The sequence below is a fragment of the Ixodes scapularis genome, unplaced genomic scaffold, assembly GCF_016920785.2.
Source record: "Ixodes scapularis isolate PalLabHiFi unplaced genomic scaffold, ASM1692078v2 PGA_scaffold1__304_contigs__length_218370807, whole genome shotgun sequence".
Lineage (NCBI taxonomy): Eukaryota > Metazoa > Arthropoda > Arachnida > Ixodida > Ixodidae > Ixodes > Ixodes scapularis.
In genome coordinates this window covers 48,598,487-48,741,944 of record NW_024609846.1, presented here as the reverse complement: position 1 = coordinate 48,741,944, position 143,458 = coordinate 48,598,487, and the positions used below count along the sequence as shown (strand labels likewise).

Below are 143,458 nucleotides of genomic sequence, written 5' to 3'. Positions count from 1 at the left end.
GGATCTTCACGTTCATCTACACTGAAGATACTGGATCCGGTTCACCACCTGGGGCGCCGACTGGCTACAGGTGCATTTCGCACATCACCCGTGTTGAGTTTGTATGCAGACACCTTTCAGATGACTCTTGAGAAGCGTAGACAGTACCTTAGTCTCTCCAGTGATGTGATTGGCCTGAGCCGTTTTGGAGCACCTTCTGGAGCAGCCAAAACAGAGTTTTGGAGCAGCAAAACTGGCTTTTGGAGCAGCTAAAACAGTGTTTCGGAGCAGCAAAAGTGGCTTTTGGAGCAGATATTCTTAGGAAAAAAAAAAAAAGATATTCATTTCAAGTGGTGGACAAACGAAGGACACATTGCTCGCCGCAATCAACCAATTATTGTCGAGATAGGCCACCTGGGAGTCTTTTAACATGTAACTGAAATGCTAATGACATGACACATTTTGCAATGCTTCAGTTAAATGACATAAATGTATCGGACCAAACTGCAGATATTTAAATTTAATTGAAAATGACCAGCTTAGTACTAAATATCACATCATTAGGTTGACTAGTAATATAATAAATGGAAACAGTCTCCAACTGGTAAAACACGTAACTACTGCCGTGCAATGCGAAATTGTCGCGCGAGCGGAGATGGCTGTTCGATCGAAACCATGCCATTCCGCTCCGTCTCCAACTAATTTTCAAAATTGTGTGCAAAATGTAACTGTCCAACATACGACAAAAAAAAAAGTTAAAAAAAGAACAATCCAGCGGCACGTGCTTGCCAGGCCGGCAGGCGAGGCACAAGCTAAACACAGAAGAAAAAAAAAGAACCTGAGCTTATCAATGCAAGACTTTTCAAGTCATCGCGAGCCAGAGTCCAAAAATTCTTGGAGCGCTTTGTGCAAGGACTGAACTTGAGACAAATAAGCACGCTGTGCGGGTTCAGCATGTGGACATTGCCTACTTTGCTTTAGCTCACTTCTATTCACCAACATCTTTCGCGGCTGATTTTTCCCGTACCGGGGTACGTCTCGAAAGAAAGCCTGCCGATAGAAACCTAGGCAATCAATACTTCGACACAGCAGTCTTTGAGCTAAAGAGGAATTTTTGTAGTAGCGCATTAAACGAGAACAGGATTGTCGATGAACATGCAGCAGTCCTTACGTTTCACTTAGAAAGTGCCATAACTAGAGTGACGTGGGGACAGCAACATCCGACGTCGCGCGACCATGGTGACTGGCAGGCAGGGACCAAATATAGTTTGGCCACGGCCGTTGCTTTCAGGAGCGAGCGCTTCAGCTCACAAAGTAACTCCCACCATGCAAAAACATGGTTTCGTTTTCACAGCATGACGGCATGGCTGGTACCCAGCACGCTAGCGTCGGGGTGTCCACACACGCCCACGTCTATCATTGAATTTTTTTTTCTTTAAGACACGAGACGAGAGACGGCGGGAAAAACCATGCAAGACCGGATGAACGATTGATGGAGGGTACTTTGTGTCGGACGGCTGCTTGCACCACCTAGCTTACGCGTGCTCAATTTCGGTACTCAGTTTAGTTTCGGTTTTGAAAGACGACTGAAATTGGTCCTTTGGCGCAGGCTTGGCGCAGATTACCCATATTTTGGCAAAATGTAGCCGGATGTAGCAGGGTTAGCCCCTTGGCGCAGTTTGGCGCAATTGGCGCAGCAATCACATCACTGTCTCTCTTATGCTTGCAGGGTCTATTCTAACCCTCACTTACCTTGCAGTACCATCCATACCTGTCGATTCTCTCAACTTTTTGAAAACAAACCAGGTATTTAACGTCCATTTAACTTTCGCATTCAAAGGCTTTGTGCCTCCCTCCAGTTTCCATTCAATGATGCTGTCGTACTAAAGCACAAAGAAAAAGTTGCTCCGTAGGACGAAGTGACGACCTTCAAGACTGATCGATCAGAAAGTATAATAAACAGACTATTTCTCCTCAAGCCCTGCAGCAGGAGTTCAAGTCATTGCAGGAGACATGTAAAGATTATACTGAATTCTATACTGATGGGTCGAAATCTTGATCTTCTGTTGGTTGTGCCATATATTCCTGTTCCTTCGCGAAGGCCTTACGAATGAATGGTGTGGCAAGCATTTTCTCTGTACAGCTTTATGGTGTCTCCCTAGCCGGTGAACATATCATGGGTAACAACATATTAAAGAAAAAACAGTGAGTGCGCAGGCGAGCTGGCGGAAGTTGGTCATGATGTAGGATACCCGGGACTGTGGTGAAAGCTGGGATACTCGTTCGAGGAAAAGAGACAAGTTATTTTCCCTGTCTTTTTTCTTTGACCAAGCTTCCCAGCTTTTACCACAGTCCCGGGAAATGTACATCATGATAAACATATTAAAGGCTATCCTCTATGTTGATTCACAGACACTGATACAGCCTCTTTCTTCTAGGTTTCCCACAAGAACATTTTTGTACTACATGTACGTTTTAAAATAAACTGTGTTCTCCAACTCATACACACAATCAAATTGTGCTGGGCAGACAGTCATGCCAGATTTTTGGAGAATGAGAGAGCAAATAAACTGGCTGCATGTGCAAAGGACTCGCGGCCACGTATCTTGGCTTAACCTATCAGGACCTTAGGCCACTTTTGAAATCATGGCAATCGGGTGGGATGCGGAGTGCAACAATAAACTTCATGTAATTAAACCCATCTTGGCTCTGTGGGAGAGCTCGTTAAAGGAACGTCGGTTTCAGGTTCTACTTGTCCGCCTGAGGATTGGCCATTCCCGTCTGACACATCTACATCTTCTCTGTGGCAAAGGCATAACTCTCTGTGCCCATGGTGGGGAAGTACTGACAGTTTTGTACATTTTATGGCATTGTAGATTTCCTCACCAACCTCACCGACACTTAACTTTTTAGAGGTCATCTTCTATTTAATCCTGTGTTTCTGCTTGGTGTCACTTGACCATGTTTTTTACTTTCTTAAAAAGACCGGATATACATCAGCTACAAATTTTGCCATGAAAATTCTTTAATATAGCTTTCTTAGTAGAGCCGTCTTAAGTAATTTTATCAGGCGCAGTATGGCTTAAGGTGCTCGTGCTCAATAAAACCCCAATCATCATCATCATCATGCTGGCCAATGTTTTGTGGGACAGCGACAACGATGGGCTCGTGCCGTATGACGCGAGAAATTCGGTCTCCCAATCATATTCTGCCACTGCGTCGGCGCGGCTGACATATTCCACGCTCCAACTTTGCGTTCTGCATTTGTTTTCGTACCAGTAACGCCTATATATGCTAGCGACGAAGGGACAAACTGAAATACCATGCAGTGCCAATTTCGTTGGAGAAATGCCCTCCAAAGACGTTCCGTCCCCATCTTACGTGTCAATTATATTTCTGGACCAGTATGACATGCAGTCTGTACTCCATCCTTATTTGGGTCATCACCAAGCGATTTACAATAGGACTGTACACAAAAGGATACTGCACCTTAGATGTTTTGTTTTATTGTGTATGTGCAAGCAAAATTATCGGTAGGATATTTATTTCTGTTTAAGTTTTACATCCTCTCATTAATGCATTGCCAGCTGAGCCTCCACATTGTCACAACAATAATTTGCAATTTATATCTTGATATATCGTCTATTTTTGCATTCCAAGTGAAACTCCACATGGGCCGATGCATGAATCACTTCAAGAGGCTGGCCCTGAGCTAACTGCACCTATGAACAAAGTTCAAGCTCCTATCTTTCTCATAGATCTGGAGAAATTGGAAAGGCCCAACATCTTCCTTCAAAGTAAAATATGTCATAACTCAGCAACTTAGCAACCTACGATTGCTTGCAAAAAATTGCAGTCAATGTAGCACAGCATCGTTTTTCTCAAATGTTTTTTATTTGCCATAGCATCACCTGAAAAATGTAAAAATGCTGAAAGCAAGCAATTAAAAACCAAATATTTGACACAGCACCCAGCTAGCTCAAAGTGGATAATTGGTGAATTTTGTGGTGCCTGTAGATGCACTTTCTGATTACGGCAGCACCATATATGGACAGGTTGAGGTTGAATCGGGATCTTTGTAATTTATTATGCCAACACAACCGTAGGGCCAATAGCCGTGTGACCCATAATGAAAGTAAATATCAGTTCAAACGATTGCAAACGAGCGTGTTAGTTAAAAGATATAAAAACGATTGATTATTAGGTGTTTAATGGCGCAAAAAGCAACATAGGCCATGCTGCGCCAAAGAGATAATTAAAAGACTCTATAGTAGAAGGAAGGAATTACTATGCAATGCACTATGCAGAGGATCTATAACTGGTGCAGGTAGCCAGTTTTTTTAAGAAAATCTAAAATGTGATCAAAAGGAACTAAAGGTTCATCTCCCAGTAAGAAGACTGGATGAAATGGAAGATATCCAGAAAGTAAAGGAAAACTCGTCCGGCGTTCCTGATCAAAAAATTTGCAGTGCCATAGAATATGCAGTATAGTTAGCGATTCACCGCAATGCTCACAGACTGGGGTGTCCTCACCACAAAGAAGATGTCGATGGGTGATACGTGAATGTCCAATTCTCAAGCGACACATTAAGACTTCATGGCGACGGTCTCTATGGTGCGAACTCTCCCATAACTCCAAACGTGGTTTGATAACATGTAGCTTATTATTTATTTCTTTGTCCCAGTCTTGCTGCCAGGCATAATAAACTGCTTTTTTGAGAACCGGTTTAAAATCTTCTTGAGGCAGCTGAACAGGTGTTTCCAGAGCATCCTTAACGGAGGCTGCTAGCCTATCCGCCTTTTCATTACCTGAAATTCCCACATGGCTTGGTACCCAGCACAGCTTGATATTGTATCCCATTTGGAAAGCCAGGTTTAACTCTGCCTGTACTTGTTGCACGAGCAGATTCTTAGAATCATTGAGGGAACAGAGAGAAAGGATAGCACTCTGGGAGTCCACAAACAAAATAGCTTTTTTGATGTTGTTGCCTAATATATATTCAATAACCATGAGCACACCATAAAGTTCTGCAGTAAAAATGCTGGCAACAGAGTGAAGCCGTCGAGCTTTTACAAAGTGTTCTGAATATACAGCTGAACCGACAAAGTGTGGAGTTTTTGCACCATCAGTGAAGAATTGTGCATAGTCCTTATACTTAGCTTGCAAGGCCATAAACTCTTGCTGAAGAACTAGTGGTGCAACAGATCGCTTATTGTATTTCGCTAGCGACCAGTCACAGGTATAGTGAACCGCCTTCCAAGGAGCAATGCTTCGAACTCTCGTCATCAAGCTACGCTCAGGGAGCGCAAGTTGCAGGGATGTAGACATGCATTGAATGCGGAGGCATAAAGGCCGTACTATACTTGGCTTGTTCTCAAAAAGACGTGAAAAAGGAGATACCTGCAAGCAACGATAGGATGGGTGTTCAGGATCAGATTTGACTTTATAACTATAGCATAGGCTGAGGAACTGTCTTCGCTTTTCTAGTGGCATTTGGTGCGTCTCTGCATACAAACTCGGAACAGGCGACGTTCGGAAGGCCCCCGTGGCAAGTCGAAGCCCAAGGTGATGCACAGGATCCAGCATTTTTAAAGATGACGGTCGTGCCGAGCCATATACAACTGCACCATAATCGAGACGGGAACGAACCAGCGAGTTGTAGAGTCGCAGGAGGCATCTCCTGTCAGAACCCCAGGAGACGTGTGCAAGTACCTTGAGAACATTGGCAGATTTAAGACACTTTCGCTTCAGTTCCTTTAGATGGGGCTGAAAAGTGAGCTTCTTATCAAAAATAACACCCAAAAACTTGTGTTCATGCCTAACGGTTATGTCAGTGCCATTCATCTGCAAGCTGGGATCTAGCGACAACCCCCGACGTAATGAAAAAGGCACGCACACTGTTTTTTCTGGTGCAAACCGAAAACCATTTTCATCAGCCCACTTACTCATCCTATTTATTGCTATCTGCAATTGGCGCTCACAAATTGACAAGTTGCATGAGGAGAAAGCAATCTGGACATCGTCTACGTACAATGAATAAAAAACTGATGATGGTATAACTGCAGCGAGGCTGTTGATCTTAATTGCGAACAAGGTAACACTCAAGACACCTCCCTGTGGGACGCCGTTTTCCTGTGTAAAAACATCCGAGAGCGTGGATCCCAGGCGGACCTGAAAACAACGGTCTGTCAAGAAGTCCTTTATGCAACGCAGCATGCGACCTCGAACACCGCACCTATACAGGTCCTGAAGTATTCCGTACCGCCATGCCGTATCATAAGCTTTCTGTAAATCAAAAAAGACAGAAAGGCAATGCTGCCGGTTCACAAAAGCCTCACGAACAAAAGTCTCTAACCGGACAAGGTGATCCAAGGTTGAGCGACCTCTTCTAAAACCACACTGGTTTTTATCGAAAATTTTCTTTTGTTCTAGAATGTATACTAGCCTTCTGTTTATAAGCCGTTCATAAGTTTTTCCTAGACAACTAGTCAAAGCGATAGGCCGATAACTTGCTGGTAGGGAAGGGTCTTTGCCAGGCTTCAAGATGGGAATGATGTGTGCTTGCTTCCAGCACTGTGGAAAACAAGAAGCTGCCCATAAATGATTAAAGAAAGACAACAAATTCATCAAGGATTCAGCCGACAAGTGCCTCAGCAGTTCATAATGAATCATATCTGGGCCAGGTGCTGACTGCTTCCTTACTGCAAGGGCTATTTCAAGTTCATACATTGTGAACGGCCGGTTGTAACCAGTATCACTTCCAGAGAAATCAATTGGCTGTTTTTCTGCCAAAGACCTGAACTTTTTAAATTTAGTACTGTAATTTGAAGAACTGGAGACCTCTCGAAAATGATCAGCAAGAATGTCAGCCTGATCTTTTAGTGATGGGGATGATGAAGGAAAAAGGGGAATACTGAAGGAGTGGTAAGTACCCCGAATTTTCCGAACACGATCCCATACCTCTTTTGCAGGAACAAAACTGTTCAGAGAGGATACATATTTTACCCATGAGGTCCTCTTGGCTTGTTTTCGTGTCCAACGAGCTTTTGCTTTGCACTGTTTGAATTTAATCTTGTTCTGAACAGTCGGGTACCGCCGAAACCTTCCCCAAGCCTTATTCTGAGCTTTTATGGTGGTCGTACAGTCCTTGTTCCACCAAGGCCTGCATTTCTTGGGAATATTTCCAGAAGTTCGGGGAACTGACAGAGAAGCAGCATTTATAATTTTTTCAGTAAGGTAAAGAGTCGCTTCCTCAGGAGACATAGCTAAAAAAACAGCGGGATCGACGGCTGCCTCCAGAGAAAATAAAGACCAGTCGGCTTTATCTAATTTCCACTTGGGAGCACAAGCTCGAAGAGAAGGAAGGGATACTGAACTTTCTAAAATTACAGGAAAATGGTCACTACCAAAAGGATTTTCTAAAACCTTCCAAGAAAAACAAGGAAGTAAAGCAGGTGATGATATGGAAAGATCAATGGAAGTAAAAGTATTATGAGGTGCACTAAAAAAAGTCGGTTGTCTCTTGTTTAAAAGGCAAAGGCCAGATGACAGTAAAAAACGTTCTATGACACCACCACGGGAGTCTTGACGACCACTGCCCCACATGGGGTGGTGTGCATTAAAATCTCCTAAGATTAAAAAAGGTTGCGGGAGTTGGCCCACAAGTCCTTGCAGGTCATGTACATGCACTGGAAGGTTTGGTGGAAGGTAAAGCGAGACAATTGTAATTAGGCGGTCAAGCAGAACACGAACTGCTACTGCCTCTAAGTGGGTCGCAAGAGGGACAGGAGCACAGGCAATACCACTCTGCACAACCACAGCTACTCCACCAGAAGAGCTGTTGCAAGAAACACGGTCCTTTATAAAAACCTGATGTCGCCGTAATACCTGTGTATGTGTTTCATTAAGATGAGTCTCCTGTAAACAGATGGCAACAGGCTGGAGCTCATCGAGAAAAAAGTTGACATCATCAATATTTCGTAAAAGACCGCGGCAGTTCCACTGCATTATACCTATATTTTTAACCATTTAAAACAAAATAAGTATAACATACAAATTCTACTAAAAAGCTATATTCCTTACGGTTTAAAATCTATTTTTACACGCGGTGCACTTTGTTTTTTGGGGGGGTTATTCTGCCTCCGATTAGAGTCACCGGAGGCAGAGGGGGTGGACTCTGATCTTGAGAGGAGAGCCTCCTCATCAGATCTCGACCCACCCTCATCCATGGGCTCGTCTGCAGTTGCTGGCAGCTGGCCCTTGGAGGTCGACTGCTTTGGCACTTCCCCAGGCTTCCTCTGGGGAGCAGAGGTGTGGGGAGGTAGGCCCCGACCCCGAGAGGTCGAAGCAGCTGGTTGAGCAGGAGACGTCATCTCCTGTTCTGGGGTGGATGCTGGCAAGGCAGCATTCACCTTGCGGTTCGGAGGCGGTGCCACCGGCGCCGCTCCCGGGGGTTTCGAGGGGGACCGTGATGGGAGATGCAGGTCGTCCGGAGACGTCTGCGTTCCCATCGAAACCATTGGCCGAGCTGGTCCCCTCCGCACGGCCTCGGCATAAGTGCCTTTTGAAACAAAGGCAAAACGCTTCTTTGCCTCAGTATACGTGATGTTTTCAGTGACTTTTAATGTAACAACTTCTTTCTCGTCTTTCCACACAGGGCAAGAGCGGGAGTATGCCGGGTGGTTGCCACCACAGTTTGCGCAATGGGGCTCATTATTGCACGCATCTGTGACGTGCTCCTTGCTGGAGCACTTTGCACAGGTGTCCCTTCCCCGACAGTTCCGTGACCCATGGCCGAACCTCTGGCACTTAAAGCACCGTTGAGGGTTCGGCACATAAGGTCGGACACGGCACTGAAGGTAACCTGCTTTTACAGTCTGTGGCAGAGTGGTTGAATCGAAAGTCAAAATGATGTGTTTTGTCTTCCGTTCCACACCATCACGGCGGATAGTGATTCGTCGTGCATCTGTAACTCCTTGACTAGAGAGGCCCTCAATTATCTCTGGCTCAGGTGAGTCAAGCAAGTCATCCTCAGAAATGACTCCTTGAACACTGTTCAGTTTGCGGTGAGGACTGACGCTTACCTTGTAGTCGGAGACAAGGTTGAGTTTGAGAAGGGCATCACTCTGCTGCTTTGTGTTGACCTCGACAAGGAGATCATCAGAAGCCATCTTTTTTGCACTGTAATTGGAGCCAATAACACCTTCAAGAACTTTGGAGACCAGAAAGGGAGAAAGTTTGCCAAGTGGCTTGTCACCTTCCGAGTGCATTACAAGGAATTTCGGGAATTTCTGCAGTACGAAAGATTCTTTCATCATGTTCAGTGCTTCGGTGCGGCCCCTTTTGGGGGGCCGATCAAAAGGTTTAAGTTTGGAACCCATATGAAGGGGGAGGGTTTTCGGAAACTGTGGTGCACCGCCCACCACCGAGCCCAACAAGGGAATAGGTAACGCTCCATAACAAGAATGGCTTGGCTGAAGACGTTACTCTATTAGTGCTGCCCAGTTTCTATAACCAAGTGTGGTTCTAGACAAGGTGTCTGTCGCCACCCAGGGTTAGCCCTTGCCGCCAAAAGAGTTGAAAAAGGAAAGAAGAGAAATGAGAAGAGTGAAAAGAAGGAGAAGACAAGGGTGAATGGAAGGGAGGGGATAGTAGAAGTGGCAACTAGACTGAATCATCCTGGCCGGGCCTTACCAGGACTCCCGTCTATGAGAAGCGGGGGCCGAAGTGGTGTATTGCCTCGCCCGGGGGGCCCCGAAGGGTCCAAACCTACCCCGGGCTTGGCTCAACCACCAGGATGCCCTTTTCCCCAGACACGGGAAAGCCACGCACAGCCATACGTGGGCGGGCGAACCCGCATGGCTCGGGGTCCGTGGAGACGCCACTCTCCAAACACCTGCTTTCACAAAAGATATAAAAACTTGAAAGTATAAAACAGTATCAGTTCAAGTATGCTGATTAAGGAAGACTTGCACAAGAGATGTTATAACATTGCAATCAGTCCATCAATTAAATAATTCCTACATGGAGCATGCACCTGATAAAAAAAAATGTTTTGTTTGTCCAGCTCAAAAACTAGAAAGACATGGCTGCTACGTGACCCAGAAGAGTGCTGCAGCTACCAGTGACCAATCATATGCCAGCAGAAGCACCTCTACCAGTACAAGCGGCATTCCACTAATCAGCAATGCTCCTGCAGGTTCCACTCTTTTTACCGCTGCGTTTAGAGGAAAGCTTCAACCCAGTTATGAAAAGAATGCGAACCTCCGCTTCAGACTTTTAGGCAACAAAAGAAGGCTTCTACCATATGGGATCATTTTGAAAGGTGCACCAAAGATAATCTGGAGCTACCTGTTGCCACTGCCAAAGGAATATGCACGTGTTGGAAAACAGAGAGGCAACACCCAAACAATGGGGACCACAGCGCTGCACAACCACATGAAGCGTAACCACGCTCACTTAGTTACAAATCCCAGGGAAGCAGCGGCCAAGGAAATGAGCTCAGAAATTCAACAGAATTCTGCACCTAAGTAAAAAAAAACAACAACAACAGAAGAAGATGCACCTTACATTACAGGAAGCACCGGACCAGGAGATCTGGCAGTCCACCCATGCGCTGGCAATGCTGCACTGTCAAAAGCTGGCAGAATATCTGGCTGTCAGCATGAAGCCATTCTCTATAGTGGAAGACCCAACATTCCTCAGGTTCATGCACTGCTGTGTGCCCAACCGGAAGGTTCCCGGGAGGAAACACTTTTCTTCCTCTGTTGTTCCTGCTCTCGAAGCAGCAATTCATGAAGACTTGAAGAGCTCAAACTCAGCATTAGGGGAACAATGCACCTGACCACCGACATCTGGTCAAACCGCGCTCAACGCAATGCGGAAGAGCATGGACTTCCACAGCACCAAAAACATTGATGGGAACGACAGTTAGCTTGTCATTGGAAATCAGTTATGGCAGAGAGTTATATAGCATAAAGGAAGGTGAATGCAGCACTCTTGTGTTTTCGCTCCTTTTCAATTTCTGAGCTTGTGTTGTGTTTCAAAGTGAGTGATTTCCACCAACCTCTCCCTCTCCATTTTTCATGTGATTAACAAAACAAGCCTGTCTACTGCAGAGCAATTAGACCAAGCTAGGTGCACATTGCTCAGGGCTGCTTGCCTCATAGGTTGCATATTGTACTGGAAAACCCTCAGCATGAGTGTGCTGGTCGGAGCACTTTCTTGGTTAGGAAGGTGTTCGCATAAACGAAATGTCTGAGAGGAGTCTCCCATTCTTGCTATTTCCAGCACTGCATGAGAGTTCTAAAAGAAGGTAAAAGCAGTGGTATGCCACACACTACTGCTCACCACACCCCTAGGATTCTCTTGTTCTATGTAATTTCTGTCACATGGTCTTTAAAAATATATGTTTCTATATAAGCATTCGCCCTTTTTGTGTACTTTGTCTGCAGGCTGTGGAGGGACAAACAGCTGCACATACACAGCAGTCATCTTCACTGACCACACTCGTGCTGTACCTTATGGGGGTACAGAATTTCCATCCACAATAAAACATGTTTCCTGGGCACCATTTTGCGTCTGTCATGATTTCAGTAGAGCATGGAAAAGAGATTTGCAGCACTTCTTTGGTCATACCTGACAAAATTGTCATACATAGAATTCAATTTTTGGGTCAGGAGATCTCGGTGCAATTGTTTATGTGTTGACTAGAATCTCGACCTCTGATGTCGATGTATATTTCATGCACAGGAAACCAAAAATTTCACAATTAACGGTGATACGGCGGTTCAAGTCCAATCATCCAGATACCAGCAACCACAGTTAATCCTTCACCTTTTCTTCCTCTGTGCTTGGAACAATATACCATTAATGCCAGAATGCTTACGCAGTCGATGGGAAACAAGATGCCACCCATGAGGAGGCCCTCTTTTATTCTCTTGGTTGTAATGCTTTGGCATTTCGCTTATGCGGTTTGCATTTTTACCAGGTTACCCTTGCCAAAAACATTGTGTTAAAAAGCTTTTTTAGAAGCAGGAACTCATCACAAACATACAAAGTTTTAATTTTAGGTGCCATATCAGAACTCCGACAGCACACGCTTGGTGCTGTGTTTCTTCAGCCCAGGCACCACAGCAATAAAAAAGGAAAGAAGATGTACTTGTCATCTCTATCCCTTCGTCTAATATGAAACACCATTTTCTGAAATACCAAACTTGCCTGCCATAGGCTTAAGGTAAGTTGTTTCGATGCATAAGCAATTGCTTCAGACCAAAAAATGTGTCCTCGCATCAAACTACTTCATCCGTTCCCCCGGGGTCAATAAAAGACCCCAAGAAAATTGAGGGCCGCTTGAACTGTCTCCTAGGTAGACCACTCTGCAGCCAAAAGTACTTGCCGTGTCTACTTGATTGGGCAAGTTACAAAGTATGACACAACGTTGCAAGCGGACACACACAAGTATATTTCGCTGATGTGACGAGAGACAAAGCTCATAGTAGCCTCAACAGCTGCGCCTGCAGGCTTCAAGTCCGAGCAGGGAGACCCTCGTAGGCAGCACATACTTGCAGAGGTGGCCACCTCTCAGATTTTAAGCGCTGCACAGCTTGTCCTCTGCTGTCAAAGCTTACACCGTCCTCGGAACGGACTCTGGGGCTCAAGGGGGCGAGGCCCAAAAATAGAGCTATACGAGCCTGCATTGTGCAGAAAGTCAAATGACGCTCCTGTATCTGGGACCTTAGCAACCACCGGAACCTGCTTTTGAACATCCTATTTACTGCTCTACAACAGAACCTTAAGCAATGCTTTTTGTTAAGCATTTTGTTGCTGTGCTGTCCGCGGGACAGCACAGCAACCATTGGGGTTGTGAGGAATTGGTGTGCAAGCATGGCTTCAGGGTTTTGTCGCTGTCACCTGCACACAACAGTGATACAGTATCTGACATGAATGTTTCATAACTTTTCAGTTGTCCAAAAGCACATCAAGACTAGATAAGCATTTTATGCTAATGCAGCCCATACTTGGAGCTAGTATTTGCATAGCATCCAAAAAGCCTGAAATGTAATAATAAAAATAGCTGAAAAAAAGTGGAGGTATTCCACTTGCCTTGCCCAATACCCAAAATTATGCCTTCAGAGCAAAGAGGTGCAGCGTCAATTGAGTTTATAATCACTTTATTTTCCTTTATATACAAAGGTGGGAGATGGGGCATATTCGCGACTCCAGCGACCTATAGGGGGCGCCACCACCAAACAAACATGACGGCTGAGTCCAGGTCGCGTCGGCTCGGCCGAGCCGCCTGAACAGGTAGCGCGTTCAATTTAACAGATTTTCTTTTGTTTAATGCCCAATTTTATAGGTATTTGAACTGAGACGGTTAAGTGTAGCTGGTGCAGATAAACTTGCAAAGCATAGTTTTGTTTTGCCGGTGTTTTTCATTCTTTTCATGTCAAACTTTCGTTTCGGAGATTTCCCTCAAAACCGAAACTATGGGCTCCGGAGAGACAGCAATATACTAATCAGTTTTGATCATCTAAGGAAAGCGGCGATGGCTACAGAATTGTTCCACAGAGAGTAACTTTTCAGCTAACTCGCTTGCCTCGACCGTGCGACTTATCTGTCCACGAAATCGAGCTTTTGCGCGTATCCGCGTTTAAGAAACAGCTCCAGTCGTCTGCTCGGTCAACAACACAGCCTGCAGGAAAATTACGAAAATTAAGCAAGCGCTTCTTGAGCCAAGGACCATGTTAACCCGCCGGCGCCCCACTAAGCAGCTGATACTCGTATTTTAATTCAGGTTTTAGTAGCAATCGAGAAGTCATTTTGACGAGCGTGCTATGTATTATATTACGTACTATGTCCCCCTAAAGCAATATTAGTATATTCTTCGGGTTGAAATATGAGCTTAGTTGACTAGCTATTAGGTGAGCTGCTGAATAAATGTATATTTGACAGACAGAGAGATACTATTTAAACTTAGCCAAATGGTTCTATAGATGGCAGCACGGAGACAAACTGAAGCGTTTTCATCGAAGATTCACGCAGAACCTTTCTGCATTGAACTTTGCTTCGAATCCTGAACGGAGAAAATGAGTATTTTTTTTTTTGGCCGGTCAATCTGGCCAATGTAGACGTATATTGTTGCTGGCTTCGACGTCCTCGTAATATAAATGGAGGCGCGATAGGTCAAAATGCCGTGACAGCATCTAGACTCGTCCCCCACATTTTGAAAACAGATAATTTCCCTCATTCATTATTTGCAGCGAGCAGGTTTTCCTGAATCAAGTAATTGCGAAATCAGCCCAACTCCTTCAGTGTAGTCCAGAGGCTTTTTCGGCGAAAAGCAGCCAAGATGAATGGTCAACGCACCGACCGGCGTGGGTGGCTCAAACTTGAAGCCAACCGAACACAACCAAACTCAAGAAAAGCAGCTATCGAACCTTCCCATTCACTTTACCAAGCAGTCGTAACTTTGAATGTGATTCGAGACAGACAAGAAATCAAAACGGTTTTCCGCGATTCCTCCCCATCCAAGAAATCGAAAGCATGCGACCGTGTGTTGTCGAGTAAACGGGCTTTCAAGCACGTAATAAAAGAAAACAATCTACTGAGGCTTCACCACACTAATGATCACTCAGGCAAACTTAAGAAATATTCGGACCTTCGTCAAACTACATTGTTCGCCACCGCGCCGACAACACGTCTCCGCGAAAGCCACCAGAGACGCGGAGGGGCGCGGAGCGACCTGGACCGGCTGGTTCACGGTTTCCCCGCTTGGTGGCGTCCGTTTTGCTGGAGTCGCGAATAATGTCAAACGTCAAGCTGCATGGCTTGCAGCTTGACGTTTGACAGGAAAAGCAGCAGAAACGTTTCAGACACCACAAGCTAAAAACAAGACACTACACCAATTTGAACCTGCAATCGAAAAGTGAAAACTTACAGACTGTGCTGCAGCTGAACAATTTTCAGATGTTGAGACCCGAGACAATTGGATGATACACATGCAATCACGAGTAAGCTTGAATGCGTGTGATGATCTAGCACGACACCTATCCCGTTGAATGAGGCGTCCATTTTCTACCGAGGGCTCTCGTGCGAGCGCATTGAGACAATGTTCAATTCAGACTGTGTAGAACACAGCGTATTAAGCACTTACCGACAACACCGCTCAACTTGCATCGCTGAACTTCTTGGTTGTCGTCTTTCAGTCTTCTCTTTGCACGCGAAGCCCACCCAGCTTCAGCCCCTGGTTATCAATTATCGCCTTTGTAACATACAAAGCGACTCGCAGCACACCGACGCACAGAGACGTCTTCGTCGCAGCAAAATGTGCCGTCAGCAAAAAAAAAAGCTAAGAGCACTTGCTGCTCGGCAGTCAGCATATGTGGCCCCTCGCGACACCGCCAATGCTTCCACGGCAACTGTCAGCGCCAACAAGTGTCAGGAAGTATTCTCCCTGACGAATCTTGAACCGAACATATAAAAAACATAGCGATTGTCTGTGAAAGTTCGATTTGGTTCGCCCCGTCCGCGAGCGTGAACGTCGCCATCTTCATTGACTTTGGCAACTTTGGCTGCCTGAATACTACAAAGTTATCTCTATCGCCATACTCAATCGTGACGACATTTTGACGTCACCGCTAACTTTATTATTTCACCAGCATAGCTCGAAATCCATTGGAATCCGTAGAGAAAAACTTAATCGCAACATCGCATCATGTGACCAAAAGGGCAGCAAATCGGCGACCGATTTAGTTAACTTCATCGTTGAGTTTGCGACCTAGCATTGAATGCCGGCACAACGCATCAGAATCCGACTATCCACGCAACAAGCAAACGACGCCCACCCCTGGGCCGCCGCCCTCGTTCGCAACACACTAGGTCACCGACAGATAGACACGCAGTCGTACGACAGATAGACACGCAGTCATACTGCTGCTCCCGGGCAGACTTTGCGGGCGTCGAGGTGCGCAAGGAAGCTGAAGACTATCTGCTGGTGTCTGCCTACGTTCACCCAAAGGGCGACTGGGACCCAAGCGTCGTCCGCAGGATGGAGTCAGAGTTGGGAGGCGGGGAGTGCCCTGTCATCATCGACGGCGACCTCAACGCACACAACGAGGCGTGTGGGGACTCAAGGACGATGAAACGTGGTAGCGAGCTGCAACAGACACTCGATGGGACGGACCTCTCCGTTGCTAACAACAGCGAGGAGACGTTCCTGCGAACGGGCGTGGAGGGGAGCGTAATAGACTTGACGATGGCGGTGCTTCACCTCTGCGCCAAACTGCAGCCAGATGGCTGGGGATCTGACCACGCGCCCATAATCGTGGGAGAGCCCCCCAAGCCGTCCTCATAGACATGTCGGGTCGTCGACTGGGCGAGGTACCGGGCCGACGTCGCAGCCCTCCAAGCCCAAGGACGTGTCCTCGATTCCCAAACCCTCGCAGAGGCGCTCTGCGCGGCCACGAGGACGGTGCAAGTGCCGACTACCAGACCCAACCCAGGCTTTCAGTGGCTCCTACTGCGAGCCCAGCGACGACGCGCGCAACGGAGTGCAAGGCAGACAAGGCTGCCCAAGGACAAGGCGGCATTCCAACGCTCTGACACCCTCCTCAAGTGGCACGGACGGTGGCTGGCGAGGGAACAGTGGGCGCTCAAGTGCGAGTCCCTCAACGGACGAGGGGGCACTACGAGCGCCTGGCGGATGGCGAGGACGCTGGCCAACCGACCCCGCCCGCATCACCCCGTCGTCACACTGGCCATCCAGCTGCACATTTTGACACAGGACGCCGTCGAAATGGCAGCCGACGCGCTCCTCGCCTAACCTCTCTGCCGCCGATTCCCACCAAGCGCCCACGCCAGTGGTCACGCTTCGCCCCCCCCCCCCCCCACGGCGGACGAGATGGATGGAGGCCAAGGGAACCTGCAGATGTTTGAACTGCGACGTGCCATCGCGGCCCTGCCCCGCAGGCACTTCGACCCCGCCCAGACGGCGTCACCAACGCTGCCCTGAGGAACCTGGACGAGGGAACCCTTCCAGACCTCCTGGCCCACCTCAACGAGGCCTGGCGGTCCGCGGTCCTATTTCCCAGTGGAGGACAGCTACCGTCGTCCCGGTGCTGAAGCCAGGCAAGCCGGCAGACCAACTAAACTCCCACCGCCCGATCGAACTCACCTCGTGCGTCGGGAAGCTCCTCGAGAGGATTGTGATGTGCAGACTGGTGCACCACCTCGAGACGGTGGGAGCCTGTCACGAATCGCGGGGTTTTCTTGTAAGCTTTGTGTAAGGACTCTCGGGCACACCAGCAGTGCAATATGCACGATGTCAACTTTCGGCCGTGCCCGTTCCCATGCAAGTGTCTATGAAACCGGGCGGAAGAACCCCCTCCCCAGGTGAGAGAAGACATAGGAGCGCTGGATGGTGTCTCCATTCTTCAAAAGTCGAAGCCGACCGAGAGCATTGGTTTGTTTTATTTGTTATTTTCATTTTGCTTGTTGACCGAAGACAGTGTTCACAAACACGCATCTCGAATTGCGTTCACCGCCGCGCAGACGGGCAAAGTCTCTCGCGAATTGTTTCTCGGAACTGTACTTTTGTATTTTTAGTTGCTTTGCTAAAACGAAGAGCGGTGATTGGCGCTAAGAAGCTCATTGCTGATTGGCCAGATTACGAGCCCTGAAAATGCTGCTAGTCTCGATATAAAGACGTGGACTGGCAGGAAAAAGTGTGGTTCGTCTTTGGGGTTAGGAGTGCCCGGAGCTGGCCGGGACTCCGCTCGTCATTGCCTTATTTTTCAGTCGCGATTGTATTTTCTGTATGTAGGGCTGTGACCCTAGTTTGCCTGCGGGCCTGAGCTTATTTTAGCCTTCGGGCGTGTTTGCACTGCGGTGCGTGTGTGTGCGCACGTACTACGTAGGGTCGTCCCTGCAAGCAGCGTGAAGATTCCGGACTCCGTGACGACTGCTCTTCATCGACCAGGGACTGCAAGACAGGCTTCGGCAGCGTCTGGACTACAGATAAGACATTTATTTTATGTTGCGATTGGCTAGGGCCAACGTGTTCGATCAATAATTTTTGTTGGCCTCGGAGTGGGCTATTATTTTCATTTATTAAAGATTTTCCCCACTTCCGTGACAGAGCCCTGCCAGACCGCTACGCCGGCTTTCGGCGGAGGAGGTGCACGGCAGACGCGATCGCGGACCTCGCCACGACTTTCGAGGATGGAAAAGCGAGGAGGAGGACCACGGGGGTGGTCTACCTCGACATCGCCAGCGCTTTTGAAAGAGTGCTCCACGGTGCCATCGTAGACGTAGACTCCCTCACACGACTTGGCGTGCGGGGGAGAGCACTCCGCTACGTCAGGGCGTTTCTCCAAGGGCGCGAGGCCAGGTTTCGGGCGTCGGGCCTCTACAGCGCGCCGCGGACGCTCACAAGGGGGGTGCTGCAAGGGAGCGTGCTGAGCCCCCTTCTCTTCAGCTTGGCTCTCATGCCCTCCCTAAGCAGCGCGGGTCGGGCCACGGTACAAGGTGCCCCTGCAGATCGCGACCTACGCGCACGACGTCGCGATCTGGGTCAGCGACCACGAAGGGCAGAGACGGTTCGTCCAAGAAAAGCTCCAGCGCGCCCTCACCAACATGGAGCACTACCTGGCCACGCTCGGCCTGACGCTCTCGGCCCCTAAATCCGTGGCTCTTTACAACGGCCCACATTGAACGTTCGGCCTCACCCTCACCACCGCTGGAAGTGCGGAGAGAGGCCATGTACCTGGGGCTAAGAGTGGATGACCGGGTGACCTGAAGCCAGCGGTGAGGGATGTGCTGCGAGGGGCACAGACCACTACCAACATCCTTCGCCTCCTGGGGGGAGCCCGCAGAGGAACAGAACAGCGAATGATGCTGCAGCTGTATTGCGGCCTTACCCTGGCCTGGGTCCTGTACGCGCTGCTCCTGCTCGCTCTCGCCGAGCACCAGTGGGGTCGCATCGAGTGTGCCTCGGTGCCCTGAGACATGCCTCATCGAAGCTGACGCTGGCTGAGGCCGGGGTGAACACAGTCCGGAACACGGCGGACGAGCGAGCAATGCGGCACCTTGTCAGAATGCAGGAGAGACCGAGCGCCGCATCCCTCGTCACACGCATCAGCGGGCTGCGGGCACAGCTCGCCGACACCTTGGCGCTGCTGCGGGACATCGTGGGCGCTCCAGTCCGCTACACGGCACCTCCTTCGCTGAATGAACCGCCAGTCGTGGTTGCTGAGCTGTCCGTAAGCAACCCGAGTGCCAAGAGGAACGTTTAGCCAACAGTGGCGTGCCAGCTCACAGAACTTCACTGTGACGAGCGCTACCACGGCTGGGCACGCCTCTACACTGACGGCTCGGTGCGTGACACCATCAGGACCGCGACGGCAGCGGCGTTCCGCGAGGACACAGGGAGGGCCAAGGCGGAATGCCTGGTGCTCCACGCCTCATCGACCACGGCGGAGCACGCGGCACTGCAGCTTGGCCTGCGCCTCTTTGACGAGAACAAGCCTGCTCGGGTCGTCGTGCTGGCGGACTCAAGGGCGGAGGGCGGCGCTGAGCCTCCTCCACTCCCCGGACCATTCACCACAGCTGGCCGGGGAGGTGGTGGCGTGCTTGGGTGAACTTCAGGGCAAGGGCTGGACCATCGCCTTCCAGTGGTTGCCGTCGCACTGCGGGGGACGTCCGGCAGCGAGAGGGCGGACCAACTGGCTGCCCGGGCCCATGGCGACCCTGGTGGCCCCCTCTCACCAGTCCCGCGGTTCGCAAACGCATGTCTGCTTGTGCGGCGGCGGGTCGCGCTGAGCCACCCCGAGCTCGAGCACGGCCCGCTCCCTCCCAGGCTCCCCAGGCGGCTAACAAGGGGCGCGGCGGCCGCCCTACACCGCCTGCGTACCGGCTCCAGCTTCACACCCGTTGGGCGCGCGAGGTGGACGAGCAACCGCGATAGCAGCTGCGGGCACTGCGGCCCCCACGGAGACGCAGAGCACCTGATGTGCCATTGCCCGCGCATCTCAGACGCGCAGGCGGACTTGGGGCATGCATACGGTGTCCTTGGCTGCCCCAGCGACAAGCTTCTGCGACCCAGGCTGCCCCGGGCCAGGACAGAGCAGGCGCTCTGCCCGCTGGCCACCTACTTGGGTAACACCGGCCCCAAGTACATGATGTGAACACACGGGGCTGCCCACGAACTACGAACACTACAACAGCGCCACTTGCCGCGCCACGGCGTGGCAATGACGAGAGACTGTTTTCTCTCATTCTCTCTCTCACACCTATCCTTCCTATCCTCCCAATCCCTCTTCCCCCAATCGGCTGTGACATGCAGGCATCCTGCCAACAAAAACAGTCAGTTTTCCGAAAAAGATAAAGCACTCAACCCAACTTCGTTCGGGTTGTCATCATCATCTAGTATAGACAGGACTGAGATTAGACGATAGCTCCTGGGAGCAAACTGCTGCGCAGCCAATGCAGCAGTGACGGAGGAAATGGGGTGGTCGACCCACGAGGTAAGAGGCCAAATCAGTCTCACAACCTCGGTCGCCTGGCGTTCCTATCCAGCGAAAGGTATGCCAGGCGAATGTACCAGCGCATCAGGTACCGGAGAGTCAGAACAGGGTGGATTAGAAGAATCACGGCCATAGACAGCAAATTTAGTGCAGGCACAGAGCGACATGCGGCTACCGGTGAGAAACAACGGACAAGGACGACACGAACGGAGATCACTGCGAAGGAAATGTGTCTGTGGCAAGAGGCAATGAAGAAGAAGCGGTCACTCGCCCGACATCGGGAACACAAGAGTGCACCAGCTCCCTACCACCACTACTGGGGAGACAGAGCGAGCACCCTTCTTTTCTAGGCCCCGACCGGCGCACTGCTCACGCGGAAAAAAAAAAAGAGGTCTTCGGAAATGACGACGCAACGTGCAGATTATGTGGCCTCGGGGAAGAGGACATCGATCACATCTTCAGCCAGTGCCCGCGTCTACAACCGATCGAAACGGCAGGAAGGGCCCTCAACGAAGTCCTGGGCTTGGTGAAACGCCCGGAACACGAACAGCGGCAGAACACAAGACCACCACAACCGCTGCTTCAACAACGTGAGGCAGAGCTAGTGGAAGCGGACGAAGCGTCACCTAGCAAGGTGGGAAAAGTGTTGCCGTGCTGCTGAGGAGTTCGAGGCCAGAGCCCTCCGGGCCCCAGCGAGCCAGGACGACACACAGCCTGCCCACCTCAAAAACTTTCAGTGAGGTACGTGCATCAGTTTGTCTCGATGTCGTGACTTCACAGAGACTGCGGCGGCTGTTGCGACTTGTGTGAGACTGTGACCAGTGTTGCCGCTGTAGTGTAGCTAAGGTGCCAAAGCGGACGAACAGGTCACTTGGGAGCCAAGCCAGGTCAGACCGTCTGGAACTATGGGCCAAGTGGTGGACATAAATTTTTGGTGGTTTTTCTTTTGTTTTTGCTCTTATTTTTCTTTACCCATGTCATATCAACAACTTTTCTTTTTATCGCGCCTGCGACATTCCTTTGGGAGCGACCGCCCTGATGCAAAAGGGTTTTGGAGCAACTGAATACTCATACAGGGTGGCCCCGATCGTGGGGACTGCGGGCGAGCGCATTTAGAACCCACGTGTGAATGTGGCATTTCGGATTGGCGTGAGCATTTTTGAAATAATTTTTCGTAAAAGTAAGTCCCAACTTCCCGTCTCTATGACGCCACCGGGTTTCTGTGAAATCTCACCTACTCCTAGAGTTCCCAAAAATAAGCGTTGCAACTGCTGCGTGAAAGACTGCCACAGTCGCAAAGGTGACTGAAGCGTCAAACTTTACCGCTTCCTTTCGAGATCTTGGGAAGCGACACGGCGACAAAGTGGATTACTGCAGTGCGACGCATCAAGTAAGTGAATTTTACATTAATTGTTGAAGTGAACGAAAATAGATGTGGAGGCTTGGAAGTGGTCTGACAAACTCGTTTTGCAGACTACTCGGCAAAATAACATATTTATACAAGTTGTTTTATGAGTCTCTGAGACAGCCATATAAAGAAATACGGTAGGAACGATCGGGGCGATTGTTGCTTCGCTCCGACGTCAAAAAAGAAAGATTAAGGTTTTAATGGCGCAGCAGCAACTGAGGCCATAATGCGCCAAACAAAATGTTTATTAAAACTCAGCAAAACAGATGCTAGACTAGAGAAGATTTTTATAACTTGTGTAGACAACCAGTTTTGTTAAGAAAATTAAAAACTCGTCTAAGTGGTACTAAAGCACTGTCACCAAGTAAAAACATAGGATGAAAGGGTAGTCTCTAAAAAGTTCAGGAAAACATGATACGCGCAGTTGGTGATAAAACCTACACTCCCATAGAATGTGTAAAATTGTAAGTAATTCCCCACAATGGGCACAAAGTGCAACTTCTTCGCCACAAAGGAGGTACATATGTGTCAGACGTGAGTGGCCGATTCTCAAGCGACAAAGCATAACCTCGAGACGACGGTTTCTGTGAAATGAACTTTCCCAGATGCCTATCATTGGTTTAATCACGTGGAGTTTGTTGTTGGTTTCAGTGTCCCATTCTAGCTGCCAAGTCTTTAAAAGAGATTTCTTTAAGGGCACAGGGTAAGTCCTATACTCCCCATGCATTTGAGGCCATGTTGAGGAACATTTTTCTCGGTTACTATTGGGAGTATTCCTATCATGTAAATATCATTTTGTTCGAAATATTATGTTTTATCCACTGAACTAGAATTATTTGAACCAATCTAAAATAAGTTTTTTTTTTTTTTATTTTTTTTTTCTAGTACTGAAATTTTAGCTGTTTTCATCTATTAAAAACTTCCTAACTCAAAAACGGCTAGGTGCACATTTTTAATTTTAGTTCAGTATTTTTGAACACCCATGTATGTGGTAGGAATAAAAAATCAACCCTCTATAATGTCAGGTTAAGGAAAAAATGGTACCTATGTACTACAAAACACTTTTTTGTGATAATTGAGTTTAAAGTAAAAAAACTGGTGAATAACGAATTTCTATTTCCACCATCAGCCTCAGAGTCATTTTTTCAATAGCCGCCAGCTTGAAAGGCATTGCTAAAGTCATGTCTTCGCCTTTAGGCTTATCGCCTTGCTTGCCGGGCCTCTTTTGTGACAGGCCATGTCGCTTGGTCCGTAAAGTATATTAGAGTGACGTCAACTTCCCTCAGCCACTTGATGGCTTTCGAAACAGGGTTCCATCCACAAAACTTCAAAACATTGGATTGTGCAATGCTGCCACCATTGAATAAAGGAACAGCATTCAATGGCGCCATTTTGTCGTTACGAAAACACAAACGCTTGAATGTACACACGGTACACACCTGGGAAAAACGTGCACAGCGTCTCGTGATTGTCTTGGTTGAAAAAAAAGCTATGCAATAGTTGCGAAATAATTTTTTTAGATTACCTGTTACTGGACAAGCTTTTAGGTCTTGTGTTGATTTTGTTTTGTTGGAGAATTCATCGATAAACAGGGAGTGTATCCCAAAAAGAGGCGTGGTCACCTGCTACTTGCTTTCAGAAGAAGTGATTTTCAGCCCGAAATATAGCTTTCTAAAAACACGGGGACAATGGAAAATGTGCAGAAAGAATTGAACTTTTCAAATTGCGAAAAAAACTAAAATCGAATTTTTTTTCAATTTCACCTTACCCTGTGCCCTTAAAAGTGGTTTAAAATCCTGATAGGGCAGGCCAAAAGATGCTATTGAATCTGTGGCAGATGCAGCCAAGCAATCCGCACTCTCATTCCCGGCAATTCCCACGTGACTTGGTACGCAGCAAAATTTTATATTACTTCCAAGGCGCAGAGCTCTGTTTACTTTAAAACGAACATGTTGTGTAAGTACATTCTTTGTGGAAACTCTGGAAGAGATAGCAGCTAAGACGCTTTGTGAATCGAAAAAAATGACTGCGTTTAATACACTGTTATCCAGAATATGCTCAATGGCTAATAAAATACCATAGAGCTCTGCAGTGAAGATGCTTGCCATTGAGTCAATCCGACGTCGAGAATCAGGAAATCAGCTCTCCAAGCAAGATGCCCGTCGGCCTGTTCTGGCACTCGTACTTGTAGGCGTGCATTTGGCTGCGACCGCGCGCGCCGTTCAGCAGGCACGGTCGCAACCAAAACCTTCCAAACCTGCGAGCTTTCAAATAGTGGATTTTCGTAGAACAAATTTCTGTTTGTTTCGGCTACCAAATCTAATTCTGAGTCTGGTAACATATGTGACGGCGTGCAGAAAACAGGCTGATGCGAAGCGTAAATATCCTTCTCACACGTAAACTTTTTTGCCTGTCACTTTGTTACACCAGGCTTGTGTACTGTTCTAGCATGCAGAGTTTGGTTCTAATTGTCCACATTTTATTCTAGTGTACCGGGTAGTACAGTAAACTGTTTCGCTGCCTTCTCGTCTTGTGTCACCTCCTGGGGGACGAGCGAAGCACAGACCTATCGGGCGGCGATTATTATAGAGCGACCCCAAAAGTGGTGAGGAAAACTCCAACTGGTGTCCAAATGACAACCTTCAAATATGCTCTAAACACTTCGACCTAACAAGGCTCCCGATGGCTTTAAAAAACTGCATAAAAGAACCGGGGACATGGCGCGCACGTGCACACGAGGACTGCTGAAATTGGGGTCACCGCCGCTCGCCATGGCCCGACAGCCGGGCCGACTGGTCGCCCCTTTAAAGCCCCTGTCACATTGAGGAAACACGGCGGAAACATCAACAAAACATGTTTCTCAACAGTCGGGAAACATGTCGGCTGTCGGCTCTGTTGCCCGACAACCCTGTCACATTGAGGAAACAGCAACACAACATGGACGACAGCGACAATGTTGTTTCGGTGTGACAGCTTTTGGCAACGGAAACCTCGGCAACTTGTGTCGGACGACACGTGTTGCCCATTTCGGTGGCTGAGCGAATTTTTTTCCATCAACCCGGCAACATCTATATTTTTCAGTACAGATAGTCGCACGAGAATACTTCAATAATTGACAACTCCCCATTTCTAAGCAGCCCCATCACTATTGCAATTAGCACATCCCTTCTTGCACTGTGTGGTTTGTCGGAGCGGTCGAGTTTATTCAATCAGTTCAGTGTTTCGCTCGAGATGCCGTCGAACCCTTCAACTGTGCTGTTCACTTCGACTGAGGAGTCGAAAATGATCACGATGGTCGAGGAACCTCGATTTTTGTGGGACGCGCGAGATGAGCGATATCACCGACGTGATCTTAAAGATAAAGGATACAGCGACATCGCGGAAGCATTGGGGCCCCAGTTTATAGGTATGTATGAATGATCCGGCCCAGGATTTGCTTTAGGCTCGTGCAGTGCTTGCACTGCACGAGCGCGCGTGCTTGGCAGGGATGCTGAAAGCCCGGAGCTCGCGCTTGTAGCTTTGGCTGCATCTGGACCGAAGCTGAAACGAAGTATAGCCGAGCCGAGCCGGCCGGGCAGACGAGGGAGAGAGAGAGAGAGAGAGGCAGCGCGCAGGGGAGGAGGCAATTTGTGTTCTTCTGACACGCTTTCCCGGTGTGACAGGATGTTCCCCGAGTGTCAGAGAACAAGTTGGAAAACATGGTTTTCAAACGACAGCAACATGTTTCCGAACTGTTGCTGTTTCCACAATGTGACAGGGTCCCCGAAAACATGTTTTGCCTGTGTTGAAGGACAAAGGTCTCCGACTGTTTCCGCAGTGTGACAAGGCCATAACAGAGACACCTCCGTTTCTGGCGCTGAATGCAGCACTCTCGTGGCGCCGCCTAGCCATTACCGGCTGGCTATCATTCACTTGCACCATCTTGCACTGAATGACACATAAAAGCATGATATTGCACAATGTGATAAGTGCTAAAAGAATTTTGAGATGTATGGAAACATACGAGATTCCACCGGACTCTAACAAGTCAGAGGGCAACCACGACGAAGAGGAAGACACACGCAGAGCCACATAGCGCCCGGAAGGTCCTCCATACCACCCCATGCGACTCAGTCTTCCTCCACCAGTCGTTAACTGGGAACGCTAGGGCGAGACCATTCAATATTTTCCGCCCGCCGACCCCGCGAACTTGAGAATAGCATGCAAAAAGAACTCAGTGGTAAACAACACACCACCCAGCCAAGACCAGCTTCCAGTCCTCAGACAGGCTGTAAGCTCAATGCTGGACTTGGGAATCGTAGAAGAAACAAAGAGAGGACCTTTCCTAAACCCCATCCAGGTGGTACCTAAGAACGACAAGGAAAGCCGCTTTGTCGTCAATTGTTCAGCGTTGACACCCCATTTACAAGCGCTGAAATTTCAACTTCCGCCACTACCTGTGGCCCTTCAAGTAAACCCGCTGCAGAAGTACCCGTTTTTTACAAAACTCGATCTTGCTGAGGCATACTACCATTTTGGTCTCTACAAGTCAGCTAGACGTTTGAAGACCTTTCGGCTTGACGGTAGATACTATCAATTTTAGATTTTAATAATGCTTCATAGCATACAACCATGTACAAAGCCTGCTTGTATATTTTTTCCATGGTACAATGATATACAAATAATATCCACAGCTTCAATTAGATTTTAATAAATGGTTCTTACAGCTGTGCATGGAAGTGGAAGTTAGATTTCAATCGCAAGCTGCGGTCCTGAGCGCAAGGCTGGCCGATGCTGCCAGAGTGTTTTCCGAAAGCCAAGAAAATGAATCCACACACTTAAACATTATTAACTACTTGCACCACAACAAGGGGCACCAACTAAAAGATGAGGTATATGTGCGCAAGTAGCTTTCAACACTTTGTATCAATTTTCTGTACACTGCCATCTTTGCCTAACAGGGCAGAAAATTGGGTTAGAAAACATTGTCCCTTGCTACCTTTGTTACGAAGAATATAGCCCCACAGCTGCGTACCATGGGCCATAAGTGCACTCCGTAAGAAATTTCCTCTGAAAAAACGTCCCCGGAAAAAATGTCCCCGGGAAAAAAGTCCTCGGAAATTATGTACCCAGAAAAAATGTTCCAAACGGTTCTGTATCGCTGGGTTTTCCCCGATTCTCATGGCCTTCGGGTGGTCCTGTCACTGTCCGGTCACAAATGACCTGACCCACCTAGAGGTAGAAAGGGTGACTGGAAGTCACACAGGGTAACCGAAGTAATTAATCTATTGGGGGTATTTCGGAAACCGGATATGACTTCGTCGACAGTGTTCATAAATTTTAAATAGCCAGTCTCATTCGTATTGTGTGGTCAGGTGCTTGGTCAGAGGAGTTAATTCACATCGGGGACTTGGAGACTGCTGTGAGGTGAGTTCTTTTATCATTCTATCAAAAAATGGAAGTGCAATTTGCTTTCTGATAAATAGTTATTTTACTCGTGTTTATTGGTTTACGATTGCTAAATTTCAGTAAAGCTTAGCATGCAGTTTTTTTAAACTTTATCAATATAAGTCGTTAAGTAGAACTATGACAAACGGTGTACAGTTTCAATACCTGAAATCTATAACAGTATGATATATATTTCCAGAATGGAGACCTTGAAGTTCAAAAAGGGAGAAGCAAAGTTATGGGTACATATACACAAAAGAAAAGGACCTGGCATTGGGTATCTGCTGGTGCTATGTCAAGCGCAGCATTCACTGAAAAGTAGCCTTGATTGTCGACAGGGCAACAGGAGCCTACAACGAGGCTGTTCGTCATAACCACACCTTAACAACACTGTGATTAGTGTGGCCAATACCAGGATCAAGATGAAAGAAATCGCCCTTGCTTCAAAAGAAAAGCCTGCCACCATTGCCGCTCAAGCCGTGAGAAACCTGTGTGAAGATGAAAAGTGCCTCATGAAGAGTGAGCAGAGCCTGAAACGCTGTATTCGCCAATAGCGGAGTTCAGCGTACCCAGCAAATTTTGTCAGCCTCAGGTACCTGGTTGTTGAGCCACCCTGGACGACAACTGCGGACAATCAACCAGAGCGTTTCCTCTGCTACAAATATGAACCTGAGACTGAAGCCCGACTGCTCGTGTTCACCAGCAAGCCTCGCCTAGAATTGCTAGCAGAGCAGCATATGGTTTATGGATGGGAACTTCTAACTCTCTCCTACAGGATTCCTGCAGTTGTACTTCATCCTGGCACCTTTAGGAGAGAGCGTTGTCTCTGTTGCTTATGCATTTATGAAAAGAAAATCCCAAGAAGCCTATAAACGAGCTATTCACGTCCCTTGCTAGAGAGTGTGAGTTGTTAGGACTGACGCCCTCTCCCTAAATGGACTGACACCTGCTAAATGGGGGGAGAGGAGGAGGGGCGTACCCTCCTCCTCCTCAAGTGCTGCACTCTAATTCCGCGTTACATGGGATCGTGAATGCGTTTCATTTTTTTCGTACTTTCCACCAGGGGCCTTTTTTTCCGGAGACATTTTGTCCGGTGCCTTTTTTTTTTCGGGGACTCTTCCGGAGACATTTTTTCCGGGGAGATTTTTTCCTACACTCACCATAAGTGCCCATTCAAAAATCATATCCTCAAAAAAACATAGCCAAGATCACGCTCGGTGAAAGTGTAAATTGTGCTTTGTATGTGAATTCGCCTAAGGTCCTTCAAGCAACCTGCTCAGAAAAGAAGTTACTTGAAGAATCGAGGACACCGCTGCTTTTATAAAAAAAAAAAAGTAAGATTGTGCCAATGTTCCTAAAAAAGTTACTGTACTTTATTAAGTAATGCATCTCACTGCTTGAGGAGGCATTTCAAATCAAAATTAAGGTGGAGTGAAATGAAGGCTAGCCTTTTACTTACTCCCCAAACTGTTCCTTGACTGCAGCTCCTTTATTAGCATGCATACACCAATTAAATTTTTGGATCTCTTTGGTTTATATTTCTTGAATTGTTCCACCTTCTTTGTTGCGCGGTTTTTTCAATGATATGGGCGTAGGTGTTCCTTGGTTACAGGTGTCACATGACTGATCTTTTTCAGGATAAAATAGAAAGTGTGCAAAAAAAAGCAAGGACGAAAAAGAGAGGACACATACGACAGACATGTGCTAACTCGCAACTGGAAGTTTATTAGAACTTGAGAAAACACGAAGATCATGTCACGCCCTTCCCCCGCTGCACATGCACCATTTTTTGTTTGTGTCAAATATAATATTCTTTGTACAGTACTTTTTGTGGTGCCACTGCTAAAAGGAGAGCTACAAGTTGTGGGGACCCTCTCCCTGGCTCCTCCGCTCTCCGTGACCTTGCCGGTCCCCGCCGCCGTATTGTCGGGCGCTCCTTCGTTCCCTGTGACCTTCCCGTTTCCAGTCGCCGTCCGGTCGCGGAACGTCCGAGCTCTCCGGGAGGAACGGGGCAAGCGCCCCCTCACCCAGCGCTGACGTCGGAGGATCGGCTCGCAGCAAGGTTCCCGATTGGACGGTCGGCGGGACAAGGACTTGGGAAGGTCTTAAGAAGGGCAACGGAGACAAAGGAAGGGGTCTTTGGCTTGGGGCTGCCGACTTCGCAAGGGACCGGTCACGGAGGCGAGCTCGAATGGCGCCGGACGCTGGCGCAGGGAGTGCGGGCACTACGTCGAGTGGCGGACTCGACGAGCGGACCGGACAGCGACCCTGGACGACGACGTCCCCGTGACGCGGTGTGGATGACCACCGCTGGGACTTGGAGAAGCTGCTGTGGCAGCGGACTCTCTCCCCGGCCTCGCTGATGACCGTCCCCCGATCCCGAAATCCCCCAAGGCAATGAGTGAGTGAATAAACCCTTTTGCCGAGAGCGAAGTATTGAAGTGTCATATTCATCCGGAGACAGGGTTTGTGGGAATCGGAGCTGGAAGATGCCCGCATAAACTGGCGCCGCAACGTGGGGCCTGATTTTCGATCAGGCTGGCATTCCGATTTCTAACCTGCTTCCGGTTGAATTGGGGCACTGTTTCGCGCTCTTTTTGGGGGTCATCTTTGTCGCGGGAGCGCCGCACGAAGTTTCGTTGCGGGAGCGCCGCACGGAGGCCCTGACATTATCGCCTGTCTGACTAGGAGGCGCGGACTTTGACCGCTGTTTTAAGGGATTAACCCTTTTCCCCAGCCTGTCAGGAATTTGTTTATCCCCCGTTCCGAGACGCCATGAGTATTTGCTGTTCAGCGCACCGTTGGATGCTGGCAGGTTGATCCTGCGGCGCAAGAGCGCTGTGTGCGTCGAAATTGCCGCACCCCTCGAGGCCTGTAGCGTCGGGCGTCCCCCCACCTACGCCTCCGACCGTCCGCGTCCGCTGAGAAAGATGCCGGCTCACGCTTTGGGGGATGTGACGCGCCTAACCGCCTTTGCTCGCGTATCGATGTAATGGTTTGTAACGCTTGTTACCGATCGGACGCGTTGAAGAGGCATCGCTTTGGGTGGAGAACGCTCCCATTGCGGATGGCGGTTGCATGGACTGTGTTTGGAAATTATTCCCGCATTGCATTTTGTCCGGGAGGAGACTAGCGTCTCGGTTTGACCGCATGCTAGCTCCCAGTTGGCCTTGCTTGAGCTGTCGGCGCGGTTTTGAGCGTCGTTAATTGACAGCGTTTTAAGGTACGGGATGCGCTCTTGTGGTTCCGGCCAAGATCGCTTTGAACGAGTACCTTGTGGCCAGAGGCTACATTTAGGGGCTGAGCCCACTAAATTGTGCCGGATACGCGATGTCTGGTGCGTAGACATCGGAATCCCGAAAGCCACAGAGTTTCCGTGTTCACTTATCAGTGGCTGTGCGTGTGTAATGCTCCGTGGAGTCCAGTGTGACGCGATGGGCATGACCCGTGCGTATCTGGTTGTAGAGTCGTGAGGTTGATTCCGTTTAATTGTGCGCACAGTTGGTTCCGGATCCTCACACCGCCATATCGAGGGTTGAGCCTCGAGGCGGGAGTTACTCTTTATTTCGTTTTCTCCGCCTCCGGAGGAGCGGCGGCCAGCGCGCGCTTTGCGCTGCCGCCGGATACGGTTCTCAGCCGTGCTTTGGTTCGCGTTGGGACGCGAAGGCGTAGAGAGCGTAATTGGTCGTGCAAAGACCTGGGCTGGAGTGAAATTATAAATTTAGGGGAGAAAAGACAGCTAGGTGAGGAAAGAGCTGGGCTCGTGCAGTGAAAACCTGCACGAGGGGAGTGGCGGTCTTGCGATGATGTGACGAGTTGTTCATAGTTTTATCCTGTACAGATGCGCGGTTGGCCCGGGAAAACGTACGGTTCACGTCGGCGGGTACGTGCCCGGGAAGCCTAGAAATTATGGCAGCGGCATGGCCGTCGGCGGCCTATAACTGTTGTGCGTTGGGTCAGCCCGTCGCTGTACTAACTGCAGCCTTTGCATGAATGGGTAGCGGGTGTTGGAATGCGGCGGTAAATGCTGTAGACACTTCGACGCTGCGGAAACTGTTTATGCAGAGCAAATATAGTTTATTAGCTCGTCCATTTCCAAGACCGGCCGGTTAGATTATTTGGCATTTCGGTATCGCGCTCGTTGTGTGGAAGTTGAAAGGTGCGCGTGTGGGGTACTTACATTGGTTCGAACCCTGCCTGCCCTCACAGTCGCAAGAAGACTTTTCAGTCATGCGGCGCGTTGACTTGGCTGGGGGCGAGCTTTGTGCGTAACCTACTGCGTTTGTATGTGGACACGTTGCTCGATTCGAGAACGTTGAAGAGTCGCGAGACGCGTTGACGGCGTATCTTTATTGCTCGATCCCGGCCGGCCTTGACATCAGCTGGAAGACTTTTTAGTTATGCGGTGTCGGGGTTTGGCCGGGGGAGAACTCTAACGTGCGTCGATGCGCTTATCGCGGTTGTCGAGCCCGTGCGGGGTTCGGTGCGGACCGCCGTTACGCGCTCGTCGCTCCTGTTGGGTGGTCGCCTCCGAGCAGTGAAGCGGTAACGTCTGGTACATGCCCAGACGTTACGGACATAGCCGTGTAAATAGGCTGTCCAATGAGATCTGCTGTTCGCACGATCCAGGTACTGTTCCCTTTGTCCTGGTGCTAGTGGCGGTACCACGGAACAACGGCCTCTCAGTAAGGTGATTACCCCTCCTGATGAAGGCGTGCTGCGTAGCTGGCTGTAGCGTGTTTGTAGCTCGGGTAGCGTGAACGCCGAGTGCATGAGTGCCCGTCATGGGTTGTTGGCAGCGTGTTTCTTCGAGTCGCACCTCGCGAACGGGACTGGATTTGTGACCGTTTCTGTTTTACGGAAGGTTATTCTTAGTTTTTGAGGTTTTGTGCGTTCTTCGCGAGTGTGTTGGAGATTAATATTGTCGTCAGAGGTGTGCGGTTCTGACGCTCTGGTAGATTGCTTACTGTTTTAAAAGAATGCGGTTGAGTTTGATAGGAGCAAATGTTGTATAGTGGGCGTATGTACGATTTGAGTATACAATGAGTGCTCACGCTTTTTAGTTCAGGAATAGATTTCCTCTTATGTACCTCTTGAACGTGTAGCTTGACGTTCTTTATGATTGCCTGCCCGTTAGTATTGAAATGAAAAGTTTTGTTTTTATTTCGTGGCATGTCCAACGATCGAAAGATTTTGGTTTCGTCGCGCTGTCTGATATAGCGTGCCGCTATTCGTTTTTGCGCGATCCCTGTCTGTTACATTCGGGACGGAAGCGAACTTTAAGTGCCGGCGTGTTGTGTGTGCCTGAGTGCCCGTCCGTGTTGTGAGCTGTGGTGCTCCGGACCAGTTCGTGGACCGCGCTCCGTCGGTCACGAGCTTCCCAGTGAATCAACGTTCACCGCTGACCTGCTTGGCTTGATGCCATCATCATCATCGAGGGTGCTCGTCGTCATCGGCGACACTCAGCTGAACGAGCTCCCTGCCCAGGGTCCTGGGGACCACGCAACCTCAAGCCCCCCGGGGTCCGGGCCTTGAGGGAGGGGAGGTGTGGGGACCCTCTCCCTGGCTCCTCCGCTCTCCGTGACCTTGCCGGTCCCCGCCGCCGTATTGTCGGGCGCTCCTTCGTTCCCTGTGACCTTCCCGTTTCCAGTCGCCGTCCGGTCGCGGAACGTCCGAGCTCTCCGGGAGGAACGGGGCAAGCGCCCCCTCACCCAGCGCTGACGTCGGAGGATCGGCTCGCAGCAAGGTTCCCGATTGGACGGTCGGCGGGACAAGGACTTGGGAAGGTCTTAAGAAGGGCAACGGAGACAAAGGAAGGGGTCTTTGGCTTGGGGCTGCCGACTTCGCAAGGGACCGGTCACGGAGGCGAGCTCGAATGGCGCCGGACGCTGGCGCAGGGAGTGCGGGCACTACGTCGAGTGGCGGACTCGACAAACGGACCGGACAGCGACCCTGGACAACGACGTCCCCATGACGCGGTGTGGACGACCACCGCTGGGACTCAGAGAAGCTGCTGTGGCAGCGGGCTCTCCCCCGGCCTCGCTGATGACCGTCCCCCGATCCCGAAACCCCCCAAGGCAATGAGTGAGTGAATAAACCCTTTTGCCGAGAGCGAAGCATTGAAGTGTCATATTCATCCGGAGACAGGGTTTGTGGGAATCGGAGCTGGAAGATGCCCGCAAAGTAACAGCACCCCACATTTACACTAACTCGGATGAGACCTGCCTTTTTGCTGGCAGCGAAGCTGGTCGACTTTCTAGTGGCAGTCTGGAGCGTGCCCTCATTCTGTGTCGTTGTTGTTGTTGTTTGCGAGTTTTATGGCGCAAGAGCTACGATGGCCATACTGCGCCAAACTAGGTAAACTAAAATTGACTAGAAACAATGTACTAAGAAAGTATTTCGGCTATAGTTTGTGTAAAATCGCTATATTTTCTAGAAAAGCTAAAAGACGGTCGATTGATATCAGAGGCTGTTCTCCTAGGAACAGAGTAGGATGGAAAGGAATACAATACTTGAAAAGCTCAGGAAAAAAGAACTTGTGTTGTTGTAGAAGACCAGGGCAAAGAAAAACATGTAGAACAGACAAGGTGTCTCTACAGTGGTCGCACACTGGTGGTTCGTCACCAACAAGTAGGTAACGATGGGTAAGGAAGGTGTGGCCGATCCTTAGCCGGCACAGAAGAACCTCACGGAAACGGCTCCGGTTATAGGAGCTTTCCCAGGTACCGATGTTTGGCTTGATGATATGAAGTTTGTTGTTATCGGCCAAATCCCACTCGGACTGCCACAGTTTTAAAAGTGAAAGCCGTATGGGCCTTGTTAGGTATTGGTATGGTATGCGTGCGCGTGATGGTAAGAGGTTACGCGACGAGGCGGCCAGCCTATCTGCAGCCTCGTTGCCTGTAATGCCCACATGGCTCGGAATCCAACAAAACCTAATATCCTTCCCATCTCCAAGGCCCAGTTGAACTTTAGCATGTACAAGTTGAGTCAGCTTGTTCTTGGTTGAATTAAGTGAGCACGCTGCAGTAACAACGCTCCGAGAGTCCACAAAAAGAACTGCTTTCATTACTTTGCTCCGGATAATATAGTCAAGTGCTGACAGCACGCCATATAGCTCGGCAGTAAAAACGCTAGCAACATTATTTAGCCGTGTCACATGTGTAAACGAATTAGAGTGAACAGCAGAGCCTACATACGTTGAGGACTTGGTTCCGTCAGTGTAAAATTGATGATAATCCTTGTACTTTTCTTGCAGTGCAAGAAATTCCTGTTGTAAAATGAGTGAAGAGGTATTATGTTTATTAAATTTTGTGAAGTACCAATCACAAGTTATAGCTTTGATATCCCATGGGGCAATATGACATGCACTTTCTATAAGGTAGACATTTTCACGAGGCAGGCCGAGAGAGAGACGAAGGTCCTCAAAACGAAGACTCAGGGGTCGAACAACAGTTGGCTTGTGGTCAAAGATACGCCAAAATTTCGACTCTCGAATATAAGTGTGAGCTGGATGACTAGAATCCGATAAAACTTTGTAAACATAGACTAGACTAAGGAGTTGCCGCCTTTTCTCGAGTGACATTTCATTAGAGTCAACATACAAGCTTGGGATAGGGGATGTTCGAAAAGCGCCACTTGCTATACGCAACCCAAGATGGTGCACTGGATCAACCATCTTCAATGCAGATGGCCGAGCAGATGCATACACAATAGCGCCATAATCAAGACGTGATCGTACGAGAGAGGAATAGAGACGAAGCAGACACCTTTTATCGGAGCCCCAAGACTTGTGAGAAAGAACTTTTAGGATATTCATAGCCTGCATACATTTTTGCTTCAGCCACTTGAGGTGAGATACAAAGCTAAGTTTACGGTCGAAAATCACTCCTAGGAACTTATGCTCTGTTCTTACTGCAATGCTATTTCCATTTAAATTGAGAATCGGATCTAACTGAAGCCCACGTCGCAGAGAAAAGGGGACACAGATTGTTTTTTCTGAAGAGAACTTAAAACCATTTTCATTTGCCCATTTAGTCATTTTATTTATGGTTAGCTGCAGCTGCCTTTCACAGCTAGACATATTACAAGATGCCACAGAAATCTGAATATCATCCACATACAGGGAGTACGACACAGAAGAAGGTATGACCTGACAGAGAGAATTAATTTTTACGGCGAAGAGAGTGACACTCAGGACTCCGCCTTGAGGAACACCGTTTTCTTGAACATACGAATCAGATAATGTAGTGCCTAGCCGGACACGAAAAGTGCGTCCACACAGGAAGTTTTTTATGCAATGAAGCAATCGGCCACGTACTCCATACATAAATAGGTCACGCAGGATGCCATGTTTCCAAGTTGTATCATAAGCCTTTTCCAAGTCAAAAAAGACAGAAACACAATGCTGCCTATTTACGAATGCCTCACGTACAACTGTCTCCAGCCGAGCTAAATGGTCGGTCGTGGAACGTCCAGGTCGACAGCCGCACTGATTTATGTCCAAAATGTTGTGTTGTTCGAGGAAATAAACAAGCCGTTTATTAACTAACCTTTCAAAAGTTTTCCCCAAGCAACTCGTCAGTGCTATTGGCCTGTAACTGGCAGGAAAGGAAGGGTCTTTACCAGGCTTCAGCAGTGGAATAACCTCTGCCCCCTTCCATTCGGAAGGGAAATGTGAGTCTTTCCACAGACCATTGAAGTAAACGAGGAGGACAGCGAGTGATTCCTTCGACAAGTGTCGGATCATCTCATAATGTATTCGGTCAGGACCAGGAGACGAGTTTTTCCGGACATTAAGTGCCATTTGGAGCTCGACCATCGTAAACGGTTGATTGTAGGGTGCAGAAGCTCCTCCTGCCAAGCTGACTTTCATTTTTTCTGCATCTGTCTTAAACTTCAAAAACGCTGAAGAGTAATGGGAGGAGTTGGAAATGGCTGCAAAATGTTCGCCCAACAGATTAGCAGGTCATGCAACGAATCCACTGAAGGAAAAAGAGGAACTGTAAAGCAACGGTATCTGCCTTCGACCTTGTGAAGTCGTTCCCACACTTCCTTTGCTGGGACATAGCTGCTGATAGAGGTCAGATAACCTTTCCAAGACTTCCTCTTTGCCTGCTTCCTGGTTGAACGAGCTTGAGCTCTATTTCTCTGAAACTCTAACAAATTCACAGATGTTGGATATCTCCGAAATATACTCCAAGCCTTATCTTGTTTTTTCTTAGTGGCGGAACATTCTTTACTCCACCATGGCTTACATTTTTTTTGCAATGTTACATGAAGTCTGAGGGATGGAGCGAAAGGCAGCATTTATGATCTGATCTGTAATGTATGTGGTGGCTTCATCATGTGTTAATGGCAAAAACATGCAAGGTTTGAGTTCCGAGTTTAGGCTAAAAAGACCCCAGTCTGCCTTTTCCAGTTTCCAACGTGGACTGCGTTTCATGAGGCTTGGAATAGATACCCGACTTTCCAAAACGACTGGAAAGTGGTCGCTCCCAAAGGGGTTATTTAAAACTTTCCAAGTAAACATAGAAAACAGTGAGGGGGATGAAATTGAAAGGTCAATAGATGTAAATGAGTTGTGAGCAACGCTAAAAAAGGTTGGATCTTTCGTAATCATAAGGCATAGCCCAGAAGATAATAAAAAACGCTCAATTACCCCACCACGCGAGTCCTGACGGGCGCTACCCCACAGGGGGTGGTGAGCATTAAAATCTCCTAACAGTAAAAATGGATGAGGAAGCTGTGTAACCAGCCGTTGAAGATCATGAAGATGCAGTGAAGTGTTAGGTGGAATATAAATAGAAACGACAGTAATAAGGCAGTCCAAAAGAAGTCGTACAGCCACAGCCTCAAGAGGCGTAGCCAGAGGAACCTGAGAGCAGGCGACTCCATTCTGGACAACCACAGCTACTCCACCAGATGAATTAGATGCAAGGCGATCTTTTCTAAAAACTTGATGGCGGCGCAATATTGACTTATGATGATCATTGAGGTGTGTCTCTTGTAAAGAGAGAGCAATAGGACGTAAATTGTCCATAAAAAAATTAACATCGTCAATATTGCGTAAAAGACCGCGGCAGTTCCACTGCATAAAATGAAATTTAGTCATGCCTCTAAAACAAAATAATAATTAAAAAATTAAATTAAAACGCTAAAACGTTGTTGACCTTGTAATACTAGAAGGGAGTACATAAAAACTTACAAATCTGCCGCTCATGGCAACAATAGACCAACATCATTACTTTGGTGGGATGACAGGTTTTTGTTTTTCTGTTTACTCTTAGGAGCCTGCCAGTCCATGTCGTCTTGGTCAGACGCATGAATAGAGACTTCCGTGCCCTCATCCATTGCCTCTACTTCTTCAGGCGAGGCCTTTGCTGCTGGTTTGGGCAGGCTCGGAGGATGGGGCGCCATGCCCCGTCCACGACCAGCCCCAGTCAAATGGGCGGTGGAGGTGCTGGGCGGGGAGTCGCCCAAGTGCACCCGTTCCTGCCCCTTAGGTGCTGCAGGAGCGGCACGAGAGCCATGCCGCTCCCTCGATGATGCTCTCTCCAGGGAGTGTGGGCGAGAGTGTCGACCCTTCTCCCTGGAAGGAGATCGCAGAGGAGGGACGGTTGCCGCAGCCGCCGGCCCATCCTGAGCTTGGGAAGCAACCTGCATACCCTCTATGTGAGAGGGCTGAGGCTGTTTTCCCGCAGGAGCGTGAGTGTTTGCGCTCTGGCTGGGAGGGCCAGCAGACCCACCAGCCGAGATTGCACGCCCTGGAAGCTGAATCTTCAGCTGGGGTGTGGGGGACTGCCGTGGCTTCCCATAGTCCAGAAAGGACGTCTGGGTTGCCACTGCAACCTTCAGTGGTGCAGGTCCCCGCTGCACCACCTGTGCATAGCCACCTTTGCGCAAGAACGCAAAGCGACGGCGCGCTTCCGGGTAGGAGAGGTTTTCTTTGACCTTCAAGGTAAGTACGTCTTTTTCTTCTTTCCATGTCTTGCAAGATCTAGAATACGCGGGGTGTGGGTCACTACAGTTTACACAATGGGCTTCATTAGAGCAAGTATCTGCAGCGTGGTCATTTTTCCCACACTTGGCACAAGTGGCCTTACCACGGCAGTTCTGAGAGCCGTGGCCAAACCGCTGGCAGTTGAAACATCTCCGAGGGTTTGGAATATAAGGCCGAACCCTGCAGTGCAGGTACCCAGCCTTCACCGCGTCAGGAAGTGTGGTGGATTGGAAAGTTAGAACTATGTGCTTGGTTTTACGTTCTTGGCCATCACGACGCAAAGAGATGCGCCTTGCAGCAATAACTCCTTGTTCAGAAAGGCCCTCAACTATTTCGGTGTCACTGGTCTCAAGAAGGTCATCCTCGGAGATAACTCCTTGGATGGAGTTTAAGGTGCGGTGAGGTGTGACCGTTACTTCGTGATCAGCTACAGTTCTCAAGGCAAGGAGAGCAGCACTCTGCTCACTTGATTCGATTTCGACGAGTAGGTCACCCGATGGCATTTTCTTGGCTTTAAATTCCTTTCCGACAACACCTTCGAGTGTTTTTGCGACAAGGAATGGAGATAATTTAGACAGCTGTTTCTCACTTTCAGAGTGAAGAACCAAGAACTTCGGGAATCTGGTAGGTGTAGGTGGTGTCGTCTTTGTGGCTTGGACTTCGGTGCGGACCCTTTTCAGGGGCCGATCGAGGGAGGTTTTAGCGCGAGAACCCATAACATGGGGAGGAAGTTTCAGTGCCCGGGTGCACCGCCCACCACGGAGCCCAACAAGGGGGTAGGTAATGTGCCATAGCAAGATGGGCTTGGCTGACACAATTACTCTACCAGTGCTGCCCGGGCACTATACCCTAGTGTGGTTGCAGGGACAGGACCTGTTTCCACTCAAGGTTGGCCCTTGCCGCCTAAGAAGGTGAAAAAGGAAGGAAGAGAGTGTAGAAGAAAAGGGAAAGAGGTGGAAGGAAAAGTGAAAGAAGGAAGAAGAGGGTAGAGGAGGCGACTGACTGAATCATCCTGGTCGGGCCAAGCCAGGACACCCGTCTACGAGAAGCAGGGGTCGAAGCGGTGTATTGCCTTGCCCGGGGGGCCCCGAAGGGTCCAAACATACCCCGGGCTCAGCTCAACCACCAGGGTCCCCTTTTCCCCGGACACGGGTTGAGCCACGCACAGCCAGACGTGGGTGGGCGAACCCACATGGCTCGGGGTTCGTAGTGACGCCACTCACCAAGCACCTACTAAAGTAGGTGCCCCCTGCGTGCGGGTATGGTGGCCCACGTAGCTGGGGTCCATGGTGACGCAACTCACCAAGCACCTAGCACCTAAGGTGCAGGCGCCCCCTGCGGGGCTCGGGGTCCGTGGAGACGCCACTCTCCAAACACCTGCTTTCACAGGTGCCCCCTGCGGGGTCATTCTGTGTCTTCTCACATACTACATCGAGAACCTGGAATACCCGTATGCGTTTTCGCGAATGCTCTTACTCGCACAAAAGCTGACTGTGCCGGGGGAACCTGTGCCTAAAGGGTAGGAATCATTGGAACGCATTTGAAGTGCCTATTGGCACTGTTGCAAAAGGACATTTCTGGAGGAACGGTCGAAGGCTGAATGATATAGTTGGTTTTCCTCCAGGGTTAGCCATTGATTAGCATACGTGAGAAAAAACATTTTCTCGTGATTCAGTAGTTTTGCACCTTTTTTTGCTTTTTCATAGTTAAGATTTTAAGTTTGTTTGTGCGCGTTGCCAGTAAGGCCGCTTTCAATGATCTAAGCTGCTTTCGCCAAAAAAATGTTTCTGTTCATCTTTTTTTGCTACCCTAGCAAAAAAAGATGAACAGGTTTTACGTGCCAAACCTACGACGGGCATCTGGCACGCCCCAGCGGAAGACTGAGGACTAATTTCGACCACCTGGGGATCTTTTGACGTGCAACCGAAAGCTCCGTTACACGGCGCCTTCTCCACAATAAGCCTCCGTCATATTGCGGGCACCTCGGTCGGAATTCCAACCCGCCACCTGGGGATCCGTAGGCCGGCCTTCTCGCCTCGGAGCCACCGAGGCGGCTACCCACTCCAGTTCAAGCAGTCCTCCAAATAAACCTTGGGGTTTATTTGCAAGCACCAATTGAAGCACGCTTTTTTTATTTTTTTATTACGGGTCGTCTAAACGAATTCCTGCGTGCGCGGCGCGAGCACATTTTTACAGCGACATTAGAAAACGTGCACACGACGCCAGCGCCTCAAAGCAGGAGGCGGAATATCTAAATGGATGGCGCAAGCGCAACGAGAACAACCGTCGTCGACGGCGAGGGTAGCGCGCTGGTACCGCCTGTACCGCGACGACACCAGCAACCGGATGCCAGCGGCGGAGAAAACGCGCTACGCTCCCCCGCAGGCCTCCACCCCCCCCCCCCTCTATTTATATCCTCTCTATCCGTTCACGCATTTCCTCCTCCGCCTCCTTCCCTTCTCTTCGTTGCAATCTTCACCCTTTCCCTCAACACCCGCCGGACTAGCGGTAGTCTGGCAACTATGGTCAACGGGCAACCTAGGTCGGCGAATTTGGGTACGCCAGACGGAGGAAAGCCGAAAAGTGTAGCTTATGTCAACAGGGCACACTTATTGAATTCCGTAATTGTACCTTCAATCCGTTTCTTTAGAAAATGTCTTACTGGTTTAGCAGTGGACTGACGTGGTCCCACTATAAATTGATTACATTGATCATACTCCATTTCATTTGAGAAGTTACACTTCCATAGTATTCGGTTCATGCAGAGCCACTATGTCCTTGCAGTCAAAATGGTTCAAAAATGGCTATCTTTATAAAATGCGTGACAACATGCGACTAGTTTTGAAGTTATGGAAGTGGACTGGGGATGGTACTGTTAACGAAAACAGGGCAAACTTCGATCCCCTGACTTTCCCGAATTGATCTGGGTTTACATACCTACTATGTATTTGTTGACCAAACTAAATGAAGCGTTGTTAGGAATCCCACAAACATAAAGCTGATATTAATTTTACATGATTTATTATCAAGGTTCTTCAGAAGGTTGACGCTTAATAAGTTTTGAAGGCAGTTAGGCTCATGATGAAGACAGAAAACAAAGGAGATCCAGCCTCTTACGTTTATTTTCTTCAGTCTGAAATTTAAAAATGCTTGAGTCATCTATCGAATGGCTTTAGACTTGATCACTTTCTGTGGTGACATCATCCTCCACCTTTGCCATGCCATTTTGTTTGTTCTGCTGCTCATTTCAGGATTTCAAGCAAGCAGTATGCCATTATGCTCTGGCACATTCAATACTTAGTTTGTGACAGTGTTCAGCATCAAGATGCCTTCATAACAGGAGCAAGTGTACCCCAAGACCCTTTTTTGCATAATAAAATGTATAAAGGCACCACCATACCCTGTGTGCTCATGCAGATGGCCTATATGCCAACGCACCAATAGGCCAATACACCAATAGGCCCATACACCTATAAGCCCATACACCTATAGGCCCATATACCTATAGGCCCATACACCTATAAGCCCATACACCTATAGGCCCATACACCCATAGGTGTCAATAAACCGATAGGCTATGGGAATTCTCAATGGGAATTTTTGCTAGGGTATGTGATTCATAATTTTAGTGGAAAGGCCCAGAAAGCTGCAAAGTACAAGTTGAATAGGTAATGATTGTTGCAGGTACCATTATATTTTAAAAACCTCCTCCATTAAAGATTTTCACCAATAAATTTAGAGAAAAAATACTATATTTTTATGGCACTACAAACAGTGGTGAAAGCTTGACGACACACTACTTGGAGAACTATGCTCTTTTGACAAAGTGAAGTTGTATTTTAGGGGCTGTACTGTTTTAAATATATTATAGTGGATAGGCTCTTAAGTATGGTTAAAACAACAGTCAATTATATTCGAGGCAGCTTTGTCAAGATAGCATATTTCTCTAAATCATTGTGTAATCAAAGTTTCACCATATCTTTATTTGTGTGTTGTGGAAGATATATTTTTGTAGCGCCTTTAAGCTTGTTGCACCAATTAAGGGTTACAAATAATGGCAAAAAGTAAAAGCATACAATATGTAACCTCTATAATATCTGAAGCATGTATACTCAAGGTTACAGAGCTATGAGTTACAAAGTACCGCATAAAATAGAGGTATACTAAAATCTGAAAACGTGCATCGTGACCTGAGAGTGTTGCGCAGACCTTTCGTGTACCGGAGGCGTTTCATTACACTGTGAAGGTCCGAAACTAGTAGGACGTTGACCTGCTGGTATTGTTGGAAGATGCACTGTCCAGCGACGCTGATCTGTGGCCAAAAGTGTATTTTGCTGACGTGAGAGACTTTGGTACACGACACGAGCATTGCAATGTGCGAGCTGTTTAAAGAGGTAGCGCAACGGCGTTAATGTTAAAAGAATTTGTAATTTGAATTCTTATATTGTTCATCAAGGACAAAAAACGCCACCTTGCCCCAAAAAACTGCTATTCCGCTTCATAATCACAAAATAAAAAATTAGTCATTCGCCAATCTGCAGCCGCGTATGGCGGTACGGGAACTATGGTAAAATGTTTTCTGGGGGACACGCGGTAGTCAACAAAACCTGTTCCCCCCTCCCCCCCCCTTCCCTCCGCTGCTACACTCGCTGTCAGCCTGTGGTGAAGTCTTTTGTGGTAAGGTAAGGTGAGCGAAGAAAACACTGTCTTGCATTTGGATTTAATCCACCACTTTGCAAATTCGGGTGAGGATGTCGAGACATCCTCACATTTCACGCACGCACCTGCGACCGTGACACGGTACAAAAGCGGTACTCGCTTGCTGGCGGTTTTGCTGTGCACGCACATGCACTATCGAAAGCAATCAAACCCTATGTTTGGAAATATGTAGACTGTATGGGATGGAACCCATCGTGATTGACAAAAAAAAGTTTGTACTCTTTCTGGTCAGGAATCGGTGGCCAAGCATGTTAACGCACCACAGCTTGGAGCGCATAAAGCGAAAGCTAGCTCTGCAAAACCCAGAATCCTGGGTTCAATCTACACCCCTGCCCGTTCTGATGCCGATGAGCATCGTACCGGCATGTGGTCGTGAATCACTACTGTGTGGTGCATGCTAAAGAACCCAGGCTGGCAGCAGTGGTACTGCACTGACTAAATTTCTCATTTACACCCGAGACACCAGACGCCCACTGGGGCTGACTAACTTCCGGCAGTATAAACGTATATACCAAATTACTCCTCCCGGAAAAAAGCGGTAGAGCGTAAATGGACTTATTCCAAAACCGACGCGCCCCATCGCGGCGAAATACCGCGCAGTGCACTCTGGGAACTAGTTGGCCACTCAGTTTCGGTTTCGACTGAGCAGCTTCATCTCATGCTATCACGCCGCGACCGAACGCGCTGCTTGCGTTTTCGATTATCTGACTTTTCAAGAACGTACAATACACTCATTCTCGAGCGATACAAAGCGAAGGCCGGGGCACTTTCCTTGGTTCCCGAAACACCGGATATTGTGGTGCGTATGCGAACGTAGTAAGTCATGGTTTAGTCACCTCACCCCACGAGTGCATGTTTGAGCTCAATTTCAATAATTCCGTCTAGTACCAGTGAACTAGAAATGAAATTTGTTCATCTGGAGCCTTACACGTATTTTGTTTGCCAAACGTCCGTTTCTTGTTACTTCATTGGGCGAAAAGCAAACTGCATCCTCACAGGGTATCAAAGTTGAGCCCAGCGTTGACGCGTGAACTTTTAAGAAAACGCAATAAATTCGACCTCACTACTGCACAAAAGTTACAATGATGTCTTCCTCGTGTCATCATATATCTCCCACTCAAATTTTATGCTGATAGAAGATTAACTTTTCGCAAACGCTGAGACCAGCTAGCTACGACGGAGGCCCTAACAAGCGTCCCCTACTCCTCGCTAAGCCTTTTCGGACGAGCTTTTACTGACGCCAAAGATCTGTGCCTGAACGGTGTGTCTGAAATTATCTCGGCATACACAGGCAGGTAGAAAACAAACATATAACAAATAATATGGCCATTAGCAACCGTCAAACGCGCTTTGAATTCGTTTGAGCACCTGTGTGAAGAATGTCGCACCGTGCGCCGGACGGGCACCGCGTAGGGGTTCATGCCCGTCCGGCGCACTTCCGGCGAACGGTGTGACATTCTTAACACAAGTGCTCGACTTTTGCTTTCTTAAAACGGTCTGTATGTGCGAATTTGCCTATATGATTGCAGGATAACTTTATGCGCATACGCGATGTTGAATATTAGTGGAATGCAAGCGGGTGGGGACTTCACTTCGTGCAGTGCTGCGGGTCAGCACAGATAAAAGATAAGAGGTGTGTTAAAACCGTTAAAACTGAGCTTTTCAATGGCGCCTCCGAGTTTTACCTCGCGTACTCAGGCGTATTAAGAAAAACAGTAATTGCAAAAAGTAATATTTCGTCTATGGACGCACGAAACAAACAAACTTCCTGATCAACAACACTAATGTAAAGGCGCGAGCTTGATGTATGCATACTTATTGGTTGCTACAGCTTGTTGATTCATACACAAGCGAGATCCCCGAGCTTCGCAGCGTCGAGATTCCCAGCACTGGCTCGTCCACATACCTCGATTGGAACGCTAACAGGAAGGCTCAAGTACAAAAATACAACAAGCATGTGTTAAGACAAGCTATACGTGTAACAAGTTAGTGGCGCCCCCCTCCAGTCCGCCCGTCTGCGGCCGCCTGGCTCGGCGGGCAACATTGTTCACCTCACCCAATAAACGCCGTTGAGCGTACGCCGCTCCGGTCAGTCATCGTCCACCCTCAACCAGGCTGCGTGTCGTCTCTTCTCGGCGGGTGCTTCGGCCCCCTTCGTCCACGTTCCAGAAAGATCGTGACACTGGCGACGAGGAACCGTGGCACTGGAGGCCACCAACGTGCACGGTTCGGCCCACGCCGCCGAGAGAGTCGGAACACCGCACCCCGCTCCTGTCGCCATGCCGCTGTACGGGAGGCTCGAGCCATTCGAGGGAGATGGGTCCGCCTGGCCGGTCTACGAAGAACAAGTCCACGTGTTCTTCCGGGCGAACGACACGCCGGAGGAGAAACAACGGGACATCTTCCTGGCCAGCTGCGGGACCCGAGTCTTCAGCCTCCTGCTCGACCTCCTCAAACCGGCCACGCCGCACGTCAAATCGCTGGGTGAGCTGCTCGCCACGCTGCGCTCGCACTTCAGCCCGGCGCCGTCCACGCTTATGGAGCGGTTCCGCTTCAACAACCGGAGCCGCCAGGACGGGGAGACCCTCGGGCAGTTCGTCGCTGCGCTACGAGGGTTAGCGAGCACCTGCGCCTTCGGCGACCAGTTGGACTCGCTACTCCGGGACCGGTTCGTCTGCGGCATCAACAACCCTGCCATGCAGACGCGACTCCTGGAGCTCCCCGACCCCTCGCTGGACGACGCGGTGAAGGCAGCGCTGGCGATGGAAGCAGCAGCGAAAGACGCCAGCGAGATAGCGCGTGCGGCCGGCTCACCGTCGACGGAAGCGGCGGTGAACAAGATGGCGGCAAGGAGCGGTGCCTGCAGCCGCTGCGGTGCTGCCCACTCCCCCTCACAGTGCCAGTTCGTCCACGCACAATATTTCACGTGCGGGAGAACTGGGCACCTCGCACGTGTCTGCCGAGGGGGGAGGACGAGCGGCGGCCAGCAGCAGCAGCAGCAGCCTGGTTCAAGCCCGGGTTCCAGTCAAGCCCGCGGCCAGGGTGGTCGTCGCAAGAGAACGCGGCGGGGACGAGCGGCACCAGGCCCGGGTTCGTCCTCAGCCAGGGTCCACGTCGTGGCCGAGGACCCGCAGATTTTCGACGTGTGGCAGACGAGTAAGCCTTCATCGTCTGTGCCACCATACATGGTGTCTGTCGAAATCTGCGGCCACCCCATCACCATGGAGCTGGACACAGGGGCCAGCGTGTCGGTCATGGCCGGGAAGCAGTTCAAGCGTACCTTCCCTGGCGTGTTCATCGAGGCGTCTGACGTCATGCTGCGCAGCTACTCCGGGCAGCTTTCCCAGGTCCAGGGTCGGGCCCAAGTCAGCGTTCGCCTTGGCGACAGGGAGGCAATCCTTCCCCTTTACCTAACCAAGGGGTCGTCGCCGACGCTGCTGGGCCGAAACTGGATTCACTCGCTGGGTGTTCGGCTGCCGGAGTACCAAGAAGCTGCGCTGCACGTGGTGCAAGATGTCCCAAGCCTCCTGACCGACTTCCAGTCCCTGTTCCAGCCAGGGGTGGGCACCTTCGCCGGCACGACTGTCGGCATCCACGTACCCGAGGGAGCCCGGCCTCGGTTCTTCAAGCCGCGCCCGCTGCCGTTTGCCCTGAAGGACGGGGTCACCCAGGAGCTGCAACGGCTGCAGCGAGAGGGTATCCTGGTGCCCGTCAAGACCTCCGAGTGGGCTGCACCGATTGTTCCAGTCCTCAAGCGAGACGGCCGCGTCAGGATCTGCGGGGACTTCAAGGTCACCATCAACCCCGTCGCTACCGTCGAAAAGTACCCGCTGCCTCGGGTAGAAGATCTCTGGTCGGCTCTGTCCGGGGGACAGAAGTTCACCAAGCTCGACCTTCGAGATGCCTACCAGCAGCTGGTGCTCCAGGATGCCGCCCGGAAGTATGTCACCATTTCAACAACCATGGGACTCTTCCAGTACACGCGCCTACCGTTCGGCGTGGCCTCAGCCCCAGCCATCTTCCAGAGGGAGATGGACAACCTCTTCAGGGGCATGAGGCACATGGCGGTGTACTTGGACGACATCCTGGTTACCGGTACCGACGACGGGGACCACCTGCAGAACCTGCGCAAGGTCCTGGCACGACTGCAGGACGCCGGTCTCAAGCTGAGGCTGGACAAGTGCGTGTTCCTGACCCCCAGCGTGGAGTATCTGGGACACATCATCTCCCAGGCTGGCCTGGCCCCGGCACCCCGCAAGATTGAGGCCGTGCTCAAGGCGCCGAAGCCCAAGAGCAAGAAGGAGCTTCAGAGCTACCTCGGCCTCATCAACTTCTACAGGAGGTTCCTGCCCAACCTTTCGACGCATCTAGAGCCGCTGCATCGCCTGCTTCGTGATGGGCAGCAGTGGGCCTGGAAGAAGGAGCAGGACTTGGCCTTCCAGCGCAGCAAGGAGCTGGTCGTCAAGGCTCCAGTGCTGGTGCACTTCGACCCGGCCAAGCCTGTAGTCCTCACCGTGGATGCGTCGCCGTACGGGGTAGGAGCCGTCCTGTCGCACCGGGGTCAGGATGGTCAGGAACACCCTGTGGCGTTTGCTTCTCGTCGGCTTCATGCGGCGGAGCAACGCTACAGCCAGCTCGATAAGGAAGGCTTGGCCCTCATCTTCGGGGTCCAGCGCTTCCATCAGTACCTGTGGGGCCGGCAGTTCGAGGCAGTCACGGACCACAAGCCGCTGCTGGGGCTGCTGGGACCTGACAAGGCGGTCCCAGTGCAAGCATCGCCTCGTGTGGTACGCTGGGCCTTGACGCTGGCAGCCTACAGGTACAAGCTGGTCTACCGCCCTGGGAAGGACCTGGGACCTGCCGACGCCCTGAGCCGCCTGCCCCTGCCGGAGGTGCCTGCTGCCGTTCCAGAGCCAGCTGACGTGTTCCTGCTGGAGCGGGCCTACCCGGGGGTGCTCACCAGGACTGCGGTGGCGCAGGCGACCAGCCGGGACCCGGTCCTGTCTCAGGTGGTCAAGGCGGTTGCCCGAGGGGAGGAGCTGCGTCACCAGGCGTTCAGCCACAAGACCGCCGAGCTGAGCTTGGAGCAAGGCTGCCTCCTGTGGGGTTCCAGGGTGGTGATTCCACAAAGTCTGCGGGCCAAGGTGCTGCAGCTGCTGCACGCGGGGCATCCTGGCATCGAAAAGACCAAGATGGTGGCACGGTCGCACGTTTGGTGGCCTGGCTTGGACCAGGACATCGTGCACCAGGTGCAAGGCTGCCAGGTCTGCCAGGAGAACCAGCGAGCCTCGCGCCACGTGGAAATCACCCCCTGGCCGTTCCCACAGAGGCCGTGGTCCCGCTTGCATGTGGACTATGCGGGACCCTTCAAGGGCCACTACTTCCTGGTGGTAGTGGACGCCTTCTCCAAGTGGGTGGAGGCACTGCCAGTCACCAGTCCCTCGGCAAGCGCGACCATTGCGGCGCTGCGGCAAGTCTTCGCGGCGCAGGGATTGCCGGACATCATTGTGTCCGACAATGGTCCCGCTTTCGCTAGCGCCGAGTACCTGGACTGGCTGCAGAGGAATGGAATCCGCCGGATGCTGGTTCCGCCGTACCACCCCGCTTCCAATGGTGCGGCCGAGCGAGTGGTCCAGACCATCAAGGACAAGCTCAAGAGGAGCCAGCCCGGGGATTTCCGGACCCAGGTGGCCCGGGTACTGTTTCAGTACCGGACCACACCGCATGAGGTCACTGGCCGTGCCCCCTGCGAGCTTCTGCTGGGCCGGATGGTCAAGACCCCCCTGGACGTCTTGCATCCAGACCTCCGGTCCACGGCGCTCCTGAAGCAGCTGAAGCAGAAGCTGGCTGCTGACCGAGGGTGCCGTCCCGGGCCTTTGTCGGAGCCAGGAGCGTCGGTGTACGCCAGGAACTTCCGTCCTGGCCCACCCTGGTCTGCCGGGCGTGTGGTTTCACCAGCGAGTGCCTCATCGCTGCTCGTCCGCATGCCCGACGGGACCACCTGGCACCGGCACGCCGACCATGTCAGGCCTCGCCTCGGGACCTGGCTTCCACCCTCGGCCGTCGCTTCTGAGGACCAGCCTGCAGGGGGCCCAACAACAGCACCAGTCGTGGCCAGTGGAGCGCCACCCACCAGCACGGAGGCGACCAGCGTCGCCAGTCCTGTGGCACCAGTTGGACCGGTGCCACACCCAAATCCAGTCCCTGCGGCTCCACTGGGTGGAGCGCGACCTGGACAGGCAGCGCCCGGCGTTGCCACACCTGGCCCGTCGACACCAGTGCCCAGGCGGAGTGCACGGCAGAGGAGGCCACCTGACCGCTACTCGCCTGGGTGATCTTCATCATCGACCGGACTTTGCACGACCAGACGCCGAGTTGGTGTCGGCCGTGTGCGTTGTGTATTTAGTTTTTTTGTTTTAGGAAAAACAAACTGGGGGGGAGGAGTGTAACAAGTTAGTGGCGCCCCCCTCCAGTCTGCCCGTCTGCGGCCGCCTGGCTCGGCGGGCAACATTGTTCACCTCACCCAATAAACGCCGTTGAGCGTACGCCGCTCCGGTCAGTCATCGTCCACCCTCAACCAGGCTGCGTGTCGTCTCTTCTCGGCGGGTGCTTCGGCCCCCTTCGTCCACGTTCCAGAAAGATCGTGACAATACGTCTCAGGCTTGTGCTAAAGCTTCGAAATCTGGCAATTTAGGTTAGCTTAGAGACCACAAATGACGCTCCCGGGACCAGAAAACAATCTCTTGTCGACGTGTCGATCGAAACCGAAACCATGCCACCTCCTCCCTGGCCAACTAGTTCCCAGAGTGCAACGCGCGCCGTGTTGCATGCAGGGCTTTATGGAAGTAGTCTATTCAGGGGGCCATCAGCACTGCCGTTCTAAACAAGCACTCTTCTGCCTCTTGTTATTCTTCTGTATGGCTCAACTTTGTAAAGTAATTGTGCTGATGAGTAATAATTCTCTCCTTTGCTGATTTGACACTCAATATCATTTAGGGAAAGGCTCCTTCACTCATGGCTCTTCAAGCAAGATCGGAAAGTGCTCCAGGCACACTGTACATGCATGAGGGGCCTTGGGGAGTCCTGCTTCCAAATCGAAGTCATTCTCTTCTACTTTGAGGCAGTGATCAAGAGGAGGGAGTAACTGACGTGCACAAACAACAACAATGCATGGCTGCCACAGCAGCTGCAGATGCTGGAGGGCCAGCCAGTGGGCAAGATCGATTCCACCTCGTCCAGGACTAAGATGCGCCGCCTTGGTTGAGGAACAGGGCCACCACAACAGGCTAAAGCAGCAACAGCGGCAACCACATCGCGTGATGAATTTAAGTCCTTTGTTGTAACATGCCACGAAGGGGGATCACGCCTTGCACTTCTTGGTGGAGACCTACGCTGACAACTATATTCCCGTGGCCACAAAGTTTTCTCAGACCATCCTGAGCAGCTTCCTCCAGGACACCAGCCTGTCCATATGGGATGAGGTACAAGAACACTGACTTCACTGCAAGTCAGCTTATCAACAAGCCAGATGTACTTCAAGATTGCTTTAATTGCACCAATTGTTTCAAAACAAGTGTAGCAACATATTTTGACTTCAGGGACCTTAATGTACACAGCGGGACCAAATAGCACCAGGACATCGCCACCAGCTGCAATTGGTAAGCGGTGCAGAGCTGGTCAATCAAAGCAGACAGCGATGTCCTGGCTCCTTGGTCCCATCATGCAATCAAGGCCCCAGGGTCGCTAAACTCGTCAAGCACAACTTTGTGCCCGAAGTTTGCGGAACGCGCTAATTAGACTCTGGCGACGCTGACGTGGCACCGATTGAGGTGTCAATCATTAGAACGCTCATTTCTTTGAGAGCGGCAGAATGTAGCAAAGTTCATAGGGGCACGCGCGCAGCACGTGAGGGGCGCAAGGAGCCCGCTGATTGAACGGCTTCGCCGATGACGTAGCGCTCGTTTGTCCCTACATCCCTACACCAAGCTAAAATTAATGCATTGCAGATTGTCCCTAGACAACCTGTTGACGCTCCAAATCCCTCCAAAGCTTGTGTAAAAAAGAAAAGTGATTAGAAACCTCGTTTGTCGAAGTTGTCGCTGACGTCAAAGTGATGTTTCCGAACTTTGCGAGAGCCGTGGTTTGAGCTTGAATCTTTGCTTCAGATCGAGGCGAAGTTAAACTTTGTCAATATGGTAATGCCGTACGCTGCGGTCGAGCTTAACCTTCCACCACCATCGGCGTCGCTACCGAGACCACCGGGACGCCTTTTAACTCCCTGACGACGACTTTCGGCGACAGTACCGGCTATCGAAAGCCGTTGTGCGTTGACTCTGCGACGAGCTTCACTCAGACTTTGAGGCGGCGGACAATCGAGTCTACCATGACCGTGGAACAACAAGTTCTCTGCGCGCTCCGGTTCTTTGAAGCCGGTAGCTTTCAAGGTATGGTGGAGAGTCTGGCGACTGAAAACAACATGTCAGTCTTCCATATGACTGTGAGCCAGGCCGTCAGAGTTTTTGCGACCGCTATTGTTTTTTTTCTGTAATATCCGAAGAGGTACTACTGAGCTGGTATATAATTCAGAATGTCGGAAAACAAACAAGAACCGGGGTAATTCTTGGGTAGGGTCGAGTCCCCTGGCAGCCGGCAGAATTATTTCCCCGAAATTCTACTGGCAGTCGTCACTCATTGGCGGTCAAATCAGTTCATCGAACGACGTGTCATCAACAGATTGTTTCATCAGTTCGGCACGCGATGCAAACACATGAAGGAGATTTTTTTCAGTTAGAGGTTTATACACATTAAACATTTTCACACCTTCATACATGTAAATGCGGTGTCCCATAACTAACACCCTAATAAGTGTAGCGATAGACCTTATAAAAAAATGTAAACCTCACACCCTTAAAAATGTGTGATTTTTTAAACACGTTTCTTAAAACGTGTGATAATGCACAACACCTTTTTATAAAAATGTAAAACTACAATACTCCTTCTCGTAAAGATGTAATTACCACAGTACACTTCTTTTTTGGGGTGTACACAGTGGACCGGGACCCAACAAAATGACTGAACAAATAAATTACACAAACGAGTCGCCGAAACAGCACGTCACTACTTGCCAGTGTCGAGGCAATTTCGGCCAAAAACCGGCTCCAATATTGGCCAGATGTATTGTTTTGCGCCTTGTCCTGACATCCGGCAGGTGTGGGCATACCGATGCAAATAAATGATTCATGTCTAATAGCACTGGCACCACTGATCTCTCAGTAGGCTGCATCGCGGATAGAGGCCTGTATTGCTGGGGTCGAGCGGCACCACCGGCAGTCATCGCTTGACACAAGCTAATGCATGCTATAGGAGAAACGGGAAAACGAAATTTAATTACGTGAGTAGGTTGCTCTCGACGATCAAACTCCTATCGTGTTTTCCGCAAATAACAGTTAATATTGTGGGCAAGAATATTAAACGCGTTAGAATGCCAATTTTTTAAAATTAAGTGTTGTGTGGTTGAGGGCGACTTTGTTGGGCGTTAATTGTGATGCGTTTAATGAGACAAGGGTTACCAAGAGTTATTGTGGAGTCATACGTGATCTCGGAGTGATCAGAGCTCAGCAAACGATAAGTTGGAAGGCCTTTACTGGGGAGATTCGCGTCGTTTTAACTGCTTGTAAATAGTACTTTTGGTGAAAGCTTTTTTTCTGAACTGCTGTGAGGGTTTCCGTGACAAACTGAAACTCGGAGCGTGCCATTCAGTCGCTGAACGTGTCATTTATTTAGCAACCGAAGCAAGCGACGTTGGTAAAGTCAATGGTGTTCCGGACGATTTTTTTTCTCTTTTAAATCAATGTTCGAACGCTTGACGAATGTCTATTTGATCTCCAAGCATCAGATATAACGATCGCAGCACATCATAAAATACTCGCCCTCGAGCACCGTGTACAAGCTTCCTACTTTTGCGTGTTTCTCCCTTAGACTTGCGCGTGTATTGCCTGTTGTCAAGCGATGGGCGCCGATGATGCCAGCGACGGGCTCTTGATCCGCAATCCAGACTTGCACTGTGAGAGTTCTAATGCATTGCACCCGCGGAGTGCTGCACGGAGAACCGGCCCCAACGAACTTGCCGAATGCACTGAGTGCAGACTGATGCTGTCGCCATAGATGTTGTAGAAAAGTACCGACCTCAAACCGAAACTAGCGCCTTTTTGTTCGACGTGATGGGTGGGAAGGCAAGAGTGCAGTCGCTGCCAGCGTTTATCTCTACACGTTGGTTGCTGCAACGTGGAACTTACATTTGCGATGACCTCCAATTAAGCAACTCGGCTGTCAGAGATATCTACACTCGGCGCAAGTTTCCGAAACTAGCTGACTACAAAACAGCACACACTTGAGACAACTGATGGCACTGTTTGGGCAAGAGCTTGCTTCGTTTTGAGCATGGTATTATAAGTGAACCACTGAAAGGATACGGCTTAAATCTAGTTCGTTGGAATATCTAGCAATACGTTTCGTAAGACTTTTTGTTTCCCTGGTGAGGGCGTAGAGAACGAAAGCTTTCTCAAACAAAAAACAAAGGGGCAAGATAGCTGCGGTACAGATATGACTTTGCTCAAGCTTCGGGCAACGTGTCCATGTTTAGCTTTCCCGGACGCCGAGTGAATTCGTCACAGGTTTCTGCTGTGAAAGCTTTGTCGACAAATGTTCCACTTTTCACCCGCACATGGATAATGTGAGATCTCGCGGCCTCTGTGTTTGTCCTGAGTCTTTCATTACACACCGGTAGGTCTCAGCGTCTGTACAGCAACATAGTGACTCAAATTTTGAAAATAAAGCACGGGTCGTTGAGTCTTCCCCTCGTGAAACATCAGATGCTTACAATTCAAGCTAGCGTTTGAGTTTGTGGCCCGCAGGACGCGGTCTCGAGCAGAATATCTACTTTTTCTTTCGGTTCCGCTATGCGAATGCCTCATCGTAGCAGACAAACTCCCGTCGTCTGCTCTCGCTTCTGGTCTGAGCGAGGCATGAAGGGATCCAATTTCAGCCCGACGTCGCTACAGAACCCAAAGACAGCACACAGCGAGCGGCGTGAAAGCTCGCCTCCCTGCGCTGTCTTGTGCTCTAGTGCACTGCCTAGGGATCGCGGGGGTTTTTCGTCAAAAGTTGCGAAGTCAAGCGCAAGCAGGGAGGAGGAAACTTTGGGGCATTCTTTTGGTCACTCCCCCCGCTACGTCAGAAAGCAAAGAATGTTTTGTTTTACGAGTTAAGCGGCCCAGATGTGATGTCTACAAGCAATACTTCTAACATGCTATATATTTCATTTATTTATATAAATCTGCCCACAATTTGAGGTCCTATGTTGACAAGAATAAAGGTGTGATACACTCTGAAAATGGCATGTTGTTGTTGCAGGTGTCTGCATTAATTGAAAAATAGACGAAGACGCAGGCTGCAAGTGCGGTGTGGTTAAGTTTCGTGCAGGACAAATCACAGCTTCGAATGCCAGAGCGGTGTGCGTGACACCATTAACCAAACTGTCAATGAGCCTCCCAAGACAGATCTGTTACCCGAAAAAGTGCACATTCTGGAGTGTCCAAACACAATGGGGCAAGGACCATGAGCCTGGTGCGAAGGCTTCTCACAGGTGCCATTCTCGTGAGCGACACGTGCAATTGAAGTGTGAGCCATCTGGGGCCCATTTTGTTCAGTCCCGCGTGCTCATATGTCAACTCTGAGATGATTACTATACAAGATGAAAAACAAACACTTTCAAGTTCAGCCGTCGCGGAAGCTTGACCACACGGCCCAAACAAGTTTTTTTACACTCGTCTGCATCGACCCCGGAGTAGGCGAGGACCACCCAGCATTTGGCAAGTCCGCTGGCTGGTTCTTTCTAGTTGGTGACCTTGCTCTGGCGAGGCAAGCTGTCTTGCTGCAGAGGGTGGAGAGGAAGACACTAGATGCCGGAAATTTCTCTGCAGCATTCCTCTTGGTGTTTCCCCCACGTACGACTGTCGTCTTACGATGTGCTCCGGACAGGGGGCATCCGTCACCCAGATGGTCACCAGGCTTCAGAATAGTCAGGGGACAGGCATTGTGGCGGCAGTCAAAGTTCTCTGCCTACTGGGCTTTGTTCGAGTTTTCGTCCCGAAACTTTTTGTGGCTCGGCTGCACTGAACCAAAACAAGGTGGCGGCACAGGAAGTCGTGTCTTCAGTCATCATCCTTTGAGCAAGATGGCAAGAGACATGCCAGTGACCCCAAGAGTGTCACGGTAGGTCAGGAGCGTCAGGGTCTTCGGCCTTGTTCAGAAGGTCTTCTACTGTGTACACTTTGCGCTCTATCTCGTCGTTGCTCTGCGGGTAGAACGGGCTACTCATCTGGTGCTCGAACCCGTAAGAACGAGCAAAGTCGGCAAAGTCCTGCGAGGCAAATTGAGACCTGTTGTCTGTCCAAACGACGTTGGTATGCTGTGGCGAGAGAAACGGCTCTTGACCAATGCAATGACTGCCGAGGCTGTCGTGGAGCTCAGCATGACGACTTCGGGGGACCATGAATAATAGTCCACCAGAAGTCATGACGAGAACCTCCTTTCCGGTCTGGCTATAGCGTGCTTGTCAAAGGGAGGGATCTAGAAGCAAAGGCTACAGCGTAGCAATGTGCCAGATGGCTGGTCTTGTAAGAGGCCAAATCAACTGGCATCTCCAGACACCATTGTGGGGTGGTCTGGATAGTATTTGACTATATGCAGGTCTCAAAGCGAAGTATGGTCTTGAGGCATGCAAATGCTTACATACTCTTCGCTTTTCCCCAGATACAGACGCTGCCCTTGTTCAGGAGGGAATGCATGGGAGTAACAACGTCCGAAAGGTGCATCAGAAAGTGCCCCACATGGTTCACCATCCCCAGAAGACGGCAAACACCTGCTACGTCGGTTGGAGGAGGTAGCTTCCGAATGGCTCGAAGCTTGTCAGGATTTGGTGAGACATTCTTGCCAACGATGGCGACCCGAAGGAACTTGTCCAAGGAGAACCTAAATGTACACTTCTGGTTGTTCAGCTTAATCTCTGCTTGTTCCAGGCATCGAAGAACTTTGTCAAGGCACTGGCCTTACTGCAAGAGGTCATTTTCATGCATCAAGATATTGTCGATCATGATTTTTTTCGTGTTTTCCGTATTTGAAAGAGCAGTTTACAAATATTTTCAAGTGAACTGAAGATGTGAAAATAATTTTATTCCAGATCTTTCCAGGGCAGCGATTTATTGATGTTGCCTCAAAAAATCTGCCAACTGTTCTCATGGTGACTGACGAAAAACCACGACCGGCCCTGTTCTGCGAGTTCATCGTAAGGCTACATGATGAAGACATTGAAAAAAAAATGACCATGAATAACCTAACCTAACCTAACCTAACCTAACCCAACCCAAGCTGCCACATTGTCGTAGCAGTTGTCGAAGGTCAATATCAAGACCGTGAAAAAAGGTTCAAGCATTTATTTCAAGTTTCTTTGCAGTTTGTATTCTTGGTCGTCCAGGTAGTTGTCAAAGAGGGAGATGAGTGCGAGGGGATGAATCTTCTTGTCGTACTGCTTGAGGGCTGGACAAGAGCGCCACTTGTAGCGAAACATTCTGTGGTTGAAGGCTTCGTCACGTGGGAAGGTCTCGTTGTTGCTGAGCACAATCACTGGGGTCCGCGTCACAATCATGTCCGGCGAGTACTTGACCGCTACATTGTCCACATCACCACCAAAAATTTTCTTGATCGTTTCGTATGCAGCCGATTCGCAGTTTGGCTCGTTCCAAATCAGCACTCGCTTACCTACCGCGTCCTGGAGCGGAAAGTTTGAATAGCGATTAAAGTTGTGAATGGTGCCGCGGTTAATGTAAAAGCTGACGACGGCATCAAAGAAAAAGTTTTTACCTGCACTAGGGGGTGACACCACTTCCATACAGTTTTTCTTGGGCACGCGACGTTCTAGTAAATTGTACAAGTCGTGTACAAACTCCTGCACCTCCTCTCCGAGTTGATACTCGAGCAAACGTACCATGGCGTCGTACGATGCGCTCACGTCCATGTAATAAGCACTAATGTTGCCGTGAGGCGCGTCAAAAAGTGGGTTAGTTGTGGAATAGAGCTGAATGTAATCTAGGGTAGTCCAGTTGCACAGCTGCTCGTTAAGTACCTGAATCGCGCGTTGCAAGCGTTTATCGTCTAGTCGTATAAAGCGCAAGTCTGGACTGTCTAGCCATACCGGCGTTCGAATTATACTGTTTAGCGGCGAAACCGGATTTTGGATGATGACTCGGTACAGCGATTCTTCTGTATGTGCGTTTTGACGTCTTCTGGTTTGACCTGCAGTACTCGTTCCTGGGCGTAGCGACACAGCGTCTTGATCGCCTCCTGTACTTCTGGAGCAGTCTTCACAGGCACTTGTACTCGGAAATCCTCCAAGTAATGTTTCCACTGTTCGTGAGCTTCCACATCCAGTATGTCCTCCGTGTTCCACAGGCGCAGCTCCAAGGTATTCGCGCCAATCGGCTCCTGCCACCGCAAAGTGCTTGAGCCGACGGGGGTTTGTAGCAAGATACACGTCGAGACGCCAGTAGTCCCACCCGGTGGCATTACTAGTCCAAATCGAAGCGCGATTTGGTCGACGGTGGATCCCATAGAAGGCAACGCATCGGCACGATCCGTTTGACCATGCGCAGTCGTGGACCACGTGCACGTGGGGGTTTTCGGCATCCGTCGAGGTGAAAAGAGACGGCTGTGAATGCGAATCCTGACCGGGAGTCCTCAAAGCTTCGCGAGAGCGTTTGATACAGGCTCTCAGCTTCTCCAAGACTTCCAACGGGAATAACATCGTGCACAATTCTTCGTCTCTTCGGAACCCGTCGTAACTCCTCTGCCCATCTGGCTGGAACCGGAGGGGATTGGTAATCTTCATCCATTCCCGTTCGTGCTGCTCCTGATTGGGATATATCGTCTCCTGGTATTTGGTCCAGCGCTCTAGCAAGGTACGCAGAGAAATCCAATGGTTGGACATACTGAGTGGCAAGTCCTGAGTCACCTTCTCGACGAGTTCGTCCATGCTGTCCCTATAGACATGTGGACCATCAAACATATATTCTAGCAGAATGTGTAGCGGTACCTGGTCATGATGATCCACCTTTTGACGTTCTGGCTTGGGCGAATCTCGCTCCATTGCGTCCTAAACAAGAAACGGCGTTTAAATTTCTGCAAGTGGCAAAAGGAAAGTTTGAATTCCCCGCCTTATGTCTGCGCCCGTACAAGATTCAAAGCTTGCCTAGTGTAGTACATCTAGGCACAGAAAGGAGAAAAATTCAAACAGGGCATAGTAAGATGGCTGGCTTACCTGATATCGGTCTGCTTCTAGGTCCACCCGAGCCCTGCAGACTGATTTCGCTCCTATAGTAGGGCTTCTTATATACTCACTGATCATGTGACCTCCAGGGTTTTTCCGAAGGTCGTCTGTTGCTAGGCGGAAGCTTTTAACCACCTTTTCTTGGAATTTACTTGACATTGATTAATTTTTCTGCCTTTTAAGCAGCTTCTCCAGGAAATACCACACATTGATTAATTCTGTCTGCTTTTTAAGCAGCTTTACCAGGAAATGCACGACATTGGTAAAGTTTGGTATGCTAATTTAACCTTGACTAACTTTGTCTTTGGAACCAGCTCGGGTATATAAAACCGCACGGTACTTGGGACGACTACACCGACGACAAGGACCACAACAAGAGGCTCCCCTGCTGCAGGAGATAGGCAGATGGAAGGAACCGCCGAAAATCCGGTGGCCCGGGGGGCCAAAAATTTGACTTTGTCCAATTGGCCCGAGTGTGGTATCATTGAAGAGAGCTCGAAGAATGCTGCTCGGTGGTATAGTTTGTTTTTGGATTTGGCCCGGGCCAACTCTTTGGACCCAATTTTGGGCGCCTAAATGTGGCCCTACGCAGTCGTGTTGGGTACCGTTCGATTTGTCTCTTTGAGCCCTTTCCAACGATACCAATGTCGACCAGTATCGGCCCGGTCCAAATTTTGGCAGTTTTGCAAAATTTCGGGTGTGGCCCTACCCCGGCGTGTGAGGTATCAAACGAAAGGTCTCCGCGAGTACTATCCCGCAATTCACGTCTGGTTTCGCTGCGACCAATAAGAAGCGAGATGCAATTTGTCAAACGTTTGAATTTGGCGCCAAAGTGCACGGGTTGCCAGACTGCCTATATGAAAAGTAGATAAACTTGGCATAATTATTTTGTTTTAAGCCTAGGTTGGCGAGAGTGGTCGAAAGCTAAAATCGAGCTCTACGTAACGGTGCAAGTCAGGACATGCTAGGCCTAGCGGCTCCCTAGTTACCGTTTGTTGTGTCGTAGCTGTTGTCGGTGTTATTAAAAAAAGTATATATATATCTTTTTATGCAGATCTACATCGACGACGACATCCCCGAGGCGTCCGAGACGGAGAGGGAGTTTGGTTCGAGAGAGAGGGCATTGGAGCGAGCCGTGGCACTCAAAGACGCAGTTTTGACTGCCATCATCAACCTGATGGAAGAATTTGAAATTGAAATTTTAATTGAACAGGAAAACCGGCTGAATTGCAAGCTATCGCAACAAGCCGAGGAGTGGTTCATAGCATGCGAGGTCATGAATGGAAATTTCAATCACCTAAATTTAGTACAAGAAGACGACGAGACTGAAGACCAATTTTTGGAACAAGCAGGAAACGAAACGAGCATTGAATTGAGCAGAGTTTACGCTTTTATTCAGCATTATAAAAGCTCTAGAACCGAATAAAGATTTACGGTTCAAAAGGAACGAGGTGAGATGATGTCTTGGGAAGGTATGTGTAGTGGCCCAGGTGCGTCTGCCGGTTGTACGGCACGTTGTATTACACTTCTGTTTTTCACCACATTTGCAGTAAATGAGGCCGTTCGTCTTTTGCTATTAAGGGGAGATGCAAATCGAGATCAACTATTTTTATTTAAGAATTTTGTTGAGTCATCAAATCACAAGCATTGATGCCTGTAGTGAGCAAGGCGACATAACGGTGTGCCAAGGCCTACTGTTGAAAGGACCCCGGCTTATCATTCCCAAGTGTCTTCGAGCAGAGATGCTAACGCGGATCCATGAGGGACATCAAGGGATTGTACGATGTCGAGCACGGGCAAGGGAGTCCGTTTGGTGGCCGGGAATCAGCAGGGCCATAGTAGACATCGTAGACAAGTGTGCAGAATGTGCGATGTACAAGAATCAAGCTCGAGAACCGATGTTGTCGTCTCAAACGCCAGAATTGCCCTGGCAGAAAGTCGCCGCTGACCTGTTCCAGCTCGATGGTGTGAACTATCTCCTGCTGGTTGATTACCGTTCCAGGTATCCTGAAGTCGCCATTCTTCAGTCCTCCACTTCAGCAAAGGCTGTTATAGAGCGAATGAAGAGTATATTCGCCCGACATGGGATACCGGAGGTCCTAGTTACGGACAATGGTCCGCAATTTTCCGCGACAGAGTTCAAGAACTTCGCCCAGCATTACGGGTTTCAACATATCACAACAAGTCCGAGGTACCCCCAAGCCAATGGGGAAATTGAACGAATGGTGAAGACAATCAAGAGCTTTGTGAAGAAGAGTGCAGATGCTTATCTGGCGCTGCTTAACTACCGCAACACGCCAGGCCCTACAGGGCTCAGTCCCGCCCAACTACTCATGGGAAGAAGGCTCCGCAGCAGACTTCCCATGTATCCTGATCAACTGAAGCCCCGAACCTTCAACCAGTCAGCATGGAAAAGGAAGGATCAGAAACAGAGACAAAGGCAGAAGCGGAATTATGACAGGCGCCACAGAGCAAGACCACTGGCACCCCTCAAAGAGGACGATCCGGTTTGGCTTCCAGAGCTTCGCACGTCGGGCACGGTTGTGGGCCATGCTCAAACGCCCAGATCCTTGTACGTCGAAACAAGTTCTGGAACCCTGAGAAGAAACCGCAGCCAGGTGATTCCCCTGCCGCAGCCGCAGGACTCGCCCCGGGAGACCTCTGGTGAAACGCGCAGTGCCAACCAGAACACAGCGAGATCTCCCGTCGGACTGCAGCATACGCGGTCGGGTCGAATCGTGAGACCTCCCAAAAGACTGGGATTTGATGACTGAACGTCGAGCTGACTAGTTCAGTTGTACATTAGGGCCATAGAACTTTAAAGGGAGGAAGATGTAGTGTTACTGAATCATTATTGGGTTTAAGTGGTTCAGCGAACGTCCGGGAGTGGGAGCGGTGGCGTGCTGGTTCCGAGCGCTGCCGCTGCGCTGCGACTGTATCGTTAGGGCTAGGAAAATAAAGAGTCAGCGAGTGCTGTCTGAGACACAACGGAGTATGGTCATACTTTTATTTATACGACAATGCCAAGCAATGCTTTTTTTAGATTTCCTCAGAAAACCTAGCGATCGTCCTTGAACTGACCGAGGGCAAGCCAAAGCAAGACATTTTCTACCAGACTGTTGAAAAGATGGATAGTGTTGAAGAATCCTAGAAACAAGGTATTCCTGCTTTAGAATTTGGCCTTCATTGACTGTTAGCGGAAGCGAAAGTCTCAATCCAGCTTTCTATTGCAACCAAATTGGTGCCAACTCAGTTCATGTGATAGGTGGGTGCAAATTATGCAAATTAAATTTGAGATGTCTAATTGTGAGCTGTACGACATCTGAAATTCCAATCGATGCTGTACATTATTTTAAATTGTGAGTGACCGTCTGTAGATGAGTCTGGCATTAAAAAGATTGGCGAATGGCTAGCTGAAAAGAAATATATAAATTTCCCCTATTAATGTCATGCTTCAATACAGCCTTCATATTTTGTGTTTCATTGCCATGACACTTGGCACTGAGCACAATAGACCATATGTGAAAATGAATAGCACCATCTGGTTTACTGTGTGCGAACTTCATATGTCCGCCATGTTGGGGGATGCTCCGCCGTACTGTCTGTACTTACCCGATTGCCCGAGCTTGCGTTCTAGCATTCTAGCCGCATTGGCTGCATATACGTTGCTGAAGCGGAAGGTGCAGGCTCCAAAAGTATGCCCCGGTACTGCTGTGTTCCGCAATGCGCGCGGAGTGGCTACAAAGATTCCTTCGGAAACAAGGTGAGCTTCATATGCGTGTAATTTTGTTATAGTGAACGGCCATCCGGCCATCGTGATTTGTTACAACTGTTTAGACTGTTCCGCTGTTTGTTGAATGCCTCGTGCAAGTTTCTTCTCACAGCAGAATGACTTCACCCGTACATGTACGTTTCTCGTGCACGCGCAGCCACTGCACCAAGAACGTCGTTGCGCTCGCGCTGAAAGCAAGAATATCGAAAGAGGGAGTGCATGCATAAAATCTCGTTTTAGCAGCTGCAATTAAGGGTTGATGCTTCGCACTATACTTCAGCGTGTGCCCAGAATGGTATCGAGAATCGAAAGATTAGGGAGCCATCGCTACCGCTCCAATGCTTGTGCCTGCTGGAGGTCATCTTTGACTCATAGTGTGAATTCAAAAACCCATCCCGGAAGCTCTAGCACCTCGGAAAGGTCCCGAGTCCAGTCCGATGCCATTGCAAGAACTAAAACTACAAAGAGTTTACTAGAAGAGGGCAAGAACATGCAGCAAAGAGCACGACACAAGATGACAAGACTCCCCCAACATGGCAGCGCGTCTTTCCCGAGTATGATGATGATGATAGCTACAAAGAATTTTGCATATGGTCTATTGAATGGATTAATTTTAAAAAATCTACTTGCATGGGCAATTAATCAGTTCATTAAGTGTGTCTATGTTCCAAATCTATTCTAGTGGATCACATGGGAGCACGAATAGAGCAATGCTGTGGAGCAAGGAGGGTTTTCAAAGGCTAAAGTACGAGACGGAGGGAATGAAAATCTTTGAAGCGCGGCCCATATGGTCGTGTGTTATCTGTTAACCAATCACAATTAGGCGAGCCGCGCTCAAACATCAAGTGCAATTAAGTAGGTTGATAACGAGTTAGCACTGATCAGTGATGAGGAGCTATTGTGAGCAGTATTCTGTAAATCGTCTAAGGACAAAAAAAGACGTACCTTCCCACCCTCTTCCGTCGACGCTGGATTAAGCTAGTTTCTGGACCGCGAGTGCCGAAAGTATACAGTCGTCAAAGTAAGACGCTGATCCAGAGGCCCATACAGCTTCACGCACATTGCACTTGCAAACCACATTCACACGGCGTTGATTCTTGATTGGTATCCAAGCGTGTGAAGGCACAGAGACGCAGTACTTCAGCAAGCCAAGGAAGCTTTGAACACGCTGCCAGTCCGGTGAAACTTGCTTTCGACAAGTTGTACCTTTTTCTTGCGGCACTGCGCTTTCGTAAAAATTTCCAGATGTTCTCAATGGCAAGTATCACGCCTTACACAGGATCTTAAACAATGTTTTCGGCGATGACGACCAACGAGTAAAAAAACGTGTCCATAGCACGCTGCCACCGGCCTCTGTAACGTTAGCAAAACGAGAGAAAAAAACGGCATGCAAGATGGCTGTCCGGTGGCCGCACTCGCAGAGCGGGGATACAGTGGCCTAGGATACAGGGGCCTAGAAGGGGTAGAGTGTTCACCCCCCTCTCTTCTCCGTCCTTTGTGTTGAAGACGCCGATGTCGCCTGTACTAGAGTCCACTAGGGGCACTGCCGCAGTGTCCACCTGAAGTTTCTCCCACCTGCGTAATGGTGCTCGGCTCTCCGTCTCCGCGAAAAGTGCCTTCCTCGTGGTTTGTTTGAGGAACCCACGATGTGTGTTCGCCGTTCACCTTTACAAATATGTGTCAGGTGTAAACGAAGATGCCTAGTCGCCGGCGAAACTATTGTTACGCGCCCGGGTGTCGGACGGGGCTACAGCCAAGTGAAAGACGCACCGAAGGCGCCGTTGTTCAAAGTACTGCAGGACGAGGAGCGACGTACGCAGTGGAAGAGGAACTTACATTCCGCGGAAAAGGAAAAGCGCTGGCCCTCCTGACGGTAGCTTATGGGATAAAGTTGACAAGCTGATTGAGTTTGGAGATTTACCTGCACTTGAAACTGTCCTGCCCTCCAGGCTCAATCATGACGAACATGTTGAACGAAGTGATTCACGGCTGACCTACTATATCGCAGGCTATGTTGCCCAAAAGTGTGTGATGAAGCAGGATTGCTCACCTTGTATGCAGGCCTCGACTGTTCCAGCACTCAGATGCACTTCAGGTCTAGCCAGGCTGACAGAGCATCGTGACAAAGGCGAGCTGCTGTACCCCACTGGTGTCCTTCTTTGTTTTGTGCAGAAACTCGAGAACTGGTTTACAGAGTGCTTCAGCAAGAATAAGCTGCAAACCGACAGTATCCTGGACATTCTCGCCATAGTGAAGTCTAGATTTTACCATGAAATCGGTTGCCAGGAGCATGCAGCTGCACTTACAGCCAAGGTAATTGGCTTCTACCTTACCACCCGCCTTTACTGTCTGATGAAACATGCGGGTCTCACTCGTGACCCGCGCGTTGCATTATGGAACTTCCCATAATGACGTCACGAGTGACCTCACGAGGGTTCTGCGCGTTGCATCATGGGACGTTTCCCAGATTAACGTCACGAGTGATGTCACGGTCACTTGTGAAGGTCACGATGAAGGTATGCCTGCTCCTTACCCTTCACTCCTCCTCCTTGGAGTGCGAACAAGCAATCACCGGTTTTTGCTGTTTTTCTCTCAGAATCATAAGGGTGCCATCAAAACTACCTGTGTCGTGGGTAGTACTCATTTGGGGCAGCAACCTAAGTGATAAAATTTGGTGCCCATTAATACCAGTTCGAAGTAAAATGGAAAAACAGCACCGACATTGTGTTTGCGCAAGCAGGTCGTGCAGTATACACCCCGAAAATTGAAGGGCAAGAACAGCCCGGTCACTCTTTCTCCGGGCGTATTCGAGGCACCACACGTGACAATTTCATCGCTGTGGCTGTCGATCACTTAAAGCTAATCTCGGTTGGTGGCGACTGTATTTGCTGTAGCAGCACACTTCTAGTTTTTTGTGCACTAGACTCCATTCTTTATTGTTCAACTTTGTACACAAGATACATAGGACGAATTGCCTAAAGACCCAGCTAAACATATAATTCATAAAAAGTACAAAACAAATTTCTGCTACATTTGTACTAACCCTAGAAAATTATTCCAGGTTGCAAGTGGACTGATGGTCAAACACGGCTCCTGATGGACATCTACGTAAGATTTAAAATTAAATAGGCCCCTTCAAGAGGTTTAGTAACCAAAAAAAGATGTATGCTGCCATTGCACATGAGCTTCAAACCATTATGAGCACCATCAAAACTGCTGAACAATGCGCGGCTCGTGTCAGAACAGTTTTGAACAGGAAAAAAAAAAGGTACTTGACAACAACAGGACACCAGGTGCTACTGGAGGCCTGTGCCATTTGAACAAGTTGAGCACATCAGGTCAGTGGATGACAGTGTGCAGCCACAGATCACATGGAAGGTTGAGGTGGTGTGGAGAAAGCTTCCTGTGGAGGAAGCGCGCAAACACCTGCCACGACAAATCACTCCGGATGATGGAGCAATGTCTCCATCACAGCCGTCGGATCTAAGGAGAGCAGCTTTGAGCACCAGCAGGAGTGCGGCTGCAATGAGCAACAACGGGGGTGTGGCTTCAACAAGCTACAAGAGGAGTGCAGAGCGCGAGCAGCGTCCCCGATCCTTGCAGCCAAGCTATGCCAGAATGGCAGAGTTCGCGGATGTGATCAAGAAAGCCAGATTTACGGCCTTGCCCAGAAAGGTTCAGGAGTGTCCTGCCCTGGGTGACGCAGCTTGTGTGGCAAGATTCCGCCTGCCCATCAAGGAGTGTTGGACCCTCCAGACGCCACCAGATGATCCCTGTGTCGTAGCACTTGACCAAGCTCAAAGCCTAGAAGAACAGACACGTGGCCAAAGCAGGAGCAAACTGTGGCACTCTGAACGAGGGAAAAGGATCACGGCATCCCAGTTCGGGGACACTGTGAAGCGAAAAGCTGCTGTGAACGAAAAGTACCTATGAAACGTCTTCTCTACATGGTGCAGTGCACCATATGAAGGCAGGGCTGAAGAATAAGGCAGCTGCCCTGCAATGCTACCAGACCAAGAAGAGGGTTCAAGTCTTCAGTGTTGGACTCTGTGTGAACCCCACCTTCCCATGCTGGGGGCATCGCCAGATAACGTGGCTTGGGATGAAGACATCCAAGAGTATGGACTCGTCGAAGTCAAGACTGCGTCTCAAGCGATCACTGCAGGTCTGCGAACCTTTGAGCAAGTGATATGGGCAAAGGTTTTTTTTAGATTTAATCAAAGAGGACAAGATGGACACCAATCGTAAGCACTATCACCAAATGACCGGGCAGCTTGCTCTCACGGGACTGGGATGGTGCGATCTTGTCGTTGATTGGGAAGTAGACTGTTGGGTTACTCGGGTGCCCTTTCACAAAGAACCGTGGGGTGATGTAATGGTGCCACGACTTACAGATTTTTTCTTTAAAGGGACCCTCCAACAGTATTTGAGCGTCGACTTTTTTTTGCGGTTTCTACACGCTAGTTGTCCCGGAAACCCAGTGGACAACGAAAGAGTTTGAAAATATTAGCGCATCATGTTTTAATTTGACAACTCGGAAACACCTCCTCCGACGGTGGCGCCGCGAGGTGCCGAATGCTTGCGCAAAGCGGCGCTCCCTTTCACTATACGTCACATTCTCTGGGTTTCGTGATTGGCGAGAGCCGTCCCAGGAATTTTGAAGCGAAATAAAGTATATCACACGTTATCCGTCATTATTTCTCAAACAAGTCATTTTTAAAGAGCTAATAAAGTTGCAAAGTAAAGTTCAAAAAGGGCGAAAACAGCCTTGTCGCTCATGCGCGCCTCCCAGCGGCATCCGCGACGTACCATCGCGAGCAGACGACAAGTGATCCGTGCAGACAACGCGCACCGTATTTTCACTTGTGCGCCCCCGGTCCCGGTCAACTAAAAGCAGTAAGAGGAGCGAGGGGAACCCTTATTTTCTTTTAGTGCTGTGACAGACTTTTCACTGTTCGAGTGAAGTGCGGCGACGCTCCCCAGTTTGTACCTCCTACTCGCCGAGGTGGCTCCAGTGGCGGAGTTGCGGGAGACGAGTCTTCCGCGGCTGTCGAAGCGGACTGAGGCAGAGACGCGGCGCTTGCGTGGAGTGTCCTCGTACGGCGTGACGCCCAGATCCGCCCTCAAAATCCGATAAGCCCGGTAAATTCATCGATGATGGCAACCCGATCCCAAAGCTACGATGGTTGCAACTAGGCCTAATGGCCGACGAGCCGACCGGGCCGACGGGCTATCAACCAAACTCGCATCCAATTGGCCAACCGCTTTGCTCTAATCGCTAAACTGTTTCATTTTACGTCATGAAGTGCACTGTTTTGCTTATTAAAAGTTGTTTTCTGCAATATTTAAATTGCTAATAACTCGCAAAATATTGCGAATTTCTGTAATATTTTTTTTCCTCGGTGTTCCTGCTTTCATGGAGCTCCGTTTCAGCGCAAACTTCAAACCGGTCAAAAAATTGTTGGTGGGCCCCTTTAAGCACCGAAAAGCCTGAGCAGCAACAAGAAGTGCATAATAAATCAGCTTTTGAAAAGTGAAAAATGTTTGCGTCAGATTTAGTTTCCAAAGCTAGAGATCATGACAGCATGCAAGAAATAATTGTAGCCGAAATTGCTGTGCGTATTCTTGTTAAAATGCAAAACAATTTACAGCAGTACTGCGCAACTGCTGTAAAACTAATCCGTAACTTTTACGTCGAATTAAGATGTTCTTGATTATGTGACTGTGTCATATAATCATGCAAGATTAGTCCTAAAGTGACAACTAATCTTGCATGATCACGTGACAGAGTCTTGATCATACATGATTGCAGTACATATATCTCTGACATGTACTGCAATCATGCCGCAGCTCTGGTGAACAACCTCCCAAAACAAAAGTATGGCAGATAACACTATCTGATATACTTTTGTTTTGGGAGGTTGTTCATCAGAGCTGCGGCACTGAGGTGTGGAGGGACAAGAAGGCTTAATCAGGACCCCATTTAAAACTTGGCTGCAATAAAACACCGAATGCGTTTCAGTTCGTCACAGGACCGAAGCATTCTGGTGGACAAGCTCTTCAAGCTCTCCACACGGTCAAACCGTGAGGCTGACCAAACAGCTATTTTGACAAAACTGAAGAGCTTGCCGATGCCCATTCCTAGCACTCTTGCCCCTCTGAGTGATGAGCCGACTGACTCGGATAACAACAATAGTGTGAGCATTGGTCTCGACAGTCCAGGATGTTGTCAAGGCTAACACCCACTACTATGTGGCAGGAAATACAATTGTGTGTTTCCTAAGAAGAACTGACTGCGCTGCCTGCTCCCCACTAATCTGTTGCCTGGAGGAGCCTCTCACTGACTGCAGCTATTTGGCTATGTTTATGAAACCAGATTCCACAGCTGTAAAGGTTGATTTTTGCAAGCCAACAGCTACTTATGCAGCATTTGTCGATCGCCTTGAGGTGCTCTTCCTTAGCAAGGTTCAATGAGTTCTGCACTCGAAGGGTGTCCTGGAAGCACTGGTACCTACTCCTCAAGAGCAGCTGCTCTCCTCCTCCCCATTTTGCAGCAAGTCTTCGACAACATCACCCACGCGCAGATCCTGGACTCTATTTCGGAGCTCGGGCTGAGCGACACATTTCACAAGTTCGTCAGCTCGTTTCTACGATCCAGGAAAGCCACGCTCAAGATTGGCGATCTCAAGTCTGACCCCGTGGGGCTGGGTCCGAAAGGTGCAGTAATCTCCCTGCTCTTATTCAACATTGCCATGTGCAAGCTATCTAAACTACTCTCCATAGTTGAAGGCATCAACCACACTCCGTACGCCGACGACATCACCATCTGGTGTGTCAGCGGTAGCGAGGGCGAGGTCGAAAGTGCACCTCAGGAAGCCCTTGACCAAACAGAACACTTTCTCACCAACACAGGCCTTAAGTGCTCTTCGACCGCAAGTCAGAGCTCCTCCTATACAGGCCTGCCAGGAGGGGGCCCAAACCAAAGGGCTGGATGCCGCTGTCCGAAGTTGACATAACGATCCGCACGAGTACCGGTAATCCCATTCCCAGGATGGACGCCCTTAGAGTGCTTGGCATGCCGATAGAATCGAATGGCTGTAACAGTCGAACAATTAACCTTTTCCGTCTGCTCTAGAGATGGCCAAAGTATTGCTCTCTCCAAAGTCGTTCTGTTTGAAGTGTGCAGCTTCACTATTCATGCTACTGTTTCCATCCAAGGAACTGTTCTGCAGCAGTCGACATTGCACACTGGTGCCGAATCCAACTCCATCCTCAAAAAAGCAGATATGTTGGTCCCCTGCAAAGGTATCGCAGTTGAACAACGGTACCGTCTGCTCCTCACCAAGATGATGACCCACAAGACCCATGGCGGTAGCCATTTCAGCTCGAAATGTGCTGGTGTCAGGGCTGGGCAGTATCGCGATACAAATGTATCGCGATACAAATGTATCGCAATACAAATGTATCGCAATAGTATTTTAGAAATACGTTTCGTATCTGTATTTCTGTATCGCGATACATTTTTTCACCAGTATCTGTATTCCTGTATCGAAAAACATTTGAAATGATTCTTTGTATCGCGATTCAATTAGTATAAAGTGTATTTCGTTACATTTCTTTAGAAATACCACCCCCACCCCCTTTTTTTTCCAGAAAAAAAAAATGTCTAAACGTTTTTTTTCTTTTTTTTTTACTTTTGCATGAGGGCACTTGCAGGGTCAAGGAGATGCTGGGGCATTGTTACTATGCTGACCAAGGTTCCTCACGATTCTCCAAACAATTTTTCTATGCATCCTCTTTTCTCCTCCGAGAAGTGTTGTGTAGTCGGGGACTCGAACCAGGTGGCGTGCCAGAAGTGGAGTCGGAGCATCTTCTGCCATGGTCCTTAGGTAGTGATTTCTTGAGTCATTGTTTGCTGGCTTCCAATGCCCGCTGCTAACCGTCTCTCTTGCCTTAGCGTACACAGTACACCCAGCCGGCAAAGCAGAGTCACAGTCAGGGGCAGATTCAGAGAGTGGGGATCCGGATGTCCTGACCCCCGTCTTGAATTCCGCATCTATAAAAATTTAGGGCGTGGAAACGGGCTGTATATATCGCACAGCTCAAGGGTACGTCATCAGCCGACATGAATGTGACGCGCTGCTCTGGTGATCCGAAACCCAGAAAGGAGGCCAAACATGGCCTCGCTGTGCTGTCCCAGACTTCGTAGTACGTACACCTGCGACTCGTCTCGAGCACGCTGTTTCTTGGAGAGCTTACACCTGTGCCGGCAATATCAGGTCGCAATCCACGGCGTCTCTGCTTGGGTGATGCTAGGCAAAACTTGAGGACAATCTATGCATCGGCGGCGGAGGGTCGGCAGGAAGGACCTTCACAACAGGGATGCCACCGTATCGTTTTTTTCAACCGTAACAGAAGAGTTCCAGGATGCTTCAGGTGATCACCTATTCTCGAAAATTCCAAATGACACTGCCTGGACGATCTTGAACGAGGTAACCTACAACGAAAGTATGTATTGTACTTTCGTACAGCAGCGTGGTAAAGTTTCATGTTCAAGGTTACACCTACAGATAAAGAATACCAGGTCATTCCACCTAACGTCATGCGATCAATGTTGGCAGGGACGTCCTTATTGTTAGGGCGTGGTGAAGTTTTGAAAAGATTTAGGGTGACATAGAATTTATTTAGAGGTCGAAGTCTTTTCGCATCTCTCTTCAGACAAACAGGATGTCAGGGAAGGGACCGCGGTCAGTCCTTGATAGAACGTTTTTTTTGTTTTTTTTGAGCCCATTGAAGACTTCTTGTTGTCCAAAACCACTACCTTCAAGGCAAAGTGCCAAGCATATACGGGAAAGTAATTTCGGGACCAAAAACTTCCACTTCAAACTTGAAGCTTCATCTCAGTTGACGTCTCAAACAAATGTGAAAAATGTATTCCTGTATTTGTTTTTCTCAAGACTTTTTGCCTCTATTTAAAATGTATTTCCGATACGTATCGCGATACATCTTTACAGATGTATTTAAGTATCAGTATTTTAGCTACTATTTTAACGTATCCCAGTATTTATATTTCCAAATACATTTTTGAGTATTTCTGCCCAACCCTGGCTGGCATCATTCAATTACAGCTCAAGTCCTGTGTGCAGTCCTGCTATGTGAGAAAGCTCCTTCTGAAACAGCTCTCATATCAGCGAAGAAAGCTCAATCTATCTAACACTGCTCAGCGCTCGTAGAAGATGAAGCTCAAGGCAGCAAGACTGAAACGACGCCAACAAAAGTTGACGAAGCTTGAAGCCAAGCTCGAGAGAATGAGAAAGAAGAATTCAGAAGAGGATGCATCTACGCTAGAACTACAAATAAAAAATCTCTCACCGAAACAGTAGCTTTAGATCAGAACATGTTTCGTGGCTTCAAATCGAAACAACTCTGGGGGTTTCAAGTACCAAAGTGAGTGGATTCTTGAATGCTTGATCATGCAGATGAAAATCAAGAAGCTGTACGAGCTCGTTGGCAAGGAAAAGATCATAATGCTCCACGGACGCACCTGACTCCAGAATGTGTTTGCGGCCATACATGAAAAGTGCAGGTCAATGGATGCCCACCTGCGGCATGGTGGGATTCTGACTGATCAAATCAGGCTATCAAAAAACTTTAAAGTCAACCACAATGGAAAGGTGGAAGGATTTGTTGACCTGGGCGACTTTACATCGAGTGACATGAGCTCTGTGCTAGCTGATCATTGTCTCGTCTTGTTTCAACCTTTCAAGGGAAAGTGGCACCAGGTAGTTGGTGTTTTTGCATTAAGAGGCAATGCGAAGACTGAGATGCTTGCAAGGATCATCGTTGAAGCGGTCGTCCAGGCTGAAAATGCTTCCCTCCCTGTTGACTTTGTGACAACTGATGCAGCGAGCTGGAATAGCAGCATGAGGCGCATTTTTTTTTATCTCTGGGACAGCGAAGGAGGTTGTTTGCAAGACTGTCCACCCAACTGACCCTGCACGCCACCTACCCTTTGTCTCAGACTTTCCCCACTTGATCAAGAATGTCTGTAACAACGTCCTGCAACACCTGTTCAAGACACCTGAGGGAAAAGTATTGGCTCGGGGGGAAGTATCGGCTCGGCATGTCGAAGCAGCATGGGAGTGTGACCAGCGAAGTAAGGTTGCGTTGAAGTCCTTGCCGCACATGACCAAGGCAGTGGTCAAGTCGAATGGGTTTGAAAAGATGCGCGTGAATTATGCATTCCGCTACCTTTCAGACGAAGTTCGACGCGGACTTTTCCTACACAAAGATGACATTGAATCTCAGCATGGTTCTGTTGAAGCAAAGTCTGCTTTTGTCACAATGCTCAAGGAACTCATCAGCATCATGACGCCAAGGTCCTCAGTTGTCGTCCTACGCCCCAACAAACGGAAAGCTCATAAGATTGATCTCTTTCTCCAATATGATTGGGAGACAACTGCAAACAAGAAGGGATTTTCATCTGCAAGCACAGCCGAAGGGCTGAGGGTTACATTTTCAAGCACCCTGGCTTTGTTGGAGTAGTTAACAACAAAAGTGAGCTTCATATTCCTCATGACAGCAAGAATAAGCCAAGACACCTAGAGCAACCCTTCGGGGTCACACGACAAATGTCGGGAAGCTATCATCACCCGATTCATATGTTCAGTTCCTGCTGCCCCTCAACACTAAGCTTCATGAACCTGGCGAAGTCTCCCGAGTCTGCGAACACCTTGCCTAGGCTGCCGACTACTCTCTTGCAGATTGAGGATCCCTGTATGCGAGAGATCCCTGGTTGTGGCACACGATGCGCTAATTGGTTGTAACCTCGATCACAGCTCCTTGGTGACAAAAAGAGCACTCCAAGCTCATTTTCTATGTTGCTGGGTACGTCGCCAGGAAGTTCCTAGCAAAATGCAATTGCGACGAGTGCCTCAGCCAGTTGCTGATGCCAAAAGGAGCGCCCCATTCGGCTGAAGCTTCAATGACGAGCCACGTGACCATGGCCTGGCTACTGTGCCCCTCACAAGCACTCAGCAAGCTGGTCTCATCTTTGGAGGACACCTTCACACACTGCTTTAGCGTCAAACAGTTGAGGAAAAACAGCCTAACTGACTTAGCATCATTCTTACAGCTAAGGCCTCCTGTCCTTATAGGCTGTGAGAAGCACAAGGTCTACCCAACCAACCACATCGTGAAGTTTTACTCAATCACGCGCCTCCACTTCCTTGACAAGGGAAAAAATGTACTCCGAGAAAGTGCGAGACAAGCAGAGAATCACCTGAAGATGCGGCATGTGCTGTGAAAACTCTGAAGGGAGTTTTAGACACTGTTTTTAGAGAAACTGTGCTGTTTTGACTGCTGTGGATGACATTCTTTTTTAAGATGTGAAAATATTGGGGGGAAGTTCAGACAATAAATTCAGTTACAGCAGTCAATATTTTTTTTATTTACTTTACAGGCACGGGTTAGTTGCTATTACTTAATAAGACAGAGTTCGCTGGTTTGGGCAGAATTCTCAAATATGAAACCCGGTCTAATTTTAGAAAATAAATACATACAGAAACGCCCACAACACTTGCAGAAAGGTGGAAAGTTGGGTTTTATTTAAAATTTTTCATTCACCCCAGTGTGTCTTCAAATCTTTGTACGCTGTTTGAAATTGTAAATCACGTTGATGAAAAAAAAGCTTTGTATTACGAGGGTAAATCCTGAGATTTTGAAGGCACGCAACATATTTCTACAGCATCTTCCGCCGCATGACTGGGACCCTCATGTTTGGCTCCATCACGCAGCGTCATGAAGAAGTGGCGCGCATTTGACCCTCTCCTCGGCACAGCTCCCCCGTATAGCCACCGTGAAGTAGTTTCGTGAGGTTTCCCGCCACAAGAGCGTGGCACCGTGATTGGTTGATGCACGCGTTCTGAAAATCAGGCTCTACTATTGGCGCCGAGGGGCTCCGGACAGTTCCAAACTAGTTCCTCCTCTCTCGCTCGCTTGTTTTCTTTCACCACACCCGGTCGCTCCGGCGTTCTTGCATGTCCGCTCTGCTTTTTGTCATCTGCTATCCGTACGTCCCCTTCATTGCTCTCGTCACCTTTGTTTAATTTTTCCAACCACGTCGCATAGTTTTCACACTTCTTTTTCTGCGACGTGGAGGAGCAATTATAAAAGCAAGACTAGATATGCATATGCACCATGTAAGCGCCGGATGAAGCAAGTCAAAGTGGCGAAATTAAGCCTCGACCTGACAATTGCCACAGGCAGTGAGCCTGAGATCACTGCATCTGCGTGTTCATAGACTGCAGCCGCTGAAGAAAACATTGGTTTTTGTGCGTCTGGAACCACGAAGGAGAACACGACTCTACATCTAAAAAAGCAGTAAACTCCACAGGAGGAAACTGATGAGACAACTGAACATCGCAATGCCATCCGTGCGAAGCTTGCTTCCGTGTCCACGACGAAAATTAAGTTTGAGCTTCCGCATCAAGCCCACGGAACCGTAACAAGCTCACCGGCAAAGTTCACAATTGTGCAGCTTGACGCTATCAATGAGCTTCTTGACACAGTCTGCCAAAGCTGTTCTACGGGCATAAGAATCCAGGAATCAACGGCTCTTGGACTTGCTGTCAAGCGTGAACTTGTGTGCCCCGTCTGCGAAGTCGTGACTCACACCTGGTCATCACCACTTAAGGTCGACCCCAATGCATTTTATGTGAATTTGAGAGCAATTTGGGCAATGTGTGCGAGTTTTTTATGTGTCTGTATAATGCGCAATTTCTCCGTGTTTTATTTATTATGCAGTAGCTCCTGCCGCCTGCCGGTTGAAGCAAACAAATAGCCTTTTAAGAAACTTTTTCACTAGTTTGTCTTTATTAAGAAAAATAAAAACATCTTATCGCAGTGTTTCTTTTTATGCATAATTATATACATATACTTCCAAAAAATAATAAATATTTTGATGCACCAACTGTTTTGCCAAATACAGCATAAGTTTGCAGCGTTCGTTTCAGATCTGGCAACGGTCTTTATAGATTCGCTGTTTTGTTCTCGTATCTTGCGACGCACAGTTCCAGCGCTCTAGTTATCAGCTGATTTTCACTGTTTGTCTTCTCTGCTGTTTGCCCAACCAACCCTCCAACTCTCCCGCCGACCGACTACCGGACTGACTGACAACTGATTTGCGGACAGATTGGCGAAGGTAAGGAACGCAATGTCGACTGTGACGTGACGCTGACATCGAAGAGAGCGCATGTTTACCCAGTACGCTGTTGTGATGATGGGACGGCAGCATGTATTCCAAGGTCATTTCATATAGGTCGCGAAAGTGGAGCAAAAAAGCAGCCCAAAACCAATAGTCAGCGTCATCATCCTGGAGCTACCGCAGCACGTCTGTGTTTTGCACGGCCAAACACTAAACTGGTAAAATATTACACACATTTTTGGTATTCAATATAGTTTACTTTAAATCAAAGTATTATTTATTCATAACTTAGTTTAAGCAAGTTCAGTTGGGTGAATTTTTTAGGTTATGCTTAATATGTATTATGTTGTGCATACTCGTTGCGACATGTACGTCGCTATTTTTTGCCATCGGCAGAAGTTCGCAGTCACGCCTCGTGTCTGCAGTGTTAGCGTTTGCCAGTGTGCCTACATTTCTATAGCTCCCGTCAAACTTTCACTTTGCAATCGTTTAACAAATTAATGGTCTTAAGTTTTCCCACATATCTGAGTGCAGAACGGTTTGTACTGGTTAAAGTCTATTGCGCCGTTATGCGGGTTTTGTTGTGGAGCGCCCGCCGGGCGAATTAAAGGCTCCGTTCGTCCAGACGATGAGCCTGCCCCACGTAAAGAGACGCTGCTCGGTAGTGCGATGCCCAAGTGATGACTGCACCGCTGCCATCACACTTCATCGTTTTCCTGTGGACTCTGCAAGCTGAAACTTGTAGCAGCTGTGTCCGCTGCAACTATGTGTGATGTCCTGATGTCCGTTGATGTCTGGTAAACTCTTGACCTCTTCTATGGGCCCTCATGCATGCTCCTTTAGTAATTTTGTAGTAGATCACATACACGATGGATGGACATGGTCTGCTATCTGAGGAAACAATGTGTGGGCGCCCAAACCTTCCCCTACCGATTATGATGCGTCGCTGACTTTGACTTCTGCAGTTTCTTACTAACGTAGGTGTCTGTCATGATGCACAAAGTTTACTTGTGCTTCCACATTTTCTACAGTGGAGGCACATTGTTTCTTTTATTGTTTCTCGAAGCGTTTCATAATTGCTTTTGCTTTTCCCTTGCAGTGTCCTGTGCCACCCGCACCGAGGGCAAGGGGAAGATGGACATGTTGAGGGCCAAACTTCGACAGCTTCGGAAACACAACAAGAGACTCCAGCAACGACTGCAGCAACGGCGTCATATGCCGACTGTCACTGAGATAGTTGAAAGTGTACGTAGCCTTGTGTCTCCAGCCGTTGCTGCCCTTGTGGAAGCTCAGCTGAAAATGTCCAATGCAAGCAGGTTCGGCAGGCGGTGGTGCAGCAAGAACAAAGCCTTTGCCTTGGGCTTGTACTTTCACAACCCTAAGGGCTACCGGCCGGTACTGTAGGCAATTGTTGAGGCTCCTATCCGTTAAGTTGTTACAGCCTTGGCTTCAGCATGTTCCCCTGAGAGTTGGGTTTTACCCAGAAGTTTTCTAACTTCTCAAAAGACGTGCAGCTTCTTTTTCACCAGAAGACATGCCATGTATCATTGTCTTTGACGAGATGGACCTTACGAATGAGCTCTTATACAACCCCTCTGTGGACAGGTTTGAAGGGCTTGAAGAAAGTAACACTGGAAGAGGCCATAACCTCGCAAACAAAGCTGTTGTGTTTATGGCTAAAGACGTTCGCATGCCATGGAGGTAGCTTTTTGCTCATGGGGGAACACCTGTCAACATTTTGTGAGACCTACTTTTTTAGTGCCACAATTCACTTGTGAAAGCCGGCCTGGAGCCAGTAGCTGTCGTATGTGACCAAGGGAATCAAAATGTTGCTCTTTTTAATGACCTTGTTACCCCTGAGAAGCCCTACATAACTGTGAATGAGAAGCCACTTTTTTTCTGTTTGATGTTCCGCATCTGCTCAAGCGCTTACGAAATGTGTTCAAGAACAATTTTCAAGTTGGGGATCACACGTTGAGAAGCTCTTTCCTCAGGGAAGCCTACGAAAAAGACAAACAGTTTGAAATCCGATCCATGCCAAGGCTCAGTGAAAAGCATTTTAATTTTTTTGCCTCCAAGATGTCAGTGAAGCTAGCAGCACAAATATTCAGTAATCACTGTCCTGCTCCAATGTTTGCCATGCTAACTTTCCAGCAACTGCCAGCTTGAACAGCTCACAGAAACACGGGAAGAGTGCATATGTGTCTGTAATGCACGAAGGCTCTGTTCACAAAGAGTTTCTGAAAGAATGCCTTCTTATGCTCGAAAGCCTTAGCGTTCTTGGATGCCCACGGCAGCCTGCTTGCATTCGCTGTTTCTCCTTGACCATTCGGTCTGTGATGCTGATTTGTGAGCACCTGACATCTGAGTATGGTTTCCGATACCTTCAGACTCGCCATCTCAACCAAGATGCACTCGAAAACACATTCTCCGTAAACAGGTCAAAATCTGGTGCGAACGCCAATTCCTCTTGCCGGCAGTTTCAGGCAGCCTTTAGGCATCCCCTAGTTAGCAACTCGCTTAAACTGTCCGACAAGAGCAACTGCGAAGAGGACATGGCAACTTTTTTGGCGGCTCTTCCGGTTGGTCTCTCAGCTCCCTCACCTTCACTTAGTCTAGGAAGCTCACTTCCAGAATGTGCAGCTTACCTCACATCCTTTAGTTATCCCTCTTTATTATCACTTAACATGGTTTACTTTGCTGGATGGCTGGTAACAAGGTTTGTCAAGTTTCATACATGTCAAAACGTGACTTAGCAATGTGAATTGCAAATCAAGAAGGACACTTTTTCTGATGAGAGCCCAGTGTTGTTGTATTTGAGTGTGAAAGGAACGGCTGAAGGAGACTTTGAAAGCCTCTCAGTCCCTTCACCTTGCTTTGTTTCCTTCGGTCAAGCGTGTGAGAAGGCTTTTGTCAGGTCAGTTGACAATCTTGTTTTAAAATAAGGCGTTGGGAAGGCGTGGTGTATCACTCTTCATGAGAAGGTCGAAAAGCTGCTGACTCTCTGCAGTGAGGATGTCTATGATGATTTATTTGCTTTGTTTGCAAGGGTGAGGCTTCATTGGTTTGCCCACAAAAAGAATACTCAGCTCCTTGATCCAGCTGTGAGATGTAAAACCAAGCAACAAGTGCAGAGGCTGTGCAGATGAGACAAAACTTGCGTTATGCCCACAGGAAGTGCCTTTAGTTTGTCTTATATGTTGCATTCAATGCTCGACCTAGCATACCAGATTGTGCGAGTACATACCTCTAAATTATCACACGCTTTGCCGAAACTGTCTACAGCGATGACCAAATTAATCTAGCATACTTTAAATAAAGTGTAAAAGTTCATTTCGCATGCTACACTGCAGTTAACGTATAGATTCAGCTAGATGAACTTGAGTTTTCCATAGATCAATATCAAAATTTCAGTGTCACAGCATGCAGAACTGATTTTTTCATTCTATTTAAAATATGTTAGATTCACTCGACCCTCGCTGTATATAGTGCTAGATGATGTCGCTCACTTGAATGATAGGACCGGGTGCCTACCAAATCACTTATTCCAAATTCCCCAATTTTCCCAAGGATTCCCCGACTATTTCGATAAAATGTTGACCGTTACTTTGGTTCAGAGAGTGCTTAGTGGCCTGCGCTGCCTAGTGACGTGTCAAGCAACGTTGTTCAGTGCAGCGGCACCAACGTGCAATCTTTGTGCAATCATCGGGCTTTGTTGCACGCTGCCGTTCCACTTTCGCTTATCATTCTTACTGACTAGGAACTTTTTTATGGTTTCCTTTATATTGCCGTCCTTTCAATATAATCTGCATTACCTGAGAATTTTAGGTTTTCCAGGTTGGTAGACACCCTTCACACCCTGTGCATGATTTAAGAGTGAGTGAGAACAAGCGTTGACCTCGATGTTTACTTGTGTAGTGTGACAACTTGAAACATAAACCTGGATTAATGTTTGGTTGTCTGAGGTATACAAAAGTATATCAAACTGAGATGAAAGGTAAATCAGAGAGTCAGAATGGTGCTAACAATTTGCAACAGAGCGAATTAACAGCCTTTTTCTACTGCTTTTTTTCCTGTCAATTTGCGACAGCAAAGCTGTGGAGCACAACATGTTTGTGACGAGCGCATGTAGTGTAACGAAAGATCTCTATTTTTAATCTCTTGAAGCATTCATTCATATGGACATTCAAATGCAAAAGACATGCATAGCCCCACACTTCCACCTGTGATTGATATGGTTAAATCTGGTTACGAGCTCTCACGTGAACAGTGCAAGATAAATGCGTAAACATGCCTCCTGTTGAGAGTATTAAGTGCATGTATAGAGTTGTCCAAACCTCATTTCACTATGTTTTTAATGCCATATCTATCTTTTTAAGTATTCAGTGGTGGTGTTGTAAGTTTGTATATAATAAACTGTGAAAAACAAGCTTGTGCCTATTTGTCTTTCTTGGCAAACAAGCCATTGTTACAATAATAAGTATGCCTTCATAGGCGTGCTGTAACACACTGGTTATTTGAAAAAGATAGTAACTTATTGGTGGTTCCCAGAACTGATACAAAAACTGGTTCTTCTGCAAGAGGGATTACATGGGAGTGATTGATACAAACAAGGCTCGCATGAAGCAAGGTATGAAGGACATTACTTGCGCAGGCATGTAGAACATCTGAAAATAATCATTTAAATTTTGCACCACTGGCGAAAATCGTTTAAATTTTGCGCCACAACCAATCGTGACATCACAATCCCCAGTTAAAAATTCCCATTAGATTCCAATTGGAATTTCCAATTGATACAAGCTAGGTCCAGCTGGGTCATGAGGAAATTGCGTCATATTGTGTTTCTTTTTATTAAAGCATCACTTCCTGTACATCACAGGCGAGCATGACTAATAACAATGCCGCGCACCTCACAGATAGCGCTGCGCCCCATGAGCCACCATCTTTGCGCCTATGGGCGTCTATGGAAGCTTTGCCACCATCCACACATAAACCTTGTGTGTTTCGTGACCGCTTGAACCCTTTGGAGGAGATCGACAAGGACGAATTGTAGGAGCGCTTCCGATTCGGACGCGCGGGCATTGCGTTCCTTGCCGATAGACTGCGGCCAGACTTGGAGCGGCTAACGCGTCGCAGCCGCGCCCTCTCTGCAGAGCAGCAGGTCATTGTCGCCCTGCAGTTCTATGGCACAGAAAACTTCCTCATCAGCGCAGGGGACTACATCCGTGTGCACGTCTCCACTGCTTTGCGGACTGTAAGGCGGGTGACTCTGGCCTTGGCATGTCGTGCCCGAGACTTCATAGGGTAAGAGGTTTGGAGCATCTCCTGGCGCATCCCGATACTAGGCGCATGTGCAAGCCAGTTTTCCGAGAAAGAAGCATGGGCCTAGATTGCCGATGAGCAATCACCATTATTTCAGAAACCCTTTGTATAGAAATTTTGGTGCGTAAATTGTGTTTGCTGAAACACCCGAATTCGTTGAAGGTGGTCTTCTCAGCACACCTATTCTGCAATTTATTTATGGCGCACCACCTGTGCGATGACCCTTCAGTTTTTGTTTCCTAAGTTGTAGGCTTGCTAGCCTGAATATCTGCCAGCGCGTCGATCCCTCGTATGCTGGTACCTCCCTAAAGGAATATTAATAGTGCTGCTTCAGCACTCGATATCTGTTCCCCGGTTATGACCGTGACATGCAGACCAGTAAACTGAGCAGTAAAATTACACAAACCAACTGGAGTGTACAAAATGGCTCCCTTAGTACCTATTATTGGTGCAGGTACAAATGCAACTAAACTACAAATAAAGTAGGTGTGCAGACATTTATAAACAGCCTGGTTTAACTGTGCACTAGGTGCTACTGAGCTAGTCTTGTGGCTACTGAGTACTGTCATTGAGCAGACAAGGTTTTTATGGCTCACTATTGATGAAGATGAATGATAGCTGTGTTATTTTTAAGCATGTGATAATAACAACAAAACCATCGCTGTTAGTGTCATAGTGCTACAGACTGACTCAAATCCATCTACAATGCAGGTGGCCAGGTGAAGCTGAGGGTCATGCCTTGCAACAGGCCTTTGAGATCGGTGGGTTTCCTTCGGACGTGGGTGCTGTTGATGGCACTCACATTCGGATACAGGCACCACGAATGCATGAGGAGGTGTATGTACACCGCCATCTGTACCATTCGATAAATGTACAGTTAGTGGTTGACGTCTTTGACCGTATCCACAATGTGGTTGCAAAATGGCCTGGAAGAACCCACGACTCCAGAATATTCACTGAGGGCTCGTTGTTAGGCAAGCTGGCCGATGGCGTTTACGATGGTCTACTCCTTGGAGATAGCGACTACACCTGCAAGCCATGGCTGATGACACCCTTCCTGTCTCCGTCATCAGCAGCGGAGGTCGCCTACAATGCGTCGCATAGCACAATGAAGAGCATCGTGGAACGGTAAAGCCAGGCTATGCGTCCTGGTTCGACGGTTCAGTGTTGCAGCACCTTGAGGCACCTAAACTTTTTCATATGGTTGTGCCTGCACTTTACATTTGTTGCCATTTTTATGTTCTTGCATAGTAGGCTACGGCTGCTCAGAAGCAAGGAAAGGAAGGTGTATCTCTACTATACCCTATTTATACTACTGGCTACCTAGCTACTGCCATAGCCTGTAATGTTTATTCTAAGGTTAGCCAGCTTTGTGGGAATGAAGAAGGTCAATTCACAAAATTCACCCATTTGCCAGTTGACTCTATACGTCACATTAATTATTATATTTCATTTGCTCTTTTCTGTTTGAACTCCAGAACAGAAGTTAGAACTTTTCTGAAACATATTCTTTCCTGTTGGTGCTGTATGACTGGGTTTATTAACCTACAGGTTTTTACTAGCTGTTTATACTTTTCAAACAATAGCAGTTAAATTTTTTTTTGTTACTCCATATTGCTGCGAGCGCAGGAGGCAGCGCGGCCGTGGCCTAACGGTTATCGTGCTTGCCTCCAAAAAGAAGAGCCAGGGTTCAATTCCCGGGAGTTACGCGTCCTTTTATTTATTCTTGCAGTTTAATGTTCTGGTGAATTCGAGAACTCTGTTGCTTGTCCGAGGTATCAATGTTCTAGTCGCCGATCCTTCCAGGTCGATTGTTCCAGAAGCCAGCGCGTGTACATAAGGGGCCCCGCGTGGGAATCTGCAGTCAGTCTCGCCCCGGCATTCGACTCAGCTGTTATGCCGACTTCGACGCCCACGACGTTCTCCTGTTATCTTGTTTCCTTTTTTTTTTTATTTTTGGGCACAAGTTCGCCCCATTCAACGTTTCAGTCTTCCCCCCCCCCCCCCCCCCCCCCCCAGTTATTCTTTGTTTCCTTGGCTGTTCCTTCGTGACAATATTGCCTAAATATAAAGCAATTCTTAAAAAAAAAAATGCTTACGATGTGAAAAAAAAAAATTACACATTGGCTTAGGCAGGTCTTGATTTTAGGAAAGTTTGAGTACAGACATATTCAAACATATCCTCTTAAATACTGCTTATCTCAAACTGCATTTTCCTAGCAGGTTTTTGGAAAGAATATTTTCATTATATCAGTGATGGGATTGCTGCGCCATTTGCCCCAAAGTGATTACCCTGCTATGTTTTATTACATTTAACCAAAATGTGAGGAATTTGCACCAACGCAGTGCTAAAATTTAATGTCACTTTAATAATACTGAAAATATAATAGCTCGGGCCTTGCTGCCCGGCCGGACCATTACGATATGCTTACGCAAGTTTTCAAAACTTTTGATTATCGTCTCAAATACCATACTATTCTATCACATTTTGTTAGAATGACAGACAATATCAGGAAGTTTCGTAATAATTTTCATGCTACTTGTCTGTTTATTCTGGACGGTTAGCTAGTGTCGTTGAGTGTGCTTTTCACCGAGCACTGGTGTACTGCAAGAAGCAAACACCACGGAATAGGCATCGCGATTTAGCATGTCTTGCTTTGCCGCAGCGCGCCCCGTGTTAAGGGGAAAGCACTCCTACAAAGCAAAACGCAACACAATTCCTGAATATTACTTCGGCTCGTATATATGATAGATTGCGAGGTCCTGACGGTACCTTTTTCGAATTCGAGATTTAGCAAGGGTACTTTGGTATTGCAAGAACATTTATATGTGCTCTTTTTTATGTTTAGTATTTATTTATGCCAACTCATTTGTTTAGCTGTCAATTTTCTATAAGTGTGAGTAGATTAGAACTAAATTGACAGGAGCAGTGGATGGAATCTCAGGAAGATCCTGAATGAGTTCGGCGGGATTGTTTTTAAGTTTCGTTCACGTGCAGTTTTTGCTATGAAGTTCTACAGATAAAATGTAATTTATGTTGATAATCAAATGACAAGTGCTTTGTTTTTATCTGAATTATAAATTGCAGTTTTATTACAATCTCTAGAACTTGAAGGAAACACCAGTTTATGTGATCAATGTTATTGTACTATTTCAGTGGCATTCAGTACCTAAGATAACCATTCAAAGCACTTTGTGCTGTCCTTCATCACACACCTTCTTGTCACCCTGTCATGATGCTTCTCCACGCAACTAAACACTACAGTTTTGTGTTTGAGAAACTCCTGCTGGTGCAGTTGACGCTAACAAAGGTTTGAATGTATGTGAGAAGGCGATGTAGACATTGCCTTTTAGTTGGACAGGCCGACAAATTAATCTTGACATAATGTTTGCATTGGTATGAATAAAAATGAATGTGCGCTTTTGCTATAGAAGTTCTTTTTGTTGCTCCAAAATTGACTTTTGACTGCTCCAAGAGCTGCTCCAAAATGACTCGGACCAATCACATCACTGATATCTTTTACAAAATCCGCATATCATTACTATGTTAAAATATTGCAGCAAAAATATAAAATATTAGGCATAATACCATGTTTTCAGTGGGCTGGAGCGATGATAGACATCACTTGCCGACCTCATTAGATGTTCTTGTTAAACCACTTAAAAAAATAACAGATCTTGCTCTATACACTGTGCAGGACGATAGGCCAGATAAGGCCAAGTTCCATTGCCTCCATGCTGAGTTGAGGATGCCGCCAGAGAGATGCTGCGACATCACTGTCGCCTGTTGTGTCCTGCACAACCTGGCCAAGACATACCCCTGCAGCATGCCAAAGACTGTCCTCCCCGAAGAGGTTCCTGTCGAGCCCGTGGCAGCAGGCCGTGACGAAAGCAATGAGGCTCGGGACGCCATCGTCAGCCAGTTCTTCGGTTGAGCATAAGTATACCAATATATTGCACATGCTGCTTTGTATGGTTTTCAGTACCAGTGCATTGTGCTGGCAAGGTACCCCCAATGATGTAAAGTCATCAAAAACATTACCTTTCACAGCTTATTATCCTCTGTGATACGATGTTGATGTATAAAATTTTTAATATGCTGTACATGCTTTAGTTATATTTCATCTCACCCGATGAAGAACTAGGGCCCAAAGCAAATCTACCACATGGTTTCAAACAGGCTCGTGATTGGACCCGGTGGCCTGTAGCATTGGGCTTTAGTCCATCGTAGGACGAGACAAAGTATAGCAGATCTGAATCCAATAATCTATTGACAGTTGCAAGTAAAATGAATTTTATTTCTCAGCAGCTATGTTGGCTTTGTCATATGTGAACAAATACATTCAAAATAAAAATTAAAAACAGCATAATATGTCAATGTTTACTCTTCTCCTAATTGTTTTTTAACAATTTGATTTGCAATTCTGCACACTGTGTTTCCAGTCCAGTTAAAGTTTTTTTGCTCTTCTAGTAATTTTTTTGACTGACGGTAGAACTCCTCTGCAGCAGTTGCTGCTGCGATCGTTGTCGTGGCAGCTTGCATAACCCTTTCTGTGCACTCCTCCTCCAGCAGGAGGTTTGGTCCCTCCAGCTGCTGCTGCCTCTCTTGTCTCCAGCAGGAACCGCTGTGAAGCCTCCTCGCACCAACGTCGGCTGTACGGCACATTTGTTAGAGCTTGCTGCACCACCTCCTGTGACAGACTCTCGTGCAGCACTTCCGCACTTGCTCCGCTCCCAGAGGGACCAGGCTGTGGATCTATTCCCCTGGAGCTGTCACTGCGACAAATGCATGTGTAAAAAGTGGTCAGGGTTTGTTCTTATCAGTATGGGCAAAGAGAACACACTGTGCAAAGTTTGTAACCCTGATAAAGATGCCCATGCTGCGCCAAAATTCACTCATATGTGTTGGTGCAGAGGACAAAGTTTGCTAGCTAAGTTGGTTTATACACTGACGTGCAGGATTGAGGTTGGAGCACAGTGTTCTTACTTCTTGCACAATTGCCCAATACATGGTGTGGAAAAATGCGCATTTGGTTGTGAAGAGCATTCACATGCATGTTTTCGTACACTTTCACTGCTAAAGGTTTGAATGCAGCTGTGTAGCTATGTGATAACAGTTTGTAAAATTAGTGGTCACATGTCCAGTCAAACCACGTTGCACTGTGCACATTGATAGGACAACTTCAAACATTACAGCACATAGTTTCACTGGCATTGATTTTACTCGCACATGTTACCATCATGGGGGTAGTTAACTTCACAACCAGAATGAAGGTAGTGTTTGAACCAATTTTTTTAAGTTGGTAAAACTAGCAACAGGATGGTTGAACTGTGTGCAATCTTTTAATATACATATTGAAAACCTGCCACAGTTAGCATAAAAAAATCCATTGACACTTTGTTGCATTTAATTTTTATAAGATGGTAAATAGCTTTACCACCTGATTTGTCCATTGCATGCCGTCCTGTTTCATAAATTTGTAGCTTCAGTGGTCCTCTTTCAGCCTTGTTGAAAACAATTAGAAATGTGGTAGCGCTGTGCCTCGTCAGATCTTGGAGTGCACTCTGGAAGACGGTTTCGTGACCTATATTTTGAGCCGCCTTTGAGCTTTTGTGGTTCAAATAAAACTAAAGCCAGATTCCCGAAAATTTCTTACGACAAAAAAGTTTGTAAATTTATCTTACGACAAAGTTGCAAACTTTTGAGTATTCCCGAAGCAAAATGTTTTTAAGTTTTGCGCAAATTACTGATTTCGTCGAAACGTACGCAAAACATACGAATATTTTGCTTCGGGAATACTGAAAAGTTTGTAACTTTGTTGTAAGATAAATTTACAAACTTTTTGTTGTAAGAAAGTTTCGGGAATCTGGCCTCTGATTTTAATATAAAAGTACTCGGCAGTAATGCTATTCAAATGGCAACATGCCCATCTTCTTATCAACATTTGTCCTCGTCTTTTAGAGCCTCACCTGGAGCAACAGTCCTGCTTTACTATGACTGGTTCCTTAGCACCACTTACTCGCCACACAACCGGGTCTCGAAACCAGTCACCTGCCCTCCCGTGTCACCTATGGTGGCATCCAACCCGCACAGGTTGGGAGAGTCCTCGCCGATCACCTCGAGGACGGCTTCGACGAGGGGCGTCAGGACATGGGGGTTTGGCCCAGCACCTATGAATTAAGGCATAGTAATTTCGTCTTGTCTACTACTTACTCGAGTAAAAACAGAGGAGGTGGGGTTCACTGTTCAACCAAGTATGTAAATGAACCTTACATGAGAAAATCAAAATAAACAAATACTGCATGAAGCATTATTTTAAACATTCAGTAACTGCGAGATAACATTGCTGAAACTGTGGACTATGTTATCATGCAATTTTTACTTTCTTACAGTTTAGCCTGTCGGCCTCGGTTGGCCTCGACCACTTTTCTCTCTAAAAATGTGTGTTAGTTTGTGTCCAAAGATTTGGGTCTTCCACTAGAACTGTTTTACGGGTTACATACAGCCTGTGCAGAACTTGTACATAAACTGCAATAAATTGTCTTCTGATGCTGTAACACTGCTTTCACTGCTGCTCTTAGAAGATGACAAGTCGACTCCCAACAGAGGGCAAGGGTGCACGAATATACAAATGTTTACATTCACGTTTCTAGGTTTGATTGTCCACATATTATCACTAAAGCAATGCAATATTTTTACAACTTAAGAACACAATAAACTTACCTGTGCGCTGTTTATGCTTCTTGTATAAGCTGTACAGTTGTCTGGTCTTCTTTAAAAGGTTCCTCCAGCACTGCTGTAACTGGTCTGGGGTGCACAAACAGCCCATGGCTCTGTAAATTTCGTCCCATGCCTGTCTTTTTGTTTGGGTCATGATCATAGCACTGATCTTCCCCATAATTAGATATTTTTGCTCCCCCACTGCCCGAATTCGTTGTAATTGTTCATCAAATGTCCAATTCCTCTGCCGTTTCATGCTGATGGTCGATGTCGCCCGACTCATTTTCGATTTCAGATTGGTTGTGATTGTCTGCCACGTAATTATGTCTCTCTTTATTATCCTAACAAGACATCTAGTTATCCGAAAATAAAATAAATTGAAGAAAGACAAGCGCAAGAAAAAACATGGACACTACTTTCATGATAAAAGCTTTGTTCATTTCCCAGTTGTACAAGTTCCAGTACAGAAGTTTGATTGAATGCCGTGCCGGCAGCTTCTATTGGGGTAATGGATATTTGCTTCTGAGGCAAGCTTTTAGTTTACATCTTGCCTTTGTGAACCAGTGATGAACAAGTCACATAGAGGGCTCCACCACTAGACCTACTAAGTGCACCTGAAAAACATTGTTAGTAAGTCGGCTGCAGCTACTGCTGAGTCAGCCAAGTCTACACCGAGCCAGCCGTTGCTGTAAAAAGCATATACAAATGAACCCCAACTTTACCTAGGATGTTGCTGTCGTCTATGACGGCACATGGCTCAAGAGAGGCTACAGTTCCCATGTTGCTGTCGGGAGCGTGATCGAGTATGACATTGGCTTCATCCTGGATGCGGATGTTCTTTCAAATCTGTCTCTCGACCGACAGACTGGACCCAAGCCCATAGAGGAGAGGTGCCCTGAGCGGCATCAAAACCTCGAGTGCCAGAAAAACACAGACACAACGTAAACTCAGGAAGAATGGAGGTTGATGCAGTGCTCACCATTTTTGGGCGCTCTCTAGAGAAACATGACTTGCGCTACATGACACTAATATCTGACGGGGAAAACAGAACCTTCTGTGTACTAGCTGAAGACAAGACCTACGGGTTTCTCCCCATAAAGAAAGAGGAGTGCCTCAACCATGTGAAAAAACGGATGGGAACTGCTCTGAGGAAGATCTTGCAGAAGAGCGACGAGCCTCTTGGAGGAAAGGGCCGCCTCACAAAGGTGCTCATCAAGAGGCTCACTGGGTATTATGGATGAGCTATAAGAAGTCATAGCAACGATGTGGAAGCCATGTAGCGTGCTGTGATGGCCACATATTACCATGTGACTTCGACGGATGAAGACCCAAAGCACGATCTTTGTCCAGGAGGACAAGACTCCTGGTGCCAGAACAAGGTCGATGAGGCAAAGGGAGCGCCACAACCCAAACACAAGTACAGCCTCTCTGACTACGTTGCTGAAGCCATGCTGCCTGTGTATGAGCATCTGTCGCAGACATCACCTCTTGAGTGCTGCTTGGGAGCCAAGACACAAAATGCTGCAGAGAGCTTCCACTCTGTATTGTGGGCCTTGATGCCAGGAGCAGCACGCCTCGCAGGTGTTGGTACGTACTGCGCTGCACGAGGCAGTCGTCGGGTTTAACACTGGCTGCGCTAGGACACACCTAGAGATGTCTAGTGCCATGAACCTTCAGCCCACACATCTGGCTCTCCGGCGGGCTTCAGAGAAGGACTCCCTCCGCTTGCATAAGGCCACCAAACGCCTCAGTCCAAAAACCGAAACACGCCAGAAGAGGAGGCTGCAACACGGCACACAAGACTATGCTGCCGGCTCCTTCTGACACAGTTAGGAAAAAGGGAACAGCGCCAAAAGTATGGAGGATAAAGAATGAGGAACACACAAACCAAGCGCTTTGTCCTCTGTACTTTTGGCACTGCTTTCCTCTTCGTAACTATGCATAACCAACTCGCCCAATTTTCAACGGTCCTTCCGACACTATTGGATTGCCTCAAACTTTCAGACTCTTTTTCTCAGGAACACAATTTCTTGAGCCGTTACTGTACCTGCCGTTGATATTTTCTCAACTAGTGGCTTGATTTGCATGCAGTCCTTTTTATTTTGGTGCCAGAGAGTGGTAGGAGGGCACGACAATCTGCTTCTGCAATAAAGAGTGATTTTTTTTAATCATAAAATGTTCTTATATTTATTTGCGAGTTTGGTAACATGAAAATTTGAACTTTCACTAAAGCCGTTCCAGAAGGAAATTTATAAAAATGGCTGTCTCCACCTTTCGTATATAATCAAGCGCCTGTCCAGTGAATTTCCTTTTGATACTGTGCTCCAAAGATATCTCGGTATGGGCAAAACAAAGAAATAGAAACTTATGTGTCTCAAAATTCAACAGGCATAATCGAGACTAACCTTGCAGTGATTATTAGGGTCCCTATAGCAACCTACTCTGCAAGTTTCACCTCATCTGCAAGTTTCATGCCAATATTGCATTTACTCGCAAAATCAACACACTTTTTTCCCCGAAATATTGACACGTATTTGGAGGGAGGAGGAGGAGGGGGGGGGGGGGGGGGGGGGGGGGGGGGCGACACAGTGAATAAGCATACAGTGGTCGCACTCAAGGCGACTTTTGGTAATCGGGCGTTAGGCAGCGCCCCTTACCGCATATGCGAACTAAACACTTCTTATGTTTCTGATTTCTTGTAGCAGAATGCTGTGTAAAAGTAATCGTTATAAAACAAAGTTATTACACCAGTAATACTAATTTTTAAAAATATAAGAGCCAGCCCTTCCCATGGTAAGTTGTGTTTCGTTTTGATCTCCTCTCTATTAAGGGGTTAAAGAAGAAAAAGAGGTGCATGTGTACCTGCCTCGCATTGTGAGTGCTGGATGATCTATGTGTTTTCCTAGGACTTATATCACCTTCTCCAAATGCAGCTCGCCATGTTCATCTGCAGAACCCCTCAGCCAAGCGCCACACTCCTTTGAGCCAAGCCCGCCACTTCAGCACGCGACGACATCGAGCCAGCCCCTTCCATGGCAAGTTGTGCTCCGTTCTGATGTGAACTCCTCTCTACTTTGGCTACTATGGCTACTACGCTGTAACGTGAGACACTGAGTGTGACGTGAGCGGCCTGGCCTGGCTTGACTTGGCTAGGCCACTTGGCAGCAAATAAAAAATGGCTTGGTGGCTTGCTAAATTGGACGCAATTCGAGACTCGCGGATCCAAAAATTGGAGGTGCGTTGATTACGGGAGAAAAAAAAAAAAGAAGTCAAAATATTGATGCCCGTTGTGATGTGTGCATTTATTATGCGAGTGCAATTATTATGCGAGTAAATGCGGTACCTTTAAAAACCAAAAAGTATTTTTTCTTCCCCACATCCTCCCTTAAATACCTTGGTGTAACTCTTTCAGCGACCTATGATGGAATATTCATGTAGAAACAATTGTATGCAAAGCCCAAGGCAAACAGACTCTGGTTCTTAAAACGTAACCTAAAGCCTTGTACCAGTTCAAATAAACTGATCGCATACAAAACATTGATTCGTCCAGTACTTGAGTATGCATCAGCTGTTTGGGACCCTCCTACACGAACACATAAACGTAAACCAACTGGAAATGGTTCAACGGAAAGCACTTCATTTCGTATATAATAAATATAGCTGCTAGATTCTGTGACCCCTTCTACACGCAAGCCAAGTTGGACACGCTTAAGGAGCGGCGCTACCACATTCGGAAGTTTTAGCGTTTTCGTTATTAACCCATTCCAAAGCCGGCGAATCGCCGGGCGTGCCGTCAGGGGCCATATTGCCAATGCCGGCGATTCTCCGGTCTGCATGAATTTCTGTTTTAACGAGCCACTCATAGATGGCGTGCAATGTAGACTTGGGGAGGTGTAGTGAAACACGTTGTCAACAGACGGCGAGGGTCGCTCTGTTCACTGTGTTTGTTTGAGCTTGGTTTTTTGTGTGTCCTCTTTCTTGCTCGATCGCAGTCTGCTTGGAGAAGATGGCAGCGTCCAGTCTATGGCGTTGGCTTTTCTGACAATGAAATCATAGATATCCTTTTCGACAGCGATGATGACGGGGCATCTGGTGAGGATAGTGAGTTTTCGGAGCCTTCTGTCGACGACGGGAGCGATTCTGACAGCAGTTCTGAGTCCCGAGTCACGACAAGATCGCACTGGTTGTGCGACGCCTAAGCGACCAAGGATGGAGTGCTTCGAGATTTTTCATAAAGGAAGAATCTGTGAGGACCTATTGAGTTAAAGACTTGAACAAACCACTTAAGCATGTAAATAAACATGTTTTTTTTTTGTTTTCTGCACTGAATTTTTAGTGTAAAACCTTATTATACAAGCAAGACAGTCATGCCTAGTGTGGCACTGTTTTACGCGTTAAAACGTGCAATTCAAACGGCCCGGCAGCACGTGGGTTAAATAATGTTTTTAATATTGACATAGTTTAATACCTAAAACCAAGATTGACCCACGCAGTTAGAGGCGCCCAGAGCAAGTCACTGATGCCTTTTTTTTTTGTCTTACAGGATGTTTCAAACCTTTTTTCTGATTTCAATAGAGAATTGGAACAACCTTCCGCTAGAGGTCACGGAATGTGATAGCGGAATTTCTTTCAAATGCTTTACGAAACACTATTTAGAGTCCCCCCCCCTACTAAACTTTGGTCTTGCTATAACTGCCACTGATTTCATTTATCATAATATTTACCCAACTATGTGTGCTTTGTCTTGGAATGTCAACTTTGTACTTTTTCCCCCAAAGTGTATGCTGCTGTTTTCTTTGCATTCTGTACAATCAACTTCAGATGGTGTTTTTGTTTTCTCCTGTTTACGTAACACCCACACCTGCTACAGCTCTCAAATGTAAACCACCAATATGTATAAATAAAAAATAAAAACATTTATTTTGTGCCGCTTTTGGAGATAATTTTGGGCTGGATTGGGAGGGGGGGGGGGGGGGGGGGGGAGGGGGCATGTGTGTGCATGTAAGCCTTTGGGTGTGCCTTATATGAATTGGTATAATTTATAAATTTTAAGATCAAGATGTCTGACCCAGCGAGAACCTGTTGACCCCCAATTCAGCCTACCTGATGATCCGAACTCAAGCGGGCAGAATAGACCCTTTGCAAAAATCCCCAAAACCTGCAAGCTCCACGAGACGAATAATGGGAATATTCGGTACGCCCCTCCCATCGTCGTTCCTCCCGCTACCACGTGGCATACGCAAGCAGGCTCAGGTTACCATAGCAACAACGTTCGAGAACCCCAGAGGCGAGTAGCCGAGTCAGATCATCATACAAGCAACAAGCGCAAAGGGAAAGGGTCTGCCCCTCTTTTCATCCTTCTCCTTTGCACCAAACCACCTCTGTCGTCTGCTGCGCCAACGCTTTGTCGAACCTAATCGAACCCTGCAACAGTCGCGGTGCAAAATAAGTGGATTCTGTGACACTGCAAGACGTGAAGTTAAGTTACAACCAATAGTGTATTCAAATCACCTTTCGAGATGCGTTTTTGCTGCCACAGATACGGTATGCTGCTAACGACGTACGACGTTCCGGCGGATGGGCGGGATGGCAGATGGCTGCGATGGCCGCTGGCGGTAGCTGCCACGACGCGCGCACAGTTGCGGAGGCGCAACAAGAAAGCGCATGAACTGTACCGAGCATTCCCAAAATTCCCTGCCATCGTGGCGTTGCACGTTTCGCAACAGGTCCATTGAAACTCTTCATCAAGCGCAAGGATTTTGATCTCGCACTGCCTGATGAGGAAGATACAGAACTAGAAGCACCCTCCACTAGCAAGGGTAAGAAGAGGAAGTTATACCAGAAGAAGACGCTTGAAAAGAAGCAACGTGCCTCCCTCGAAAACACGGATGTGATGAACGAAGATGAAACCCAAGACGGGCATTCAGTTTGGAATACCACTAAGCCCTCAAAAATTGTGACGGCACCACTTGGGACGACTACACCGACGACAAGGACCACAACAAGAGGCTCCCCTGCTGCAGGAGATAGCCAGATGGAAGGAACCACCGAAAATCCGGTGGCCCGGGGGGCCAAAAATTTTACTTTGTCCAATTGGCCCGAGTGTGGTATCATTGAAGAGAGCTCGAAGAATGCTGCTCGGTGGTATAGTTTGTTTTTGGATTTGGCCCGGGCCAACTCTTTGGACCCAATTTTGGGCACCTAAATGTGGCCCTACGCAGTCGTGTTGGGTACCGTTCGATTCGTCTCTTTGAGCCCTTTCCAACGATACCAATGTCGACCAGTTTCGGCCCGGTCCAAATTTTGGCAGTTTTGCAAAATTTCGGGTGTGGCCCTACCCCGGCGTGTGAGGTATCAAACGAAAGGTCTCGGCGAGTACTATCCCGCAATTCAAGTCTGGTTTCGCTGCGACCAATAGGAAGCAAGATGCAATTTTTCAAACGTTTGATAGCGCCAAAGTGCACGGGTTGCCAGACTGCCTATATGAAAAGTAGATAAACTTGACATAATTATTAAGCCTAGGTTGGCAAGAGTGGTCGAAAGCTAAAATCGAGCTCCGGTGCAAGTCTGGACATGCTAGGCTTCCCTAGTTACCGTTTGTTTTGTCGTAGCTGTTGTCGGTGTTATTAAAAAAAGTATATATATATCTTTTTATGCAGATCGACATCGACGACGACACCCCCAAGGCGTCCGAGACGGAGTTCGGTTCGAGAGAGAGGGCATTGGAGCGAGCCGTGGCACTGCAGTTTTGACTGCCACCTGATGGAAGAATTTGAAAATGAAATTGAACAGGAAAACCGGCTTAATTGCATGCTAGCCGAGGAGTGGTTCATAGCATGCGAGGTGATGAATGGAAATTTCAATCACCTGGTACAAGAAGACGGCGAGACCAATTTTTGGAACGAGCAGAAAACGAAACGAGCATTGAATTGTGCAGAGTTTACGCTTTTATTCAGCATTATAAAAGCTCTAGAACCGAATAAAAATTTACGGTTCAAAAGGAACGAGGTGAGATGATGTCTTGGGAAGGTATGTGTAGTGGCCCAGGTGCGTCTGCCGGTTGTACGGCACGTACATGCCAAAGTTGGTCTTTTCAAAGTGTTGCTCCTGCGCCGGGTAGCAAGTGTCCATGGGATGAATCGTGTCGATATCCGTGTGCAGCACAATTTCAGTGTCGACCTGGAAAAAGGCAGCAACTTCTTGAAACTTGTCCCCCGATCCCGGTTGGTCCAGATTCTTTTTAGATACGGCCATGATGCCGAAACCCACACTAGGTTGAGCAGCGTGCAAGTTGGGATGAGGTCCGAGTCCCTGGCGGCCCCATTCACGTTCGATTGGGTTGGTGTACCGTGTAACTTCCGTGTTTGGGGAGAGTTTGGTTAGCGAGGAAACACCTGGAGGGCTCTCCTTGTCGTTGTCCAGGCTAGAGGCCGTCTTGGTCAGGCTGTCGGCCGGTGCTGCAACATAGGTCCTGCTGTTGCAGCAATACAATGGACAAGTCTTGATCCAAGCGTTTTGAAACTCGTACTCGTAGTTGATGATGGGTGTTCCAATGTGGCTCTTGAAGGGATACACGTTGACAAACTTGTTGGTGCGAGGAGCAAAGTTGGCACAGTGAATAAAGTCGTAGCACTTGTTGTGGCGTGGAACACCCATACACGTTGGTATCTTGTCCGACTTTGTCATGATCAGGTTTTCGTCCATGCTCATGCCCCAATACTTTTCAATGAGGTGTCTGTGGTCCGCGTCTTTAAACTCTGTGGGGCTGGATGTATACATGGCATTGTCTGCGCCTCCGGGACCGGGAACGCACATGCCAGTGTCCAGAGATAGGTTAAGGCCCACTGCGCTCACGCCGTATACCATCATGTCCGAATTGACGGGTTGTACGACGCTGCTCCCAGTCTTCCACGGAGTGCGAATGCCGTGCGGTGTAATTTTGGCACTGCACTTGATGGCCTTGGTGTTGTCGGATAGCATATTGAAATGCGCCGGAGTCATGTAGAGGTACAGATATTCGACGGGTAGTCTGCTCATCGAGGTCTGGTAGCCCTTGTACTTGTAGCTGTGCGCATAGGTAATCTCGGTTAGCACTGTGACATAGCCCCAAGTGGTAAGTAGTTTACTGTCACGATGCACCCGAACCATTCCTTTGTCTCGGGGGATGCGCAAAATGTGCTGTACGACGACTCCGTCATTCGCAGCATTACTTCCAATGCCGGCTCCTCCTTCAATCCGCAAGGCTTGCAACTGCTCTTCTTCCTGGTTACTACTCAACCAAAGCACCTATGAAACCGATTGACGCTTTCAAGCTTTTCTTTGGCTGATGCAATTGAGCTTATTGTTAACGAAACAGACCACTATACACGGCAGGACAGCCGACGCGACTGGCAAAACTTGGAAAAGAGTGAACTTGAGACATTCCTTGGAATGCTCCTTCTCATGAGTGTGAATCCTTATCTCTACTGAAGCAGCGACAGTTTTTTCGCCAACCTCAAAATATTTGGCATGATGACTCTGAAAAGTTTCAAGACATAGTGAAACCTATGCATCTCAATGACAACAGTAAAGAGAAGAAGACGTGCAAAAACAGCTACAACAAACTCTGGAAAGTGAGGCCTTTGATCGAGGCTCTAAGCCAGCGATTTGCCGCTGAGTATACACTGTCAACCCGCCAGGCAATCGATGAGAGCATGGTGCTTTTCAAAGGCCGCTCTTCCCTCACACAATATCTACCATCGAAACCTATCAAAAGGGGCTACAAGATCTGGTGCAGGACAGACTCTGAAACGGGTTACCTGGTTCAGTTCCAAGTCTAGAAGGGCAAAGACTCAAAACAGCCGCCTGATGCCATGCTTGGAGAACGCGTTGTTCTGAATTTTTTCAACCACAAGGCCCATGGAACAGCTTGCTGAACGCGATATACTAGCAGCAGGAACACTTCGAACCAACCGGAAGTATCTTCCAGAGGAAGTGAAGCGCGACAAGCTCCAGAAAGGAAAACATCTTTGGCGCTCAAATGGACAAGCCTATGAGTGGCGGGACAACAAAAATGAGCACATGCTGTCAAACTTTCATGATCCTGATGACACCACTGAAGTGTCACGCAAGCTTGCAAATGGATTGGTTGTGGGCGGGAGCTGCCCTTAAGCTATTTCCGACTACAATACGTCGATGGGTAGAGTGGACAGATTTGACCAGCGAAGCACCAGCTATCAAGCTCACTGCCGTTCGAACAAGTGGTGGCTTCAGTTATTTTATTTTTTGTTGGATGAGGCTGTAGTGAACGCATTTCTACAGTTTGCAGCTCTCCAGGACACTAAGTACACGTGGTTCTGTTTGGTTCTGGGTCATAAACTCATTAATGGCAAGACCTTCAGACAACGGAAAGACGTGGGAGCATTACCGAAACAACAAGAGGGAAGCAGAATGGTCAAAAGATGGTGGGCGTCCAAGACGAAGTACGGCTCCTGGGTAATGACCATTAGCCCTAGCGGAGCTCACTGAGAAAAAGATGCCACTGGTGTTCTTGAAGCAAGACGGAAGCACACACAAAACTATGAGTAACAAATATGTAATGTGCCTCCATGCGTCCAGTGTTTTGTTCCATTGCACAAGCAGAAGTGATGCCAGCGAAATATTGAGCCCTTGATATTCTGAGTGAACCAAAAGCGATGTCTCCTCAATAAATAATTTTTCACTTTCCATTGAAAAATGTTGTGGGTCATATTTATCCCCCGTTTTCAAGGCGGTCCCCTTTTAGGACCGCCTTGAAAACGGGGGATAAATATGACCCACAACGTTTTTCAATGGAAAGTAAAAAATTAGTCGGCCACATTTAGCCCACATTTTTAAGGCACAAAGTTCGTTTTTGTCCAAGAAATATTCTTAAATTCTCCTTGTTTTATAGAGCTACTGCTTGTGCCAAGATTTCAGGGGAAAGTTGTGGCGCCTTATAGAGGGTTAAAAAATATGCTGGGATTTCGAGGGCTCAGCTTATCACTTTTCTGCCCACAGTGCATGCTTCTACTTGGCAAATCTCAAGGAGACCTCAAGATTCGGATTCAGTGTTTATTTGCCACAAACAGTGGCATATAAAATTTTGTTCCTTTCGGTCCGACTTTTTTTTTTTTTTTTTTTCACATTTAGACTTCAGATACGAGTGTGTACCATTACGACAGGGTGCTCCCCTTATAGGTTCCACATAAATGAGCGTTCCACATATTGCAACTGGAACGAGCCAAGCCTTTCTGTGGAACGGCAATAATATGTGGAACGTCGATTTTTTTCTCGTTATTTTTGCTTCCTTGAAGTGGTGTGGGGATGTTTTAAGCGGATCTGGAACTTACTCCGCTTATTTTTTAGACTTTCACCCCAATCTGTTCTACTAAAAACTTCCAGACAGCGTATTTGTTTGAATTCATGTTAGCTGGTTCCACTTAAAATCGTGTGCTGCAGTGAAATGCGACAAACTACATCACGCTTATAGACCTTAAGCGGGGCTACTGGCAAGTCCCGATGGCCCCGGAGAGCGAGCAGCACACCGCGTTCGTGACCCACGAGGGCCAGAACGCATGGCGCATAATGCTATTCAGCCTAAAGAACGCGGCTGCCACGTTCCAGCGCATTATGCACACGCATACTCCTGGCATCCCACCAGGAGTACGCGTGTGCATACCTGGACGACGTGGCGATTTTTTCGGAGTCATGGAGGGAGCACCTTCGCCACTTGCGTGCCATGTTTTGCACTTTAAGAACGGCTAGCCTTACCATCGCGCCAAACAAGTGTCAGATGGCCCTAACGTCCATCGCTTGGGCCACGTGATAGGGTCCGGTAAGCACGCACCCAACCCTACCAAGGTCGAAGCCATCTAAGGGCTAAAACGCCCGGTGACAAAACGGGAGGTGCAAAGCGCGCTCAAGCTTTGTGGTTATCGCGATTATGTCCCGAACTACGCAGAGATCGTGTGGCCGTTGACAGAATTGACCGCTAAACGCATTCCTAACACGGTCCTGTGGGACCAAAGGGCGGAGGACGCCTTTGAGGCACTCAAACAGGCGTTGGGTGGCGCCGCGGCACTGTCCACGCCCGACCCGCGGCGACCATACTGGCTCTTCACTGACGCGTCCGATTTCACCGTGGGAGCCTGCCTAGCACAAAAATCTGACGATGGGAAGGAGGTCCCAATCTCGTTCGCCAGCTACAAGTTTTCGCCTACCCAGGCGCGTTGGGCAACCACTGAGAAGGAGGCCTTCACCGTAGTTTGGGCCCTCAGACGGTTCGACAACTGGCTTTTTGGGGCCGAGGTGAGGGTGGTTTCGGACCACAACCCGCTCTTCTACCTGACTAGCAGCACCCCCAACAGTGCAAAGCTCATTCGGTGGTCTCTCGCGCTGCAACGGTAAAACCTCACACTGATGCACCGTAAGGGCAGGGCCCATGGGAACGCCGACACGCTGTCTAGGCTCCAAAATAACTACTGGGAACGTAGCGAGGAGGGAGAATGCTCTACAGCGTAAACTGGCGGTGTCCTCCCGCGTTGACGAATGGGTGGGGCCGTCTCCTCTGGCCTTGTCCGTTTAAACTGCTGGGACGTGTGTGTGTGCTAAACTCTTGTGATATTCTCCGAAGATGGAACTCTCCAGCATCCCTTGTACGTCATATACTTTTTGGTGTTGTAAAAAAATTTAAAAAAATCATCGCAATATATTTTTTTTTTGTTCTTTGTTGTTGTGTACTTTAGCGTGCGTTCTTATTTTTGCAAATTGTACCCGTATGTACTGTGTGCCATTTTCAGGTTGCTGAGTTTGCAGTGCGCGCGGTGAGCCGTAGCTACGTTTCTCTCGCAAATTTGAACTAAACGTTTTTTTGTGTTTTTTTTGTGGTTCAGCGTTGCTCTTGATAGCATTTCGCTAGAGTCCGGTTTTATAATGATCTTTATTAAGTCTTTTTATTTTTTTGTTGTTGTTTCTGCCACCACTCTATCCTTTTAAATGCTAAACCGGCCAAGAAGTCCGGGCGCAGTCTTGGGAGGGACGTGTAGAGGCGGTGGCAAATTTCGCGCGCCGCCGAGACGGCGTTTAGTTTTAGCTTATCGGTATGTCGCGCTGAGCCTCGGTCATTCGTTTTGCTTTAGCGCTTGCATGTGTCTTACTTTGTTCCGCCTACTACGAACGGAGTTGCACATCCCCCACGGGGGGCCGTTGCCCGCGGGCCTTGCCTCTTACCCGGGGCTCCAGACACACAAATCTATGCGGGCATTCGGGGCAGGCACCGGAGTGCGGCTATCATCGGCTGGCGCGCCATTTCGTAAACTGGGCTGCGTCTCAAGCTCTAACGACTTGGGTCATGTTCCAGTGTTTCGTGACTTCGACTCGAGAGGCACCGGGCGCAACTGGTGTGTACGCGCCGGCGTGGACCCGGCATCGTGGGAGTCTCCACGAAACGGCTTCCCAGGCGCGCTTTCCGTTTACGCTGAGGCTCCTGCCCGCGCTCCGGGGGAAAGGACGTTTGCTGGCGGGGCACGTTTCGAAGATTCTCACCTAAACCGAGAACCAGTAGATCTTCCTCGGAACAAAAACATATCAGGGTTTAGACTCTCAACTGCAGGGCCCGATCTTAATGACCACCTCGGCAACAGCAACGAACTCTCGTGCGATAGGTCGAGAGTGCGTCGGGGCCTCAACCCAATGGGATGCAGACGAAGCCCCCATTGGACAGAGCGGCTTCCGGCACACTGTCTTAAGCCCTGACTGAGCGTGTGAGCCTCGAGTTGGAACGGGCTTGCAAGCCCCTGACCGTTCTCCTCGCGTGGTTCGCCGCGTTACCTGCTGCACGCGGCAGCCCTTGTTCGCCGGCTACTTAGCCATCGCCCTCACTGTGCGCGGTAGGACACTTGACTTTGTGTCTCGCGATCGCAAGCCTGTGAGGCCAGTTATTCCCAGTTGTTTGATTGTATCGTGCACTCCGGAAAAGTTCAAGTAAAGCTTTGTGTTTTAATCGAACACTAAGCAGTCTTGGTCGTCCCTGTCCCGAGTCCTCGCCGCCTACAGCCAGCTCTCCAGCAACCAGCATCGTTCCACGGTCCCCCGGCCCTCGACGGTAGACACCTCCAGGGTTCCCACCGAGGTCCGGGACAACAACCTTACAACTACTGACTCTGACTAGAGTGCCTTCGTGTTCACCTTTCCATGAAGGCACCCTAACTCTGACCTTACACTCCGCAGTTAAATTACCAGGATATGGGGCACTCGCTGACCTCGCAATCCCTGAATGGGTTAATGCTTGTGTTATCTTTCCAACTTTTTTTTCTTTTTCGTGTCCGAACGATTTTTTGTATAAGCAATACAAAGCTTTATTTTGTTATCTCCATCGTTTTCCCTTCGCACGCACATACACCGACTTCGGGGTCGTGGATATCGGGGAAGAAATGCATCAACAAAGTAAAGTGTCTATACCTCCTTTGTTTTAATTTGTCACGGACGTCGTTCAATTTTAAGGTCCGCGGCCGCGTCATTAGGGTAGGATGAATGATCGCGGAGTCCGCGTTGGGGTACTTTTAGGGGTGGGCAATCACTCTGTGTTTCTTCGGAAATCGATATTCGGCCAAAACGTTGGGTGGGCGATGTCTTAAGGTTAAGCAATGACTATGGATATTACAGTATGGTTTTCGCATTCATTCTGCAGCGTTCACGCAAAGTTTTGCAGTGTAATGACCTCGTTAATTTGGCACAGGTAACTAAAGTGGTAAGACTGTAGTGGTTTTAGCACGTGAACTCAAAGCGGCGCCAAAAGCCAGCACCGCCGTGCTGCACATTCTAACGTATCGGCGTGATACCGCACGGTGGGCTCGTGATTAAAAGAGATTGTGCTTGGATTCGGACAAGGCTGGTCTATCTCTTTTTGATCCTGGGCCAGCGTTCTCGAACCCACTGAAAATATCACAATGGCGACAAGAATAAGATTTGAAAATGGCAACGACAGTTTCAAGACAAGCTCTGCATCCCGGTCGCATAGTTGGCAAGAACCGGCGCATCTTCGACGTTTTTTTGTTTATTTCTCTCTCTCATTGCAAGGAAGATGTAGAATCAACAATTTCAACATGAGAAAGAGTATGGGGACTCACACTGACGTCGACAACATGATGTTCCAACGGTTTGCTGACACGGGACATGAAGCTTCTTGCCTACGCTCTATCACGGTCGCGCGGTGCCGGTGGCATGCCGCTAGGGACGCTCTGGTAGCTCCGGTTTGTTTGTAAAGATGAGCAGCGCAGAGTACTCCAGCAAGTGTGAAAATGTTTACCTGGAGACCCTTGCATTGAGAAAGGCATACACATGCAAACAGTTACCCAAAGCATGTGCAAGATAATACTGCCCTCTGTGTGCCTTCTTCAAGTCATGGATCTCAACAACATCCATCAGTCGAAATCACTGTTGCTAGAGGGATAATTCATCAGATTCACGTGAACCACTCACATATCCACAGAAAACACTTGAAAGTGGAACACTTTTGATGCCAAGCTTTCATCACCTAGTCACCGTCTAGTCGCAATGCAGTTGACGGGACAGGGGCAGAGCATGGCGGTCCGCAGAGCGAGGCGACCATTCAAGGTGGTGGTAACAAACCCTCTTCTGTGAATTGAACAACTGTCTGGCCTGTGTCACTGGTGGTGGCGACGAAAGTCAAAGAGACCTAAGTCCATCTCTTAGCATTAGCCCCCTCCGAAATTCAGCATGGAGGGGCGAGGCAAACAGCCCTTTTGAGGGCCCTCCACCGATTGGGACCCTACAAATTCCTGTTAGGACAGTGTTGCATGAGACATCCCACCCTGACAAGCCAGGCGGGTGCCTGGGATCCAGTTCTTTGGGCAGCCACTAGACCCCGCACTTTGGTGGAGCTTATCATCCTCAGAGAACGACCACTCTATAGAGTATCGGATAACAAAAGACTTCCAGCAATGTTCCCCAATGGAGTTAAGGGGTCCCTCTCAAAGACCCGAGACTCTAGGGAAGGCAACCAAAGAATCTTCTACAAAGCCCCACAGGAAAGAAAAAGTCCCTCTCAAAGTTCAGAAGCCACAGGGACGGCAAAATGAGACAAAACATCACAGCCTGTGCTGTCATGTTTCTTTTTCCTTCAGCAATTTGTAGAAGCGTGGTTTAAAGTGTCATTGTGTATCTCTGCTGCTTCGCCCTTGAGCCTTCGCTTTGTCGTCTTCTCCCTAACAATATTATCATTGGATCAACATCGACAGCTGCTCTGACGTAACACTGGAGGAAACGATTCCCATCACCGAGCTGAGTGGAGGCTTGCTTCTACCGCCATAAAACAGGCTGAACTGCAGAAGAGCAGTCAGCAGCAAGGGTCAGCGGCCTGGAGACGTGGGCGGACCTCAATGAAAACATTGTGGAACGCATCATGGAGTATGAGTGGACGGTCTAGCAATTACTCGTCGGCAAAAATGTTGCAATTATAAAAAATGGGAACATATAAAAGTAAGAGGAGCAGAGCGCAAGCGGGCCAGTGGAAATGACGAGGGTTTCACATGCTGATGAGGTGGTGACCGGTGGAGCCCGGGGGCAGGAAGAACTCCGGAAGAAAGACACGTCCGACACGAAAGGTTCCTCGAGCCGTACTCAGTTTATGTTTTCCCGGTCACTAGACAGCCTGTTCACACACACATCATACATCCTGCACTTGTCAGAATTAATATAAAAGTTCCTTCAGTGTGGGGCTGGTGTCATATCAGTTTATTATAGTCTCTAAACCGTTCCGGCAGCCTGCTCAAGCAGTGCGGACGGCCTTGGTGCAGGGGAGTTAAAACATCCACATGTCCAGGCTCAGGCAGATCCGACCACCTCGTGGTGGGGTTGTACGATGCCAACAAATTGTGTGGCCTTTGGGTGTTGAAATTGGCACAGACCAGGGGAGGGGAAAAGTTTTTTCCGTTTCCTGTCGGCGAAGTACGACCCTGATCGTAGAGCGGCGTGGGCTCGCGCGGCGAAGAGGGCCCGCTGGACAGACCCAAAAAAGCCTTGGGAGCCAAGTGAGCAATCCCGTTTATCCGGCGCTCACTTCGTCACCGGTAAGTCGTTTTAATCACACCTCAGAAGTGCAAATGGAAGACAATAGAAAGTTGCGTGATCGTTACATGGCTGCTTCGTTAAACAGGAAAACCATCGCTGGACAAGCACTACCCCGACTTCGTTCCGACCGTGTTTGAGCATGCCAAAAAACAGCCGTCGCCTCTCGCTCGCTACATGTAACGGAAAAATCGCGCATCCACCGAAGGTACTAAGTGACGATAGTTGAAGCTTGCACTAGTTCTTGTACTCTTGCTATTTCTCGGCAGTGTCGTGTTTGTGCGTTGAAGCTAGCTGTTTTACTTGTTTTATCTCTTTGATGTGTAATGATTAGCGGACCAATAGAGTGGGAAGCACGAAAGGCGGTTGTATTTCTGTGAAAAATGTTTTTTGCTGTCAGTTTATTGTGTTCTACACGGAAAGCAGAAAACATTTCTGCTTTCCGTGACATTTACAATAGAAACTGTGACTTGCAGTTTTTCGACAGCTAAAAGCCGCAAGTCGCAGCGCAAGCTTTTCTAAATGTCTTTAAAAAGCAGTCCAAAAGCGTCTCGTACCCAAAGTAACTGCTGAGACCCTGTGCATGGCTTGAAGTCTCCTGTACCAGACACAAAATCTAAGAATGGGAAAAACGTCTCTCCAGAGGATGCAGCTGATTTGCCGTAACAGTATGCATGCCTTGTTTGTTTTGTCACTAAGATAGATGTTATCTTTGAACAACAAACCAGCTCCGACGGACACTGCAGTCTCCACCAGCCCGCAGCTGGGAGCCTCGCAGCTGGCGGGCCAGCCCTCAACAGCAGCGGCTGCCTTGCTGACACAAGGAGGGCTTCCTCCTGCTGACTCCCTGATGGCGGCAGCCAAAAGTGTGCACCCCCCCGTCCACCCTCCAGGGGACCTGATGAGATTTTCAGTGAGCCCTCATGTTCACAGCAACCCCCCCCGAAGGTGTGAATTGTCTGTACTTGGCCTTTTATTACAGCATACTCTCTATGTAAACGGGTTCAGCAACTGTGTAACTAAGAATGTGGCATGTGTGACTCAGTGAAATCGAGGGCAGTTGGTGACCATGTGTGGGACCCCGAAGGCCTGGCTCCATGCTCCGTCGCTTGCAGCAGCCAGACAGCATGAGAAAATGGCAGACCTTTTCCCCTAAAGTTAGGATTCTGGAGCACTGTGCACCGCACCCCTCGTTTTGTGCATCAGTGGGCGTGGCAGCACCTGAGCGATGCAGTCACAAATGCATCTTTTCGCCTTTCTCGTGCATTTGTGCCCTTCATGTAAGCAACAGGGCAGTTCTGTTATGCATGTTGGAGTATTGCACTGTCAGAGTTTATGCATACACCATGACAGATGATGCCGATGGGTGTAGAACGATCGACAGGAATCATGAAGTCTTCATAGAGAATTCTATTATTAAGGTCCTGTTTCAGTCTTCCCTTGATACAGCAGCTTGGCTCCAAACCTTTGGCGGTTTCGACGAAGCTGGGCACAAGCTCGAGCCTCAGATTAGATTACAACTCCTTGAGGGAAGCAAGGGGTGGTGGTGCATAGCGTGGCCTGTTCGTGAGCCTCACTTGCTCCGACTACCCACAGCTGCTGTGTCCCTCATCCATCTTCAGCAAGCATTGATTTTAGCAGGCGACGCCCGGGGAAATGGCGTCCGATTTTGCTCGCTTCAAACGTTGGCTTTGTTGGGAACGACATGGCGGTGTAGTGATATCAGTGCATGCTTAGGTCTTTTCACAATGCATTTCTATGGGTGTAAAGTGAAGAAAAAGGGTTCAAAGTAAGGACTTAATGCAGAGGGCTGGTTTTTCCTGTGCCTAATATTTTGACGTGCCTTACACAAATGTTTTTATTGGTTCTCAGACGGCTAGTTCTTTTTACAGGTAACATGGTCCTAAAGTATCTACCTGTTGCTGTATCTGCAAGAAGTAACTGGGCAACTTCAGCTTTCATGATCTTCACTTACATATGTGCGATTCCTTCACAGAAATGGAGCAGGACGCTGCAATGGCCCTGACCACAGCGGGTGTCAGTTCCCAGGCACTCAGGCTGCGAGACCTGAAACCGGCGGCAATACGGCAGATGATGCTGCATCTTTAGTCCGAGAATGAACGCCTCCAAGAGACCGTTGAAGTTCTGCAGGCAACACAGCTGAAAGTTGAGACCATCCGAGAGGATCCTAAAAGCTGCATGTATTACACTGGGCTTCCCGAATTTTCTGTCTTCCACAAACTATACAAGTTTTCTGAACCTCGGGCAGCCAGAATGACTCGCTGGCATGGGGACGCCAAGACAGACAGTGAGATCTAGCACCTCACAGGGAAACTCGACCTGAGGGACGAGTCTTTCATGGTCCTCGTGCGGCTGAGGACAGGGATGGCAGGCAGGGAACTTTCCCGCAATTTCAGCATCACTGAAGGGCATGTTAGTAAGGTGTTTACGACATGGATTAACTTTCTTCATCAAGAGTTAAAGGCACTGACCTATTTTCGAACTGTTCTGAAGACTCGGGAAAAACTCCCCGATTCTTTTCACAAATTCCCCAACACGAGAATCGTCCTTGATGGAGCCGAGGTGCGTACTCAGAAGCCATCGTCTTTGCTTGCTCAGAGGCAGACCTTTTCACCGTACAAGCATTACAACACGTACAAGGCTATTGTTGGCTGTACGCCCAACGGGTACATTTGCCACATCTCGGGGCTGTGGGGTGGGTCTGTCTCAGACCGGACGATCCTCGAGGAGAGTGGGCTCATGGGCAGTTGAAGCCCGGGGATGCCATCCTGGTGAACAAGGGTTTTAAATTTAATGACCTGCCACCCAAAGTGCAAGTGCACATTTCGCTATCCGGCAGCCACACAAGCCTCAGATGTCTGACACACACCGGCAGGTGGCAAGCGCCCGGGTAGCCGTGAAGCACGTGATCGGGAGGGTGAAGCAATTTCACATTCTCGACCGACCATTTCCTATCACAACAATAGACATTGCTGAGCAGGTGTTTCAGGTTTGTTGCTTCCTAAGCAACTTCCGTATGCCAATGATCAGTGCCAAGTAGCTAAGCATGGTGCATAACATTGAACTTGACTGACAAAATTTGCTTTGTTGAACATCTCAGAATAACCCTGTTTTTGTTAAAATCCTCTGGCTATGTTTTTCCACTCTTTTATGTAACTTCAATACTCTAATCAAGGTGGGGCTAGAAATTTTTTCTAGCCCCACCTGCGAAGCCGGTTATCTGGTTTAGTTTTGCGTTGACGCGAGGCCGTACAACTGCGCGCTATGCAAAAAGAAAGCTTCGAAAGAAATGCGAATATCTTTCCATCGGTAAATATGTGGATTGTTGAAGTCCATGAAACTGCTCTGATGATATAATTACATTTGTGAAATCGAAGGCAGTTGGTGACCATGTGTGGGACCCCGAAGGCCTGCCTCCATGCTCCGTCGCTTGCAGCAGCCAGACACCATGAGAAAATGGCAGACCTTTTCCCCTGAAGTTAGGATTCTGGAGCACTGTGCACCGCACCCCTCGATTTGTGCATCAGTGGGCGTGGCAGCACCTGAGCGATGCAGTCACAAATGCATCTTTTCGCCTTTCTCGTGCAGGCTTTTGCTTTCCACATGAACACCATCCACCGCGTTAGAAGGTGAATCCGCGAACGACCCGGATTGAACTGTGGAAATCGTCTCGATGACTTCCTCAGAGATCTACGAAGTAATGCAGAAACAACAAATGAAAACCCAAAAATCGCAATTTTTAGGAAAAATATGCATTTTTTTTAAATATTTTTATCTTCTACAATTTATAAAGAATGCTTTCAGAAATTTTTCTTCTCACCTGTAACATATTTACTCAGGAATAAATTATTTTTTTCTTCTCACCTGTAACATATTTACTCAGGAATAAATTATTTTCAATGTGCCAGCGGCCGAGCGCACTGGCCGGAGACGCATTTAGACCCTCAACGTTTAAGTTGCTTAAGTAAAAGTCAACGCCTAAGCGTTACGTCGGACGATGTACAGGAGACGAGGTGATCCACCGAGCTTAAAATCGGTCCGATCACGGACTTTCTGCTCGTTGGATATTACCAGCGCTATACCGAATTATTCGGTATAGCGCGTCCCAAACATAATTTGGGACGCGGCCAAAGATGTGTTTTAGAGCTTGAAAAAAGTGCCATTTCTCTACCCGTGTTACGCGCTCTGGATTACACCAAAGAGTTTATGGTACATTGTGATGCTGGAGGCAAAGGAATGGGGTGGCATACTGAGTCGGGTAGAAGACTACCACGAAAAACGCCCGATTCTGTAAGCCAGTCGGAAATTGACTGTGAGAGAGGAGGCCTACAGTGCCTCCGAAAAAGAGTGCGCATGTTCAGTATGGGCTGCACAGAAGTTGTTGTGCTACTTGTATCAGACGAGGTTCACTTTTGAAATGTAGCCAGAAAACAGTGCTCCGGTGGAGTATTACTCCCGAGCAGTACACAACTTCTCCGTGAGGTACAAAAAGGCAAATTAAATGGCAATGCCGCTGGGCTGAGCACATTTTTCTAACCCTTTGAGCTGAATGGAAGACGTCATAATGTTTCGTTATCCACACTCTGGTAACATTCGAGAAAATATGCAGTTGCATTTGAGCGGCAATGCTTTACCTTGACATAAGTTATACTTTCGTTTCATGCGCTCGTGTTTTTATCGCACCCTTCTGAAGACTCCACCAGCTGCCAGAGGAGCGCTCGGCGCCTCCAGGCTGCGAAATCAAAGCACCAAGTGTCACAACCTACTCTATACTTATGACCACTCCATCTAGAGACCCTCCAGTACGCATCTCCCGGAGGCAGAGTTTCAGCGGCGCCTCGTGGTGGGGCCTGGAACTCAGTATTATGTTCGCCTTTTCCGTGCTCTACCAGGTGGTGTTGGCTGCGCGCAGGCGCAGAAAGCAGACGACACAGCAGAGGGACGCGTCGCCGGTTTTTAGTGGCATGTCAGTCTCACATTTGCTCGTGATAATTAGAAAAGGCGTTAGTGATTACTTCAACGGAGTGTTGGAACATCAATGAGGTAGTTAGGACACTAAGGACAAAATGGCATACTGCCGTGTACACCCCTCTGCAAGGCATCCAAAAGGGCGGCCGCAGAGATATCGCTCCATGAATTCCTAGTCACCAATGTAAAAACAAATGGGCAAAAGTCATTTCACGAAAAGGTAATTTTACGGCGTATAAAGGCATGCAGTTGTAGTGATTGAATGGATTTTCTGTGCTAACTGTAGCTTCACATGAAAACGTACTGTTCCAGGCACGGGAAATCACCCGTGTTTTTGCCAACGATCGGTCGGTTGTGTGTAGTAGGCCTAAAGATTCGGTGCCTCAAGCAAAAGGCAGAACCATCCATTTCTCCAGGCTATCCAGCATACCTTGAAACAAAGGAAAAAAACAGCTTGACGTGCCCTCATGAACCGTCATGCGATAGTCACGTCACGTCAAGTGATGGCCCCCAGGTCACGAGTAAGTGTACTTTATAAACAACCTCTACTCCTTGCGATACATTTTAATTTTGTATTATTTTTACGTAATCAAATTCATTTCAGGGGGGACGCCTCTCCTGACCAGCTGGAACCACTCAGTACCACAACGAGACTCTGCATCGCTTTCTATGGCATCAAGTGCCTTGGGGAGATTCTCAACTGTGGGGCTCTCCATTGAAGCAAATCATGCAGATCCACAAGCAATCCAGGAACCACCAAACTGGTCCATCAGCTCCCAGACAACCCTGAATGCAGTCAAATTGTGGCCCATGGGAACACAGCTGAAGACGCCCAAAAGAAAATGCCAAAAACTGCAAACGGCAAAAGAAAAACTGTGAAAAGAAGTCAAAGCCCTCTCAAGAGAACTATCAAAAGCTAAGGACACCCTGAAGACGAAGAACATCTCTACACTGTTGGTATGTTACAAAGCCCGTATCTGTGAGCTTTCAAATTTTTAATATTGAACAATCTTTGCAGGACCTTCTCAAAGATGATGGGAAAGCTATGTTCCTCGATGAGCAATCGGGAGTGCTCAAGTCACCAAAGCATGTTTGTATGTTTGGAGTGTGGGGCGCTCGGCCCGCCACACGGCGGCCAACCGGCGACTAGCGGGGGGGGGGGGGGGGGGGGGGGGGGCGGCGCTTGGTGCCCACAAGCTAAAAAGAGATGGCCCGTGCGGCCGAAGGCAGTTGCTGCCCTGGGTGTTGGCTGGATCTGGATCCCTGAAGAGCATGGTAATAAACCCTCATTGACCCCAAGGAATGAGTCGTCTGGTTGATTACCTGCAGCGGATGGCGGAGGTCGAATGCCACATCTGGTGCCTAACGTGGGGCTCGAACCCACGACCCCGAGATTAAGAGTCTCGTGCCCTACCGACTGAGCTAGCCGGGTACACAGCAGTACGGCCCAATTCATGTGTCTGAACTAAAATGCTACTTCAAGCCAGCAGTTATCTCGCAGGTCCCGGACATCCCAGCTCCCAGCCAGCCCTTGGAGCACGGAACTACACCCAGGCGTACAACCTGCGCCCTCGGTGACTCAACACCTGTTCTATTCATATCCTTTTTTGGCTGGCTGCGTCTCTTCGCGGAGAGGGGGGAGAGGATCCATCTCCTTCCCGCGGGTCTGCCCTTTGTTTTCACAAAGGAATTGTTTTTTTCGCAAGTGCCTCTGAACTTGTTCGACGTATCACAACCAGACCCGTTAATTCGTCTTTTTTCTATGTGTGCCCATTCTGTATTCCGTCCGCAGGATCGCCACTTCCAGCAAGAGCGGGCCCGCCATGCCTATCATTTCAGGCGCTTGGCGGCACGCTTCCCGTCGCGCCGCGAGCATGCCTCCGTCATGACCTGGACCGTGCTTGTGGAGAACCGTCTGGTGGGCTGGGCCTCAGTGCTACGCTGGAGGGAATAGCCCCAGCCCGAGCGCGGTGTGACCCCGGAGACCATCCCCGAGCCCTTCCGCGGCAACACTTTGGAGGACCAGCACCCGCACGAGCCCGCGGCCGTATACAACGAGGTGGAGCGCCGCCTGCTGTGCCCCGTCTGCGGAGTGCCGGAACTCCACCGCCCCTCCCACCTGGCGGGCGCCTTGCACCAAGCCCGCGTCGCCGCGGACTGGGCTCACCGAGCCGCGCCACCTCCTGCTGCACCTCCGGCAGCCCCCCGCCCGTTGGAGGTCGCAGAGGCCATCCGGGAGCTCCGCCAAGTCCGCCTGGATCTGCTCCGCGGCCCGACCCACGAAGAGGCCATCTTAGACCTCGACCTCTAAGAGGGGGGAGGTGTGGGGCGCTCGGTTTGCCACACGGCGGCCAACCGGCGACTAGCGGGGGGCCGGCTCCCGGTGCCCACAGACTAAAAAGGGATGGCCCGTGCGGCCAAAGGCAGTTGCTGCCCTGAGTGTTGGCCGGATCTGGATCCCTGAAGAGCATGGTAATAAACCCTCATTGACCCCAAGGAACGAGTCGTCTGGTTGATCACCTGCGGCGAACGGCGGAAGTCGAACGTCACAGGAGTGAAGAAACACTTTGCTCTATGCATACAGTGGCATGCCAAGTCTAATTGCACCTATCAAATGGTCCGCTCCTCTAGTGCACCGACTTCCCAGCGAGTCAATGCTTAAGCGTTAAGTTGGAGCATGTCGAGAGACGTGGTGTCGTCTAATCAAAAAACGGCTGCACAAGGAGGCTGCGCTTCACTCCGACCAGGTGAGCAAACGTTAATTACCACTGTTGTAGGATTCACTATAAATATATTTTCTCACACCTTTTTGTTCGCTTAGTCCGGATATGGATTCCTCGTGATGGACGAGATGCCCTTGAAGCCAGAACTTGCATGCCAACACATTTTTTGTGCTTCGTTTTTGTTGGTTTATCCGTGCACTACGGGTAATTGGCTACAATTTTGGGGAAGCATTTCGACCTTTGAAAATGTGTTAGAATATATTTCTTAAGTGGTCTTGCTGTTTTCATCCACATACAGATTGGCTGTAGGTCACTTCTTTACAAAAGGACTCCCTTGTGAGCAGCTGCATGATCTTGCCATGAAGGTCATCAAGTCGATCGAAAAGGCAGGATTTGCAGTTACAAGCCTCATCGGCGACAATCATGTTTTCAATTCCAAATGCTTTTCGCTACTTAGTGGTGGAACTACTCGGCCTGTTGTGAGGTGAGATATATTAATTAAAACATTTCTAGATTGCAGCACCTTCTTTGTCACATTTGCATTCTTTACAATTCAAAATGGTTTTGCAGCCACCCACATGATAAAAATCGCCAACTTTTTTTAGCATTTGACCCCGTGCCACATTTTTAAAAATGTGCACTCGCAGCTGCAAGCCAGCAACAGGTACCGCAACAATCGCAACATCATCAGCCCAAAGTATGTGAGGTGGTTGCTCGAGTTGCAGGAAAAACTGAGAAACAAGGTAAATGTACTATATCTTAAGTATCCAGCAGATCTGATCAACCAATGCTTAAATTTTCATTTACACCAGGTGCTTTCATGTTGGTGTGAAGCTTATTGAGGAAGCATGCCTTCCAAACAAACTTTAAAAAATGAATATAAAAATGGCACTTGACATCCCCCCCTCAGGTAGTCTTAATTCTCTTTAATTATTGTGGAGAACGAACAGATAATTGAGTGCCCATATATGTAGGCGTCTTTATGCAGGTAACCTGTACTGAGGTACCTGCAGTGGTATGGAAAGCAATACGATATTCCAGGCTTTGAGGTCTACCTCCCTACTGTGGAGTTTATGGAGAAGGTCTAAAAGTGGTTTGTCTTGAACAACATCAGAAGTACGACCTTCCTAGTCTTCTCCAGGAATCCGATGAGGATGCCATTCTACAATGCCAACGATGAAAGGTACTTTCATTGATTCAAGTCTTTGTAAGTTTGCATCATTACATTAGGGCATGTGATATTTTCCTTGTGCAATACTTTATTAGGGAAATAATATAGAAAAGTTTATTTTTGCACACAGGCTGTCTTGTCTGGAGAATGACTTCCTAGGCTACTTTCAAGTCTGACAGGAAAACACTCCGACCAAAACCACTTTCTATTCGAAGGAAACGAATGAGGCACTATGTATCACCTCAGTGTCCACTGTAGAGTGCACTCGACATCTATTCAGACACTGCACTTTGCTTCGTTTTCACTGCACGGTATTCCAGCGATGACGTCGAAGCATTTTTTTCAACAGTTTGACAACTAAACGGAGGCAATGACCAGACAACAGCACCCAAGCAGCACTGTCCTCGCTTCAAAAAGTCCCCAAAACAGGGTTCCTAAACAGCTCTCAGCATGGCAACACTGCAGCGATAATCGCAGCCATGGGGACATTGAAGTCTCTTCTACCTACAATACCACGCAGAGTATGTGGTATTGGAGGTAGAAGAGACTCCCGGTAGGAGGATTGAGTTTTTGTGCCACCTAGTGAGAACGTCCCTCATTAGGCAGCGCTAAAATTAGGCCCTCGGCCAGAAGCAGGCTCTTCCATATGAAGCACTCAGGTGTCGCCGCCCGCCACGATTGATTGGCGCCGTGCGTGACGACACGCGCCTTCACTCCCTAGGCCATGACGTCACAACGAAGAGTTTGAGGCAGTCGGACAGTGGCTTTTCCGAAACTGGAGTCGAAATGCAGTGACATCATTGTGAGGTGGCAGAAGCCACTGCGGATGGGAAAAGCTTGTTGGCTCCAACCTATGCAAGTTGGGCACGAGATAAAAAAAAGTGTCCAAAATTGCAGCGTTTTTGTTTGTGTTTCGCTGTTCCCGCCAATGCATTTGACATGGACGACGTTGATTTTCAACAACACTATCGCCTCTTGAAAGACGTGGTAAGGTGGCTGTGCGATGACCTACGTGGCGATTTGGGCTTGAGACGGTAGAGCCGTGCACCGACTGTCGTCGTGCCAAGTTCTCTTTGAGCTTGATGCCCCACGGCATTCAGGGCACGGATTTCGCAGTGGCTTGAGCTCAAATATGCCTGAGGATTGTCTTTTGTGTGGTATCTGAGTGGTATGGCCCCTGCTTTGGGGACTGGCGTTTGTCAAAGGTTAAAATAAACATTGTCCTCACCTCACCTCGTCACTGTTGAGCAGCAAGTTCTCATGGCATGGCGGTTTTTCGCGATGGTGGGGAGCGACCGAAAACCTCTATGTCCGTGCTGCGGCCATGGCCATCGTTCGTTGCCTAGGCCCCGCGTGGGTCGTTTTCGCTGGGACCGTCGAAGAATGTGCGGCCACACAAGCCTTCCTGTGACGAGGGTGCGTGGACAGGATGTTTGTGGCCATCAAGGGTCTATCACGGTTCGGCCGAACCGTCACCAAGGTATTGTATTGGTGTTGGAAGCTCCAATATGCGCTGAACGTCATGGCGGTAAGTTTCCATTTTTGGCTCCTACCGAGTTTGCAGCACGTGGAGATGTTTGTTGTTGTAATCCAAAATCATTATTTCCGCATCATATGCATGAAGTCTAGTGGGTGGTCCAAGTAGCAATTGTTGCACTGCTCCATGGGCATGGTAAGAGTACTGGGAGACGTGCTGCTATTTATACCTGTTGATGCACACCGAGGGCACCGGTAGAAGCATATTACACAATACTATCGACAGATGCTTGCGATTTTCTTTCTCACAGTTGGGGCTTGCGTGAGAGGTGCTGACTTGTCTTTTTCAAAATGAAAGGAATGTAACAGATGTACAAAAGCTGTGATCATCTGTTTGTCTCTCTTATTGTAGCGCTCTTATTTGTTGCAGGTGTGCGACGCCAATATGCGAATTCTGGCAGTCGACCCCTCGATGCCCGGCTGCTCACACGACGCCCTTGTGTGGAGGCAGTCATGGGTGCGTCAGCAGTGCATCGCTGGCAGGCTCATCAGGCATGTGGAGTACCTGCTCTGTGAGAGCACCTAAGTGGCAGTCGATTATCGGCTCACATAAAAACAAAATGCAGAGTACCCAGACGTTTTTTTTTATTTTCACACGAGCACATTGCTGTATAACTAGACACCAATGTTTGGAAGACTGGCCTAAAGCAAGGCATCATGCAAAGGCTCACTTTCATGTCCTTGCTTGATGCCCTGGAGCAGAGTTTAGCAATGTAACGGTTTGTTTTTAGCGCAGTAGGGTTGAAACTGTTGAAATCAAGGAACAAACCGAACTGTTGTCAGTTAATTACTGAATTACAGTAGGCACCGGAAGAGAAAGAAAGTACAGAAGTGGGGTTCATAGGTGCCCCGTGTCCAGCCACCAGCTGCAAACAAGCTCCTTCAAGTGTACCATTGTGTTACATTTCAATCTCGTCAAGGTGAGGCTCTCGCAGGTAGCAGACATGAGAATTACTCTTGAAGAAAGCCTCGCAGTCCTCATTGCCAGAGCTTCCACGATGTTGTGCAAAAACTCATTTCCAACGTGTGTCATCCTCACCGTAGTCGGTATCATCTGAAATACCCGTTGAGACGGCAAACACCAGATATTGGTTGACAAGCCTGCGGCATCTCTGGCACGCAAAGTGATGTAGTGGCGGTTTCAACATGTAGGACTCAATATCAGTACTATTTGAACAAACTCCTAGCAAGTGTATGGTTCGGAAGATAAAGGGCAAACGCCGAACGCATACCACCTGCTTGTTGAAACTGCTTGTCGTGTGTAACAAATAGAGGGTCAAACGGGATCAATAAAATTTGTTTAAAACGCAGTATGTGGTTCACATATCCGAGAGTAGACTTGCAATTTTTTATGCAGTAGACAGTGAGTAACCATTGAAGCCATGGCTCATGACTCCTGTGCCTTGCCGGCCAGCAGTCTCCACACTTGCCAGGCGTTACAACGCTGCCCACGCCTCCATGAGGTCGATGGTGGAGCGATTTATTGGGCTGCTGAAGAGTCGGTTTCGATGCATGCAAAAACACCAGGTTCTTTACCACCACCCAAGGATAGCCGGCACGATCGTGGAAGCCTGTGCAGCGCTCCACAACATGTGCTTCAGCGCAGGAGAATCGGATCCAGGATTGTCGTCGGACTCTGAGTCCTGCAGCAGCTCTAACGACGACAGTGGGAGAGAATAGAGCAGTGACGCAGCACAAGAGCGAAGAATCCTGCAGTCAAGGTGCCTCTACATTGAGGGTAAGGCCATGCGAAACCGGCTTGTGCTTGGAGTTAGCACAAGTCAAGTGCATCGTGTACGTTGCTGGCTTCACCGGATCTGCCGTCGTTCTGGTCGCCACCGATGATGGTCTTATATAATTCTTTGCGAGTGTCATGCGTGCTCAGTGCTGTGGATGTTCTGCCAGAGCCTGTCAGACTTCATGCGTTTGTGCCTGTAGGTGAGGTGCGTTTCCTGCTGCAGCCTGCTCGGACTCCGTGTGTGCGCCTGTACAGTGAGGTGTGTTTCCCGTTGGAGCCTGCTCGGACTCTGTGTGTGCCTGTACGGTGAGGTGTGTTTCCAGCTGGAGCCTGCTCGGACTCCGTGTGTGCGCCTGTACGGTGAGGTGCGTTTCCTGCTGGAGCCTGCTCGGACTGCTAGGTGTGCATATACGGTGAGGTGTGTTTCCTGCTGGAGCCTGCTCGGACTCCGTGTGTGTGCCTGTACGGTCAGGTGTGTTTGCTGCTGGAACTCCGTGTGTGCGCCTGTACGGTGAGGTGCGTTTCCTGCTGGAGCCTGCTCGGACTCCGTGTGTGTGCCTGTACGGTGAAGTGCGTTTCCTGCTGGAGCCTGCTCGGACTCCGTGTGTGTGCCTGTACGGTGAAGTGCGTGTTCTGCCGAAGCCTGCTTCGACTCCATGCGTGTGTGTGCCTGTATGGTGAAGTGTTTAATGCTGGAGGCTGCTCGAACTTGTGTGTGTGTGCCTGTAGGTGAGGTGTGTTTACTGCCGGAGCTTGCTCGGACTTTGCGTTTCTGTAGTGTTTCCACTGTCCTTTTTGCAGGATTCAGATATGTGGATCCTACGCAGCATTTTGGACTTTATGTTTCATGTTCTTTTTAGCAAGTTTCACACATGTGCGGGTGCCTCGTGAGGACAAGTAGTGACTCCAACATCATGTTTGATGTTCTTTTTAGCAAGTTTCACACGCATGAGTGTCCCATGAAGATGTGTTATTGCATTAGACTTTTTTTGTGGTATTTCTGGAAGTGTATGGATGAAGGTACTTTATGCAGCGATGCCCGGCTAGAAAAGTGGGTTTGCTAAAGGGGACAGAAGCTGGCATCAACACCTTTAACCACGCATATGCTGAACCATTGGCGGGGCACTTTGCTGGTCAGTTTATAACTCTTCTCTCAACAGTTGCCTGCGAGGAGCCTCATGTGCTCTTGTTACACCCAGCTAACATATGTAGTTTGTTATATGCTTTGTTGTCAACAGCCAACATGCATTCTTCAAGATTTCACTTGGTGTATATGTTCCTCGGTGCTTGCAGAAGTTGCGAAGTACCTCAAACTTAAAAGAGGGTGCTTTGGCTTTTCCCCAACATGCTTACAGGTGTCGGTCCCTGCCTGTGAATGAATAGCTCACACTGACTGTCACAGAAAGACGGCTAGAGCGTTTGTGAATTGCGGACGAATGTTCGACTCCCCTTAACAACCCCCTTCCGTGGCACCCGCCCCGTTGATGCCCGAGCAGCGGTGTTTGGAGTGGTGTCGAGTTACGTGGTGGGGGTCCCGGTCAACCCACGTGGGCGGCAATGGTCTCCATGTGTGTGTTCGGCCCAGGGTTATGTTTTGTGTTTTGCTGAACAGGCGCCGCTGGCGCAGACCTCGAGTTACGACCCGACGCCTGTTGACAGATTTATGCGCATAGTTCTCAGAGGCCTTAAGGCGAGACGCGGGTCTTAAAATGGTAAAAAATCGCGAACTTTGGGGTTTTTCAAAAATCACATGTTTGGATAGAATATAGTCTGAAGTACCTGCCTGCGAAGTTTCAATGTCCTATTCGACGTCTAAGTATAAAAAAAACGATAAATACGATGCCTCCGCGACGCTCAAATCGCGAATCCAACGCAAAAAAATAGTCAAACTGCGCGCCCGCGTCGCTTCACGACCGATCGTCGGATCGCGGCCATCTTGGTCTTGTTGGGGAGCTGGTTCTCTTCCCTACGTCCTCATCCCACTCATTATCGCGACAACCTTGGAGAGCGTCCGCATTCCGCGGGTTTTCACGACCGGAATAACGATTGCTCATTGGCCCGCGCGCGTACGTCACGGGTACGTCGTGCCGCGCGCGCCTGTCATAGGCCAAGACGCGCCCCTTTCCACTTTTGCTCCTTTCCTCCTCTCGGCGCGCGCGCGCCTCCAGCAGCGCAAGGAGAGCGTGGAGAACAGTGGTGTGAACTTAGCGAGAAAGTCGCTAAATTTAGAGTGTTTTCAGTCGTCCTAACGACAATTTTGTGTTTTTGGAGTCTTAGCGACTTTTTTGGGGACTTTTTTTTTTTCTAGTTATGTAAATTGTTACTAAAGCTACGTGAACGGGGGGAAAATATGTCAGTCGGATAGCTCTCCGGTGGCTTCCAGGGGACAGCTCTGGATGTCACTCATTTTTGTTAATTTTTATTCATCCGGTTGTGGGTGAGGTGACGTTCTCCGACCCCGAAGCAATTCCCTCGCTTTAACGCGGGTTAAAGCGAGGGTTTTGTTCGATAAGGATGAAGCAGAACAGGCTTCCGCTGTTTTGTTCATGGACCAGGATCTTCTCGCCAACGTGTTGGCGAGTCCTTGGGAATGGGACGGCCGACTCCAACTATTCACTTGTCTCGTCACAAGAAAAAAAAAAAAAAAAGAAAAAGAAAACTTTACGTTTTGTAAAAAAAAAATCCGAAAAAGGTCATCATCATCATCACCACTCAGCGACTTTTCGCTAAACTGGCGACTTTTAGGTCGCGTCCTGGCGACTTCGCCCAAAAAAACTTAACAGCACTGGTGGAGAAGCGTCGTCTGCTTCGTTTTGGCCTGTCGCTTTGTTCGTTCCGCGGCTGAGTGCACGTTGTTTCGAAATTGTTTACGTTCGCGCGTTCGCGTCGGACATCGTTGGTTTCTCGCTACGAAGTTGCGGGAGTTTTATTTCGAGCGATCGAGATGCCGGGGGACTCTCGATTGAAAGAGAGTACGCGGCGGACGTTCGGGAGGAAGACGCGACGTGCGTGGAACAAGCGGAAGACATCACCTGCAAGTGCGCCGCTACGATCTGCGCCACTGCCGAACGCATTGGATCTGCCGGGACCATCGGCTAGCCTTCCCGTTGACGATGCTGCGGCCTCAAGCTCTGGTCCGGATGGCTCAAGTTTTGCCGGCACCACTCGCGTCGACTCTACCTACTACTCTACGGCCGAGCAAGCGCAGCGCGCCGAGCGATCGGAGCAAAGCAAGCGCGTTTTATCGGAGAAGTCGGCGACCCAGCGGAAGTTCGATCTGCTTGAAGTCAACGGATCATGCCAAACAAGCGATGCCGGGACCCAGTTTGTCATCGTCGACATGAAAGTCCTCAACGACCTCTTCGCGCACGCGAGGTGTGGAAGCTGCGGTGTGGGATCTCTCACGCTCAGCAAGGCCGCGGACAAGGAGTACGGCTTGGCCGTCAAGCTTGTGCTCGTCTGCAGCACTTGCGACTTCCAGAAGAAGCAGTTCTCCTCTCCCAGGGTTGCTGGAACAGCAAAGATCACTCCCTTTGAAGTGAACATGAGGGCCATGAAGGGGATCCAATCCATTGGCAAAGGAGTGACAGCCTTGGCAGACTTCTGTGCCTCCATGAACATTTCTCATCGGGGCCTGCACCACAAGACGTACCAGGGACACCTGAAAACGCTTGTGCGGGCATGTGAGAATGCAGCAACCGACAGTGAAGCCGCCAGTGTTGCTGTCGTCAAGGGGCTCTACACAGGCTTTATGAACCCCATTGGCAACATCGATGTCATCTTCGACGGATCATGGATGACCCGAGGACGCAGCTCCCACATTGGTGTAGGCTGCATTGTGGAGTTGTACTCTGGCCTCGTCATCGACCATGTTGTGTACTCCAACTTCTGCCTTGGATGTGCCTTGGGACCGGAGCCCGAGGACGATGGCTACAGCGACTGGTACGCAACCCACGACTGCCAGAGGAACATTGACTGCAATGCTGGCCGTATGGAGGTGGAGGCTGCGCTCACAATGTTCCAGAGGTCTCTGACCAAGCATGGTCTCCGCTACACCACCGTCCTTTCGGATGGGGACAGCCGGACATTCCATGCCTTGTCTGAAGCGAAGGTTTACGGCTTCATCAAGATAAAGAAGGACTGCGTGAACCACGTCCACAAGCGGATGGGAGCTGCCTTGCGCAACGTTGTTGAGAAGAAGAAGGCACAAGGCGAGTCACTTGGTGGGAGAGGAAAGCTGACACAGGAAAAGATCAAGAAGATCACTAACTATTACGGCTATGCTCTCAGGAGCAACAGCCATGACGTTCCAGGGATGAAGAGGGCGGTGAAAGCCACACTCCTGCACATGACCTCCACAGACGGCGCCCCAGACCACAGCAAGTGCCCCGAGGGAGCGGAGTCCTGGTGCAAGTACAACAGGGCCTTGGCAAACAGTGAGCCTCCGCCGCCGCACAAGAATCCTCTTCCGGATTGTGTTCGGGCTGCACTGGAGCCAGTGTTTGAAAGGCTCAGCAATGAAGACCTGTTGGCACGGTGTAGTGAGGGAAAGACGCAGAATGCCAGTGAGAGCCTGCATTCGGTGATCTGGACGCAGACTTCAAAGAATGCGAATGCCTCCCTGGACAGCGTGAAGAGGGCTGCGGCTGAAGCTGTTGCTGTCTACAACCAGGGAAGGAGAGCGACCAACGAGTCCATTGCTGCAGGCCTGGGCTACGCCACCGGTGACTGCCTTGTCCGCCGAAGCATCGAAAAGGACAGTCTCCGTTTACGTAAAGCAAACGCGGTGCACCAGAGCAGCAGTAGCGTGAAGGAAAGGTTCTCCAAGCGACACCAGGCAGGAGCATCACGAGATTACAGCCCAGGACAGCTGTAATGGCTTTTTCCAGTGCCATGTGGAACAAAGGCCCTTTTCAGGGCCAAACAAAATTACGTTTGGAGCTTGAAACTCTTGCTCGCCTCTCCCGTTGTCCAAAGTTGTCGGCTCATCACTTTAGAAGCAATTTTTAGCCTATATCAGTAATTCTTCACCATTTTTGCAATCTTCTCAAAAACAAATTATTGCAATTTTTAAAATTATTTGTTCAGAATGCACTACACTACATCTTGATAACTATTATTGCATAAGGGTTTTCACATAATTTCTTGTAGTCAGCGTCGAAACAGGAAAATGTGATTTTTATCAACATTTCACTCGTTCTTTACTTCTTTCATCTTTTTTTCCTAATGTTCCCATAAATGGATTACATCATCTTTTATGTCAAGTTGTTCATGAAGACTTACACTACACCTTGGTGGCAATTATTATTTATCATTGTTCACACAATTTTCTATGTTCAATGTCAAAACTTTAACTTTGATTTTCTCATCTTCATGTTTTTTGTCAACGTGCTTAGCCTTACGGGGGTTTTCATGAGGTTTTTATCGTAGCATTTTGAAACTTTTTATACCGTTTTATTCAGAAAGGACTGGACTATGGAGTAAAGCTATTTTTTTGCAGTTTATAATGACAACGAAAATTTTATGATAAATAATGCGACCTCATTAGTGTCATAATTAGCATAATTAGTACATTTTTGTATTATAATGTAATTTTGTGAAAATATAAATAGCTTTATAATGCATGGCAGACCTTTAGCTATGCATCTACATCAATAAAAAAAAATATTTTTGTTCGAAATGGCCTTAACGACCCGTAAGAAATTAACCAAATTAGGCAACACTATTTTTTATAACTTGAAAACTAATTGAGATATTTTGAAACCGATTTCATATTTGAAGTGAGGAAGAAGGAACACATATGCACAGTTATTTTCATTAGTATAGCTGCAAAAATAAAATAGTCCATTTTAGAACCAGTGTCTCGCCTTAAACGATTTTGGTCCCGAGAACTGTTTTTCTTCTTTTGGGTGCTGAGAACAAGGCGAACTTTGTTTCTCCTGCGTTGTGGCACAGTTTGTTTTTGCTGTTATAGTGTTCTTGGGGTTTGGAATATGGAGTGCTGGAAAGGGGGCATTGATTTGTCGGGGAAAAGGAAAGGTTCCCAGAGGCGTGTGACGAAACAACATGACGGAAATTCAGAGTGCAAGCGGACTCAGAGGTGAACGGTCGTGTTCGACGAGACCACTGCGGACGGCCCCACGCCGTCGACCGAAGGAGGACCCGGCGGTGTGCTTTCTTAAGAAAAGTGTCGTGAGCCAAGTGACCACCCGGGACCTCTCCACCTCAGACGGGCTGCGCAGAGCAGGGTGGTCAAATGCGGCGGAGCAAATAAGCAAATAGTCGTTCCCAACCAAGCCCAAAAAAAGTGGCGTGACCTTCATGAACAAGCCCAAAACAAACGGAAGTTTAATAAATGTACACATTCTTAAAAATAGTTTATTAATAAATAAAATGAGAAAGAGGACTGGCTGAAATACGAAGGCGAACTCGCTCAAATACAAAGTCAGCGTGCCATGCCACTATCCGCCGTATGGTGGCATGGCACGCTGAGTAACATGCTATTGAGCCTGCCTAAAACATGCCAGCTTGAGCTCCAGTTCTGGTACCGTTCTTGGAGGCGACGACTTGGTGAAGCCCATGGTAGTCAAACGTGCACTGGAAAGTGGCCGAGAGTTCCTCACGTGTTTTTCTGTTGCCTTGTGCTGAACAAGGTCGGCATGATGAGCGCGGATCTCGCACTTGCACGCTGCTTTTTTATCGTCTCCGGTGACTGGTTGCAGCCAGTCCTTAAGCTGAGTTTTTTTTCCCCACGCTTTACAATATCTTTTGCCATACTTCGACAACTTTGAAGCCATTTTGCGCAAATACAATGGCGACTAGAAACGACGACCGCGACTGCCGACCGGTAAGATGGGCAAGGCGCCAAAACATTTGTGAATGGATAGTAATTGTTTTGTGCTTTGTGACGGATGGTACCTTGTGCCACCTAACCGCGGCACCAAACGGTCACGCTGTTTTTCGCGTTTTTCACGACAAACGCGCTGTCAGTCAGCATGACGAGCAATAAAATAACAATGTTGGCGGGAAAAACGCGAATAAGCCCAAAAAACGCGACAAGCGACTGGAAAAATCTACCACCACTCGGTGAAAAAAGAAGCCCTAATCCGCTTATAATAAGCGGAACTGGCCACCCTGGCGCAGAGGGACGTCATCTCCAGCACCAAAAGCTGAGACTTAACTGCACTCTCCCGTCTCATTCTCCTAATTTACGTTTGGACTCTTCTAAGCCGTAGTATTATTTCAAGTTACTGTTTCCAAAGAATCTAAATGGTGGACTTATTTGTGCACAGTGCTAGTGGTGTCGGAGTGAATTCTGTAAGCTGTCTGCACTGCATTAGAGCGTTTCCCTTAACGTTTCTCTTCTGTTTTGTTTTATTAAACTGGCGTAATGTTCATAGCCGCCTCACATCTCCGCCTCTCTTCATTTTACGAGTCCTTCCACCGGAGCGTGGATCTATCGCTCGGTCAGCACGGTCCTCTCAAATTATAATTTGTTTGTTGAGGACCAAATTGGGATTATATTTACCTATAACGCAAGCGAACCTGTGACAAATTGGCGTCCGAAACAGGACGTGCTGACCAAAGTGGAGAGGCTCTTATAGAGAGGGGAGGCCAATCATAAAATCGTTTTTAGTATGGGAGATTGAATTAGCGTCTGGGTTTTCGTTTAGCGGAGGTGCTTTTTTTTAATTTTGAGGGGTAAAGTCCACCCTAAAAATGGATACAGGCAAACTAATTGCGCTCGGGAAAGAGCTAGGACTCAAGGGACAGGCTCTCAGGGATTGGGTAGACATCGAGCGAGTCCGGGAACGGGAAGCGCGGGCCGAAGAGCGGAACGTAGCTAAGGAGGCGGCTCAAGTTTGGGAAGAGTCAGAGCACCGTTTGTTAGAGCTCAAGATGAAGCTCGAGGAAACGCAAGTAAGGCCACAGGAGGCACAGAATGCTGCAGTACCGCTGATCGCGCAGGGCGCTGGGAAAGTGTCCCCAGCGATGGTTGACGTCATTCAACGAGACGAAGGACGACCTTGACGCGTACCTTCTCAGTTTCAAAAGGCTCGCCACGGGACAGCAATGGGCCCAAGAGCAGTGGGCTACCGCTCTTAGCATGTGTCTAACCGGAGAAGCACTCGCCGTATTTTCGCAACTGACCCCGGAAGACTGTCGTCTACGACAAGGTGAAGAAGGCGCTCCTTGAGAGGTTTCGTCTGACGGCGGAGGGCTTTCGGGAGAAGTTCAGAGGCGCGAAACCAGAAAAGGGAGAAACTGGTACCCAGTTTGCGGCAAGACTGACCAGCCTTCTTGATCGGTGGCTAGATCTGTCTAAGAAACCCAAAGAGTTTGACATGTTGCGGGACCTTTTGCTCACTGAGCAGTTCATTGGAAAGGTCTCGCCGAAATTGTCCCCTGTTCTTACGGGAGCGAAATCCTAAAAGGTTTGTCAACATGGCCGATCTCGCTGATTGCTATTTGGAGGCTCAAGAGCGGGAGGCTCACTGTCAACCCCAGGGAAAAAATGGAGGGGCTGGTCAGGTCTCACGGGATAGATCACAAGGGAAGGGCCCATGGGACCCACGACCTCCTATAAGATGCTTTCTCTGTGGAAAGACCGGGCATGTTGCCGTTGACTGCAGGGGTGACCGACGGGTCAACCAACCAGTCTCATGTCGCCAAAGCGGAAAAGCCGGGCACACCGCTAGCCAGTACTGGGGTAAGCCCTTGGAGAGACCCAAACTTGCCTGCTTGTTGAAATTCAGGAAGAACGGCAGTGCGGAAGCTAACCGCACTCAGGAGGGCTTTGTGGAGTTGAAGGACGGCACAAGGGTTCCGGTTGTAAACGCCATTTCCGAAACTGAACTCCGCGCTGCCGTTCTTCCTGAATTTCAACAAGCAGGCAAGTTTTCTGTAGTGCCAAGCCTACAGAAAAGGAATTTCGGGATCAAAAACTTCCGCTTCAAACTTCAAGCTTCATCTCAGTTGGCGTCTCAAACAAATTTGGAAAATGTATTGCAGTATCAGTAATTCTGTATTTGTATTTCTGCTCTCGCTAAAATGTATTCCTGTATTTGTATTTCCAAATACTTTTTGCCTCGATTTAAAATGTATTTCCGATATGTATCGCGATACATTTTTCCAGATCTATTTTAGTATCAGTATTTTAGCTACTATTTTAATGTACCCTAGTATTTGTAAATACATTTTTGAGCATTTCTGCCCAACCCGCCCGCGCAGAACGGGGGCGTCGACGCTCCCCCAAGTACCCGGGGTGGACGCCCTGGGTCGAGGCGGCCTGACTCTCGGGGTCGGCGACCCTGGAGCTGGCCCCACGATCGGGCATCGGACGCTGGGGCCGGACAGCGCCAGGCGAGCTCCGCGGATTCCGCGAGCCACCGCGCTGTCACACCGCAGAGTGGGTCGGGCCCGCCTGCGCGGGGAGGACCAGGCACGAGCAGGCCCCCTCACCCTGCACGGGGGAATCCTTCCAGGAGCAGAGAGGGACCATCACCGCAGGGGGGACGAGCCTGGAGCCGGCGGCCATGCCACACCGTGGCGACCTGAACGATGTGGGACGGGCAGCGGGACCTCTATTTCGCGTCCACCAACATTGGCGGGACCAGCCGAGACCGGTCCACGACACGCCCGGTGTCGAGGTCCCGCCACCCTTCTTCGGGCACACGCTGCCCCCCTTCAAGTTGGCCCCGGACCTGCAGGACCCCTGCTGGCTATGCCGGGTGCTGGTGGTGCACCGTGAGACTCGCGAGGCCAGCCCACGCCAGCAGGAGCTGCTGAGGGCGGTGGGCCCCCCTACGTGCATCGAGGCAGCGGCTCCTCCAAAGAGATCGGCCCGACCTCCTGGCCCCTGCAGCCGCTGCCGCTGTCCCTACTGCCGCTGCCGCTGCCTTCACCGCCGCGACCGCCACCACCGCGGTCTTGGACCCACTGCCGCCCCCGCTGGTGCCACTCCCCTGCCCGGCCGAGCCCTTTGCCGCCCCGTTGTTACCTCCGCCCGCCGAGGGCACTGTTATGGCGGAGTTGGAGGAGTTTTTGGCCGGGACCGTCCGCCCTCCGCCGACTGAGTCCCCCCCGGGGTCCGAGCCTTGAGAAAGGCGAGGTGTGGGGATCCGTCCGGCCACCCCACCCTGGAGTCCCGTCTTTCCCGCATCTCCCCTGCCCCTTCGCCCATTCTTACCGCACCCTGCTAGGGCCGAACATTCCTGCTCACCCAGATCCTTGGACGGGGGAGCGTCACCATACAATGCGTCATGCCTGCACGGGAATCGTGCGGGGACCGTGGCAGGGCATGTGTGTACACGTGGACAGGTCCTGGTGGGCACGTGATCGGTGGGGGGGCGAGGATATGAAAAGGGAAGCGGGACAAGGGCCTTCTGAATCTGCGGACTGGACAGTGTGTGACGATGACGACGAGGACAGGACGCTGACTACCGACGCGCGAGTTTTGGTAAACTGTTCTGAAAACACACACTGTGAGAGTGACTTCTTGGGGAGCGAGCGACGCACGTCCCGATTGGGCACCGATTAGGTAGCGGCCCACAAGGTAATGCTTTACCTCTCCATGCACGTGAAGTGTATTAATAGGGGTGTATTTTGTTTGTGAACATTAGTGCTTTCATTGCTTCAAAACGTAGCACCAGTTTTTAGGAGCATAATCCTGCGTCTAGTCAACAAACTTTTCTAGACCACAAGGAGGCGACCCCATCTGGCAGCACACCCTCAAATGGCTGCCCCTTGGCTATTTCAATGATTGCCCAGGGTAAGAGAGACCTTCATTTGGAAACAACAAGTACCTAATCGACAAACTCTTGCAGACCACATGGAGGCAATTACTCCTGGCAGCATGCCTTCAACCAGCTGCCCCTTGGCTTCTTCAATGGTTGCCCATGGTAAGATAGACCTTCATTTGAAAACAACAAGTATCTAATCGACAAACGCTTGTAGACCACATGGAGGCGACATCTCCTGGCAGCACACCTTCCACCAGCTGCCCCTCGTCTTCTTCAATGGTTGCCCATGGTAAGAGAGACCTTCATTTGGAAACAAGTATCTAATCGACAAACTCTTGCAGACCACATGGAGGCGACCACTCCTGGCAGCACACCCTCCACCAGCTGGCCCTTAGATTCTGCAATGGTTGCCCATGGTAAGAGAGACCTTTATTTGGAAGCTACAAGTATTGCATGCATGTTCTTTGCCGTCAATGAGTTTAAATTTTGCATTCCTTATGGTTTGTGTTGTGAAGATTAAAACATACTCTATTCAGCTAGTATATCATTAAAGACAAGTTTGTCATGGTTTTCAATTATTTGTAGTTTAAGGGCAGATCATCTATAACCCTTAGATTACATCAGTATCAAGTACTTTTGATTGTGTTCATCATATGAGCATGCCTGCTTCGCTAACTCACTAATTTGTATTTTCTGCTTCTGCAGTTTCAAGAACTTCAGTGCCTGCTGTCTGCAATAGTGCAATGAAGTCCAAGGACACTATAAGGCATCTGCAGGCCAAAGTTTCAAAGTATAGGAAGGCCCTCGCAAGATTGCGCAAGCAGCAGCAGAAGGCGCCTTGATCAACTTCAGAAGCTCTTGACATGGTTTGCCCTCACATCAGCGAAAAGGTATTTCAGCTGCTCTCGAGCCATGTTAAGCTGAGGTTGAAGGGCAAGGGAAAGCGATTTCCGCTTTGGCATAAAAAGCTTGCCCTGCACTTGAACTTTCGTGGTCCACGGGCATACCGTTTGTTATCTTCCTATTTTACTCTTCTGTCTCGGCACTCACCGAGAGGACGGTTGTCTAATGTTAAAATGACACCCGGAATTATTCCTGGAATTATGTCTTTCATTTTGACAAGAACGCAGTCTTGGAATAAGCACGACTGTATCTGCACTCTCATCTTCGATGAGATGGTGCTAAAGAAATACCTGTCCTATGACGTGGCACAGGACGTTGTGCTCGGATTTAGAGATGATGGCAGCGAATGGATTTCAACAATTGCCAACAGCGCGATGGCTGTCCTTCAGACAGGGATTTCTAGAAAGTGGGTGCAACCAGTCGCATATACCATTTGGCACACATCGACGCCATCTTCCGTAATCCGCAACCTATTGGTCTCACTGATTGAGCAGCTGAAAGGCATTGGAATCACAGTTAATGCCGTGATTTGTGACCAAGGTGCTTCAAACGTAAGCTTAGCCAATCAGCAGGGTGTTTGTAGAGCACAGCCTTTTTTTCCAACGTAAACAATGAATGCGTATACTTCATTTTCGATGTGCCTCATTTAATAAAAACAACTCGCAACAATGTGCAATCACACAGGCTTCACATCGGAAATGAGGTTGTGAACTGGGCACACATAGTAAAGCTGTACTACTCCACACGAAATGAGGTTACGACTGACCCCAAAACTAACCGACGGACATATTTTTCAGAAACCTTTTAACAATGGGAAGGTTGCACGGGCCACACAGGTCCTGTGTGGCTCGGTGTGTCTTGCACTTTTATCTCTTGTTTATGCAAAAGAGCTCCCCGATTCAGCCAGATCCACGGCATACTTTTGTGATCAAATGGACAAGCTTTTCGACTGCTTGAACAGCTGTTGTCCGAAGAAAACAGAGCCAAAGTTGTGATATGCAATTGGCAAAGGGAAGTCGGAGTTAATTGAGCTTCTTAAACAACTCCCATGGATTGCGGCCTGGAAGTTTGAGGGCAGGCGTCAGCCACATACCATCATAAGGTGGCAAATAACTATTAAAGCTATCCTCCTGCTCTGGGAAAATATTTCACAAAATTTTGACTTCAAGTTTTTGCTCATGCGGCGACTGCAACAAGACCTGCTGGAAAATGTGTTCGGGCACATTCGCCAAAAGCAAGGTTGCGGTTGCAACATGAATCCCAATGTGTCTCAGTTCATCTCCGGGCTCAAGCACATTGGAATATGCAAGCTTTTTATTCTTTCAGATAAGGGGAATGTGGAGGATGATAGGGCAGACCTCCTTCAAGAGCAGTCACTATTTTCTCTTTGTGTCGCATCACCTGCAGACGTTGTGGGAGTTGTCCCTCCAGACAACTTTCCTTCTTCGGACAACATCTCTGAATTTCCGTCACACGAAAGTTCCCATGTTATTGACGACCCTGCCACTTATTATGACTCTGGATTTGTCATCAAATTGTTCATTGAGAAGTCTGCAGAAGGCTGTCGTCGTTGTGAGTTGCTTAGGAACAAAGAGGATACCTTCAACAGGCCCCACCAGTATTTTACAATACTTAAAGGTGCACTGACACCCCAAAGGTCTTTTTTTTTTTTTTTTGTCTAAAACGATGCAAAATGTAGTCACAGACACGCAAAAAATACCACATTGTGAAAACATTTCCCATGCGCAAGCATGCCTTTTTATTTTTTCCACTTTTCTCTCCCACTCCTCACCTCCTCGCTTCTTTTGATTTCCGACGTAAAAAATCATGAAATTTAGAAGCTTTGTAGGTGACATTTCTATAACATTTAATAACGGCAATCGCAAAAACATGTTTTTTAATGCAATTGCAAACGCACGACGGCCTTTCTTTTTTAAATGCCAAAAATCAGGGTCCGTTGTGATATCACCTCCTGGATTTTTATCCTCCCTCAATAAACATGGCGGTGCTCGACGCATGTAGCAGAGGGTGATCGATGAGTCAAGGAATCAGACAAAGTGGTCTTTTTTAGGTGCCCGACGACCTCTCACGACTTCGAAAAAGAAATCGTCAAACGGTCAAAACAACTGGGTTTGGTGTCTGTGTATCATAGTTTCAATTGTGACACCACCGGGGCAGCGTCGTCTGCTCGGAGCGATAGGCAGCATGGAACGCACGCAGGAAACCGGTTTCCTGGTATGCCGGCGCCATTCTCCCCCGCACCCCACATACTCGCTTTGGGTCGCAGAAACACGTTTCGAAGAGGAGGCGCAAAAGAAACTAGACTCGCAGGACCCCTCAATATTTGACGTCACTCCACTGGCGCGGATCGCGCAGGAACTTCGAACTCGGCATTTGAAAATTGTTCTTTTTTTTTTACTTAACAAATACTGTATTTCCATGTTTCGAATTTTGAGGGTAATGTCCAGGCATTGTATTCAATCGTTTCGCATAATAAAAAAAAAATGATTTTGAACCGTTATGAACGAGCCTAGCTCGTCCCCCCCCCCCCCCCCCCCCCCCCCATCTCGAGCCGTCCCCAAATCGTTTAGGACGAGCTTAGCTCGTCCATCCTGCATTGTTCATCCCTTTGCCGTTTCAGACGACCCAGGCTCGTTGATAACGCAGTTTGAGATGCTGCCAACAGATGGCAGCACAGGAACGGCAATTTTGCGTCTGTTTTGTCTTTTTCTTTTGTTGAAGACAAGACTGAAAAATGGCATCCGGTGGTGGGAACACGTGTGGCCCGTGCCCATCCAAAGGGAAAAGGAATGCTTCTTTTGAGGAAGACTTCGATAGCGACATGAATACTGACGTCCACTTCTGTTCTTCAAGTGAAGAAAACAGTTATTACGACGTCAAACTCAGCAGCTCCTCGGACGAAGCGGAAGACGACGACGATCCAGATCGAGCTGTTGCCGATGCTCGGCAGTGGTCGAAAATTGCCATGAACAGTGTTCCACCAGCACCCCCTAGGTTCACTTTTCTCGGCAGCCCGGGCAAGACATTTTCGGTCCAATCAACCACTGACGTGCTTGAGTACTTTGAAGCTTTTTTGGACAATTGCTTGGTCTCGTTGATAGCTAGGGAAACCAACCGATACGCTGAGCCAACACTCAATGCCAGCCAACTCAGCGAGCATTCTCGCCTCAAGAAATGAGTACCAACAACAGCAGAGGAGATGCAGGTGTTCTTGTCACTCCTGCTGTTGCAAGGGATTGTGCAAAAACAGGAGCAAGAGCGGTACTGGTCGAAGAACAAGTTTCTGCACATGCCCATCTTTCAAGAAGCTGAGGAAGGAGACAAGGTTTTGGTGCAGCAAGTGCGAGAAGGCTCTGTGTGTAATTCCGTGTTTCGAGCTGTATCACATGCTCGCGAAGTTGTCTTAGGGGCCCAGACAACCTTCCTTTCCATTCCGGGTTTTTTTCTTTTTTTTAGTACGAGTTAGTTGAACTTGTTCCAAAAACAAAGCAATTACGATCGACTTCAATCAAATGTCTCTGTTTGCTCTGTCGTTCAATCACGATAGGGCTTTATGCGTGGAGTAACTGAAATCATAAGATTAAAAAAAAGAAGCTGTTTAGGGTTAAAAATTGCCAAAAATGAAAAACGGTTAAGGGATTAAGGCATATCATGTTCCAGGAAAACTCTTTGGTAACCTGACTGTGTCATCGAACGCAGCTTTCACGTTTGTTCAGGAGCTGGAGTCTCACTTTATGTCCATCATTGAAAGTGTAGCCCATCTTCCAAACGTGTGCGATGTCTTGTTCCAAAATCTATTGCGCATTGGATTTTTTAATTTTTGTACTGCAAAGTGCCGCGTTCATTTCTTTTTTTTTTTTTATGTTTTGCAGGGTTTGTTTATGCTGGCATGTGCGTTTTGTGAATAGAAACTTAGACAAGGCACGTTTTCAATCTTGCTCATCTGGTGCACGGCTTGAGAAGTTCAAGGGTTAAAGCTTACCTCATATTTGAGATCCATGTTGAGGCCTTGGTGCTTTTTTTAAATATCTGTTTATACAAGCGCTAAGTGTATTTAATTCGGGAGTGCAGAGTGCACCCCAAGAATTTCTTAAAACTGTTTGAAACTGTTTCTTTAATTGTGAGTCAATGAAATATGAAAGGCCTCCTTTTCATTTTTATACCGACATATATATTACTGGGCCACCATACTTGGATGATAGTTCTTATTGCTTATGATCATGATTCCTAATTTACACAGAAGTAAAGCTTACTGAAAAAGGAGACTTATTTGGCTGGGTGGTGCAGAGTTCATGCCAAGCATTTGTTGGGATTATTTTTGATGAGTAGGTCTCAGAGGCCCAGTGCGATAATGGCAATTATTTCTATCACATGTTGGGTTTTTGCATCATGGTCATATTGAATGGAGGAGTTCTTATTCCCATACTCTATTAGCATAGGCCCTTGTATTAAGCCATCCATTGGCTTCCAGTTCTTGCTATTTTATCTTAATCATTGGTTTAGTCAGTAAGAGCAAGATATGTTTATTTGGGCAGTGCATAATGAATTCCCGGCATCTGTTGGGGTCATTCTGAACGACTAGATCAATAGTCTTTACTTTTTACTTTAGACATTCAGTTGTCTACTTTTCTCATGGCGGTGATGGCATACGTAAGAAGTATTGTTGCTGTAGTTTCTTTGTTGACGGACATTTGCATTTGGTCACCGAATTTAGAAGCCACTGGGCCAGATTGTTCTTCTATCGTTGCTGTATTAGTCACGTGGTCATACGTGCAAGCGCTTTTCATGGAACTTGGACAGTAATTTCTTCAAATGCCCTCCATCATATTGCATTTGTCGCTGTAATACAGTACTTTTTTTCCAGTGTTGCACTGTTGATGCGTTAATACATTTTGCATGTGTATTCTTATTTTTGTAATGTATGAGTAACATACATCACTCATTGTTGTCAGAGTTGCTGTTTGTTTTGCTTGTCATAGTTACAAAAATAAATATTTTTTTGTGTCAATCTCTGGTGTCGTCCCATGTCGTCCCTTCAAGAGAGTTAGCACAGATGTGAAAATATCCTTTTCGGTGTGCAGTCAGTTTGAACTATATGTAGTGCTGGATGACTTTCCTTCTGCAATACAATTAGGATAAACTTATTAAAAGAAAAATGGCAGAGCGTGTCAGGCGTTTTTTTGTTTGAACTCCGGCTGATTTTCACGTACATCGCTCTCGTCCGGCTCCAGCACTCATTCTTTCTCAATGACGCCCACTACGAACTCCCCAGGCACCCGACAACTGCACCAGACTGCCCCGGACGCCCGTTTCGCTCTCCACGTTCTTCTGCCTCCCACCCAGACCGATCTGGCTAGGCCTACAAGGTGGTTACATGCCGTTTGGCTCCTGCTGCTTGCTGGGGACATTGCACGAAATCCGGGCCCCCGCCCCACCTGTCCTTGCTGCTCAAAGAGTGTCTACGATACTGTGGCAGCATTACAATGTGACCTGTGCAACAGGTGGCGCATCATTGCAAGTGCGAGCTCCTATCACTGGGGTTATATCGGCGCCTGTCCTCTTCAACCGAACCCTGGTTTTGCGGCATATGTCAGTTGCCACAGTTCGAAGAGCCGCTGTTTTCGTCGCTCGGAGCTGATGGTGACATCAGCCCCCCACCGTCTGAGACACCCCCGTGCGACTCGCAGGACACTCAGCATCGACCCACCGGCACTCGTAACCCCACTCCGAGCAACCGCTTTAGCGGGTCAGTTACGCTTTAGTACACCAATTGCCGTAGTGTGAAGAATAAACTGACTGACCTCAAGCTCGTCTCATCGGCTCTCCCCGAGAATACAGTCTTCCTTCTCACGGAGACGTGGTTGGACGATAGTGTTTGTGATGCCGAGCTCTTCGGCCAGGCCCTCGACTCAGTTCATCGGCGTGATCGTTCATTTCATGGCGGTGGTGTGCTCATAACAGTGTCGTCCGGAGTCCCGGCCGTCAGATGGGATGACCTCGAGCACCCGGAGTTAGGAGCGATTTTTCTGGAACTTCACCACCCGAAGGGTAAGTCTCTTCTCGTCTGTGCCTACTGTCTGCCGTCCACCCGGGTGGCTGCCTACGAGCTCCTCGATGGGTCCATGACGAAGGCGCCTACGAGGTCCTGTCGGGAGCTGTTTCTGTTGGGAGACTTACACAGCCACATCGACTGGTGGAGCTCTGATGCTCCCATCCCCTCCGACGCAGCCAATGACGTTCTACTGGGCCTGGTGCCAATATTGGGGTTTCCCAGATCTGCCGCTCTCCTACTTACATCCCGAACTCCAGTTTTCTCGACCTTGTGTTTGTGTCACACCCATCCCAAAGTCTTTCGTGCGATGTGTACTCTGGTCTCTCCAGGGTGACCACTTGGCCATTGAGTTCATTTATGCTCTGGTTCTACCATGCAGAGGTCGCTTCGCTCGTGACATATGGAAGTTCCACCGGACAGATCTTAATCACATGGAACTTGCTCACCTTGCCCCATGGTGCATGACCACCATGGGCGACGACTGTTTAACTAACATGGACCTCTGGTGTGATTTGGCACATGCAATTCAGTTGGAGTGTACGCACTGCGTTTCTAGCCGGAGGGGGTGCGCTCGGGCCCCTTGGATCACAAAAAATTATATTCGTGTCGCTCGTCAGAGGCGGGCTCTTTTCAAGCATGCTGCCCGTCTGCAGTGTCCCAAGACACTCGCACAAGCTAAGGCACTTCAGCGTTCGGGCTAAGGCATTTCAGGTTGCATTTGCAAAGTTTATCGCTCTATGTGCGCGTAAGGAACCGAAAGTCTCTTGGTCTTACGTCAGTCAGCATCAAACTACTCCACATGGCTTATCTTTCACATCAAATGGCCAAACTGCCATTCTCCCTGGAGAGATCGCCAATCTGTTTGACAACCAGTTTGCTTCGGTTTTCTCCTGTGCCTCTGCCCGTTTTACTTTATGGCCATGGTGTCGGGGTTGATTTGCCTCCCAACCCTGATGTTCTCTCTTCTATTTCTCTTACACCCTGTGACATGGAGGAGGCCCTTCGCTGTATCAAACCATCCTGCTCAGCTGGTCTTGACGGCATCCCTCCCATCCTACTTAGGATGATCCAACCTCATGTTCTTCCATCCCTTCTCCCACCCCACTCCTCTGAACTTCCCTACCCACCTCCCCTACTCCTGGGTAAACTGGGCCGTTCCTCCTCCTGACCTACAAAACGAGCTCTGGCCTCTCCTACTTCTTCATGTGCGGGAGATCCTAGACCCTCCGCAACGAAAAACCCTAACCCAAGTTGTAGAAGACGATTCATCCTCCAAGCTTTCCTCCTCCTCCTCCTCGCAAATTTTCTGTCTCTTCTGGACCACTCAGTCCTCCCATATAGCTGGCAGCAGGCACTGGTCACTCCAGTTTTCAAGGGAAAGGGTAAGTCACACAGTGATCTAGCCAGCTACCGTCCAGTATCTGTGACCTCAATTCTGTGTCGTACCCTGGAAAGCATGGTCAACAAGCACCTACTCTCTCACCTGAATCGTCTCCAGCTCATGCCTTCGACGCAGCATGGGTTCCGGCACTCCCGCTCTTGTGAAACTGCCCTGGCCATCGTTTCCCATTACATAAGCAACAACCTAGATGGTCTTGCTCCCACCCATGTTGTCCAGTTAGACTTCCCGCAATGCCTTTGACACCCTGGATCACGCCTGTCTCGTCAGGAGGCTGTTCGACTGTGGGGTGGGTGGCGGTCTACTGCACTGGGTTACTGCCTTCCTTACTAGTCAGTTTTCGGGTAGTGTACCGGGGCTCGGTGTCTCACACTTTCAAAGCTTCTTCGGGAGTTCCTGAAGGATCGGTGTTAGGTCCAACCCTTTTCAATCTGTACGTCCGGGATATTCCCAAATCAGATAGGGTCCTTACGGTCCAGTATGCTGATGATACTACGTCGGCTATGGGGGTTTGCTCTGCTGCCGATGTTGCCATTCTGCAGGCTCACCTGGACAAGGTGGCTCTGTGGTCCACAAATAATCATCTCAGTCTCAGCCACGGCAAGTGCGCTGTAATGCGGTTTAGCTCTGCCAGGAACGTTGATTCTCTACATTATCCCCTTGGAGGGTTTACTATTCCTCCCATACAGTTGCTCAATATCCTAGGCGTCTCCTTCACGCCAACTCTCGATTTTAGTCACCATGTGGCTAGGGTCGTTGGTAAGGCTCGCAGTTTACTGAGCTTCTTGTACAGCTTCTCACGACATTTTGGACGGGATACTCTGCAGACTCTGTACAGTGCCCTAGTGCTTCCTCAATTAGAATACTGCTCCTCTATCCAGAGCCCCCCCCCCAAGTGCAAAACATGGAGAGGCTTGAGAGGGTTCAGCGCCGTGCGACTCGTATGCTGGTCAGTCGTGAGGTCTATGGACTATGAGGCACATCTTCGGTCGATTAGCTGGCAATGTCTGAGCCATCGCCGTACAGTGTCACGAGTCCACCTCCTCGCTGTCGCCTGTGGCCCGTCTCTGGATGGTTCATACTTAGCCACAGTGACGCGCGTCTCCAGCCTAACAGGCCTCCCTGTCCCCGTCTTTCCTCGCACTAGGCAACATGAGGCCTCCCTTTTCCCTCCAGCAGTGGGTGCATACTTGTCTTTGCCAGGACATGTGCACCCCAGTGATGTGATTAGCCTCAGCCGTTTCGGAGCACCTCTCGTAGCAGCCAAAACAGCATTTCGGAGCACCAAAAGTTGCCTTTGGGGTAGCAAAAACAGAGTTTTGGAGCAGTAAACATTGCTTTTGGAGCTGCCAAAACAGTGTTTCAGAGCAGTGAAAGTGGCTATTAGCGATGTGCGTGGCCAAAAGCGTCGCTGTGGTCAGCTTTCCACGATTGGCCAAACCATGGGCATATGAAAACTAAGATTGTCAGCTTTGACGGTGTTATTTTCGGATTGCGATGGCTTCTAGCTTCTACTGTGGTTTTTAAACACACCATCGAACTCATCGTCGCACCCGATGGTAAGTAGTCAGAATAACTGGTGACGTCACGGCGAGGCAAATCCCAGTCGTGACGTCACGGAGGGAAACCATAAGAGGGCGCCACCGAAACATCTCGGCGCTAATAGCAGATATTCTTAGAAAAATAAAAATATTTGTTTTAAAGGGGCAATGCAACGATTTTATGATTAAAAGAATTTGCATCTCGTTTTTTTTTACGTTGTTTATCGTCTCCCGGAGGATACAGAAAACACCTCCTTCGATAAAAATGTTGTGATTCCGCTGCATAATCGCAAAGCAAAAGTCTAGCTTTTTTCCCCCCCTGCAGCCCCAAGTGGCAGCCGAAGGAACTATGGCAAAAAGATTACATGACCTCGCTTGGCTCTAAGCTGCAGCATAACGCCCGCTAATGTCAGCAGAGAGAGGGAGAGGAAGCGTCCTCCGAGAGAGCACACAAGAAGCTACACGGCACTCCGAATGACGTCACTAGGAGGGGGACCAGGTGTGACCCTGAAGACTGAGAGTGAGTTGAGGGGTGTCAGAAATGCCAATATTTATCTTTTTTTTACACAACAACTAGGACATGCAGGCAAAATCGGTTTTCTGTTCTTTACTTCAGAAGCGTCAGAGGGCAACTTCCAGAAATCTTTGACCGAAGTCCGGAAATCGTTGCACCCCCCCTTTAAGTCCTGGACAAATAAGGGCACTTTGCTGACCGCAATAAACCAACTGTGGTCAAGTTAAACCACCAGAAAAGTGTTTCAAAATGTAACTGAGATGCCAATGACATGACACATTTTGCAATGCTTGAGTTACATTATACATATATATGAACTCGCTATAGGTAAATAAGAACCAAACTACACATATTAAAATTCACTTGAAAATGACCATCTTAGTAGTAAATATCACAGCATTAGGTTAACCCTGACATTTTTTTTCTGCATGTTTAGCTTGTACCTCGCCTGTCAGCCTGGCGAGGGTCAAAAAGTTCTTGAAGCGCTTTGTGCAACGACTGAACTAGAGACAAACAAGTGTGCTGTGTGGGTTCAGCGAGCAGACATTACCTTCTTTGCTTTAGCTCACTTCTCTTCACCAACTTTCTTTCGCGGCAGATATTTCACATACCGAAGTCTCTTTCAAAAGAAAGCCTACCGAGAGAAACCTAGGTAATCAATACTTTGGCACAGCAGTCTTTGAATTGAAGAAGGATTTTGTAGTAGCGTATGATATAAACAAGAACAGGAATGCTGATGACCTTGCGGCGGTCCTTACGTTTCAATTTAGAAAGCACCATATTTGCAGCGATGTGAGCACCCGAAGTCATGCGACCACGGTGACTGGTACTGGTACGCAGGAACCAAATACAGTTTTCCCACGGCCGTTGCTTTCAGAAACGAGTGTTTCAGCCCACAAAGTAACTTCCGCCGTGCAAAAACGTGGTTTCGTTTCACAGCATGACGGCATGGCTGGTAAGGCGCGCTAGTGTCGGAGCGTCCGCGCACGCTTGCATCTATCGTTGCGAAAATTTGAAAAAGACGCGAGACGACGAGAAGAACCATGCAAGACCGGATGGACGATTCATGCAGAGTATGTTGTATTGGGCAGCCGCTTGCGCCACCTAGCTCACGCATGAAAAAGCAGATCCTCCAAAACATCTATGCGCTTCACAAGTCAGAGCCGTCTCCCTGCACACACTACCGAGGGGACCATGAAAGCGCGCTACTGTTTCAGGCACGGGTAGGAGCACTGATGACAAACTGTCGACGTGCCCAACTCTTCGGAGGCACCGACACGGCCTGCCCTCTGTGTGGGCAGTCAAGCGAGGAGGTCTTCCACATGCTGCTGTGGTTGCCCTGCCCTTAACCACTGTGTCGACCGCCCTGGGCGACCAGCGAAGAAAAGATGCCCGAAATGCTGGGATTCGGGGAAGGGGCCTACGGTACACTAGCAACCAAGCGCATTCTCGTTGAGTGGGAGAGACTGTGTATGATCGCCAATCAGTGAAAGTGTCCCAGGAAAAGCTAGAACAAAGCAAGAAACTAAAACTGTTACCTGTGTCGGCAATCTGAACTTTTGCTGACCCCCCGTCTCAAGAGGGGTAGGTACCGCCAACTAACTAATTACGGTACTCAGTTTGGTTTCGATTTTGAAAGACGACCAAAATTGGTCCTTGGGCGCAGCTTACCCATATTTTGGCAAAATGTAGCAGGATGTATCAGGGTTAGGCCCTTGGCGCAATTGGCGCAGCAATCGCATCATTGGCACCCACCCTTGCCTGGGTCTGGTGACGAGCCCCGTGACTTCAGTCGGAGCATGTCGCGCGCACTCCGTACTCTCTAGAGTTGCTCGAACAGGACCTTGTGGGCTCGTTCGCACATTTGCCTCGGGTGTCCGCGCTGACTAGTTTGTTGAGCGGGTCCCGGCTGGGGCCGGCTCCAGTTAGGATCTCTCCGGTGGACCGGTTTATTTTTACCTCGATTGCGTTGCACTGCGTGGCGCTGCGCACTCTGCGCGAATATGTGGGCCGCCCTTAATTTGAGTCTTGAGAGTCCAATGGCCATATTTTGTCCTTCCTGTATTATTTGTTCCTCCGCGTCTAAAACGTCAAACTGTTGTGTGTTGTGTCTATTCATTAACTCACGGAAAGTTGGCTGGCAGGCGCCTCAGCGTACGGGTTTGTATGTAACCTCTCTGCCAGCCGCGCACGCTTCCCGTGCTCTACTATTTTGTGCAAATAAAGATGGATCGATTGATTGATTACCGCGCGTCCTTCCGACTCGCGCGCTTGCTTCCGTCGAGAATCGCAAGCCTGCAAGCGACTCAAACGGGCCTATTCCCTACTGAGTCTACGTGCCACATAACATGCTTCAGCGTGAACACTTGAAATAAACCAGCCTTTCCGTATTTCACCAACGTTTCCCACCTCCACCTCGCCCAACGGGAGCCCGTCAGCGGGGAAGGAACGTCTACCCGGACCCGGAAATCTTCGGACATGAGACTCCGGACCCCACCTCGGCGCCCGCACAAGACAACCACTTTGTAGGTGGTGCTGAAAAGACTCCGCCGTGTTCGCAAGCGCGATGTGACAAACAAAACCACTCACCCGAATGGGTCAAGGGCTTTTAAGATCCTGACAACTCACGTGGCTGCCGTTCCGGGACGCGTATATGCCGGGACCGCCGACCTTCGGATGCACACACCACAGCACAAGCGTTGCCCTAGTAAATCCAGTTCCCTCGGTCAAACCAAAGTTGAGACCAACGAGCACTTATTCCGAACGTTCCCAACGCTTCACTTCAACACACCGCCATCTTCGACTTTTAGTCCGTGTGGAAACTGTGGAAACTTCAAAAGTGGTCCCCAAATGCCCCAAATGGACCTTTTCCGAGAAGCGTTCTGCGCACGCGCGAGCGCCCGATGCCAAGCGGCGGAAGTCGGAACGAAACATAGAGGAAATTCGGAAGGAGGCTGTATATCAGCGAGTAGAACACGTAACTGCAGCATATATATAATTGTGTTACACAAAAAAAGAACGTCGACGGAAAGGAAAACACGACGTTTGGGTGGACGCCACGGATGCCCCTCTTTCAAGTCGCGTTGGGCAGGCGCCGCTGCTCGGAGTGCGAAGAAACTGGTAGCGTAGCTCCCATTATCGATTGGTAGCGCAGGTAGGTCACTTCCTCCATTTTTAGTTCGTGCAGCCACCGCCTGGTGCCGTCGGTATGTGGAAAAGGTCCATTGCCCAAATGCCCAAATGACGCATGTCGCGATCCTGGCGGTTGGTCGTAGAAATGCTAAAGAAAGCTGCGAGTAGCACCACCGAACGCGAGTGTCGCTGTCGTCAGAGCGTCGGAACTTCTGGCTGCCTAGTTTCCGTGGGCTGCCACACTGGAGAGCGACCTGCAGCAGAACAGACGTCTGCCACATAGACCACAGCTATTGGGATGCCGCCAGGATCGCGACTGGCGACAGCATGACACTTCCATGACGTCATCAAGCAAAAATTGAGGGACTTTTTTTTTTTTTTTTGGAATTAAGCGCGTTGGTGATAGATTTTAAAAAAAATGTTAGAAAAAAAGGACGGACAGGACAAACATCTTTTGGACGCGGTAAACACACCAGGCCGAGTCTCCAAGGCCCGTTCCATGTATCAACATGTGTTCTTGCATATGGGATTTTACTCCGTACTTTTGGTGTTGCTGTGCAGCGGTTTTTTGTTTTGCACGTGGTCCAAAATAGGCGGCTTTGGGTGAACATAGACATCGTGCACGTGGCATATGGACGGCGCTGCGAGATTGTTTTTTTGACAAAACGCCGCTTAACAGAACCTCGCTGGACGTAAAGTGTCAATGAGCATTTCATCGACAAAATGGGACGCTTTTTTTTTTTTTTTTTAGTACCATGCCAAAGGTATTTTTACTACTTCAACATATGAAGTTATCAACTAATGAGAGCCTTGTAGTCAATTTTTTTAAAATTGGTCTATGGGGATTTATGCACTTTATGATCTTATAAACAATTATAAATTACAACAAACTAATCCTGCAATGCCCATGCAGTACGTAGTGCCAGGAAAGAAGAAATCAGCCAGTGATCCACAAACATCCTACGTCTTGCTTGGGAGCACTTGCCTGTTCCATCCGTTTCTCGGCTGGCACACCTAGATTCACACAGCAGTGTCTGAACTTTGAGTATGCTTCATGACGTTACACCTAAACACTACCGGGACATCCCATGTCCTTATGTCGCACAAGACTGATCACCGAATTCGTTGCCATTTAGCCGTGCTTCATACGAATCACAGAAAAAGGTCCACAGACTTAGTAGCATTCGACTTCTGTGGGAAATTACAGAGTTAGAACTGCGAGCCACCAGGATATCCTTGCTGCTTAATATGAATTTAAACGTAGGTAAGTAATTCAAATTTGCGCTTACTCTGCCAGGTACAGAAAGTGAGCGAAAGCCCTCACTGTTCACCGTTTCGTGCGTATCCTAATACTGTAGTCAGACAAACATCTGTCAGCTAGGTCCAGGCTGCCCATGTCATGTAGGCTTTGGCCACTGCGGCTTTGACTGCTCTGACGCACGACCAACTTGATATTTACGACCACTTCATCTGAGCACTCCCTATGAAGCAAGGCGACTTTCCTGATCTTAATTCCATTTCCATAATGCCACCTTTTGTCATCATTACGAACAAAGCAGCTAAGATCCCCTCGCATCATTTCTTTGTCGCTCGGCAGTTTTGTGGTCCTCCTCTCCTGTTGGACATAACTATGCACTTCATGTGAGGATGGAGGACCAGCTGAGCTGTTATCTTTACAACTATATATCTATAAAATTTACATATGCCTTCAATGAACACTTGCACGACTTCGTTGTTTCCAATTGAGCCCAGCCTCTTTATCAGCATCGCGGAAGCAAAAGGTTAGATCGGCACATTCTGCCTTCAGCCTTGTCACAGCGCACTCTTAGCTGAGAGAAGTCAGTGACCGTAGATGATAACAAGGGATCAGGACATCACCATCTAATAATGCCAAGGAAGGCTCACTCACGTGGGTTGCCCCCTTTTTTTTTTATACTTGCCACAACTAATTGGAATGAGGGAGTGTCGTTTAAACGAGAGTTTTTTGTCAAAACCCATGGACGCATTTTTTCCCAGATCCTAGCACATAACAGCTTCACTGTAAAAAAACATACAACCTTTGGGGTTTCAGTGCCCCTTTACAGCAGCCACTGCACCGACTTCGAAACGTGAAAGCCAGCTTGGTGTCATATGTCCCGAAACATCAGGTTTGAGCATTTTGATGCATCCAAGTAGCAGTGCTTTGACAGAAGCAGCACAAAGCTTGTTATAAGCTGCAAAAAAATACCAAAGCTTTTTTTCACAATCTTTTGCTTCTAAATGCTTTAGAAAAGCGAACTGCTTGGTTAGTTTTCTGCTTTTATCTTCCCACAAAAATCAGTTTTCTGTCTCGCAGTCCTTTGTTCGAGTGTGTCTGCAGGATGCTTCAAGGCAGCCACTGCAGTAGCTTGGAAAAGATGAAAGCCAGCTCTTTGATGCCATGTATCCCCGAACATTCCCTTTAAACTCTTTGGGCATTTCAATACAAGAAGCGAGGCTTTGGAAGGAGTAGTGCAAAGGTTGTTATATATGCTTCATAAAAATAGGCCACCAGTTTTTCCTCAGGTTTTTCTTCTGCAAAATGTTTTGAAAAAAGCTAACTGCCTTGGTTATTTCTCTGCCTTTTCCCACAGAGATGTTTTCTGTGTTGCAGTCCTTTCTTCGAGAGCAGTCGTGGTTGTATTACGTCTCAATATGCTTTAGTTAAAGAAATAAACGTATTCGTCATTCCACTGGAAAACATGACACGTCCTATACCTTCATGTTCACAGTCCAGACCCCTGGCATCTTCTTCAGGGCGGCAGTGAGCATCTGTTGAGTCTGCGACTCCAAGATGGCCGATACTAAACTTCCAGGGGCCGCACTCTGTCTGCACGCTGCAGCGACGAAGTGGGGATCCGTGCCCCCATTTGAAAAAAGAAATCTCTTTGAATGAAAATTAAACACTGTACAAAGATTTGAGAAAATATCCACACTAGCCGAGTTTGAGAGATGTTCCGTGTCCAGTGTCCTTTTTCTTCTACAGAGTTTCCAATATTTCATCACAGTCTCGTGTCACTTTCAACACGACCCCTAAAACCAATAATTAAAAAGGTTAATTAAAAGATTTTAGTTAATTAGTCAACTTAATGTGACAATTATCCCCTCATTTAATGTTGTCTAGAGCGACAAATAAATGGCAAAGATAGAACTCTCATAACTCCTTGCCATTATTTTAAAAAAAATCTTTTCAAACGAAAATTAAACATTGATAACTCCCTGTAAAAGTTCTCCAACTGCACACATTTTACTGTGTGCAGATGCAGTTTTCCATCTGTACACATTTTATCGCCCTTGGTGAAATACCCAGTACAGCACCCGTTTCAATTCCCTAGAAGCAGGTCGGGCAATGAACTCGCCAAACAATAACGGTAGAACTCGCGGCCGTAGCCATGTCTGCGGCTGCTGAGCGTGTGCCGACGGCGAGCTCCTAC

General features: G+C 48.6%; 4 protein-coding genes, 1 non-coding gene and 4 pseudogenes across 6 annotated transcripts; 5 read left to right on the top strand and 4 right to left on the bottom strand.

The window, feature by feature from the left end:
- The first annotated feature begins 19,074 nt into the window (after positions 1–19,074).
- On the top strand, positions 19,075–20,168 carry LOC115309058 (annotated as a pseudogene).
- A 36,368-nt stretch (positions 20,169–56,536) lies between these two features.
- Positions 56,537–58,530, bottom strand: LOC115309059. The gene has a single exon (XM_042290723.1). The coding sequence runs from the start codon at positions 58,258–58,260 to the stop codon at positions 56,551–56,553; it is 1,710 nt and encodes a 569-aa protein (XP_042146657.1). The 5' UTR covers positions 58,261–58,530; the 3' UTR covers positions 56,537–56,550.
- A 3,633-nt stretch (positions 58,531–62,163) lies between these two features.
- LOC115329291 lies at positions 62,164–66,145 on the top strand. Its single transcript, XM_042290156.1, has 3 exons — positions 62,164–62,203; positions 64,035–64,573; positions 65,687–66,145. Exons 1-3 carry the CDS (start codon positions 62,164–62,166, stop codon positions 66,143–66,145), a joined length of 1,038 nt encoding a protein of 345 aa, XP_042146090.1.
- A 5,540-nt stretch (positions 66,146–71,685) lies between these two features.
- Positions 71,686–73,517, top strand: LOC115309061 (annotated as a pseudogene).
- Positions 73,518–85,029: 11,512 nt separating this feature from the next.
- Positions 85,030–139,676, bottom strand: LOC115309071. Of its 2 annotated transcripts, XM_029967236.4 has the most exons (4): positions 139,503–139,676; positions 87,463–87,572; positions 86,759–86,909; positions 85,030–85,514 (listed from the first exon to the last, which is right to left on the bottom strand). In XM_029967236.4, the coding sequence occupies exons 2-4, from the start codon at positions 87,566–87,568 to the stop codon at positions 85,187–85,189; spliced, it is 585 nt and encodes a 194-aa protein (XP_029823096.2). In that variant the 5' UTR covers positions 87,569–87,572; positions 139,503–139,676; the 3' UTR covers positions 85,030–85,186. The 2 variants fall into 2 exon arrangements, with proteins under 2 accessions (XP_029823096.2, XP_029823097.2); XM_029967237.4 differs by lacking the exon at positions 139,503–139,676 and having other exon boundaries at positions 87,463–88,165.
- LOC115309068 lies at positions 94,158–95,561 on the bottom strand. The gene has a single exon (XM_042290722.1). It carries the CDS (start codon positions 95,494–95,496, stop codon positions 94,447–94,449), a length of 1,050 nt encoding a protein of 349 aa, XP_042146656.1. The 5' UTR covers positions 95,497–95,561; the 3' UTR covers positions 94,158–94,446.
- Positions 105,864–106,606, top strand: LOC121835707 (annotated as a pseudogene).
- Positions 109,894–109,966, bottom strand: Trnak-cuu. The gene has a single exon. It is a non-coding gene; the product is annotated as a tRNA-Lys (tRNA).
- On the top strand, positions 113,362–115,917 carry LOC121835706 (annotated as a pseudogene).
- Positions 139,677–143,458: the final 3,782 nt, after the last annotated feature.

Excerpts from the sequence above, each read along its gene's own strand:
- LOC115309071 (XM_029967237.4), bottom strand. The coding sequence starts at position 87,742 with ATGAGTCGGGCGACATCGACCATCAGCATGAAACGGCAGAGGAATTGG. Across the intron at positions 86,910-87,462 it reads GAAGCATAAACAGCGCACAG|GTGCTGGGCCAAACCCCCAT; the intron begins GTAAGTTTATTG and ends CTTAATTCATAG. Across the intron at positions 85,515-86,758 it reads GAGACCCGGTTGTGTGGCGA|TGACAGCTCCAGGGGAATAG; the intron begins GTAAGTGGTGCT and ends CATTTGTCGCAG.
- LOC115329291 (XM_042290156.1), top strand. The coding sequence starts at position 62,164 with ATGCGCGCGGAGTGGCTACAAAGATTCCTTCGGAAACAAG. Across the intron at positions 62,204-64,034 it reads AAGATTCCTTCGGAAACAAG|GAAGAGGAACTTACATTCCG; the intron begins GTGAGCTTCATA and ends ACGTACGCAGTG. Across the intron at positions 64,574-65,686 it reads TTTACTGTCTGATGAAACAT|CCGTCGGATCTAAGGAGAGC; the intron begins GCGGGTCTCACT and ends TCTCCATCACAG.
- LOC115309059 (XM_042290723.1), bottom strand. The coding sequence starts at position 58,260 with ATGGAGCGAGATTCGCCCAAGCCAGAACGTCAAAAGGTGGATCATCAT.
- LOC115309068 (XM_042290722.1), bottom strand. The coding sequence starts at position 95,496 with ATGAGCAGACTACCCGTCGAATATCTGTACCTCTACATGACTCCGGCG.